Genomic DNA, 130791 nt, shown 5'->3' with positions numbered 1-130791 from the left:
CGATGTACAGATTGAACAGTGGGGGTGAAAAACTACATCCCTGCCTTACACAGTTTTTAATTCTAAGACTTCGTTCTTGGTCTTCCACTCTCATTATTCCCTCTTGGCTCTTTTATATTTTGTATATTACTCGTCTTCCCCTATTTTCTTCAGAATGTCACACATCTTGCACTATTTGAGCTTTCAAATGCTTTTTCCAGGTCGACAAATCCTATGAACGTCATCCTTCCATTACCAACCACAACATCAGAATTGCTTCTCTGCTGTCTTTACCTTTCCTAAAGCCAAACTGATCTTCATCTAACACATCCTCAATTTTCTTATTCATTCTTCTGTATACCATTCTTGTCAGCAAATTGGATGCATGAGCTTTTAAGCTGATTGTGTGATAATTCTTGCACTTGTCAGCTCTTCCTGTCTCTGGAATTGTGTGGATGATATTTTTCTGAAAGTCAGATGATGTATCGCCCGACTCATGCAATCTACACACCAACATGAACAGTTGTTTTGTTGCCACGTCTCCCAATGATTTTAGAAATTCTGATGGAATGTTATCTATCCCTTTTGTCTTATTTGATCTCAAGTCTTCCAAAGCTGTTTTAACCCTACACAATGTAGCATTTTTGCTAATGTAAGTTATTTGCTTGTAAATCTGCAGAATTTTAACAGATGACAACAGTGCTTGTGTCAGAGTGTCTTGTTGACTTCTGTGAGCTTGTGTCTAACATTGTTGTTTCTTAACTCTCTTAAATCTCTGTTTTATTGTCTGTTGTATCTTTGACAAACGTGTTCTTTGATCTGTAATGGCGACTGTCTACTGTTATTGAATTAGTGTCTTCATTTACGAAGCCAATACGGAATTTTGAAGTCTTCAAAAATCATTTTTCTACAGAAAAGGTGTGGAATTATATATATCAATGTTGAATCTGTGTTTTCTTTTGGTTCTAGTGTGGAAAATATGTCAAAATATAAGTGTAGCGTTTTTGCTACAACATAAAACGAAGGTATTTTTTACTGTGTACAATAATTGCCAGATTCATTTATTTGTAGTTGTTTCTTACACAGAAAATCGCTATTTGAACCTAAATAAAATTTTTTATTGCTAATGGAAGTAGTAATGGATGATGACAAAGGTCAGAAAAGAGAGTTAGAGGAGGATGATATTCTTGCCATTCTTGAGATGCCTTCTGGAAGTGAAGATGATATCTCATCTGATGACTCAATTGCTGCCCCAACTGTAAACATAGACACAATAGTTAACAATATTGAGGAGTATTGTCCAACAGACTCTGAATCTGACAACTGTAATAATGAAACTTCACATGTCTCCACAGTCCCTCTAGTACCTTCCGCCGCGGAAGTTGAACACGCAGCAGAACAAATGGACGTGGTCAGCCCATAGAGGGCTCCGCCTCCGCGGCGGCTATTCCGTGCAGTGGCTCTCGCGCAGCGAGGACGCCACTGCTAAGCCACGTGCAGACAGCGGCCAATAGCCGCTCCCTCCGGTTTCGTATATAGGGACCCGCTCTGCCCTAGTCCAGCCAGTCTGGTACTCGCTCTGGATTTCGTTTCTATCTTGGCGGTACTGCGTTCTGGTCGTTGTTGACATTTGCCTGGCTCTGGTTCCGAGTGGATTTACGTTTGGTGTTTGGTGTTGTGGTTTCCACAAGCCTCCGTTGTTTATCTCTTCCTTGTTGTGTCACTCATCGTCGGTCGTGGTCGGTTATTGTCAGTTGTCGTTGGTCGGTCATCCGACTCGTTCTGTGTTTACCCGGTGGTGCGTGCTCCACCGCCGGCGGCTTCCCCACCTGGCGGCTCCGATCCGCAGCCCAAGGCGTTCCCACTGTTGGTTGTGGTTACAACAGTCCCAGCACCAGATTCGTTGCCTCATATGCCTAATATGAATGATAAATCTGAGTCATCAAGGAAAAAAACTGAGGAGAGATCATGTAACACGGAAGCTGCATAGTTTTGATTTTCCGGTTGTTAAAAAAATATTCAAGGGAAACCTCCATCTACCAGATGAACTTTGTGCTTTGGAAACACCATTTCAATTCTTCAAATATATGTTTACATATGGTTTACTGAATTACGTTGCAGAACAAACAATATTATACAGTGTTCAAAAAGATCCAACAAAGCTGAAGATCTTTCAAAATTCATAGGAATCTGTATCTTATCATCAGTCATGTCATCAAGAAACACTAGGCTGTTTTGGAACCCAGCCGTGGGGTTATCTGTGAAATGTGAAACAATGTCAGTGAATGAATTTGAGAAATTGAGGCAGTTTTTGCATTTCAATGACAATAGCAAGGAAATTCCTTATGATCAGCCAAATTGTGATAATCTGCACAAAATTTGCCCTGTCATAGAGTCACTAAAGAAGCAGTTTTCCACAATACCACTAGAAGAGAAACTTGCAGTAGATGAGCAGATGTGTGTAACAAAATCAAGGCACTATCAAAGCAATACATGCCTGATAAGCCACACAAATGGGGCTACAAAATTTTCATGTTGTGTGGTATATCTGGCTTCACTTATGATTTTGAAATCTATACAGGTCAGGAAAATCTTCCAGCACACTGCTTGCAAGATGAATCGGATTTGGGTGCCAGTAGCAATGTGGTTGTCAGATTAACACAATCTATTCTAAAGCATGTGGGTCATAAGTCGTACTTTGACAACTACTACACATCCTTACATCTAATGACATTCTTGGCTTCTCAAGGAATTTTGTTTCTGGGAACTGTTAGGAGAAACAGAATTCCAGACTGTACCAACAGATGATGATTTGCAAAAAGAGTCAAGGGGAACATCTGTGGAGTATGTGACAAACATAAGTTGAACAGATGTATCTTCTGTAGTATGGAAAGACATTAAAGGTGTAACATTACTTTCAACATATGCAGGGGAGCTACCGAGGTGTGCAGCCAAAAGGTACAATCGCAAGAAGAAACAGAGGGAAGTGATAAGTGTTCCTTATGTGATACAGGAATATAACAAACACATGAGGGGTGTGTACCTTCATGACAGTCTGCTTGGACGCTACAAAACTGTAATGAGGAGCAAAAAATGGTACTTTAGACTATTTTATTATCTAATAGATGTTGCAACCACCAGTGCCTGGATTCTCTACGAGTGTGTTGCAAACAAAACACTGGTTTAAAAACACTAAAATTGTCTGAATTTCGGATGGACATTGGGAGAAGTCTCTGCAAAGTAGGAGGAACACAAGGAAAGCGAGGCAGACCAACGTCCAGTCCTCAGAATGAAGTGAAAATGTCTCCTGTTGCAGCTCAGCTAACAATTGATGTACGGAGAGACGGTGTTGGTCATTGGCCAAAAGTGTCAACATTGTAAGCGTGCCAGCTGCAAGGCATTTACAGTAGTACAGAGTGAAAAGTGTGAAATAGCTCTGTGTGTGAAGAAGAACATTGATTGCTTCAAAATTTATCACATTGAATAAGGGTCACTTTTTACAATGTTTATTTTTAAATATTTGATGGTGACTGACAGTTTTGCAAAAATATGACTATTCTTCTATACTGTGCTGAATTACATCTTATAAGCTATGAAATACTGATTGTACAGTTTGTTAAATGGTGTTAATCTAACCCATTTCATGTCACACTGCATGATGTAGCGTTTTTGCACAATATCAAACATTAGTCTCCCTGCATGATGTAGTGTTTCTGCACATTTTTCGTTTTGTACCCATAATGCAATAATAAATGAAAATTTAAGGAATCTTAAAAAGCTATAATTCATTTTTTCTGCTCAAAATTACTAAAATTATTTTTTTACCACAATTTGATAACTAAAAATAAATTCAGGCAGTGTAGGGTTAAATTCTGATTTAAATGCTGGATCTCCTATCTCTTCTATGTCGACTCCTATTTCTTCTTCTATCACATCAGACAAACCTTCCCCTCGTAGACACCTTCAATGTACTCTTCCCATCTATCTGCTCTCTCCTTTGCATTTAAAGTGGAATTCTCATTGCACTCTTAATGTTGCCAACCTTGCTTCTAATTTCACTCTTAATTTAACAACCTTGCTCCTAAATTCTAAGGTTATTTTGACTTCCCTATATGCTGACTCAGTCCTTCTGGCAATCATTTCTTTTTCAATTTCTTCACGTTTCATGCATCCATTTCACCTTAGCTTCCCTGCACTTCCTATTTATTTCATTCCTCAATTACTCAATTTCTGTATTCCTGAATTTTCCTGAACTTTTTTGTATTTCCTTCTTCCATCGAGCAACTGAAGTACTGTATTTCTTCTGTCACCCATGGTTTCTTTGCAGTTACTTTCTTTGTACCTATGCTTATCTTTTCAAATTCTGTGATTGCCCTTTTTAGAGATGTTCATTCCTCTTCAATTGTACTGCCTACTGAGCAATTCCTTATTGCAGCATCTATAGCCCTAGAGAACTCTCAAGTGTCTCTCTTCATTCCTTAGAGATTCCGTATCCCACTTCTTTGAATATTGATTCTTCCTGACTGATTTCTAAAACTTCAGCCAACTCTTCATCACTACTACATTGTGACCTAAGTCTATATCTGCTCCTGGGTACGCCATACGACCCAGTGTCTGATTTCGGAACCTCTGATCATGATGTAATCTAACTGACATCTTACACTATGTCCTTGCCTTTACCAAGTATTCCTCTTCTTATTTTCATTCTTGAACAGAGTATTTGCTATTACTAGCTGAAATTTATTACAGGACTCAAATAGTCTTTCTCCTCTCTCATACCTAGCACCAAGCCAATATTCTCCCATGACCCTTTCTTCTACTCTTCCCCTACAACCACATTCCAGTCCCCGATGACTATTACATTTTGATCTTTCTTACATACTGCATTACCTGTTCAATATTCTCATATATTTTCTCTGTCTCTTCAAATACAGCTTGCAAAGATGACTTCTTCTTCATGACATGATAAATTTGGTTACCTCCTTAAGCCTCTTCAACATGTTACAGTTTTTGCACTATAGAAAATTTCCTGCTGTACAATATCCCACAGTGTTATGGTAAACAGGGGTTTTCAAACGTTATGCCAAATGGCCATAACACAGCATCATATGCCACTATGCCTTGTCACATCTACCTGTAGTGGCCTAAGTGAGGCTGCGGAGGTCTTCAAACAATATGCTGAAAGCTTGACGATGAGCTGTGGTTGAGCAAAACATTGTCAAATACTTGCATTCTTTATTGTTTGTACAGTGTTTTGTGAGAAAATGGTGTTGAAATCAATATGAAAGAATTAACTGCTACAGTAAAGATGCTGTGATTGAACTGTCTTAGTGGTACTTATGTCTGCATGAGATACATGTCAACAAGGAATTACACACAGAGGTGAAAAAGTCATGGGATACCTACTAATATCATGTCAGACCTCCTTCTGCCCAGTGCACTGCAGCATCTCAACATGGCATGGACTCAAAAACTCGCTGAAAGGCCCCTGCAGAAGTGCTAAGCCACGCATCCTCTATAGCTGTCCATAGTTGCAAAAGTGTTGCCAGTGGAGGATTTTGTGGACAAACTGACCTCTCTTATGTCCCATAAAGTTTCCGTGGGATTCACATCTGTCTATCTGGATGGCCAAATCATTTGCTCAAATTGTCCGGAATGTTCTTCAAACTAATTGTGAACCATTGTGGTGCATACAGTGGAATTTTAGTTTTACTTTATCTGACTGTACATTTTTTGTGATTCTATGCCATAAAATTTGTAGCCCCTGTGAAATATCCACTAGATCAATGCTAAAAATTCCCTAATTTTATGTTTCTTCCTAGTAAGTTTTACCTTGATTCTAAGTTCTCGCTCAACGTCTTGCTTGACTTCATCCCATTTTCTGCCTATTGACATTTGATGTGACTGATTGAGTTATACGAAGGTCTCCTATTTCTTTATAAGTGCATGGACCTGTTTATTTCTACAATGGTTTACATTAGTTTACAGCTTGAACACTTAGCTATTTTTCGACATAATCATTATTTCTGTCGATGCTGTGGCAGTTTTTGTATGCCAATGTCATACCAGGTCGCCGCGATGCTGTTCCGAAAGTTATGAACCTCTTCTTTCACCTCGTCATCGGAGCTGAATAGCTTTCTGGCCAAATGTTCTTTTAACCTAGAGAACAGGTGATAGTCACTGTACGCCAAGTCGGGACTATAGGGTGGGTGGGTGATTATGTTCCACTGAAACTGTTGCAGGAGAGCAACAGTTTGCCAAGCAACGTGTGTGTGAGCATTGTCATGGAGAATGTGTACGCCCTTGCTCAACATTCCTCTTCTCCGGTTCTGAATTGCCGTTGGAGTTTTTTCAGAGTCTCACAGTACCTGTCAGTGTTAATTATGGTCCCAGCGATTCAGCTCCAATGATGAGCAGTGAGAAGAGGTTCATAACTTTCTAAACAGCATGGCGGCGAGCTGGTATGACATGGGCATACAAAAGCAGCCACAGTGTCTACAAAAATGCGTTGACAGAAATGGTACTTGTGTCGAAAAATAGCTAAATGTTCAAGCTGTAAACTGATGTAAACCATTGTAGAAATAAACAGGTCTATGTACTTATAAGGAAATAGGAGACCTTACTTTTGGGATTACTCTCGTAAGTGGCACAAAGGACAAGACGGTTTGCATCATGAGTGGTGGCAAAGGTAAGGGAATATTTTAGACCAATACTGAGAGGGGAGACATGGCAGAGGAAATGCTGACATAACCTTCCACTGGCGTTATCAACACAACTTGCGACTTTTAGCTTCACCAGGCAGTTATGATACAACTACTGATATGTTGCGGCAGCAAGGGAAAAACAGGACAGCTGATGGGAAGTGCTCAGGACTGACCCAACATGCGATTAAGGGGCCCAGAGGTCAGATATTCTTGTGCCATTTACAACTTGGTCTTGTCTTTTTGCATGCGTTTTCGATGTACTGTATTCAGCAACAATTATCTATCATCAATCTTTTAAATTCAAACAATGAGTCTCAAAACGTATGCTTGGTCAGAATCAAGGAAATATTAGCCATTTCCAGTTAGTGAGGAGCTCTTATTGGCTGACGACTCGTTATGTCACTTGACAGCCAGCACAGCCACAACAGAACACTAACACTTGTAAAATGGGCTCGCCTGCTAGATGTGTGGAGAGGGGGAGTGGCCCTTCAATGACGGGAGTGCAGATAGGGTGAAAGCATTTTGTTGAGTGCTGAAAATATACTTTTCATGCAGACCATGTGCTATGGCAGACATGTCACACAGAAATAGAATAAGGGTTTTTAAAGACTTTCATTTGCAAATCTGATACGATACAGCTGCTACAACTACATACACTACTCATGTATATACTTTGCGCCACACATTGTATATCGTAAAGGTTGGCAGCAGTGATAGACAGCATGAAGCGAAACTGTAGTGCCTGAGTTTTCTTTCAAATTTACATTTTACGCTGTGTACAGAAATTCACCAAGCCAACTTCTAATAAGCTTTAAAGTAAATTGGGGAAGTAAACACGTTTTTTCACTTCTCAGTTTCTCTCTTCAAGCCTAAAATAACACTTTGACAGGGTGGAGCATATGAAGTGTGGTGAGCATATGAAGTGCGCGCCTCATAAGAAAAGTGTTAAACAATAATAGCAATGGTGACAAATTTGTCATTAAGCAGATGCCTGCATTTTTGCTTATAGTTTAACCACTTAGCTGCTGTGATATTTTATATTTTTCCTTGCTACTTTATTTTAGTCATATACAGTGCATAAAATAAAAATTACTGTACCTCATAACTTATTCTACAGAACTAACAAAGACACTATAGCTAGTAGCTGCTGAAAATTTCTGTGTCCAGACTGATTCCTTTCTGCCAAAGTCCATCTCACTGCATGACATTTACAGTAATTCTTTTATTTAAATAGAACGCACCAAATGTGTAAACTTTCGTTCTTTGACAAATATACCCAACATTTATGCTGTTCACTACCAACCTTCTGTTGACAGAATGCGGAACATATTGTGCCACTACTGACTGCAGCCAACGTAGGCTGCTCCATTTGCTGTATGTGGCAGTGAACAGTAGTGCGATGGCATTTGCATATTTGTTGTAGTCCTCAGTGGTGTTCAATGCATTGCGACAGCAGTTTACAAGCAATACACTAGAGGTCACTGTGTTCACGTCAGCAGAGTACGCTGCGCTGCCATTGGCTACAGAAGGAACACACACGCCCACACATTAGATTCTGACACCTTTTGTTGCACTTCACAGTTTTTGGTTTAATTTAGCGTGTTCATCAATTTTTGATTTTTTCTGGGTGAGCACAAACGAAAAATCTCTCAGTTACCTTGTACCCAGAAACAAATTAAAATTTTTTGATGAGTTTTTACCTGTGACTTTTTAAGAACTGATTAAATTCATTACCACGCATTATTATATAAACATGGTATTGTACAATCAGTTTCTTTCTCTCATACAGATTTTATACAATGTATTGGAGAGGTTTACAATTTTTAATCATGTATGCTTATTACATATGTTTTTGCTCATATTTTGGTGGTATTAACATTTTCCTCAATTCTGCATTATCCTCAATTTTGTGTTTATTAAATCTGGATCACACGAAAATGTAAAATACCAGTTTCCCAGTAGCTATTTGGGAAAAAATTCCACGAGTGCCTGAAAATCGTCTCCAAGTAGCGAAACTCCGTCAATGATTGGTTGAGTTGGATCAGAGGACCAACCACGTACATGCAGCCCACACCATTATGGAGCCACCACCAGCTTACCCAGAACCTTGTTGTCAAATTGGGTGGTCTGCGTCAAACGCAAACCTGACCATCAGCTCTTACAAACTGAAATTGGGACTCACCAGAACTGCCCATGGTTTTCCAGCTGTCCAGGGTGCCACTGACAGGGTCACAAGACCAGGAGAGGTGCTGCACAGGATGTCGTGCTATTAGCAAAGGCATTTGCATCAGTCATCTGCTGCTCTAGCCCACTGATGCTAAATAACATCACACTACCCTAACAGATATGTTCATCATATGTCCCACTTTGGTTTCTGCAGTTACTTCACACAGAGTTTCTTCTCTGTTAGCACTGACAACTCTACAGAAATGCTGCTGCTCTCAGTCATTAAGTGAAAGATGTTGGCCACTGCATTGTCCGTGGTGAGAGGTAATACCTGAAATTTGGTATTATCGGCACACTCTTGAGACAGTGTATCTCAGAATATTGAGGTCCCTAATGATTTCTAAAATGGAATATGCTATGTGTCACATGAATCACACGAGTATGAATGACAGCTCCGCCCATGCACTGCCCTTTTATATCTTGTGTACATAATACTACTGCCATCTGTATATGTGCATATCGCTATCCCATGACTTTCGTTGCCTCAGTATACATCCTCATCTCTCTCTTATTTTAGGATGCTGCTTTTCAGATGAACAGTCTTGCAACTTCACACAAAAAATGCACTCCCTGAAACACTCTACTCATCTCGTGGTGAGGTAATGTAATAATTATTGAGACATAAAGTAATAAAATATTTGTACTCTGCTCCCTCCAAATTAGAGAATGAATAAAAACAGGCAATGTTTCTTTATTTGATGTATAATTCAGACTGTTTGGTAGGTTGTTTCTGAAAGATACAATCTTCTAGGAATCTAGCTTTAGCCTCTGGCTCTGCCATGAACATTGACTGCCACAATCGTGCTGCAATGCCAACCACACGATAGCCCAACATCTCAAGGTGTCGTTGCTTCATCTGCTGGGGCCCCTTCAACCGCTCTCCACTGAATGCATCTTCTCTCAGCAGCAAAACGGCAATTCTGAAAATAGTAATCACACTTAATAATTGGGTACAGCAACTGAATAATTATTTTTTATTCAAAATATCATGACCAATTATTAAAACAAATCTTGAGACTAAAACTGTAAGTACTTCATGTGAATTCACGAGCTACCAGTTACTGGACTACAGGGTCTCTTTTGTTTATCCATAATCTCCATTACATAATTTAAGGGCAATAGGAAAGGGAACATTCACAAAATGTGTTCAGCATTATCTCTATAAAGCACTCTTCTCTGTGTTTTCTCAGTCCACCAGCAAAATAACGGATTCAGAAAATTGAACAATGTAAATGTTAGATCTGCATTCGACAGCACTGCTTTCAAGACCAAAATGAGTAAGCAAAACAAAAGAATAGGAGATGTTGACATACTAAGGATTACACAATAATGTTACTATTGGGAATAGAAGAAGTACTATACAGGATTATCTTGTGTCAATCATATGGCTGCCAAAATATATACCATGAAAGATGGCAAATTATAAAAACCCTTATTTGTATTCTTCACTGGAGACCTTTGAACAGCTTCTGACAAACTTGCAACAACAGATTATGTTGCTACCACGTATGTTTATTGGAAGTAAGACAATATCAGTCCTACATCTTTCACAGTGAATTTCATAAAAAAGGCAATTTATTGAAAGTGTTTCTACTTACTTTGATATTTGATGATCTGAGATGAATTTGGTGTTGACAGGATTGTTTTCAGCATCCAACAGCAACAAGAAATCTGAAACACGTGACTAAATAATATTAATATTCATTATAACTGAAAGTCAAATGTTATCAATATCTAGTGGCAACGTGAATAATATTCTGAACTCCGTCATTTTTAAAGGTTTCATTTTTAGTTCTTTGTATCCAATAATAATTTAATTTGATAGGCTAGCTCTCCACACCAACATTGTAAATGAACTTAAGTTCGCAATAACTAACTAATGTTGTTACAAGAAGACTGCTGGAATAGTCCCACTTTAGACACTTCATCACTCCTTGTTGTCATTAAAAGCATACATTCCTCAGGTGTATTGTCAGTACTTGGTGTCCAATGTGCACAATATTTTGGGGAGCAGCCCTGTCACTACCAATAAGTGGTGATGGTGACAGCATTGTTCACCAAAATATTGTGCCTAGTATACCAAGTACTGACAGTACAACTGCTAACTATTCTGTCAATATATACAGTGGCATAATCTAAAGAAGCACAATGTGAAGATTTTTTACTTTTGGGTTACTTTGTGTGTACAACCACAATGGAAAATTATTCCCTACTGAAAAGTTTTTTCTGTCCATGTGAACACACACTCATTTACACAAATGCTTAAGGAGCTGAAAATACAGAGGTTTTCACAGAACATTAAGAAGCACAGCTTACCAATTTTATATGAATATGGTGAAAACACATCTGATTCTATAAACTGTTTTCCACCCACAACTGTGATGAGATGCTTCAGCACATCCTGCTGGAAAACGGACTTCAGTTTTGGTTCTGGAAAAAAGTAATGAAGTAACAACATTATAACAGCACATAGCTATCATGCCTCAAAACATCATTCCTGCAAAAATTTATTAGTACCAGCTCAAAGATCATAAAATTGTGGGGAAAATAAATATCAACAGTGACTGACAAACTGGAGAAATCCGTTAACAAAGAGACTGTATAAATCATCTATACTCTGCACAGAGTGAACACAGCGGAGGAAAATAAGTATGTTGATTAAAATAATGCATTATTGAGCTACCTGTCACACAAGATGAAACACTTAGTCATTTCTGGATATTTCAATGTAGATTTCTTAAAAGATGGGGTCAGAAAAATGGACTGGAGTCATTACTTGGGTGTTTCAATCTAATTTCAGTAATCACTTTTTTGACTTTTGTGTAACGAAATAGTAGGACTCTGATAACATTTTTGCCTACAGTGCTCAGGCTGAAACAATTAATATTTGCCCATTTGTTAATGGAGCATCTGATCATGATGCAAAATTAATAATGGAAATAAGCATTATACAGTAGCACCATAGAGAATACAAAGCAGTGAGGCATATTAATGAGAACGGGATACATTCTTTTAAGAGTGAGTTAAAGTGAGTGATGTGGGATGAGGCATATAGTGAAAGAAATGCTCATGTCAAACTCCAAATCAAATTTTTTGTTGGTACCTGAATGTTGACTTTCCTAAAAAGTTAGCCAGAAAATCCATTAAAAAACATAAGTAAGCTATGGATAAGTCGAATAACTAAAATCTCATGTAAGAGGCAGAGGGAAATTTGTTTAAAGGTCAGAATAAGTCAAGACCCAACATAAAAAAAAGTGTAATATTTTAAGGAAAGTCACTAAAACATCAAGAAGTATGTATGTTCCTGACACAAATTAATACAGCAGAAAATAAGATCAAAACTACATGGGATACTGTCAAATGGGAGACAGGACAGCCAGTCAATGTACGAGATGCCACAACAATTACACTAAAAGTTGTGACTAATAATTCACAAGCTGTGTGAACTTTTAACAAACAGTTTCCAAATGTAGCAGCAAAAACAGGATTTAAGGGTCCAGTTAAAGAAGCAAGAGAATATATTAAAAATGTCATTCCACTAATCTTAAAGCAACTAGAAGTAAACCAATATCCATCACTGAAGTTAACATATTTATAAAAATTCTAAAGAACAAAATCTCATACGGTGTTGATGGAATTTCAAACAGAATTCTGGGACGTTGTTCTAACTTAATAAATAATGTCCTTAGTGATACATATCATGCATCACTGGCAATGAAATTTTTCGAGACAGATTAAAATATGCCATTGGGGGCCTCTTTACAAGAAAGTAATTATTTTTTGAAAATATAATGTAATTGTACTTATAAAACAATCCATTCACCAAGCAGCAGCAGGAGAAAACATGTACAGAGGTTAAGTAAATGTGCAAACTTTCGGAGCCAGTGGCTCCTTCTTCTGGCAGATAGGTTGAAGGACAAGGAAGAGAGGGATGAAGGAAAAGGACTGGCAAGATTTAGTAAATGAGGAGAGTTCGGAAAAGTAACACAGAATCCTGAGTCAGGGGAGACTTAGCAAACAGGATAAGATGGAAAGACTGATTGCTCTGGGATTCTGGATGACTTTTCCAAACTCTCTCCATTTCCTAGACAATACAAGTCCCTTTTCTTCATTCCTCTTCCTTCCACTCGAAGAACTGTTGCCCGCTAAGAAGCATAACTTATCGGCATGACACAGTCTTCTCCGATGACATATAAATGAGAGCTTAAGTGGTGGACTGCAAGCAGTCAGCACGTAACACGGGCAGCTCTTGCCGACGGGAACTGTCTGCTGTGGTTCCTGGGTTGGCTTAAATAGTCACTCTACAGAAAGAGACATGCTGCACTCAAGTCACTCATAATCGAATGGAGGCCAGTGACCTCTGGCTAGATGCCCAGTGATCCTTAGCTCTTGGTGCTCTATTTGATGTTCCTGTGTGACTATTATGGAGCGTCCAAGCATCACCCACATTGACCCATGCATCAAACTGTAGTGAGGATTGCGGCTGATGGACAGCACCGGCCGAGATTTGAAAACCTGAGAGCTTACAAGTGGAACACAGGATAATAAGCAAGACAGAGCATACAGACAAAACACCATGAAAGACTTCATAACAGCAGAAAGTTAAGTGCTTTGTATATGGTATATTAGACTTATATTAATACCTTCAGCTGCTGATAGGCGTTGATATATATCAACGGGGACAGGTGAAAATGTGTGCCCCGACCGGGAGTCGAACCTGGGATCTCCTGCTTACATGGCAGACGCTCTATCCATACGAGCCACCGAGGGTACAAAGGATAGTGCGACTGCAGGGACTATCTTGTACATGTCTCCTGCGAGACCCACATACTCACCTTGTATGTCCACACACTACATTCATAGTGTCCCACCCCAACACACTCATTACTTTTGGAAGATATTCTTACCGAGTCCTGTAAGAGTTCGGGGAATATGTGTGCATCCGCACAGAAGAAGGTCATGGCCGGTACTGTCAGAACTATATACTTATATTGAAATGGTGTCTGTTCTTTGCGACATGTCCGAAAGAACGGACGCTATTGATGACCTGAAGCCATATAGAAAGAAATCAGAATTATATTAATACCTTCAGCTGCTGACGGGCATTGATATCAATGGGACAGGTGAAAATGTGTGCCACGACTGGGAGTCGAACCCAGGATATCCTGCTTACATGGCAGATGCTCTATACATCTGAGCCACTGAGGGCACAGAGGATAGTGCAACTGCAGGGACTATCTCGCGCACGCCTCCCGCGAGATCCACATTCTCACCTTATGTCCACACTCTACATTCATAGTGTCCCACCCCAACACACTCATTACTCGTGGAAGACATTCTTACCAAGTCCCGTAATAGTTCAGGGAATATGTGTGCATCCAAACAGAAGAAGGAGGTCATGACTGGTATTGCCAGAACTATATACTTATATGGATACGGTATAGGTTGAGGGCGGGCAAACATAGACAGGTCAGAAAATAAAATATATAGAAAACTGAAAGGGAGTGAAGACAGGAATAGTTACTCAGAAGAAATGTTGAGACCAGAGAAATTACCATAAATTAAGGTTAGGTGGGTGGCAAAAAGCAAAGATATGTTGTAACGCCAATTCCCACCTGCGGAGTTCTGAGAAACTGGTGTTTGGGATATAATCCAGATGGTAAATGTGGTGAAACAGTCACCATAGTCATAACTGCCAGTTTTTAAGAGAAAGCACTGCAACAGGAAATTGCATTTGGCCAGTATTTACCTTCTGATAAATTGATGGTAGTCATACCAGTGTAAAATGCCCAACAGTGTTTATATAACAACTGTACATGATGTGTCATTTCACAGGTGGCTCTCTATTTGACAGTATATGCTTTGCCAATTACAGGATTGGTATAGATGGTGGTAAGAGGATGCATAGAGAAAATCTTACAGCGGGGATTGTCACAGTTTTAGAGGCTGTAGGGTAGGGAAATGGAGCATAAGGAAATGGAGCACAGGGTCTTACCAGGGTATTGTGGAGATTGTGAGAGGGATGCCATGGATTGGGAGGCAAGGGATGCAATAAAGCTATTCTAGGTAGGCAAAATAAACCTCATTTCAGGGCACTATTTTAGGAAGTCATAGCCTTGTCAAAGTGGCTGATTAATACATGGATGACCTGAAAAATACTGAGTGATAAGAGATTGCTCTTAAGTTGTTTCTGGTGGGATGAGCAGTACCAGGACTGGATGTGACAGCCCGGGGAAATCTGCTTTTGAACTAGGCTGGAGGAGTAATTACATCCAGTGAAGGCTGATGTGGAAATAGTGGTATGTTGCTGTGAAGAGTCTGCATCTGAACAAATACGCTTGCCTCAAATACCAAAGCTGTATAGGAGGCAACATCCGACATGGAAAAAACTGCAGCAGTCAGAATGTAAGCATTGTTGTTTGTTAGTATGTTTAATGTGAACAGAAGTGTGTAGTTGACCCTCTATGAGCAAGAGGTCAATGTTAACGAAAGTGGCATGGGATCCAGAATAAAACCACATGAGATTTGATTGGTAGAATGTATATAGAAATCCAGAAAATTTTTAACAGGTCAGCCTCACCATCAGTCCATGTGGTAAGGATATCACAATGTATCTACCCTAAACCATGGGCTGAAGGCTTATAGATCCCAGGAAAGCCCCCTACTAGTGACCCAAGAAAAGGTTGTCGTAGGAAGTAGCCATCCGTGTTTCCATGGCTGTGCCTCTTATTTGTTTGAATGTCTGCCCTTCAAAAGTATAATAGTTTTTGTTAAGTATAAAGCTGATTAAGGTGAGCTTGAAGGAATCATAGGTTTACAATCAGATAATGTTCAGCAGCGGGCATTGAACTCTGCCTTGAAAAGTTCTGAGCTTGATCTCAAAATGATTCACCCTCAAAATCATCCCTAACAACCTTCCAAGAATCCCTAATAAGGCACTGCTTCACTATCCTCTCTTGGGTACCTACATGTCCCTAACCTGAAACTCCCTGGCAGATTAAAATTGTGTGCCGGACTGAGACTCGAACTCGGGACCTCTGCCTTTTGCGGGCAAGTTTGCGGGAGAGGTGAAGTGAGTCGTGCTTGGGTAGCTCAGATGGCAGAGCACTTGCCGCGAAAGGCAAAGGTTCTGAGTTCGAGTCTCGGTCTGGCACACAGTTTTAATCCGCCAGAAAGTTTCATATCAGCGCACACTCTGCTGCAGAGTGAAAATCTCATTCTGATGTCCCTAACCTGTCTCTTCTTTCCCTAAATCTAACTAATCCATCATTATCCTCCTAGTGGACAAGGGATCTAAATTTCAAGCTTTCACAACCCAAGGTTGCTTCATCAGGAAAGAGGGAAGGAGAGGGAAAGATGAAAGGATGTGGGTTTTAAGAGAGCGGGTAAGGAGTCATTCCAATTTCGGGAGCAGAAAGAGCACATATACAGACACGGATGGATATGTGAGTGTGTGAGAGTGTATACCTGTCCTTTTCTCCCCTCTAAGGTAGGTCTTTCCACTCCTGGGATTGGAAAGACTCCTTACCCTCTCTCTTAAAACCCACATCCTTTTGTCTTTCCCTCTCCTTCCCTCTTTCCTGACGAAGCAACCGTGGGTTGCGAAAGCTTGTATTTTGTGTGTGTGTTTGTTAGTGTGTCTATCAACATACCAATGCTTTTGTTTGGTAAGTTACATCATCTCTACCCCACCCAAACTACACACCTCACCTTTCACCTTCTTCCTATGAACCACAAACCCAATCACCACCCAGAGTGTCTCTTAGTTGCTGGCCTCAAAGCACCCACTGAATGTATATCTGCCATAGTTGATCAACATCTGCAACCTATAGTACAAAGACTTCCCTCCTAAATTAAAGACACCAACCATTTCCTAGATCTTCTGAAAACTGTGCCTGTCCCACTCCCATCACACATCTTGCTTACTGAGCGAGGTGGCGCAGTGGTTGGCACACTGGACTCGCATTCAGGAGAACGACGGGTCAAACCTGTCTCTGGGCCATCCTGATTTAGGTTTTCCGTGATTTCCCTAAATCGTTTCAGGCACATGGTTCCTTTGAAAGGGCATGACTGATTTCCTTCCCAATCCTCGCTAATCCGAGCTCGTTCTTGTCTCTAATGACCTCGTTGTTGACAGGATGTCCACATCTTGCTTGTCGCCTTTGACGCCACCTTCCCCTACACCAACATCCCCAGATACATCATCTATCTGCTGCTGAACATTACCTCGAACAGTGCTCACTGACTGCAAACCTATGACGTCCTATGTGCTCATCTTAATCAATTTTATACTTACCAGCAACTAGTGTATCTTTGAGGGCAAGGCATGCAAACAAATCAAGGTTCCACCCATGAAAACCAGGATGGTTCCCTTCTATGACAACCTTTTCATGGTCCACTTGTATGGGGCTTTCCTGGGATCCATAAATCTTCAGCCCATGGTTTGATTTAGATGCACTGATGACATCTTTGCCATATGAACTCGTGGCGGGGTCACCAGCTAAAGTTTTGGAATCTCTAAATACCTCTGTTCAAATTAAACCTACTAACAAACAACAGCACCTATATTTTGACAGTTGCAATCCTTCCCATGTCAAACATTGCCTCCTACAATGCTTTGGCTTTCAAGGGAATAGTATTTGTTCAGATGCAGTCTCTTTACAGCAATGTGCTACAATTTTCACTTCAGTCCTCACTGGAAGTAATTACCCCACAGCCTTGATCGAAAGCAGATTTAATGGTTAATCACATCACATCCTGGTACCGTTCATCCCACCAAAAAATGGCTTAAAAATACATTTCTTGTCACTCAGTATTTGTTTGGTCTTGAATGTATTAATCAGCTACTTCGACAAGGCTATGACCTCCTAAAATCATGCCCTGAAATGAGGTCCATTCTATCCGACATTTTTCCCACCTAAAATAGCTTTATGGCATCCATGCCCCCCTCCCCAATCTCTGCAATACACTGGTTAGACTCCATGCTCATTCTACGTCCATTTCCCAACCCTACAGCTTCTAAACTTGTGACAATCCCTGCTGTAAAGACTTTCCCTATGAAACCTTCTGCCACCACCTATGCCAGTCCTGTAACTGACAAAGCATATACTATCATAGGAAGAGCCAGCTGTGAAATGACACGTCATGTACAGCTGTTATATAAACATTTTTTGGCCTTCTACAGTGGTACTGCTACCACCAACTCTTACCAAGAGGGTGTATACTGGTCACACACAATTTCCTGTTGCACAGCATGCTCTACAAGTGCCATCTGTGTTCTTCTTCCAGACACTAGTTTCTCAGAACTACACAGGTAATAGGTACTGGCAGTACATCATGTCTGTGGTTCTCCCCACTCACCTTGCCTTAATTTGGGACAATTTCTCCAGTCTTAGCATTTCTTCTTAGTAACTATTCCTTCCTTCACTCCCTTTTAGTTTTTTATATATTTTATTTTCTGACCTGTCTATATTTCCCAGTCCTCAACTTCTATCATATATAACACACTTAGCCTTCTGCTATTATTAACTTTTGCACAGCATTTCGTCAGTACTCTCTGTTTGGCTCTTACCCTATCTTCCACTTGTAAGCTCTCTGGATTTCAAATCCCTTTCCAGTCAGTACTCAACAATAAGTCTTTCCTCCTTATCTCGTGCAGTAAGTCTACCTGGATACAGAGTTCCGGGCGATTTTTCTGAACTCTTCCCATTTTCTAAACCTTTTTAGTCATTTTCCTTCATCCCTCTTCCTTCCTCTTCAATCCTCCTGCTTGAAGAAGGAGCCACTGGCTCTGAAAGCTTGCACACTTACATAATCTTCACATATGTTTTCTCCTGCCACTGCTTTGTGACTAGACTTTTTTAATCTATCCAATTACATTATATCTTTGCAACAAAGGCACAAGAAAGACTTAAATAATTATCATTTAATTTGCTTACTGACGTCTTTTTCCAAAGTAATCAGAAATTTAATTAATGGCCTCATATTTGAGAGGAAACAATTTACTCAGCATATCACAGTTTGAATTTCAGAGAGGTTGCCCTACTGCGAACACTATTTATGCTTCTACTCACCAAATATTACATGCCTTAAATATCAAAATATCATGAATTGTTATTTTTTGTGATCTTTTCCAGGTGTCCGATTGTGTAACTTTTAGAAAAACACAGGTTTTAAAGAAATGAAGGCTTTACATACAACTGGTTTGAATCATACTTAATAAACAGAATGCAAAAATTTGAGCTGAATATTTCAAACAATGTTGGGAGGGCAGAAAAATTTAGTGACTGTGGAGAAATCACAAATGGAGTTGCACGGGGTTCAATTTTGGGTCCAGTACTATTTCTTATATATATTGCTTCGTCAGGAAAGAGGGAAGGAGAGGGAAAGACGAAAGGATGTGGGTTTTAAGGGAGAGGGTAAGGAGTCATTCCAATCCCGGGAGCGGAAAGACTTACCTAAGGGGGAAAAAAGGACGGGTATACACTCGCACACACACACATATCCATCCACACATATACAGACACAAGCAGACATATTAAAAGGCAAAGAGTTTGGGCCGAGATGTCAGTCGAGGCGGAAGTGCAGAGGCAAAGATGTTGTTGAATGACAGGTGAGGTATGAGTGGCGGCAACTTGAAATTAGCGGAGATTGAGGCCTGATGGATAATGGGAAGAGAGGATATATTGAAGGGCAAGTTCCCATCTCCGGAGTTCGGATAGATTGGTGTTAGTGGGAAGTATCCAGATAACCCGGACGGTGTAACACTGTGCCAAGATGTGCTGGCCGTGCACCAGGGCATGTTTAGCCACAGGGTGATCCTCATTACCAACAAAAACTGTCTGCCTGTGTCCATTCATGCGAATGGACAGTTTGTTGCTGGTCATTCCCACATAGAATACGTCACAGTGTAGGCAGGTCAGTTGGTAAATCACGTGGGTGCTTTCACACGTGGCTCTGCCTTTGATCATGTACACCTTCCGGGTTACAGGACTGGAGTAAGTGGTGGTGGGAGGGTGCATGGGACAGGTTTTACACCGGGGGCAGTTACAAGGGTAGGAGCCAGAGGGTAGGGAAGGTGGTTTGGGGATTTCATAGGGATGAACTAAGAGGTTACGAAGGTTAGGTGGACGGCGGAAAGACACTCTTGGTGGAGTGGGGAGGTTTTCATGAAGGATGGATCTCATTTCAGGGCAGGATTTGAGGAAGTCGTTTCCCTGCTGGAGAGCCACATTCAGAGTCTGATCCAGTCCCGGAAAGTATCCTGTCACAAGTGGGGCACTTTTGTGGTTCTTCTGTGGGAGGTCCTGGGTTTGAGGGGGTGAGGAAATTCTGGAGTTCTTCTCACTGTGAGTCCAGATCATGAAAATGTCATCAATAAATCTGTACCAAACTTTGGGTTGGCAGGCCTGGGTAACCAAGAAGGCTTCCTCTAAGCGACCCATGAATAGGTTGGCGTACGAGGGGGCCATCCTGGTACCCATGGCTGTTCCCTTTAATTGTTGGTATGTCTGGCCTTCAAAAGTGAAGAAGTTGTGGGTCAGGATTAAGCTGGCTAAGGTAATGAGGAAAGAGGTTTTAGGTAGGGTGGCAGGTGGTCGGCGTGAAAGGAAGTGCTCCATCGCAACGTGGCCCTGGACGTGCGGAATATTTGTGTATAAGGAAGTGGCATCAATGGTTACAAGGATGGTTTCCGGAGGTAACAGATCGGGTAAGGATTCCAGGCGTTCGAGAAAGTGGTTGGTGTCTTTGATGAAGGATGGGAGACTGCATGTAATGGGTTGAAGGTGTTGATCTACGTAGGCAGAGATACATTCTGTGGGGGCTTGGTAACCAGCTACAATGGGACGGCCGGGATGATTGGGTTTGTGAATTTTAGGAAGAAGGTAGAAGGTAGGGGTGCGGGGTGTCGGTGGGGTCAGGAGGTTGATGGAGTCAGGTGAAAGGTTTGGTAGGGGGCCTAAGGTTCTGAGGATTCCTTGAAGCTCATCCTGGACATCAGGAATGGGATTACCTTGGCAAACTTTGTATGTGGTGTTGTCTGAAAGCTGACACAGTCCCTCAGCCACATACTCCCGACGATCAAGTACCACGGTCGTGGAACCCTTGTCCGCCGGAAGAATGACGATGGATTGGTCAGCCTTTAGATCACGGATAGCCTGGGCTTCAGCAGTGGTGATGTTGGGAGTAGGATTAAGGTTTTTTAAGAAGGATTGAGAGGCAAGGCTGGGAGTCAGAAATTCCTGGAAGGTTTGGAGAGGGAGATTTTGAGGAAGAGGAGGTGGGTCCCGCTGTGACGGAGGAAGGAACTGTTCCAGGCAGGGTTCAATTTGGATAGTGTCTTGGGAAGATGGATCATTAGGAGTAGGATTAGAATCATTTTTCTTTGTGGCAAAGTGATATTTCCAGCAGAGAGTACGAGTGTAGGACAGTAAATCTTTGACGAGGGCTGTTTGGTTGAATCTGGGATTGGGGCTGAAGGTGAGGCCTTTGGATAGGACTGAGGTTTCGGATTGGGAGAGAGGTTTGGAGGAAAGGTTAACTACTGAATTAGGGTGTTGCGGTTCCAATTTGTGTTGATTGGAATTTTGAGGTTTTGGAGGGAGTGGAGCTGGAAGTGGGAGATTGAGTAGATGGGAGAGACTGGGTTTGTGTACAATGAGAGGAGGTTGAGGTTTGCTGGAAACATTGTGAAGGGTGAGTGAGTTGCCTTTCCGGAGATGGGAAACCAGGAGATTGGATAGTTTTTTGAGGTGGAGGGTGGCATGCTGTTCTAATTTGTGGTTGGCCTGTAGGAGGTGGCTCTGAACAGCCGGTGTGGATGTGGGAGAGGAAAGATTGAGGACTTTTATTAAGGATAGGAGTTGACGGGTGTGTTCATTGGCTATATATATATATATATATATATATATGGTCTTTAAATATGTCTGCTTGTGTCTGTATATGTGTGGATGGATATGTGTGTGTGTGCGAGTGTATACCCGTCCTTTTTTCCCCATAAGGTAAGTCTTTCCGCTCCCGGGACTGAAATGACTCCTTACCCTCTCCCTTAAAACCCACATCCTTTCGTCTTTCCCTCTCCTTCCCTCTTTCCTGATGAGGCAACAGTTTGTTGCGAAAGCTTGAATTTTGTGTGTGTGTTTGTGTTCGTTTGTGTGTCTGTCGAGCTGCCAGCACTTTCATTTGGTAAGTCACATCATCTTTGTTTTTAGGTGTGTGTGTGTGTGTGTGTGTGGCCTTTACAAATGTCTGCTTGTGTCTGTGTATGGATATGTGTGTGTGTGCGAGTGTATACCTGTCCTTTTTTCCCCCTAAGGTAAGTCTTTCCGCTCCCGGGATTGGAATGACTCCTTACCCTCTCCCTTAAAACCCATATCCTTTTGTCTTTCCTTCTCCTTCCCTCTTTCCTGACGAGGCAACCGTTGGTTGCGAAAGCCAGAATTTTGTGTGTATGTTTGTGTTTGTTTGTGTGTCTATCGACCTGCCAGCGCTTTTGTTCGGTAAGTCTCATCATCTGTCTTTTTAAATATATATATATATATATATATACCTAAAAGCAAAGATGATGTGACTTACCAAATGAAAGTGCTGGCAGGTCGACAGACACACAAACGAACACAAACATACACACAAAATTCAAGCTTTCGCAACAAACTGTTGCCTCATCAGGAAACATCTACATCTACATCTACATTTATACTCCGCAAGCCACCCAACGGTGTGTGGCGGAGGGCACTTTACGTGCCACTGTCATTATCTCCCTTTCCTGTTCCAGTCGCGTATGGTTCGCGGGAAGAACGACTGTCTGAAAGCCTCTGTGCGCGCTCTAATCTCTCTAATTTTACATTCGTGATCTCCACGGGAGGTATAAGTAGGGGGAAGCAATATATTCGATACCTCATCCAGAAACGCACCCTCTCGAAACCTGGCGAGCAAGCTACACCACAATGCAGAGCGCCTCTCTTGCAGAGTCTGCCACTTGAGTTTGTTAAACATCTCCGTAACGCTATCACGGTTACCAAATAACCCTGTGACGAAACGCGCCGCTCTTCTTTGGATCTTCTCTATCTCCTCCGTCAACCCGATCTGGTACGGATCCCACACTGATGAGCAATACTCAAGTATAGGTCGAACGAGTGTTTTGTAAGCCACCTCCTTTGTTGATGGACTACATTTTCTAAGGACTCTCCCAATGAATCTCAACCTGGTACCCGCCTTACCAACAATTAATTTTATATGATCATTCCACTTCAAATCGTTCCGCACGCATACTCCCAGATATTTTACAGAAGTAACTGCTACCAGTGTTTGTTCCGCTATCATATAATCATACAATAAAGGATCCTTCTTTCTATGTATTCGCAATACATTACATTTGTCTACGTTAAGGGTCAGTTGCCACTCCCTGCACCAAGTGCCTATCCGCTGCAGATCTTCCTGCATTTCGCTACAATTTTCTAATGCTGCAACTTCTCTGTATACCACAGCATCATCCGCGAAAAGCCGCATAGAACTTCCGACACTATCTACTAGGTCATTTATATATATTGTGAAAAGAAATGGTCCCTTAACACTCCCCTGTGGCACGCCAGAGGTTACTTTAACGTCTGTAGATGTCTCTCCATTGAGAACAACATGCTGTGTTCTGTTTGCTAAAAACTCTTCAATCCAGCCACACAGCTGGTCTGATATTCCGTAGGCTCTTACTTTGTTTATCAGGCGACAGTGCGGAACTGTATCGAACGCCTTCCGGAAGTCAAGGAAAATGGCATCTACCTGGGAGCCTGTATCTAATATTTTCTGGGTTTCATGAACAAATAAAGCGAGTTGGGTTTCACACGATCGCTGTTTCCGGAATCCATGTTGATTCCTACATAGTAGTTTCTGAGTTTCCAAAAACGACATGATACTCGAACAAAAGACATGTTCTAAAATTCTACAAAGGGGGAAGGAGAGGGAAAGACGAAAGGATGTGGGTTTTAAGGGAGAGGGTAAGGAGTCATTCCAGTCCCGGGAGCGGAAAGACTTACCTTATGGGGAAAAAAGGACAGGTATACACTCGCGCACACACACACACACATATCCATCCACACATATACAGAAACAGGCAGACATTTGTAAAGGCAATGAGTTTGGGCAGAGATGTCAGTCGGGACGGAAGTACAGAGGCAAAGATGATGTTGAAAGACAGGTGAGGTGTGAGCGGCGGCAGATTGAAATTAGAAATTAGCGGAGATTGAGGCCTGGCGGATAGCGAGAAGAGAGGATATGCTGAAGGGCAAGTTCCCATCTCCGGAGTTCTGACAGGTTGGTGTTAGTGGGAAGTATCCAGATAACCCGGACGGTGTAACACTGTGCCAAGATGTGCTGGCCGTGCACCAAGGCATGTTTGGCCACAGGGTGATCCTCATTACCAACAAACACTGTCTGCCTGTGTCCATTCATGCGAATGGACAGTTTGTTGCTGGTCATTCCCACATAGAACGCTTCACAGTGTAGGCAGGTGAGTTGGTAAATCACGCGGGTGCTTTCACACGTGGCTCTGCCTTTGATCGTGTACACCTTCCGGGTTACAGGACTGGAATAGGTGGTGGTGGGAGGGTGCATGGGACAGGTTTTACACCGGGGGGCGGTTACAGGGGTAGGAGCCAGAGGGTAGGGAAGGTGGTTTGGGGATTTCATAGGGATGAACTAAGAGGTTACGAAGGTTAGGTGGACGGCGGAAAGACACTCTTGGTGGAGTGGGGAGGATTTCATGAAGGATGGATCTCATTTCAGGGCAGGATTTGAGGAAGTCGTATCCCTGCTGGAGAGCCACATTCAGAATCTGATCCAGTCCCGGAAAGTATCCTGTCACAAGTGGGGCACTGTTGTGGTTCTTCTGTGGGAGGTTCTGGGTTTGAGAGGATGAGGAAGTGGCTCTGGTTATTTGCTTCTGTACCAGGTCGGGAGGGTAGTTGCGGGATGCGAAAGCTGTTGTCAGGTTGTTGGTGAAATGCTTCAGGGATTCCGGACTGGAGCAGATTCGTTTGCCACGAAGACCTAGGCTGTAAGGAAGGGACCTTTTGATGTGGAATGGGTGGCAGCTGTCGTAATGGAGGTACTGTTGCTTGTTGGTGGGTTTGATGTGGACGGACGTGTGATGCTGGCCATTGGACAGGTGAAGGTCAACATCAAGGAAAGTGGCATGGGATTTGGAGTAGGACCAGGTGAATCTGATGGAACCAAAGGAGTTGAGGTTGGAGAGGAAATTCTGGAGTTCTTCTTCACTGTGAGTCCAGATCATGAAGATGTCATCAATAAATCTGTACCAAACTTTGGGTTGGCAGGCCTGCGTAACCAAGAAGGCTTCCTCTAAGCGACCCATGAATAGGTTGGCGTACGAGGGGGCCATCCTGGTACCCATGGCTGTTCCCTTTAATTGTAGCTGGTTACCAAGCCCCCACAGAACGTATCTCTGCCTACGTGGATCAACACCTTCAACCCATTACATGCAGTCTCCCATCCTTCATCAAAGACACCAACCACTTTCTCGAACGCCTGGAATCCTTACCCAGTCTGTTACCCCCAGAAACCATCCTTGTCACCATTGATGCCACTTCCTTATACACAAATATCCCGCACGTCCAGGGCCTCGCTGCGATGGAGCACTTCCTTTCACGCCGATCACCTGCCACCCTACCTAAAACCTCTTTCCTCATTATCTTAGCCAGCTTCATCCTGACCCACAACTTCTTCACTTTTGAAAACCAGACATACCAACAATTAAAGGGAACAGCCATGGGTACCAGGATGGCCCCCTCGTACGCCAACCTATTCATGGGTCGCTTAGAGGAAGCCTTCTTGGTTACCCAGGCCTGCCAACCCAAAGTTTGGTACAGATTTATTGATGACATCTTCATGATCTGGACTCACAGTGAAGAAGAACTCCAGAATTTCCTCTCCAACCTCAACTCCTTTGGTTCCATCAGATTCACCTGGTCCTACTCCAAATCCCATGCCACTTTCCTTGATGTTGACCTTCACCTGTCCAATGGCCAGCTTCACACGTCCGTCCACATCAAACCCACCAACAAGCAACAGTACCTCCATTACGACAGCTGCCACCCATTCCACATCAAACGGTCCCTTCCCTACAGCCTAGGTCTTCGTGGCAAACGAATCTGCTCCAGTCCGGAATCCCTGAAGCATTACACCAACAACCTGACAACAGCTTTCGCATCCCGCAACTACCCTCCCGACCTGGTACAGAAGCAAATAACCAGAGCCACTTCCTCATCCTCTCAAACCCAGAACCTCCCACAGAAGAACCACAAAAGTGCCCCACTTGTGACAGGATACTTTCCGGGACTGGATCAGATTCTGAATGTGGCTCTCCAGCAGGGATACGACTTCCTCAAATCCTGCCCTGAAATGAGATCCATCCTTCATGAAATCCTCCCCACTCCACCAAGAGTGTCTTTCCGCCGTCCACCTAACCTTCGTAACCTCTTAGTTCATCCCCATGAAATCCCCAAACCACCTTCCCTACCCTCTGGCTCCTACCCCTGTAACCGCCCCCGGTGTAAAACCTGTCCCATGCACCCTCCCACCACCAGCTATTCCAGTCCTGTAACCCGGAAGGTGTACACGATCAAAGGCAGAGCCACGTGTGAAAGCACCCACGTGATTTACCAACTGACCTGCCTACACTGTGAAGCGTTCTATGTGGGAATGACCAGCAACAAACTGTCCATTCGCATGAATGGACACAGGCAGACAGTGTTTGTTGGTAATGAGGATCACCCTGTGGCTAAACATGCCTTGGTGCACGGCCAGCACATCTTGGCACAGTGTTACACCGTCCGGGTTATCTGGATACTTCCCACTAACACCAACCTGTCTGAACTCCGGAGATGGGAACTTGCCCTTCAGCATATCCTCTCTTCTCGCTATCCGCCTGGCCTCAATCTCCGCTAATTTCTAATTTCAATCTGCCGCCGCTCATACCTCACCTGTCTTTCAACATCATCTTTGCCTCTGTACTTCCGTCCCGACTGACATCTCTGCCCAAACTCTTTGCCTTTACAAATGTCTGCTTGTGTCTGTGTATATGCGGATGGATATGTGTGTGTGTGCGCGAGTGTATACCTGTCCTTTTTTCCCCCTAAGGTAAGTCTTTCCGCTCCCGGAATTGGAATGACTCCTTACCCTCTCCCTTAAAACCCATATCCTTTTGCCTTTCCTTCTCCTTCCCTCTTTCCTGACGAGGCAACCGTTGGTTGCGAAAGCTAGATTTTTGTGTGTATGTTTGTGTTTGTTTGTGTGTCTATCGACCTGCCAGCGCTTTTGTTTGGTAAGTCTCATCATCTAACATTCCACGAAGGAAAAATATACCTAAAAACAAAGATGATGTGACTTACCAAATGAAAGTGCTGGCAGGTCGACAGACACACAAACGAACACAAACATACACACAAAATTCAAGCTTTCGCAACAAACTGCTGCCTCATCAGGAGAGAGGGATGGAGAGGGAAAGACGAAAGGATGTGGGTTTTAAGGGAGAGGGTAAGGAGTCATTCCAGTCCCGGGAGCGGAAAGACTTACCTTAGGGGGAAAAAGGGACGGGTGTACACTCACACGCACACACATATCCATCCACACATATACAGACACAAGCAGACATATTTAAAGACAAAGAGTTTGGGCATATATATGTGTGTGTGTGTGTGTGTGTGTGTGTGTGTGTGTGTGTGTGTGTGTGTGTGTGTGAACAACCTTCCACTTAACATTCAGAAGAAGAATTGGTACATTTTGCAGACAATACTAGCATTATAATAAATTCCATTGCAGAGAAAGCAGCTGAAGAAATTGTTAATGATGTTTTTCAAAGAATTATCAAGTGTTTATTTAAAATGGACTCTTCCTAAATTTTGAAAAAAAAAAGAAAAAGAGAAACACAATATTCAATTTCATATAAGAAAGAGGGTTATACCAACAATTGGTGCAGCATATGAACAGGAGTCAGTCAACAGGATAAAATGCTCAAAATGTTTGAGTGTACATACTGATGAAAACTTTTAACTGGAAGAAGAATATTACTGAGCTTCTCAAACAATTAAGTTAAACTACTTTTGCTCTTTGTATAATTGCTACTTCAAAACAAATGAATCAACCTTCTAGCAAATTTTGCATATATCCATACAATAATGTCTTGCAGGATAAGCTTCTATGGTAACTCACCACTCAGAAAGAAAATACTGATTGTATAAAAGCAAGCAGTAAGAATAATATGTGGTGTTCACCCACACTTGTCATGTTAGTGTCTCTTCAAGAAGTTCCGCATTTTCACTGCACTGTCACAATTCAATTCATGTATTCATTAATGAAACTCGTCTTAAATAATCCATCACAATGTGAGAAGAACAGTGACGTCTACACCTACAACACTAGTAAAAATGACCTTTGTTACCCATTACTACAGCTGTCAGTGGGTCAGGGAGGAGTTTAATATGCAACGTCAAACATTTTGATCATTTTCTCAATAACATAGAATGTACGACAGGTAGCTAAGCAAGGTTTAAATTTAACATAACTTAATTTATCTTGCACAATGCATTCTATTCCATAGATGAATTTCTATTTGAAAACTGGCTGTTGCCTGTAAAGAAACTTGTTTTTAAATTTACGATATTATGAAAAGGATAAATTGCTACTCATCATATAGCGGACATGTTGAGTCACAGACACGCACAACCAAAAGGCAACTAATCACATAAGCCTTTGGTCACAAGGCCTACACACACACACACACACACACACACACACACACACACACACACACACACACACACATTTATGCAAATGCACATCACACACGAGACAGTGGTCATTCTTCTGCCACTGGATGAGAAGATCTTTCTCAATAATATTACATTATTTATTTCAGATCACAACTTACTTTTATAGGGGGATCCATTAAATTTTTATTTACTTTTATAACAGGATAATTGATATTCTCATATTTCCTCACAAATTTGTCCTAAGAATTTCATTCACATTAATATGATTTAATCTGTTTTATTTACAAATTGTATAACTTCTTACACTCATACAAAACCATCAACTGCAACAACATGACATATATGAGGGATTTAGAGCACAAGTGACGTGACTCCACTTTTCGTTGAAAACAAGTTACAGAGATATTCGTTAACAGAGAGACATTTACAGTTCAGAGCTACACGTACATAACTCTGAGGTTTCATCATCTGTGCACAGAGTGCAGCACTGTGTTAGTGCTTTAACTGTTTCCCGACTTTGTTCTGAGCACAACGTACGTATGTCAGTAGAAAATGGAATGTGAAGGTTCTTGTAGTGACCATCTTATGGAGTGCTGTTCAGAATATCCACCAGGCAGTGAGGAAAACATTCCTATGAATGATACTATGACACGTAAGCCACACCAATAATTATTAATAATATTCTATATGCAGCAAAAATAAATAAGATACTGTTTCTAACCTAACCTGTCAACAGGTGCTGCATTTTACCATTACATATACACCTGAACAGAAGTGCAATTTATAACAATTACGTATAGTGTATACTGTGAACATACAATAACTGCATTGTAGCACGGAACTACAGTATTTGACAAAACTTTATTTATCATACTTTTAGATTCTGAGGAATAGCATAGGGGGTATAAAATGTTCAAATGGCTCTGATCACTATGGGACTTAACTTCTGAGGTCATCAGTCCCCTAGAACTTAGAACTACTTAAACTTAACTAACCTAAGGACATCACACACATCCATGCCCGAGGCAGGATTCGAACCTGCGACCATAGCGGTCGCGCGGTTCCAGTCTGTAGCACCTAGAACTGCTCAGCCACTCCGGCCGCAAAGTCTCAATGCATGGAAACGGAACATCCGTAAGAATAACAGGAACAGCAGACAATCGTATATATCTCATATTGGAAAGATCGTTCCAGAAAAGATATTTGAGGATGAGGAGTGTAACTGCAGGAGGGAATGTAATGCAAAAATTGAGGCAAGTAGTAAGAGGAAAGAAATATTCGAAAATTTTTAGAAATTAGCAGACTACTCCAAACAGAATGTGTATATTCGGCGATTTGTTCAGTCAAATTCAGTACAAAGAAAATGGTTGAAGGATGGATTTTGTTCTCCAAAAGCTATCATATACAAATACTTTCTTAGGGTAGGAAATAACAGTTTACAAGTGTGCAAAAAATACTTCTTAACGACATTGCAAATAAATGAAGGGAAATTATACAGCTGTATAGGAAAGGAGGAAGTGTTTGCTGTGACTGATTCACGAGGAAGAAAAACACCTGGAAATAAAATAGATGACAGTAGCGTTCAAGAACATATCAAGTTGGTTCCATCATACCAGAGCCATTATACCAGAAAGGATACTCCTGATCAACAATATCTCAGCCAAGACCTCACAGTGAGAAAAACGTATGAACTCTATATTCAATGGTGTAGGAACACTGGCAAAGAACTGGTGAAAGCAAAATATTACTATCATGTTTTCAGTTCAAAATTTAATCTACACTTCAAGCCTCCGTCCAAAGATACTTGTACAACATGTGATGAACTATAGTCGAAGACTGCAACTGAGGACAATCTACAAAAGAGACATAGGCTGCAAAACAACAAGGACGAACACTTAGCACAGGCTGAAGAGTCGATGAAACAAGACAGAAACACAGTATCTGGTGACCAGTATATGTTTACATTTGATTTACAAAAGGCACTGCCCTTTCCAAAACTGCAGACATCTACTGCCTACTATAAGAGAAATTTATATGTGTATAATCTGGGATGCCATACATACAAAGTAATAACTGCATATTCTGATTCATGTACAAGGCAAAACCATAATTGTAACAAAATTAGAATTATATTAATACCTTCAGCTGCTAAAGGGCGTAGATATATATCAACGGGGACAAGTGAAAATGTGTGCCCCGACCAGGACTCGAACCCGTGATCTCCTGCTTACATGGCAGACGCTCTATCCATCTGAGCCACCGAGGGCACAGAGGATAGCGCGACTGCAGGGACTATTTCGCACACGCCTCCCGCAAGACCCACATTCTCACCTTGTATGTCCACACACTACATTCGTACCCCATCACACTCATTACTTGTGGAAGACATTCTTACAAAGCCCCGTAAGAGTTTGGGGAATATGTGTGCATCTGCACAGAAGAAGGAGGTCATGGCCGGTGTTGCCAGAACTATATACTTATATGGGTATGGTGTCTGTTCTTTCAGACATGTCGCGAGAACAGACACCATATCTACATAAGTATAATTGTAACATGTGTGGTTTCTTGATGAAATTAGTGCAAGATGCAGACATGAAAGTGGAAGTAACAAACAACAAATTTATGATACCTGCTCATAGCTATCTGCCCAATGATGCACACTTTGGTCTGATTGAATTAGCCAGTCGCAAAAAACAATATATTTACTCAGCTGGTGACTGCATAGATATTATCTAAGGGTGTAAAAAGATAAAGCCTTTCATTGTTCGCATAATGAAGAATGACGACTTTGTGTCAACAAAGAAGCTGCTAGGCAGCACATTGATAACGAAAGGGGCTACTGACAGGAATCCATTAAATTGGCAGCAAGTCACATGGATGCAATTAGAACAGGCAGTGCCATTGTCCATGAGCTTTAAATCAAGTTTCCATCAAAGTGAAGAATTTCATGAGGTGGACTTTCATAAGCACACGTTAGGCACACCTCTCTCCAGAACCTTGCATCAGTGACACAAGGGAGACTTTACAAGACCAGGTGGACTGTGACAACCAACAAGAAGAATGTGCTTGATCTTCTAAAATTTATTCCTCCTGTGTATCATGCATTCTTCAAGAACTTGCCTACGAAGACATGTAATTGACGTTCAGATTCCCAGGATCAGATTTTGGATAACGAAAACAATGAACCTGTATCCACACAAGGTACAGTTACAGTAGATGACTGACAAACGTGTTCAGTGCACAAACTAAGTAACTCATTTCTTTTTTGTTTAACAAGTCATTTCCTACACATTTCCTGTATGATATTCTGTTTTGTTAATATATTTAGAGATACTTTTGTGCATATTATCCTGTATTTATCAACACAAATAAATTATTAACATTAATAATTGTTTATACACTTCTTAATGAATGTTCCTATTACTCAAAACCCCATAGGTGGAGTTATGTCACTTATGCTCTGAACCCCTCATATTTTTGCTTATTAGCTTTCTGAATCATCGAATAGATCTACTGGGTGGTTCTAATGCTCCAGAGATCTGTAAATGGAAGCCAGCTCTGCATTGTATCTTGTGTTTTAATAATCCAAATGGGATCCATAAGTGGACATTTATACAACACTGTTAATGAAACATGCAGCAACATGAATAAATCATGAGTTAATGTAGATAGCATACAGACTGAAGTGTTACAGTCTAATAAATGCACATATCAGATGATTCTGAAAGGTTCCATCCAAGTTTAAATTTGATTAGTATCTTGGCTAAGTGGATGGTCTGACTGAGTAACTGACTGAGACATGGTCATCAGTGTCATGAGAGGATAGACCAGTGAAGAAGCAGTCACTGTTATACTAAGAAGAACTGCCGAACACTTATTTTCGTTCTCATGTGGGCATACACATTCGCACATGCTGTAAGGAAGCCCTGAAGTAGGGCTGTGATTGTACTTGTAATTAAAATCAGCTGGTATTCTAATTATAGCTCATGTACCAGCACATTTGTACAAAAACCATGGGTCTTCATTGTGTTATGCATGACATGGACCCCTAATCCCAATCATAAGCCTGATTAGCACCATGGGCCTCACATCAGCTTGTTTGTCTCTCCTGTTGTTAACTTTTTTACACTCTTTCATGTTTCTCTCTTGTACCCATCAACTTTCTGTATGCCTTATTTTTCATTTTTTTTTTTTTTTAACTTTGACCACAAATTTCCCTCCTTTTCCTTGAGTTTCCATGTAATGTTTTTGAGCGTTATTACCTGTCAAAACAGAGTAAAAGTAAAACTGACACTCACGAATGAAACATCAGTGTAATGAAAATCTTCTATTCTTAACATTGTTTTCCCCCCAAAGGGAAGGTACACAAGATGCAATCAGGACTTTATGTCTCCTACATGTTTTCTGTATTGTTCAATACATCCTGTAATTCTACAACTTTTTCAATAACAACATCAGCAGTAAGTAGACAGAAGACTGCTGAAGCAAACTTTGTCAAGGAAAAAGTGTATTTCATGAAGCAGTGAGCGATATGTAAGCGAAATGGTGTGACTGGGATGACATACAAATGTATATGCGTGTAGTTGGAGTATAAATTAGAATAACGTTGCAGTATAAACATCATGTAATTAAGTTTTTACTATGCTTATTTGGCAAAATTTTGGGATATCAGCCAAAACTCAACATTGGCTTGAAGCAATATTTCAGTCAGTTTCCTACGTCATTTCCAGGTGATTTTGTTTTAGGATATCATGTAGGAAACTCACGGATGTGTTGCTCTGAGATGGCACTGCTACGTGACTGATATCCTGAGTAGATTTCGTCACAGATATTTGCCAAGAAAGGGCATTCTCATTTGTTCTACATCTACATCTACATTTATACTCCGCAAGCCACCCAACGGTGTGTGGCGGAGGGCACTTTACGTGCCACTGTCATTATCTCCCTTTCCTGTTCCAGTCGCGTATGGTTCGCGGGAAGAACGACTGTCTGAAAGCCTCTGTGCGCGCTCTAATCTCTCTAATTTTACATTCGTGATCTCCTCGGGAGGTATAAGTAGGGGGAAGCAATATATTCGATACCTCATCCAGAAACGCACCCTCTCGAAACCTGGCGAGCAAGCTACACCGCGATGCAGAGCGCCTCTCTTGCAGGGTCTGCCACTTGAGTTTGTTAAACATCTCCGTAACGCTATCACGGTTACCAAATAACCCTGTGACGAAACGCGCCGCTCTTCTTTGGATCTTCTCTATCTCCTCCGTCAACCCGATCTGGTACGGATCCCACACTGATGAGCAATACTCAAGTATAGGTCGAACGAGTGTTTTGTAAGCCACCTCCTTTGTTGATGGACTACATTTTCTAAGGACTCTCCCAATGAATCTCAACCTGGTACCCGCCTTACCAACAATTAATTTTATATGATCATTCCACTTCAAATCGTTCCGCACGCATACTCCCAGATATTTTACAGAAGTAACTGCTACCAGTGTTTGTTCCGCTATCATATAATCATACAATAAAGGATCCTTCTTTCTATGTATTCGCAATACATTACATGTGTCTATGTTAAGGGTCAGTTGCCACTCCCTGCACCAAGTGCCTATCCGCTGCAGATCTTCCTGCATTTCACTACAATTTTCTAATGCTGCAACTTCTCTGTATACTACAGCATCATCCACGAAAAGCCGCATGGAACTTCCGACACTATCTACTAGGTCATTTATATATATTGTGAAAAGCAATGGTCCCTTAACACTCCCCTGTGGCACGCCAGAGGTTACTTTAACGTCTGTAGATGTCTCTCCATTGAGAACAACATGCTGTGTTCTGTTTGCTAAAAACTCTTCAATCCAGCCACACAGCTGGTCTGATATTCCGTAGGCTCTTACTTTGTTTATCAGGCGACAGTGCGGAACTGTATCGAACGCCTTCCGGAAGTCAAGGAAAATGGCATCTACCTGGGAGCCTGTATCTAATATTTTCTGGGTCTCATGAACAAATAAAGCGAGTTGGGTTTCACACGATCGCTGTTTCCGGAATCCATGTTGATTCCTACATAGTAGATTCTGAGTTTCCAAAAAACGACATGATACTCGAGCAAAAGACATGTTCTAAAATTCTACAACAGATCGACGTCAGAGAGATAGGTCTATAGTTTTGCGCATCTGCTCGACGACCCTTCTTGAAGACTGGGACTACCTGTGCTCTTTTCCAATCATTTGGAACCTTCTGTTCCTCTAGAGACTTGCGGTACACGGCTGTTAGAAGGGGGGCAAGTTCTTTCGCGTACTCTGTGTAGAATCGAATTGGTATCCCGTCAGGTACAGTGGACTTTCCTCTGTTGAGTGATTCCAGTTGCTTTTCTATTCCTTGGACACTTATTTCAATGTCAGCCATTTTTTCGTTGGTGCGAGGATTTAGAGAAGGAACAGCAGTGCGGTCTTCCTCTGTGAAACAGCTTTGGAAAAAGGTGTTTAGTATTTCAGTTTTACGCTTGTCATCCTCTGTTTCAATGCCATCATCATCCCGGAGTGTCTGGACATGATGTTTCGAGCCACTTACTGATTTAACGTAAGACCAGAACTTCCTAGGATTTTCTGTCAAGTCGGTACCTAGTATTTTACTTTCGAATTCACTGAACGCTTCACGCATAGCCCTCCTTACGCTAACTTTGACATCGTTTAGCTTCTGTTTGTCTGAGAGGTTTTGGCTGCGTTTAAACTTGGAGTGAAGCTCTCTTTGCTTTCGCAGTAGTTTCCTAACTTTGTTGTTGTACCACGGTGGGTTTTTCCCATCCCTCACAGTTTTGCTCGGCACGTACCTGTCTAAAACGCATTTTACGATTGCCTTGAACTTTTTCCATAAACACTCAACATTGTCAGTGTCGGAACAGAAATTTTCGTTTTGATCTGTTAGGTAGTCTGAAATCTGCCTTCTATTACTCTTGCTAAACAGATAAACCTTCCTCCCTTTTTTTATATTCCTATTAACTTCCATATTCAGGGATGCTGCAACGGCCTTATGATCACTGATTCCCTGTTCTGCACTTACAGAGTCGAAAAGTTCGGGTCTGTTTGTTATCAGTAGGTCCAAGATGTTATCTCCACGAGTCGGTTCTCTGTTTAATTGCTCGAGGTAATTTTCGGATAGTGCACTCAGTATAATGTCACTCGATGCTTGCCAAGTTTAATACTATTTTGTAAGATGCTTTATGGACAACTAGATGCACAATAATAATAATAATAATAAGTTTGATTGCCGCATGAAGCCCTGTCACAGTCACATTATAGTTTCACTGTGCTCCACTAAAACTCATCAATGTTGCTCATCATGTTGACTAGAACACTTCACTTCATAATCATAGGATTGCTCAACTGCTCACTAGAGCACTGTACTGTAGCAAATAGTACAGTAAATGTAGAAATCAGTAAATGGTATGATTGAGGTAAGAACAATATTCTTTCTAAGGGACACATCTGTGATAAATTTTAAGACGAATCTTCTCCAAGGAGCAGCTAAAAACTTTCAGTCTGCAAGTAATTACAATAAAATTCATAACTGACAAAAATAATGTCATTCAACACTGTAATTCCACTGAGGGTAATGTAATTTACAGTATTTTCCCAGTGATTGAGGCCAATTTGAAAAGCAAATGTGGATTTTTACAGAAATACTTCAATGGGAAATGGCAGTTTTCTGGAAATTTTTAAAATAGTAATATGAAGAGCGACTATTCACCAGATACAGGTGAAAAATGATTCGAATCAAAAGAGAAATTCTAGAATATTTTCAACAACAGCTTTTTTTTAGATTGGGTCAAGCTCATTTCAGACCAACAATTCCTGCAACATTTTGGAGAATATAACCCGTAATCTGAGCTTCCTGCATTTCAAACCTTTCTTGGAGATAAAGACAAACATTATTATTGCAATTTCTTTATGAGGGCAAACTACTTGAGACATTTTTTAACACGTAAAATGTTCTTTCTTCACTGGGTAATGGCCTTTCTTTTACAGTAAGTCAACGTTATTTGATGACATATCCGACAAGTATTAAAATTTTTTTTGTTGAGTAAATAACTCACCTGAAACAGCAAGTTCCTGGCAGTATTTTTTATGAAACCAAGGTACATCAGCATCAGGATAATCCAAACAAACTGCACGGTTAAGCTCCATCAAATTATGACGAACACGGACAGGATAAGTATCCTGCAATTCAGCAGAATCACCAACTGTAAATGTAGAATGTATCATCTTCCAGGAATATTAATAGAAATTAACAAAATTCTTAAATAATGATCCATAGCTGATTCGTTGCATATTATAAACTCAACTACAGCATCATTAGTGCCAATCAACCTTTCCATTCAACAATGGAAAACATGCAGCAAATACTGACAAGTTACTTTGCTCTGTATGTGGACAAATAAATAAAAGAATGTGGATGAATTTTTCTTCTTTTACATGGTGTTAACAATCGCCCAATTTGATTTGCAATAACAAGAGTGACACGAAAGCGTATAAAATATTTAGATAACTTATGGGAATGCAGCCAGGTGACGCCTTCAGAAACTGGCAATATTTTGGCATGTGCACATCTCATCATTTTCAAGGCACAAATTTAATGATAGAGATAACCTAAATCTCAGTATGTGGGGCATATGCAGGTAGACAACACATCTGCCATAAACTAGCACCTCCACACAACAAAAGTAACTAAGCCCAGAGTTATCACTACAGTAGTGAAAATTAGTTACCAACAGAAAGGAAGTAGCATTAACCCTGTCCCTCTGTTGTTTGGCTAAGGAGGATCTGACTTAACTTGATTTCAGTGAATGAGGCTTTATCAAGGACACTGTTTACAGAACAAAGGCTCAAGATTTGGTAGATTTGAGACAACAGATGTACACTGCCATTCTTAACAACATGCGGCAAAAAGTAGATATCTTGATATCTTTTACGCTACAAGCAGTGCCCGTACTGAACTGCACCAACATGCATAAAACTGTTTGAGCTCCAGTCTAAAGTGTTGGACAGATAAAGTTATAAACCTAAACAGGTAATAAATGTAAACAAGTGTTTTTGTATACTTCTAGCCCAGAAATACTGTATTCCAGGTGCCAAAGTATTGTTCTGCAACAGCAGATTTGCTCAGTTGCTGTGAGCATGTGTAAAACTTATGCTTAATACACCAGTCCTCCACAGTCCTGATGGTCTGACCAATGAATGATATGCAACAACTGCAAGGGATACAGTAGACACTCCCTTACACAAACCAAGATCATCCTTTACTTACCCTAAAGGGGACCTAATCTTAGATGGTGGTCAAAAAACGCACTTCATGCCATTTTTCCACATAATACAACAAATCCTACTGTAGGCAAAAAGACCATAGACTTAGATCTACTACAGTATTTCACACGCACCTGATTTACAGCTGGTCAACAGTGCAATGTGATCTGGTCTGTCTTTCACTATAACAAATCTGACAAAAGGTGTACTATGTGGCACAGCATCAGTGGCATTGAAACCTGTACATTTTTTTCTGATATGTACATGGTACTTTCGTTATTTGGTCTCACTGAAGTGAAAATTTCATTGTCTTTTTAGAATGTCTGAATTCAATCCATCCAAATATTCCTTTCATGGTGGAGTTGGAAAAGGATGGCTGCCTTCCCTCCCTTGAAGTGTTGCCCTGGAGGAAGGCCGATGGTATGTTGAGGTGTGCCCTTTTTAGGAAGCCAGATCACACTGATTTGTATCTTCAGGCTGATAGCTGTCACCAGCCAGCTCAGTGGGAAGGGATGCTTTGTATCCTGGCAGAGAGGACCCACATCACCTCAGATCCTGAAAGTTTGTCACTTCAAATCGCCTTTTGCCAGAATGGTTATAATGAAGGACATATCAGACACGCATTACATCAATCAACCATGAATGAGTGATGAATATAATGAAGTAGCACTAAAGTCTAAGGCCTTTTTGTCTTACATGAGTAACATTTCCAACAGGATTAGTCATACTCTGTGGAAATGTGGCATGAAATGTGTTTTTAAACCACCATCTAATATTAGGCTCCTTTTACGGGTCTGTGAAGTATGATCTTGGTCTGCATAATGTGGGTGTCTACCAAATCCCTTGCAGATGTGGCATGTCATACATTGGTCAGACAATCAAGACCACAGAGGCCCAATGTAACACGAAAAAGCATCACACACACTTACAATGATAGAGTAAATCTACTATTGTAGAACACGACCTCGCACCGGTCATCCTGTGGAATATAACAACATGGAGATTATTAAGGAAGCAGTGAGATGAAATTAGCAAGTGACCTTACAGATAGACTTGAGGTTTATGCTCGAATCCTGCTTGGAATCCTGCTCTCTCCCAGAACAAACACAGGGACAGAGTTAATGTTACCACACCCATTGGTAATTAACATACACTATCAGTAACTTTTGACTTCGATCATCTTGATTGTGTGATGGCACAACTTGTTTACGTGTGTGTGTTGTCTTCCTGCAGATGTCCCACATACTAATGATTTAAATTTCCTATATAGTGTGCTGTTAATGAATCTGTGCCTTGAACAGGACACTGTGAGCACTTGTCACAATATTGACGGTTGTCAAAGATATCACCAAGTTGCATTCCTGTGAGTTGCCAGGACAACACAGCTAGTGAATAATGACCTATGGCAAGCAATTCATTTTCCAATGAACGATTTTGCAATTTCCTTTAAGGAGGCCGAAGCTAACCCACGAAAAGGAGTGATATCCTGCTTAATAAGTTTGTCTTCATTATGAGAAAATACTAGGGCTAATGCAGGAGTAGGTTTAATAATGAATAAAAAATAGGAGTACGGGTAAGCTACTACAAACAGCATAGTGAACGCATTATTGTGGCCAAGATAGACACGAAGCCCATGCCTACTAGCTCCGCAGATGACGAAGAAATTGATGAAATGTATGATGAGCTAAAAGAAATTATTCAGGTAGTGAAGGGAGACGAAAATTTAATAGTCATGGGTGACTGGAATTCGGGAGTAGGAAAAGGGAGAGAAGGAAACATAGTAGGTGAATATGGATTGGGGCTAAGAAATGAAAGAGGAAGCCGCCTGGTAGAATTTTGCGCAGAGCATAACTTAATCATAGCTAACACTTGGTTTCAACAATCATGAAAGAAGGTTGTATACATGGAAGAACCCTGGATATACTAAGAGGTATCAGATAGATTATATAATGGTAAGACAGAGATTTAGGAACCAGGTTTTAAATTGTAAAACATTTCCAGGGGCAGATGTGGACTCTGACCACAATCTATTGGCTATGACCTGTAGATTAAAACTGAAGAAACTGAAAAAAGGTGGGAATTTAAGGAGATGGGACCTGGATAAACTGAAAGAACCAGAGGTTGTACAGAGTTTCAGGGAGAGCATAAGGGAACAATTGACAGGAATTGGGGAAAGAAATGCAGTAGAAGAAGAATGGGTATCTTTGAGGGATGCAATAGTGAAGGCAGCAGAGGATCAAATAGGTAAAAAGACGAGGGCTAGTAGAAACCCTTGGGTAACAGAAGAAATGTTGAATTTAATTGATGAAAGGAGAAAATATAAAAACACAGTAAATGAAGCAGGCAAAAAGGAATACAAACGTCTCAAAAATGAGATCGACAGGAAGTGCAAAATGGCTAAGCAGGGATGGCTAGAGGACAAATGTAAGGATGTAGAGGCTTATCTCACTAGGGGTAAGATAGATACTGCCTACAGGAAAATTAAAGAGACCTTTGGAGAAAGGAGAACCACTTGTATGAATATCAAGAGCTCTGATGGAAACCCAGTTCTAAGCAAAGAAGGGAAAGCAGAAAGGTGGAAGGAGTATATAGAGGGTCTATACAAGGGCGATGTACTTGAGGACAATATTATGGAAATGGAAGAGGATGTAGATGAAGATGAAATGGGAGATATGATACTGCGTGAAGAGTTTGACAAAGCACTGAAAGACCTGTGCTGAAACAAGGCCCCCGGAGTAGACAACATTCCATTAGAACTACTGACAGCCTTGGGAGAGCCAGTCTTGACAAAACTCTACCATCTGGCGAGCAAGATGTATGAGACAGGCGAAATACCCTCAGACTTCAAGAAGAATATAATAATTCCAATCCCAAAGAAAGCAGGTATGAATGTGAAAATTACCGAACTATCAGTTTAATAAGTCACAGCTGCAAAATACTAACGCGAATTCTTTACAGATGAATGGAAAAACTGATAGAAGCTGACCTCGGGGAAGATCAGTTTGGATTCCGTAGAAATGTTGGAACACGTGAGGCAATACTGACCCTACGACTTATCTTAAAAGAAAGATTAAGGAAAGGCAAACCTACGAACCTACGTTTCTAGCATTTGTAGACTTAGAGAAAGCTTTTGACATCTTGATTGGAATACTCTCTTTCAAATTCTGAAGGTGGCAGGGGTAAAATACAGGGAGTGAAAGGCTATTTACAATTTGTACAGAAAGCAGATGTCAGTCATATGAGTCGAGGGGTATGAAAGGGAAGCAGTGGTTGGGAAGGGAGTGAGACAAGGTTGTAGCCTATCCCCGATGTTATTCAATCTGTATATTGAGCAAGCAATAAAGGAAACAAAGGAAAAGTTCGGAGTAGGTATTAAAATCCATGGAGAAGAAATAAAAACTTTGAGATTTGCCGATGACATTGTAATTCTGTCAGAGACAGCAAAGGACTTGGAAGAGCAGTTGAATGGAATGGATAGTGTCTTGAAAGGAGGGTATAAGATGAACATCAACAAAAGCAAAACGAGGATAATGGAATGTAGTCGAATTAAGTCGGGTGATGCAGAGGGAATTAGATTAGGAAATGAGACAATTAAAACAGTAAAGGAGTTTTGCTATTTGGGGAGCAAAATAACTGATGATGGTCGAAGTACAGAGGATATAAAATGAAGACTGGCAATGGCAAGGAAAGAGTTTCTGAAGAAGAAAAATTTGTTAACATCGAGTATAGATTTAAATGTCAGGAAGTAGTTTCTGAAAGTATTTGCATGGAGTGTAGCCATGTATGGAAGTGAAACTTGGACGATAAATAGTTTAGACAAGAAGAGAATAGAAGCTTTTGAAATGTGGTGCTACAGAAGAATGCTGAAGATTAGAAGGGTATGCCACATAAGTAATGAGGAGGTATTGAATAGAATTGGGGAGAAGAGGAGCTTGTGGCACAACTTGACTAGAAGGGATCGGTTGGTAGGACACGTTCTGAGACATCGAGGGATCATCAATTTAGTATTGGAGGGCAGGTTCTGAGCACTATGGGACTTAACATCTGAGGTCATGAGTCCCTTAGAACTTAGAACTATTTAAATCTAACTAACCTAAGGACATCACACACATCCATGCCCGAGGCAGGATTCGAACCTGCGACCGTAGCAGCAGCGCAGTTCCGGACTGAAGCACCTAGAACCGCTCGGTTGGAGGGTAGCGTGGAGGGTAAAAATTGTAGAGGGAGACCACGAGATGAATACACTAAGCAGGTTCAGAAGGATGTAGGCTGCAGTAAGTACTGGGAGATGAAGGAGCTTGCACAGGATAGAGTAGCATGGAGAGCTGCATCAAACCAGTCTCAGGACTGAAGACCACAACAACAACACACTTTTAACACCAGATACACTACATATATATGTTGAACACTTTATACAGTAATGTGCTGATTATTTCTGATGTGTAAGAAAAGAAAACTTCTGACTGTTAATGTCAACAGGTGCTGTGCAAAATGGGAGGCAGGAGTGAAAATTGGGACAACCATTTTGAAAATTTATTTAATCCGGAGCCAATAAATGAAGTAAGTTAATTCTGGTTACGAATTGTTAGTAGGCATTTATAACCCCTATATGAATTTATCACAATGTGACCTATAGCAACAATGGGCTATTGTGAAACTTGTTAACAGACTAAGACTGAACAAGATCAAAACTCAAATCCTGACTCCTGCTTTTTCCAGAGCAATGCTCTTACTAGTAAACTGTTCAGGTATGACTCATTCACAACTATAATGGATCAAATACTGTAAACTGTACACATAATTCCTTTTTTCCCCAAACAGTCTTAATTAAACCATTTATTTAAAACATAACTACTTTCCATGACTGTCACCGTTGGTTATAAATGTCACAAAAATCATTTGTTGTGAAGTCATAACAAACAAGTCATAACAAAACATATTACAAGCTATAGTTGTACAGAAATATCTGGGTAGAGGATATGAATGGAATAACTGACAGTTTACATGAATAAATGCAGCCATAAAAGAGTGAACTCTATTGAGCCATGGAAATGATGCATAAACATTTGCACTTGAGAGAGTGAGAGCTGCCAAAATCATGTATACTGAATATAAAACACAATGGCACAGCCACAGGTGGTTGTTGAGGCAACAGTTCTCGTGTGAGGGAGGGTATATCGTAGCAGTGTTGCACTGACATTTATGAAACCCAGACAAATTTTTATTACTGAATTAATATTCAAAAGGTATATGTCTTGTTATATACAGTAGAAGTTGTTAGTTCTTTGAAATGAACAATAATCTGTGATGATGCATAGGATCTCAAAGTAATTCAACAGGCCACTGTATTTATGGCACAGGTAAATAAAATGTCAAAACTGCATTACAAAAGGACACTTAAGTACTTACCTTCGAATAGCACTGTGACAACTCTGCTTCGATCCACTCCAGAAAGTCAACAGTGAAAATATAATGAATTAAAGACTTTGGCAAACTGTTGTAAAAGCAGAGAGCAAGAGATGAACGAATGACTGCTAGACTAACCATGAAATCTCTGTCCCTAAAAAGAAATATAAATATGAGGTATTAACAGTAGTTCAAAATCAAAATAACAAAAAATGCTGATGACATATACATACCTGAGAATAAGATCTATCATTGCAGAAAAAAAAGAACCTGCACCTGTGGGTGTATAGCCATGCACATAACAAAGGGTGAGCAATTTTTCTGCAGTTTCAGCAAGTACATGTGCCTTATTATGCGTAATATAGTCCACCATTCTGTCAACTGTTGTAGGTGCCAAGTAGTCAAAGCTGCGAAAGTTCCATACTGCATCTCGTATTATCCTTGATGATAGTGGATCATTACATTTTTCGTATCTGGAAGTATTTTTTTAATAAATAGGTGTGTTTACAAACATAATGTTCAACATACATTGTAATTACAGCAGTAAAAGCATAGTTTTATGCTGCACTAACTGAACAGAAAAATCTTTTTCAGTTTTAAATGATGGTCACCAATGTGATATTTTTTCTTAAATATGTTATGAATGGTTAATACTGAAGTCTAGATACTTAATTTCAGTGGTAATTTCTAAGTATATCTGCAATGAGTGGTGTTCAATAAACCCTCTCATTTTTCAATGTGGCTTATAATGCTGATAAATTGCCCTCTACTTGCAAAGTTAATCCTAAATATTCAGTTATTTATTTCAATATGAGAAACATACTTTCATAGCTACACCACAGTAGTTACATGGCCCTTACTGTGCCATATCTGCAAACCACATTCCTTAATCATGTCAAAAGTAGATATTTTCTGCATGAGAATTCAAGCCTAAGTAAAGGGCATTCACTACAATCAGTACAAGAGCACAGAAAGAATGACATTTGGGAAGCCAAGTTTTACATTACATATTTGACTAGCTGGAGAAGATTAGTGGACTAGTGTAGAACTAGATGCTTATTCTTTTACAAAGATGTCCTTTATGCAGAATGAAATTTTCACTCTGCAGCGGAGTGTGCACTGACATGAAACTTCCGGACCGAGGTACTGGTGGAATTACAGCTGTACGGGTCATGAGTCATGCTTGGGTAGCTCAGTTGGAAGACCACTTGCCCATGAAAGGCAAAGGTCCCGAGTTCAAGTCTCGGTCCAGCACACAGTTTTAATCTGCCAGGAAGTTTCATGCTCTTTATGATTTGCGATAAGATTAAGGTTGCTCACAATCAAGACCTATAGTTTCATTACTAGAATATATAAAATTCATATACTGGAAAGTTCAGGTTGGAATATCAACAATATTATGAAACAGATAGATCGCTACTTCGTTAAGATGACTGTTGAGTTGCAGACAGGCACAATGAAAAGACTGTTACACACTGAGCTTTTGGCCAAAACCTTCTTCAGAGAAGAAAAGAAAACAACATACATACACACAAGTGAGACACCTCATGCACATATGACCACTATCTCCAGCCTCTGTGGCTAGAGTGCAACTCTTGCGTTGGATGAAAGCATCAACCCCGTTTGTGTTGGGGAAGGGGGAGTGATAGCAGGGCACAGACGGGAGGGAGGGGGAAGGGGGGAAGAGAGAAGAGCACTCTCTGGCAGAGCATGTCAGCTGGACAAAGCCACTAGGCACAGCATCAAGAGGCTGTGGGATAGGGGGCACGGTGGGTGGGTGAGATAACAGGGAGAGGAAAAGATGAGTAGGTATGTTGGCAGAGAACGGTGCACAATGAGAGTGACAGGATGTGAAACAGGAGGAGATGATAGGACAGAGGAGGCAGAAACTGTTGGATGTAGGTTGTGGGACAGTAGGTTATTATAGGTTGAAGCCAGCATAATTTTGGGAGCAGAAAATGTGTTATAAGGATAATTCCAATTTGCAGAATTTCAGAAAAGCTGGTGGTAGATGGAAGGATTCAGAGAGCCCAGGTTATGCAGCAGCTACTGACACACAGCTACTCCTTCTTTGAAGGGAAGGTATATAAACAAATCCACGGCACAGCCACGGGCACCTGCTTAGCCTCCCCCCCCAAAGCCAATCTGTTTATGGGTCACCTAGAAGAAACCTTCCTAGCCTCTCAAAACCCAAAACCCCTGGTATGGTTCAGGTTCATTGATGATATCTTCACAATCTGGACTCAGGGTCATGACATCATACTGTAATTCCTTCACAACCACACCACACCTCCCATCCACTTCACCTGGTCCTCCTCAGTCCAGCATGTCACCTTCTCCTCTCTGATGGCTCCATCCATACCTCTATCCCCATTACACCCACCAACCACCAACAATACCTCCACTTTGCCAGCTGCATTCCTTCCACACAAAAAAAATCCCTCCAGTGCAGCCTGGCCTCCTGGGGAAGGCAAATCTGCAACGACAATAATTCCCTTGCTAAGTGTTCTGAAGGTCTCACAGGTTCTTCATAGGCAGGCACTGCCCCCAGACCTAGTCCGCGAATAGGTTTCCCGTGCCATTCCCATGCACCTCCAATCCTCCCACCACCCTGACCAACCTGCTACAAAGCAGCAACACATTTGTCACCCATTACCACTAAGGACTGGAACAGCTGAACCACATCCTTCTCAAGATGCTTCCAACCCTTCCTGAAGTGGTGTTCTGTTGCCCACCCAACCTCCGCAATACCCTAGTTCCTCACTGTGCCACTCCCACTCCCAAACCCTAGCCTCAGGGATAATATACCTGTGGAACATCCAGGTGCGAGACCTGACCAGTCCGTCCACCCAGCACTTCCAGTCCCGTCACTGGCTTATCCTATCCCATCATAGACAGGGCCACCTGTGAAAGAAGCCATGTCATATCCAGCTCTGCTGCACTCTTTGCAGTTTTTTTTTTTATATTGGTAAGATTATCACCAAGATGACCACCAGGACAAATGACCACCACTAAACTATCCCAAAACATTCTCCGTTCCCAAAATTATCCCAGTCTCAACCTACGATAACCTGCAGCCCCACACCCTACATCTAATAGTTTCCGACTCCTCTGTCCTATGACCACCTCTCACTTCATGTCCCCTCACCCTAACTGTGACCTGCTCGCTGCTAACACACCTGCTGATCTTTTCTGTTTATCTTGTCCCCTCCTTGTCCAATCATCCCCTCCCTCTCCTGTACCTCCCCCACAGCCACCAGACACTACATTTTGCCCTGCTGCTATCTAGGGATCATACAATATCACGAACATAACCAATCTATAGACAAGCACAGTGATAACAGTATAAAAAGTGGCAGTGGCACCATATGGAACAGAGATCATATGGAAAATACATAAGATCAGAAATTTTGAAAACAATACAAGAAGTCGAGACAGTGTTCAAGAAATGGATCCTAGGACTGGGAAAAACATCATCCCTTACATATTAAATTATTAAAGAGATTTATTTTAAAAAGAACATCAGATTACAAGATTTGCTATGTTCCATAGGACCATATCTGAAACTGACTGACATTATGAAGCAGATGAAGAGGGACATAGACGTTGAACTCAACAGCACACCAGCCATGATGGATGAGAGCTGGACCAGATAATGTAGGAAACAGAAGCACATCACAACAAGACTTGAAACACCTGGATTTCATTATAAAATACATCCAACAACAAAATTCCACGAATCAACTGGAGACTGTACACTGAGATGACAAGTCATGGGATAGCAACGTACACATACACAGAAGGCTATACAATCACTCATACAAAGCATAAAAGGGCACTGCATTGGACAAGCTGTCATTGTACTCAGCAGATTCATACGGAAAGGTTCCTGATGTGATTATGGCTACACAATGGGAAGTAACATACTTTGAATATGGAATGGTAGTTGGAGCTAGACACATGGATATTCCGTTTTGGAAATCATTAGCAAATTCAATATTCTGAGATCCACATCTCTAAGCTGAAGCCAGCATGGTGCTTACCAATGTACTATCTTTGATCTTCTAATATTTCCTATCCCTTGCTCTTCATCTCTGTGTCACTGCACGTGGGGGGCCCCTCAGTCACAAGTCTGAGTGGTCTGTTCCCACTTTCCAACCTTTCCCTCTCTATCCCTCTTTTCTTCCTTAAGGAAAGAATTAACATTTTTGAAAGATATGAATGGTTTTTTCCCCTACTTTTAAATGTCTATCAGCAGTGCTTGCCACTTCACCTCCTGAAAATAAATAAGGTCAGCCCAGGCCCTCACCCACTCCTTTGGGTCAATTGTCATTAGGTGTGTCACCAATAACACTAGCAAACCTGAATACCATGGATTCAACAGTGACAGTGTCCTTTATTATTTTTACATCACCACCTTTCCATGCGACCACATCCCCTGGGGTGAAACATCATTGCATTCATACATCATTGGACCCGTCATCAAGCAGCTTAACAACGTCAAATTCTATGGTTTCTGATTAGTTTCCTTCCCCCTCCCCATCGCAACTCTTAGCTGAGCTAGTGGTGTCTTAAACCCAAAGTACTTTTTCCTAGATTGTAAACCAAGTGCATACATATCCTAATCCTAGTGTCCCCCCCCCCCCCCCCCCCCCCCCCCCCGGACTGAAAGCCATATATATTCCAAGTCTGGGTGAAACTGTTCCAGGTGTTCCAGAGTCATCCTTTGCATGCAAACCCTTCCTATCAACTCTCCAACAGCTAGATATTAAAAGCCATTGGAACTAACAGTAATCAGTGCAGCAAACCCAAAAGTTACGGATTAAATATTCATACAGTCTGTTTTCAGTTATGTTAAAATGCTATCCTCTTCAAATTCTATAATGATCATCTTTTAAAGTACCTTATTCTAAACAACTTATTACTAAATTACTGCACACAATTAAATATAAGGGACAATCAAAAATTTTTCCGTTTCAGGGAGCTGTACATGCAAAGTAGCGTGACTTCAATGTGGCTATAAAAACCAACAGGTTTAGTGTGGGATTCATGTCTTTCTACAGTATGTGAGGTAAATGTGGAAATGTGAACTATCCCAGTGTTATTACCAAATGCGTCCAAACAGGACCAACATGCAGATATTCTTTTTTCTGGCTGCCAAAAGACAAACACTGACAGACATCTGTCAGAGAATGAAGAGCGTGTGTGTGGCAGCAGGCCTGTCAAAAACCACCACTGTGGAATGATGCACCAAGTTCCGTGCTGGTTGCTTCGTGATAATGCATGTCCCCGTATCGCAAATGTTGTAGATTACAAGTTATACCAACTCAAGTGGAAGAGACTCGAGCAACCACCATATAGTCCTGATCTTTCCTCAAGTGATTATCATGCCTTTGGTCTGGTAAACAAGCCCTTAGGCTGACGATTCCTGGCAGATAGGCATGTGCAGCAGGCAGTTACAGACTTCTTCCTGCAGCAGGACACACTATTTTGTCAAACAGGTATCTTCAACCTGGTGTGTCGGTGGGATGATTGCGTCAGTGCTCATTGCGATTGTGCCTGATTGGCTCATTGATTTTGGACTGTACTATGAACTGAAATTTTTAATAGTCCCTTATACATAACAATTTTTCTAAATGTGAATGAAGTACAATAATGAACAGTCACTAAATCTTAATTTTATTTCTATGTTGTGAATGGTAGCAGCTCAATAATAAACTGAAAACATACCCATCAATGATGTGTTCAAAAATATCAGTCTGCGAGCTGCTTCTGGGATTAACAAATGCTCTTCCTATCACATTAATAGTTACAATGTCCAAGTTTTTCTCACTCAAATGCCTCTGAGCACAAGTATTAAGTACAGAATTAACTTTTGCATACTGAGTTAACAAAATTTTATGAGCACCCTTCTTATAACACATTTCCACTCCACGCTGAAATCCTCTAGATATATTCAAGCAGTCAACTGAAGTAAACTGTGGTGCCATTTCAACCAATCTGTCAACTACTCTTGCAATAAAAACCTCATCAATAACTTCTCCTTGGAAAGTGTTTCCAAAAGCTAACAAAAATGCTGCAATCATTGCAAATTTTGATGGAATTATACCAGACAGACCATTTTCCATTTCATGCAGTAGCCACTGAAGCAAGCTTCTTTCAAACTCAAAATGCCTATACTTTCCACCAAGACTGTTACTGAAATGTATGTACCTGCAAAATAAAGACACAATGATAGCATTCACTTACACACACAAAATTTCAGGTAACATTCAAATATATAAATACCTATATGCAGTTCTCAGCAACTGGGAGCCTTCCCTTTCTGCTTCAGAGTTTTCTAAATCTTGGAGCATTTTATTCCAAAAGGCATCACACAGACGTGTGTCATGTGTTTTCAGGTGCCACATCAATTTGAAAACTGTTGGGAGAGAAGATGAGAAGACGCCATCTTGAATATGCTGCCTTGCCAGTTCTTGAAAAACATTTTTCTTTGATGGTGGTGAAAAGGGAACCACACAAGAAAGAAGTTTTGCAGTTGCTTCCAATGTTGCTACAGACCTGCTGTCATCATTACTTATTCTTGAAAGAAACTTATTCGCACATGATTTTATTTCTTCCAAGAGATCAGCAGGCTCCAGATGACTGACAAAAACCTGAGAAAGAGTTTGTTCTTAAAGATGCCATGTGATGGGAAATAAATACACAGTAAGTGCAAAAATGTAGTTCCAAAACCTTGGTCATCTCATCAACAGGAACAATGTTTAAATAAGCAAACAGACTGACATATCTGAGGCACACAAATACAGGGTTATTACAAATGATTGAAACGATTTCACAGCTCTACAATAACTTTATTATTTGAGATATTTTCGCAATGCTTTGCACACACATACAAAAACACAAAAAGTTTTTTTAGGCATTCACAAATGTTCGATATGTGCCCCTCTAGTGATTCGGCAGACATCAAGCCGATAATCAAGTTCCTCCCACACTCGGCGCAGCATGTCCCCATCAATGAGTTCGAAAGCATCGTTGATGCGAGCTCGCAGTTCTGGCACGTTTCTTGGTAGAGGAGGTTTAAACACTGAATCTTTCACATAACCCCACAGAAAGAAATCGCATGGGGTTAAGTCGGGAGAGCATGGAGGCCATGACATGAATTGCTGATCATGATCTCCACCACGACCGATCCATCGGTTTTCCAATCTCCTGTTTAAGAAATGCCGAACATCATGATGGAAGTGCTGTGGAGCACCATCCTGTCGAAAGATAAAGTCGGCACTGTTGGTCTCCAGTTGTGGCATGAGCCAATTTTCCAGCATGTCCAGATACACGTGTCCTGTAACGTTTTTTTCGCAGAAGCAAAAGGGGCCGTAAACTTTAAACCGTGAGATTGCACAAAACACATTAACTTTTGGTGAATTGTGAATTTGCTGCACGAATGCGTGAGGATTCTCTACCGCCCAGATTCGCACATTGTGTCTGTTCACTTCACCATTAAGGAAAAATGTTGCTTCATCACTGAAAACAAGTTTCGCACTGAACGCATCCTCTTGCATGAGCTGTTGCAACCACGCCGAAAATGCAAAGCGTTTGACTTTGTCATCGGGTGTCAGGGCTTGTAGCAATTGTAAACGGTAAGGCTTCTGCTTTAGCCTTTTTCGTAATATTTTCCAAACCATCGGCTGTGGTACGTTTAGCTCCCTGCTTGCTTTATTCGTCAACTTCCGCGGGCTACGCGTGAAACTTGTCCACACGCGTTCAACCGTATCTTCGCTCACTGCAGGCCGACCCGTTGATTTCCCCTTACAGAGGCATCCAGAAGCTTTAAACTGCGCATACCATCGGCGAATGGAGTTAGCAGTTGGTGGATCTTTGTTGAACTTCGTCCTGAAGTGTCGTTGCACTGTTATGACTGACTGATGTGAGTGCATTTCAAGCACGACATACGCTTTCTCGGCTTCTGTCGCCATTTTGTCTCACTGCGCTCTCGAGCGCTCTGGCAGCAGAAACCTGAAGTGTGGCTTCAGCCGAACAAAACTTTATGAGTTTTTCTACGTATCTGTAGTGTGTCGTGACCGTATGTCAATGAATGGAGCTACAGTGAATTTATGAAATCGCTTCAATCATTTGTAATAGCCCTGTACTTTTTCTTCCTGAACACAGAACACTGAAGCAGATATGAGTGTACTCTATGGCATTCTCTCATTGTTTGCAATTATTTCATCTGTGGAAAATTTAACATTGTATTTACAAGTGTAGGTTACTTATCACAGAGACACAATTAATTCTGCTCGTAAAAGGAACGGAATGAAAGTAAAGCATAAATAATGAACACAAAGAAATTACAGATGTTCTTTTCAATGCAATTGTTGTGAATCTTATATATTTGAAATTAGAAGAGCAACTGTGGGGGCAGGTGGGGTGGAATCCTATGAAATTTCTGTTACATAGGGAAAAAAAAAAGAAAAAAAAGGTGATTAATTCAAATATTAAATGTTTAGTGAATGAAAAGGCAAGTAAGGGAGGTACAACCTCATTTTCTGAATGTCTTGTCCATGAGAATTTCCTAATCCTACCTGCAGTAGGCAGAGTCACACATGGCCATTCATTAACTCCACATATCACTTTCACTCTTTGAATAAAGGGGGGAGGGGGGGGGAGAACATGGATTCCATTTCTTCTGTTGGCAACATGAGCAAGATGGAGGAACAAAGCTGTGTGAATTGAGAATAGTGTTGTGCCATATGTCAAGCCAGTGAAAGGTTGTTGAGGATTGAGCAATATCTCCTGATCCCACAGTGGAAACAAAACGGTAGTTTGCTGGATTCTAGGTCCCAGGTCAAACGTTCGTTAGCCATACATTCCAGAATCTTTGCCACACACCTCATGAAGTGTCTATTCTATGATAGCTATCTAGTAATAATAGCTCCAGGTTGGCAAACAAGGCTGCTTCACTCCATGAGTCAGGAAAGTCTCCAGTCTGCCAGATTTCATCCAAAGCAGCTAGGAGGATGTCTTTCATCTTCTTGTTAACACTCCATACCATGCTGTAATGGATCTGACTGTCATTTTTTGTAGTGTACATGGTCCCCTGACATTGCAAAATCCAGATTTCACATAGAAGGAGCAATTCTTCAGCAGTGTTGGATTGAAGTTCCAGTTGCCCCACTCCATTAAAGCCTAAGGGATGGAGGAACCCAGTTCCCTTCAGAAGCATTTACCAAAGCGGTATACACTATCACTGCCAGGACAATATCTAAATATTTGGTTTGGAGACAACACATAGCAGCAGAAACTGGAGACTAGCCTTGTTTGCTAGTAATCCTCCTAAACACTTCCCATATCTTTCAAGAATACCCAGCATTATGCTGTGTGCAAGCTGCCTCTTAAGCCAGTATAAAAACTTTCTGATATATACACTGGAGGGACAATGGGTCACACATAATGTTAACCTCCTAGCACTGTGTATTGTTCTGAGGTTCAAAACTTATAAGTTGACTGCACAGCATCTGTCTTGCTCTACTGAATATTCATCATGGAGGCTTGCTTATGGGAACTGTTCTAGCAGAGAAGTGGATTTAGATACAGAGATGGTCACTTGAATGCAAATCATTAACTGCTTCAAACTGAGCAATACCTGCAATATCAGGAGAGAAGAACGAAAGGTTAACGACAGGGATTGATATCACTGCATAACTAAAGCAAGTATTATCATCCTTATTTAGAAGTCATAGCTTTCTTGACACAATAAGACCCTAAAAAATTTGAGTGATTGGATAATCTGACAAAGAACTGCACAGTACATTGAAATCTCCTACAAGTATTAATGGTTAAAGAGTGTCATGGAAAATGTCTTTGAACAAGGCTTTTTGAGGTCGCAAATTAATGTACATAGTATAACATTACAGATAATGTGCACTGTTTCAGTGCCTGGTTGAACAGCTACTGGAAAAGGGACAGAAATGGTCTGTATCATTCACATGTAATATCATGCTGCCTGGCAGTATTCTTTCAGTGGAGTGAGTATTGCTTCGACATAAGGGCATCAATATGTCTGCTGTTGACACAAGTACAAGGCTCTTTTACATGGTAAAAGCTTCAATTTCTCCACATGTGTACTGAACTCATTGTAGTAAAGCAGTCACTTATCTATTGCAGAGGTTTCTGACTCCCTCTTTTGTACTTAGAGCCAAAGAGCCCATTCCAGAAACCTCAAAATCCATTACATTCTTCATCATGTTGTGTAACAGGTGTCTTAGTTATGATGTGATTGTTTTCACTGTTTTCTTGCCATTTCATTATTTCCCCTCACCTACTTGTCTTTCCAGTTCAATGGAGACAATTTAGGCTGAGGCACAGGTACATTTAAGTGGTTTCCCTTCCAAAGGTGTTCACTTGTTACGGGCTGAGACTTCTCTGATCACAGGAAATCACTTTGGAGTTATCAACAGGCTCATGTGGAACTTTATTTGCACTAGCACAAACACTTTGTTAATTCAGGATCCAGAGTTCAAGTGTGTGTTGATTTCTGATGTTCTTCTCCAGCAATATTACGAAAGAGGTTGGAATTGTAAGGGCCAAGGAGACTTGTATGCCTTTCATCCCACAGTATACAAATAATTGAGGACTCTGGATGGAAGTGCTACTCTTGGATGAAGAGGCTGTCACAGGAGATAAATTCATGGAAGGCTGCATCAAACCAGTCAATACACAGATGAAAAATAAAAATAATATCTATTTAGTCACATCCAGTTCTTGGATTTTCAGAGAAGGAAGGTTTAGAGTTCAAGTTGTCCAAATCAATGAGGTCTTTAGGGATGAAGCACAAGCTTGGATGCAACAGGGTCAGAGATTTAATTATTTATGTCTAGTACGAACAAGAAGTTGTTATGAGTGTTTATTAATTGTAAGAATCCAGAAAATCAAAACATGACAGTAAGTTCATAAACACTCCAGAATTCACTTAATAGATTTATGGAAGCCACGGGAAACCTAACTCTAGATTGTGATCTGAAGCTACCTCTTCCTGAAAGTGAATGCTATGTCTTAATCACTGCACCACTTCATTTCATTTGAATTTTTGGCTCTTCCAGGCAGGTTAAACATTTTCTGCTTCACACTTGGTGATAAACTGAACAATTACAGAAACAGAGATTGGGAGAAGTACTTATTGTTCCTTTAGCAAGAGTGGCTATACTGTAGCTCCTTTTCCAACCCTGTCCTTTGGTACCCGAATTTCCATTGCTTGTAACACCTTGTGGGGTTCAAGCCTAAGAAATTCATATTTAATAGACGTGAAAAAGCTAGTGGGTCAAATGTATGTGTTTCTTCTACAGTACTATTCACACATCACATTGTATTTCACACTTCAAGAACCCCTAAGAGGCTTTGTGCATTTCTCTACATCCACACAAATATTTTGTATGCTAACGTTTGGTGTGTGGCGGAAAGTACCATGTGCCGCTATTAGTCACTTTCTCCCCTATTCCACTTGCAAACAGAGTACAGAAAAAAGTCTAAAGTCTCTCATCTTGTCTTCACAGTCTTTATGCAAAATGTATGTTGCTGGCAGTAAAATCATTCTGCAGTCAGCTACAAATGTCTGTTCTCTAAATTTTCTCAACAGTATTTCATGAAAAGAATGTTGCCTTCCCTCCAGCAATTTCCATTTAAGTTTGCAAATCATCTCCTTAACATTCACATGTTAACTGACACTACCACTAACAAATGTAGCAGCGTCCCTGTCAACTGCTTTGATGTCTTCCTTTAATCTAACCCGGTAGGGATCCCAAACAATTGAATAGTGCTCCAGAACGGGTTGCATGAATGTTCTATATGTGGTTGCTTTTGTAGATGAGCAACATTTTCCTAAAACTTTCCCCATAAACCAAAGTCGACCATCTGACTTACCTTGCCATCCTTGTTCATTCCATTTCACATCACCTTGTAACAGTACAGCTAGATATTTAATCAACGTGACTGTGTTCAAACTTTACAACATTGTTTTTCCAACACATCTGTATTAACTTCCAGTTTTCTACATTTACAGCATGCTGCCATCCATCACACCAAATTGAATTTCTGTCTAAGTTATCCTGTAACCTCCCACAACCGCTCAACAATGAGTGCCACAAACACAGTGTCATCAGTAAACAGCCACAGGCTGATGTTCACCTTATCCATTAGATCATTTGTGTATACAGTGAACAAAAGTGGTTCTTATCATGCTTCCCTGAGGCATTCCTGACAACACCCTTTTTATATCAATACGGTGTCGAAACAAAAGAACTGTCGCCATTGGCGATCTTGCAGCTATCAAAGAATGAAATTACATTGAAATCCAGGCCTTTTGTAGCTGCTTACAGGTGTTAATAAATATCAATGGGGACAGTTGAAAATGTGTGTCCCAACCAGGACTCGAACCCAAGATCTCCTGCTTTACATGGCAGACGCTCTATCCGACTGAGCCATTGAGGACACAAAGCATTCCATCAGAATTTCTAAAATCCTTAGGGGAAGAGACAACTATTCATTTTGGTGTGCAGAATGTAACGATATGCCAATCAGACTTTAGGAAAAATGTCATCCATACAATACCCAAGGTTACAAGAACTGACGAAGAGCTTTGGAAGACTTAAAATCCAATAAGGTAGAAGGAATAAGGAACATTCCATAAGAATTTCTAAAATCCTTTGGGGAAGAGACAACTATTCATTTTGGTATGCAGAATGTATGAGCCAGGCGATATACCAATCAGACTTTAGGAAAAATGTCATCCATATAATTCACCAGGTTACAAGAGCTGACAAATGCACAGTCAACTTAACAGCTCCTACATCCAAGTTGCCGACAAGAATAATATACAGAAGAAAGGAAAAGAAAATGAGGATGTGTTAGATGATGACCAGTTTGGCTTTAGAAAAGGTAAAGGTACCAGAGAGGCAGTTCTGATATTGTACTTCATATTGGAAGCAAAAATGAAGACAAAACAAGACATGTTCGTAGGATTTGTTGATCTGGAGAAAGTGTTCGACAATTTCAAATGATGCAAGATTTTCAAAATCCTGAGAAAGGCGGGTAATATACGATATGTACAAGAATGGATACGGAACAATAAGAGTGGAAAACCAAGAATATAGTGCTAAGATTAGAAAGGGTGTAAGACAGGGATGTAGTCTTTTGCCCATACTGTTCAAACTACAGACTGAAAAAGCAATGATGGAAATAAAAGGAAGATTCAAGAACAAAATTAAAATTCAAGGTGAAAGGATACCAATGATAAAATTTGCTAATGACATTGCTGTTCTCAGTGAAACTGAAGAAGAATTACAAGATCTGCTGAATGGAATGAATAGCCTAATAAGTATAGAATATGAACTGAGAATAAATCGAAGAAAGACGGAAGTTTTGAGGATTAGCAGAAACAAAAATAGCGGGAAACTTAACATTATAATTGGCGATCATAAAGTAGAAGTAGTTAAGGGATTCTGCTACCTAGACAGCAAAATAACCCATGACGGATGGAGCAAGGTCATAAAAAGCACATCAGCATTGGTAAAAAGGTCATTCCTGGCCAACAGAAATCTACTAGTATCGAACAAAGGTCTTAATTTGAGGAAGATTTCTGTGAATGAATGTTTGGAGCACAGCATCATGTGGCAGAGAGATTTGGACTGTGGGAAGACCAGAACAGAAAGGAACAGAAGCATTTGAGGTGTGGTGCTACAGAAATATGTTGAAAATTGGGTGGACTGATAAGATAAGAAATGAGGAAGTTCTCCACAGAAGCTGCGAGGAAATGATTATATGGAATACACTGGCAAGAGAAAAGCACAGTATGATAGAACACTTGTTAAGACTTCAAGGAAACACTTCATGGTACTAGAAGGGACTATGGAAGGTATAAACTGTAAGGGAAGACAGAGATTGAAATACATTCAGCAAATAATCAAGGACAGAAGTTTCAATTGCTACACTGCGATGAAGAGGTTGGCACAGGAGAGGAATTCACGGCGAGCCACATCAAACCAGTCAGATGACTGATGACACAAAAATTCATTTGAAGCAAAAAAAAAAGGTCTAGTGAACATGGCCTGTAAAATACATACCTGAAGAGCTATGAGATGTGTTTCACAGTAGTGAAGAAAGGAAAATACAATCAGTCTACACAGTATACTGCTCAAAAAACACTTGTGTGATTGATCCTTGAATATTCCTTGAATATGTGGCATCTGTATCGCTTGAATATGTGGCATCTGTACCATTTAGGACTAACAGGGGAAACTGAATACATACAACAGAGCTAGTGTATGCTTTAAGATAGAAGCAAAATATGCTATGAAAGTCTACTTGCAATGTTTCCAGAACCAGTTTTAAATCAGGAATCTTATAATATACAACAACCCCCATACTTATCATCATATACGGATTGCTACGCCAAGATTAGACTACTATACATGAAGGCAGTATCTGTTCCCAAAAGAACAGATACCATTGATGACCATGCAGTTTCTCTAGAATGAAATAATAATTAAATCGACACCATAGCTGCAAACAGGTGTTGATATACATCATTGGGGACATGCTGAAAATGTGTGCCCCAACCGGGACTAACCCGGGATCTCCTGCTTACATGACACACGCTCTATCCATCTGAGCCACCAAGTGGGCAAACATCTATTAGGCACGCTATGAATGTAGTGGTGTGGACATGTTGGGAATGTGGGTCTCATGGGGAGCATGCAAGGGATAAGTCCCTGCACACGCACTATCCTCTCTGCCTTCAGTGGCTCAGATGGACAGAGCGTTTGCCATGTAAGCAGGAGATCCTGGGTTCGAGTCCCGGTCGGGGCACACATTTTCAACATGTCCCCAATGATGTATATGAACTCCTGTTTGCAGCTAGGGTGTCGATTTAATTATCATTTCATTTAAGATTAGACTAATTACAGCGTGCACACAGCAGTCATTCTTCCCATGCTCCATTCGCAAGTGGAAAAGGAAGATCCCTAATAAATGGTGCAATGAGAAATACCCTCTGTCGTGCACTTCACAGTGGTTTGCTGAGTATAGATGAATATGTAGAAGAAGAAAACTGTTACAACTGAATTTCTGTTACAATTAACTTTTATGAGAGCCCACTAACTGTTCTCTAACTGGACCTATTTAGGTGATTTTTAAATATCCACTTTTCATCTATCTGCAAATTATTTTTATTAAATTAGCTACAGAGCATTATTAGAATTAGAGTTATAATGGGAACTGAGGCTTAATACCCAATGGCAACAACAATGAATAGTTTATAAGAGCTTAAAAACTAACTCTTTCTCCTGAAGCAGTGATCAAAAATTTATAAACATACAGAAATTACCTTATGCAGCATAAACAACTCCTCTGGAGTTAGTTCTGAGACTTTTCCCTTCAAAGACAACAACAGAATCTTTATTGTTGAAGCATTTTTTTGTGACCATTGTGGAAGACTGAGAAATACAGCAGCCTTAAGAATTGTCCTTGTCCCCTGAGCTGTCATTTCTCCTCTTGACACGAGTCCCTCAGCTATTTCCTTGTATAATTTTATAAAAGACCAGTTCAGCAAAGCATGTGCATTTTTCATGCACACTGTTATTAAGTGGAAGTCTTGTATATTTTCACATCTATCTGGGGAAAAAGTAATTGTTCTAATTTACCAAAGGAGTTGGAAAATACAGCAAAATATATAGAACTTTACATTACTATAAGCTTTTGTTCTACTGGAAGAACTCCACATTAACCACACATTACACTTTCTTAACATTAATGACAGGATGTTTCCATTCTATGATTACTATGGGTATATAGCACAACTGATAGATGTAAAAAGAATAATGAAGCCTTACCAAAAGTAGCATTATTTCTCTTTGAATGTTAACGGATTTCTGCTGGATGCAATCCAGTTGGGCATCACAAGCATAAAAATCTTATAATAGTATTGAACCAGAACGCTACCGTAACTGATGTTTTATTGCTATAGTAGCTATAGGCCTGTTTCAGCTCTATGACTATTTTCAGGTTATCTGCTGGCAAATACACGTTGTTAACAGTTGTAAAATGATAACTAATAACTATTTTGTTTGATTGTGTTAGTATTTATATCCATATTGCATCATGCTACTCTCGCTGTCTTACGTTCTTATTGCTGCATAAGTATCTTCAATTGCCAGCCCTGGCAGCCCTGCAGCCAGGCGACTAGCGCGAGTTTTGGTGTTCTCGTAAAGATAAGTCATTTTAGATTATAAAACATATGGATTAGTACTGATTACGTGGTAAATAGGTGTATTAGTGTGCCTTTTAAGTGTACCATTAAAAGTTTCATTTTTCTTTACGTAATAAAGCAGAGAATGTGAAAAGACCATACAGTCGTATTTTCTGTTTACGTTCTGCTGCAGCAAATCTATAGAATTTCGTTTAGGTGTTCTTTGCTCTCTCCAACAATTTAAATTAGCGTACCTCTTCATTATTTAACTAGCATTTCCGGAAAGTAGCGTAAAGTTTAAGTTGTTGTTTCAGAAACTTTGCACTTTTGTTTTCGTTTACACACAGCTGCGTATAGGCCAAATTTGTGTAACCGAATTTTCGTGTTTATCTGTAATTTAACTTACTTATTCTTAATAAACCATTACGTTTATCATGAGTGAAAAGTGCTTGACTTGCCGTAGAATTGTTAGGTCGGGGCTTTGGTGTGATGGGTGCTGTAGTTTTTTCCATGTGGGTGACTGTAGTGGCGTGGGAATAGGGGAAGTACATGAGGCTCATCAGTGGTTTTGTAGGATTTGTAGTAGAGACAGGAAGATACTAGAACAGGAGGGGAAAACTGCCGCCCTTCAGGCTGAGTTACACAAGGCCAGGGGAGATCTTGACAGGTTAAGGAGGAAGAAGGGTAAAGAGAGGTGGGAAGTGGCAACAGGAGGAACAGGCCTAGAACTTTGTCTGACAGCTTCATGGTGAATGTGGAAAATAGATTTGACCTGTTGCTTCAGTTAGAAGCTGGTGAGCCTCAAGCAGTTGCAGGTGTAGACAGGGCACAACAAACTTTCAGCAGCAAATTGAAAAGTAAGAATGTAAGGATATCAGTAAAGAGAAAGAAAGTGTTGTTGTTAGGTAGTTCCCATAGAAGAGGTGTTGGCCAACTTTTGCAGGATGAACTAGGATCAGAATACCAGGTCACCAATTTTTTTTAAACCTAGTGCTGGTCTGGAGCAGGTGATAGAGGATTTGCAAAGATTTCACTAAGGAAGACACGGTGGTTATAGTAGGTGGGGCAGGTAACAGTATTGACAGATCCTGGGTACAGTATAGAGTGTGACCTGGCGAAGATTGCATCAGCGTCGAAGCATACTAGTGTTGAGTTTGTATCTGTTCTTGGACGTCATGACCGACCTCATTTGAACTCTTCTGTCAAGAGAGTTAATTTGGAGCTGGAACGGCTGCTTATGTCGGGTGCAGGGTCACACATTGGTGTGGTTCCTGTTGATTCTCTCAGAAGGTGAGATTATACTAGGCATGGCCTTCACCGCAACAGGAAGGGGAAAGGTAAACTGGCTGGGGAAATAGCAGGAAAGTTAAAGGGGGGAGGCACTGTCATGAGTGGTAAAATACCAGTGGTTATAGGGTTCAGAAAAGACCCTTTTTTAGGGTAGGGAGGACAGAAAGAAAGCAAATTTTAAGAGAGGTTAGAACTGAGACAAACCTTAAGTTTGAGAAAGAAATCAAAAAACATAATTCCAGCTTATTACATCAGCATAAACAGCTATTGGTTAAGAATTTTCAACAGTCAGCAGGTATTATAACTCTACCAAATTTTTAAAAAAATGGCTCTGAGCACTATGCGACTTAACTTCTGAGGTCATCAGTCGCCTAGAACTTAGAACTACTTAAACCTAACTAACCCAAGGACATCACACACATCCATGCCCGAGGCAGGATTCAAACCTGCGACCGGAGCGGTCGCTCGGCTCTAGACTGGAGCGCCTAGAACCGCACGGCCACTCTGGCCGGCACCAAATTTTAACTCAGTCAATGTGAAATGTCAGCTATCTTTATTGCATAAAAATATTCGAGGACTGAGAAATAAAATTAATGAATTAACTATCTGCATAGATGAATTAGAGTCTTCAAACTCAGCTGACATAATCTGCCTCTCTGAACATCATGTGACCACTGGTATAGAACTTTTAAGCGTTACAGGGTTTAGGTTAGCATCTCACTTTTGTAGATCAGGAACGGAGAAAGGAGGAGTTGCCACATTCATTAGGAACTGTCATAAATTTAAGAACATAGACTTTCATAAATTTTGCCTAGAACAGCATATGGAAGCATGTGCAACAGAATTAGAATTTCACAAAAAATCCTTCATAATATATATTGAGCACCTGCAGGTAACTTCAATCTGTTTGTAAACCACCTTGAAGCTGTACTGGCCCATTTAACAACCAAAAACAAAGAAATAGTGGTTGCTGGTGATTTCAATGTAGATTTCCTTAAAGACTCTCCTAATAAGAACTTATTTGAGTTAGTAACATTATCATTCAACTTAATTCCCACTGTAAAGTTCCCCACTAGGGTAGCCACTTGCTCACAAACAGCCATTGATAATATCTTTATAGAAAAGTCCAATGAACAAAATTATATTACAAAACCAATAGTCAATGGCCTCTCAGACCATGACATGCAGTCCCTTCTGTTAAATGTTAACACTGAACAGGATATAAAATCTGTTAAATCTGAGCTCAAGAGAGTAATCAATAAGCCAAAAATGGATTATTTTAGGACACTCCTCAGAGACATTCACTGGACTGATGTTCACAGTGCCTATGGCATGAACGAAAAATATAACACTTTTGCTAATAAAGTGCTTACCTTATTCGAACAGTTTTCCCCCAAAACTTACCAAGGTTAGAGCAAAGTCTACAAAAAAGCCATGGATTACTCGAGGAATAGGGGTATCTTGTAAAACAAAAAGAAAACTGTATCTGTCAATCCGAAACAGTTCCGATGTTGATGCTATAGCACATTACAAGAAATAATGCAAAATATTAAAGGCTGTAATACGGATGTCAAAGCAAATATATTACAAGGAAAAGATAGTCGTATCAGATAACAAAATAAAGACAATATGGGATATAGTGAAGGAGGAGACCAGTAGAACCAGACGTGAAGAGGAACAAATAGCATTAAGAGTAAATGATACATGGTGACAAATGTGTATAGTGTTGCAGAACTTTTTAATAAACATTTTATAACTGTTACCGAAAAGATGGGGTTGTCAGGTTCGGTAGATGCTGCTATGGAATACCTCAGACCAGAAATTTCAAGCAACTTCCATAATATGAATTTGACCCTCACTACCCCAACAGAAATAATGTCCATCATAAAATCTTTAAAATCAAAAACATCTAGTGGGTATGATGAAATATCAACAAAGTTAATTAAAGAATGTGATTCTGAGCTAAGTAATATATTAAGCTTTCTGTGTAACCAGTCATTTATCAGTGGAATATTTCCTGAATGGCTGAAATATGCTGAAGTTAAGCCACTGTTTAAGAAGGGAGATAAAGAAATAGCATCAAATTTCCGTCCAATTTCACTGTTGCCAGCATTCTCAAAAATTTTCGAAAAAGTAATGTACAGTCGGCTTTATAACCATCTTATCTCAAATAACACACTGTCAAAGTCACAGTTTGGATTTCTAAAAGGTTCTGATATTGAGAAGGCTATCTACACTTACAGTGAAAATGTGCTTAATTCATTAGACAAAAAATTGCAGGCAACTGGTATATTTCGTGATCTGTCAAAGGCATTTGACTGTGTAAATCACAATATCCTTTTAAGTAAATTAGAGTATTATAGTGTAACAGGAAATGCTGCAAAATGGTTCACATCTTATATATCTGGCAGGAAACAAAAGGTTTTATTAACAAAGAGACATGTATCAAACTATCAGGCATCATCCAACTGGGAACTAATTACATGTGGGGTCCCACAAGGTTCCATTTTGTGGCCCTTACTTTTTCTTGTGTATATCAATGACCTTTCATCAGTAACATTACCAGATGCCAAGTTCGTTTTGTTTGCCGATGATACAAACATTGCAATAAATAGCAAATCAAGCGTAGTCTTAGAAAGATCAGCTAATAAAATATTTGTGGACATTAATCACTGGTTCCTAGCCAATTCTTTATCAATAAACTTTGAAATAACACACTACATGCTGTTCAGAACTTGTAAGGGGTGTCCCACGAGTATATGTCTAACATACGATGACAAGAAGATAGAAGAAGTGGACAGTGTTAAATTCTTGGGATTACAGCTTGATAATAAATTCAACTGGGAGGAGCACACCACAGAACTGCTGTAGCGTCTTAACAAATCTATGTTTGCAAAGCGAATTTTGTCAGACATAGGGGATATAAAAATGAAAAAGCTGGCATACACTGCTTACTTTCATTCCATAATGCCATATGGGATTATTTTTTGGGGTAATTCATCAAGCCAAGCTAAAGTTTTCCGGGCACAAAAAAGTGCAGTAAGAGTTATATGTGGTGTGAACTCAAGAACATCCTGCAGAAGCATGTTTAGGGAACTGGGGATACTAACTACTCCTTCCCAATATATTTATTCCTTAATGAAATTTGTCATTAAAAATATATCACTTTTTCAAACCAACAGCTCAATTCATGGAATCAATACTAGAAATAAGAATAATCTTCACAAGGATTTAAAGTCACTTAGCCTTGTACAAAAAGGTGCGCATTATTCAGGAACACACATTTTCAATAACTTGCCAGCACCCACAAAAAGCTTAACAACCAATGAAATTCAGTTTAAGAGAAGCCTAAAGGATTTATTGGTGGCCAATGTCTGCTTGTGTCTGTGTATGTGCAGATGGATATGTCTGTGTGTGTGAATGTATACCTGTCCTTTTTTCCCCCTAAGGTGAGTCTTTCCGCTCCCGAGATTGGAATGACTCCTTACCCTCTCCCTTAAAACCCACATCCTTTCGTCTTTCCCTCTCCTTCCCTCTTTCCTGATGAAGCAACCGTTTGTTGCGAAAGCTTGAATTTTATGTGTATGTTTGTGTTTGTTTGTGTGTCTATCAACCTGCCAGCACTTTCGTTTGGTAAGTCACATCATCTTTGTTTTTAGATGTATATGTGAGGTAAACATTCCACGTGGGAAAAATATATCTAAAAACAAAGATGATGTGACTTACCAAACGAAAGCGCTGGTAGGTCGATAGACACACAAACAAACACAAACATACACACAAAATTCAAGCTTTCGCAACCAACGGTTGCTTCATCAGGAAAAAGGGAAGGAGAGGGAAAGATGAAAGGCACACACACACATATCCATCCGCATATACACAGACACAAGCAGACATTTGTAAAGGCAAAGAGTTTGGGCAGAGATGTCAGTCGAGGCGGAAGTACAGAGGCAAAGATGTTGTTGAAAGACAGGCGAGGTATGAGCGGCGGCAAATTGAAATTAGAAATTAGCGGAGATTGAGGCCTGGTGGATAGCGAGAAAAGAGGATATGCTGAAGGGCAAGTTCCCATCTCCGGAGTTCTGACAGGTTGGTGTTAGTGGGAAGTATCCAGATAACCCGGATGGTGTAACACTGTGCCAAGATATGCTGGCCGTGCACCAAGGCATGTTTAGCCACAGGGTGATCCTCATTACCAACAAACACTGTCTGCCTGTGTCCATTCATACGAATGGACAGTTTGTTGCTGGTCATTCCCACATAGAATGCTTCACAGTGTAGGCAGGTCAGTTGGTAAATCACGTGGGTGCTTTCACACGTGGCTCTGCCTTTGATCGTGTACACCTTCCGGGATACAGGACTGGAGTAGGTGGTGGTGGGAGGGTGCATGCGACAGGTTTTACACCGGGGGCGGTTACAAGGGTAGGAGCCAGAGGGTAGGGAAGGTGGTTTGGGGATTTCATAGGGATGAACTAAGAGGTTACGAAGGTTAGGTGGATGGCGGAAAGACACTCTAGGTGGAGTGGGGAGGATTTCATGAAGGATGGATCTCATTTCAGGGCAAGATTTGAGGAAGTCGTATCCCTGCTGGAGAGCCACATTCAGAATCTGATCCAGTCCCGGAAAGTATCCTGTCACAAGTGGGGCACTTTTGGGGTTCTTCTGTGGAAGGTTCCGGGTTTGAGGAGATGAGGAAGTGGCTCTGGTTATTTGCTTCTGTACCAGGTTGGGAGGGTAGTTACAGGATGCAAAAGCTGTTTTCAGGTTGTTGGTGTAATGGTTCAAGGATTCCGGACTGGAGCAGATTCGTTTGCCACGAAGACCTAGGCTGTAGGGAAGGGACCGTTTGATGTGGAATGGGTGGCAGCTGTCATAATGGAGGTACTGTTGCTTGTTGGTGGGTTTGATGTGGACGGACGTGTGAAGCTGGCCATTGGACAGGTGGAGGTCAACGTCAAGGAAAGTGACATGGGATTTAGAGTAGGACCAGGTGAATCTGATGGAACCAAAGGAGTTGAGGTTGCAGAGGAACGTCTGCGCAATTTCGTTGCAGTAATGTGTTCATTGTAAATAAGTATTATAATAGTTGTATTACATGTTTATTACCTTATAAATAAATAAAAATACTTTTTTTATTTTAAGTTCAGTGCATTAGTATTTGTAAAATGACTTTCATATAGTGTTCATTAAAAAATGACGATCATTCCACTTGGGACCTGTGGAATGGTACATTAGCTTATTTGTTTTAGTTGTAAATATTTGTCATGTATTGTTGTTTTTCTGACATGTTCCACATCCTGGAGGACCTCCTCACTACGGATCAATTGGAATGAAAGTAAATCTAATCTAAAAAAAAATCTAATCTAATCTAATCATAATTTTATCTGTTAATCATTTAATGTAAGTTTCACTTCTGACTGCTGTTGTTAAAAAATGTCAGCTTAGGTCTTTTATTGATGGTATGTACTGTTGTAGTTCTGACAGCTACAACTGACAATCAATTATAATTTGTTTGATTATCCATCTATTTACCATAATGATCTATGGCATGGTAGTATAATCTTTTTATGTTGGATTAGTTGTCAATTATAGCTGTCAAAACTGCAACAGTTTATACCATTCATAAAGGACCTATGCTGATATTTCTCAATCATAAGTGAAAATTAAATTAAATGACTAACAAATAAAATTAGGCTGCAATTGAAGATTCTTATGCAGCAATAAAGATTATAAGACAGAGAGAGTGCCATGATGCAATACGGATGTAAGTACCAACACACAACCAACTCCAACACTCTGTGCCATAGTGAGTCACACATCACAACACTATTACGTCAAGGGCCAAAGCAGAAAGTTGTAATCGGATGCTCCCGTTGACCCTTATAATCTACAGCAATAAAATTAGATCAATTACAGCAGCATTCAGATTCAGTACCATTATTAAGATGTCATTACAAGACGTTTACCATGCTGTGAGCCTCAGAGAAAATAAAATAAATAAATAAAAAGCCAAATCTACAGATTTGAGCTACCACACGACACTTTCTCATCAATCTCATGCTCATGTACAAACAACATGACTATTGCAGCTTCCATTGTAATACCATCTTTCCAATGTCTCTCTGTCATTAATGAACATTCAAAGGGCATAAATAATTTTGGTCTCACTTCCTGTGTACTATATTACTACTTCAAACATGCATATCATCAAGCAATAAAATAAAACACAGAGTTTGCATGAAATACTACATCCTGTGGTGCAACAGTAACAGACTACAGATTATTAGTGCTTGAACTTGGTATTAAAAAAAAAAAAAAAAAAAAAAAAAAAAAAAAAAAAAAAAAAAAAAAAAAAAAAAAAAAAACGCAGTAAATTACAAAACTCTAGGAGCTCTAATTTTGCTGGTGTGCAGGTGTATTATGAGCACCCAAAGAGCTGGTTCTCTTGTTTCTGGGCTCATGTGAAACTACTGATGTTCTTTCACTATTTACAATCAGGCCATAATTAAGTTGAAAATGCCATCTTTGTTGACAAAGTTTTCAGCCTGCCAATCCCAGTCACCTCTGGGCGCTGTCTCATTAACCTAGGCATATATGCCATGATTCCTATTGCATTGCAGTTCATGGAACTCCAAATTCTGTGAGCACTGTTAAGCAACCGGTAAGTTACTTGGCAGTATCAGTGACATGTTGTTTGTGCTGCAGGTATTAGACCTCCATTGCCATAGTTGTTCGGCCAACATACTACATAGCAAATGGAAACATAATGCTGCAAATTCCTAAGCATGTGTCATCTTTCGTGTTTCTGAATAGGTTGATTGCTTCCAATGGGCATGTCACATGCTTGTTATTTCTTAAGTATGCATCAGACAGTAGGCCATTGGCTTTGGATTTTATTCTTACTCTCTTCACATATTAGCTTCACACATAAGTTCCCTTTCAATTTGAAATCTGGTATATCCAGTTTTGTGAAATGCCATATGTTCTGCACACCAAAGTATATAGACCACATGTTTCCATGATGGACAATGACAGCTGAACCATATTGCCTCACTTAATAATGACATACAAGAATTTTACCTGTCCTTTCTCTCTCTAATTCCATAACAAACTGGACACTGCAATGGCATGAATGGATATATTGCAATAACTTATTTAGTTTTTGTATACCAAGTGGTTATATGGCAAACATGCCATTCAGGTAGCAGGAAAAAGAAAACATGTTTGTTTATATATTGATGACTGCAAGGCTTCTTCCTGCAAATGTTCCATAAACAAGTTTGCCAACAATGACTAAAATAGGCTACCCCTTAAGTTCTTTCAAAATAATACAGAATAAGTAAGTCAGCAAACACCTGAACAGGGCCATCAAGGTTCCCACAAATAACAGTTTCTTTAATGGGCCACTGGTGTGGCTGTGTTTTCTTCCAACTAATATGCAACAAACACCCACCAGGAGTGTCTGAGCACCACGTCACCAATGATTTAAAATGCTCACTGCACAAGAGATGCTATAAGCTACTGGAGGAGCCTGTAGGTACTGTTCGTGATGTAGCTGGGTTCTGAGAGTAGGTACTTGCCTGCTCACTCTTCAGTTTGCCTATGTAAATACTTTCTGAACTGTCCAGACCATGTAGCTAGTTTAACCCTGCTGGTTAAAAGATGCCATCTAAGTTATTGCACCTTCCAGTTTGCGGATATACATCAATTTTGTGACCAAAGGTTGTTGTTGACTTCTGGTCTGTTACTTTCACTTACCATTCATTGAAAATCAATGCCCAGCATTTGCTGTTACTTCATGGAGTTCACTACAGACCTGACTGCTTGCAGTATACTGCAGCAGAGAATTTTAGTGTGATCAGAGAGTGCTAGAGAATCAATTATTTTTTAAACACATGCCAATATTCTTGCTTTTAGTTTCAATCTGTCATTTTTAAGCTTGTTTTCCTACAACTTAATTGAAAAGTGATTGGGGCCATTCATTCCTTTAGCCAACGCAAGCCTTTATTTCAAAATTTCACTTTAGATGTTGATTTCGGTTGTTTGGATGATCCCCTTGTCTTTTTATCAATTAGAAATTCCTCTGACATGTAACACAATGGTCACAGCTTTCTTGCCACATAAGATCATAGTGTGAGTGCAACATTTCAGAAAGGCTACACTCTTTTTTCCCATCTTCAGCTGAAGTCACTTCACTAGAAGTCAATATATAAACAAAATGTCATGCTCAAGTTGTGATCTTGTACACCAAGAAACCCATCAAGATTTTATCACACTGACATGCTGTGAAAACTTTCACAGGCACACATTATACAATGTTTGTTTGTTGATGGATTTATAAGCCTATGCCAACTTTCTGGACACTACAATTTGAATTTGTGTCTGACACTTGGTACTGAGATCTAGGACTTGTTCTACACATAAGCTCCTCTTTGGATCTTGCCTGATATTACCTACGTAATAAGACAGTATTTTTGTTTATCTAAGCTATTAAGTGAAGCCTTGATATGAATTTTATAGTGAATAGGAAGGAAAGAAATTCTTTTGTACTTGTTTAGGGTAGATTTCTGCCGTTTCTTATGAGGCAGGTCAGTTAATGTTCATTTCCATTCTTTGGAGATGTTTGGCAACGTTCCCTCAGCAGATTTGTGTAAGTTTATCACCAGCTCATTGACTACGTACCCTATACTGGATACAGTAAGATAACTGCTTTAAACATAGGAACAGCTGTAAAGTTGATTGACATCTACCAAATGATATCTACATTAAATAACAAAATAGGTATTAGCAGCAAATAGAAGGAAAAAATCCCTATATATAAACTCTTGACTTACCTAGTGCACTGTAAATGAGCGGAATAACTTCTTTTAGAATCATGCATGTCCAAATACTATTTGGTATATAAACTGCCACTGTAAACCTGGATAAGGCAGTAAGTGGGAAATGTGTTGATAACGACTCAATGAGTGAAGCACAATATGCTACTAAATTTTGCATAACTGGATGTGTCAAGTGTACGTCCATCTTTCTTAAATACAGTAATGTACATGTTGCAGCATCAGGTGTCATTTGAATATAAGTTCTATTTACAAGCTCTATCAAATGTTTAAAATCTTCATGATTACTGACAACATTAATATAATGTCTCAGTGAGTCTGATGTGCCTACTGCTGGGTTGTAAAACTTAGCCTCGTCTTCTTCTTTGGCATACACCCTGTAAAATATTTTCTGCAGATCCCACAGCACTAACACAGCTTGGCTCACATGTTGGGAAGTAAGTTGAAGCTCTGTGGGTCTAATAATATTAAATACTTCCTGTACTGACATACAGGTCTTCAATTTGAGCAACAGAGGGTCTTCAGAATCTGGATACAAGAAGTTTCTCAAAGATTCACTCATTTCCTTAAGTTTTTCATAGTCTGGATCATCATCCTGTTCACTAAATTCATCTGATTCGCTGTCATCAGTGTCTGCAGAATGTGCTAAATATCTAAGAGAAACATTCTTGCTCATAACTTCAACTGCAGTCTGATTGTTACCCCTGTGAATTCGGCAATGTGGTGATTTTACAGTGCTCAGAACGGCACATATTCTCATACATCTCTCATTGAGTAAATTATATGTCAGGCGTATGTTTCTTTCCATTATTGTTGAACCAAACCTCTGCCATGCACACATCATACAAATCTCTTAAGTGATACATGTGAATAACAACATATAGTTCGTTCCCTGCTCTCGTCTCTGCTAGTGTTGTATCTTAGATCTACATTTATCTCATCGCAGCGAATCCCTCAAATAACACTGGTTAGTCTTCTTACAAGTAACATCCTAGTCGATTTCGAACAACAATCGAGCGAATGTCATCACTGAAACGCAGCTTTGTTTACTTTTCACCTTCACCATGTTTGGAACACCACGAGCACACCACACTTCACACAATAACTGTTTACACTTTACAGCGGTCTCTGCATGCTATAATATCTTTGCATGTGTAATATCTGCAATGATGTGTTGACTGAAGAGCTCTTCCGTGGTTCTTTCCGTTTGAATTTCCTTGGTGACAACTTATGTTCGGCGATCGGTTTGTATAAACAGCTTGTTAGTTGTTACTTATTCGCGTGGGGAGCTACGCTGTGTTTTGTTAATTGGGTGGAGTGGTTGGCTACTACACGGTGAGATGAGGAACGTAGAGATAAAAGCAAAAGTCAGGAACCTCGCAGAACTCATCTCGAGGGCAGAACAGCTTAGTAACTCCAAAGGCGAAGTTATAAAACAGGAAGATACGTTTTATAATGTGCCTCGAGGAAAACTGAAACTTAGAAAATTTGAGGTATTTCACTAAGCGGTAAGTTAGCGTTCACTTATTACTTTCGAGAAAAATAATTCATCATTTTTTGTGTTGTTTGCATTGTAGGATGGAACATCACAGTTAATATGTTACGAGAGAGCAGATACTGAAGGACCTAAAGTATGTGAGTACACGAGAGTTGATTTTCCACCTGGTACGAACCCAGGACCAGTATTGGCTCAAGCATTGGGAATTAAAGGAAGTGTAAAGAAAACACGAAGGCTTTACCTTGTGGGTAACACAAGAATACACATTGATGAAGTCTTTGGCTTAGGAAAATTTATGGAATTGGAGGTTGGTTTTTTAATGTGTTAAGTATATAATGCTTCATTTGACAGTTTATAGTATTAAAGTACTTTTAACGAGTTTTCAACTGCCATCTATCATGTTGAGAGACATAAGGGAACAAATAGTTGTGAAGACTTCATTTAACAAAGAAAACAATCGAATACAACAATCATTTTTCAGGTATCGGAGCAGGTTTATTGAAAAACTATTAATTGTGTCTCTTCACTGTACAGGTTGTTCTTACCGAAGACCAGCGCATTGAAGAAGGTCAAGCGGTGGCTGAAGATATTAGGAGGAAATTAGGAGTTGAAGAAACTGATCTCTTATCTGGTGCATATATGGATATGTTGTTGAGACGTTGATATTATATGTTGTTTGAAGAGGATCAGCAGTTAATTGTAACCCCATGAAAAGTCTGATAGATTAACAAAAGTGATATGAATGTCGAGAGGTTTGTGGCTTACAGGAACACTGATCTCATTGATGTTTTGTTAAGGCCTTAATTGTATTTGTAAGCATGAATCATTGTTGGAAGTTTTGTAAGCAGTGAAGCATTTAATGTGTGAAATAAAGGTTATTTTATGTAAATGATGATATTCAGTACTCTTATTCCCACAAAATAATCTAAACTTTTGTGTACTCGTCTGTCTGTCTCAAAAATTTCGCTTCCTTAGACAACAATGCAGATGAAAGTAATTTGAGAGACTGTTTTTCATGGCAATTAATTTTGTTGCAGTAAATTTGTGACATGGAGATATTTTGGGAAGAAAAACAGAAAATGTATGCATCTGAAACGTACTATCATTGTGTACAGCAAGAGCAAAATATGTTGAAAAGTACTGCAGACTCTAGGGAATGTCCGGATAATTTTTTGTTCCCTCCTTTAGTGAGAAAAATTGCGAATAGAAAAAAATCTGGTGCTTCAGTTGTAATTTGTCCTTATTTTAAATATGTTTAACGTGTATATAAAAAGAAAACTCACCCCAGTGCCATTGTCAGTAATAGGTATGCACATTTCTTATGATCAAGTTACCCAACTAAGAAATTTAGATGGAGGGTGAAAATTGTTGGGGAAACAGAGATTGAAATATATCGAACAAAGTAAATGAGTATTTTGGATGTAAGTGCCACGAAGATCGAAGAGGAATTCGTGGTGTTTCAGAAGACTGATTTGGTGGGGGAGGGAATATTGAAGTGGGCAACTAAAGTTTATGATTGAAATTTGTGAAAAAAATAACATTTATGCTTCTGATAATAAGTAAACAAAAGTTTCTGGTATATCAGAGAACAGCTGATTTTTTTCAAAGTAGAGCCTTGTTTCCTACTTTAACAACTTGTTTCTAAACAGCTTTCCTATTAATATAGTAAGTAAAATTATTTGAGTGAGCACAAATAGTTGGTAGCAGTTGAGCAGGAGTTATTATCAGTACAGCCTTTAGTTCTCTCTTTGCTAATCTATACATTAACTCACTCTGCATTGCTGAAGGTTCAATTTATGGAATGTGGAAATGAGTGTCACTTTGATCATGCGTAAACACAAATAGTATATAGCAATACAGTTATGAGTAATTACATTAGATTAGTTTGTCAGCTTCTTCTCATTGCTTGAGGTATGCATTGACTTGTTCCATATTCACAATGGAGTCTAAGAACGTGATAAATGAAAGAATTTAATCTTTTTGATTAATCCAGTACTGCACTTATTTTTAAGTGATAAATCCAGAACTTAAATGATGTGCTAATTTAAACCATAGGTTTCCCCTTCCTCTCCTTGTGTTTGATGAATTTCTGGGCAATACTTATTTTATTTCTTTACTTATTGTCCTTACACCTTTCAGTTTTACAGTATCATACAAGTCAGATACATTACAGAAAAAAGAATATACAAAGTAAGATAGGATTAGGTATGGATAGGGCAGGGAGCTGTTTAGTTTACTGTCAGTATGTATGCAAGTTGCTCAACATTTGAACACTTCACAGTAGAATGAATACAGGCATACGTTTAATTTTTGATGTATGTTGCTTGTACAAAAACTACATAGAATGGGTGTGCCATTTTTGATCTTAACAATGTTATGAAGTTGTATAGACCTGGCAGCCATATGAAACCATATGCATTATAATCTAAAATTTATTGCCCAGAGAACACACGGAGCGATAGATGGCCATATGAAAATTTCTTCTGCATCAAATTTGATTGGGGGGGGGGAGGAGGTGTTCAACTGAAGTTTGCAGTTCAATCTGTCTGCTGTGATAAGTGACCTTACAGCGTGGTGGTGTGTGACATTTTGCGGTGTGGAGTATGGGAAATAGGTTATGTTTGCAGACAGCGAGTTGAGAGTATGTGGTGTCACACTCTAGTGTGAAATATTTGTCCCTAAATTGTTTTCGGGTGGTGTTAGTGATTCATTGGACTTGTGGAGGGCTGTTTGTGAGAATAATGTCGGAAGAGTTTGAAGCAAGTCTTTTGATGTTGGCAGTTATGGGCAATAGATTCATTTTTAAGTTTAGAATTATTAGTACAATGTGGTGTTTATTGCTGATTTAATTCCATGTTTAGTTTTTTGTTATAGATGTTTTGAAACTGACTTCATATCTAGCTATGTGGAATGAAAGCATAGCTTCTTTAACAGCAGACTCCAGGTTACAATTCCCATCCTTGGCTTTATAAAAGAAAGCTCATGTTTTGTGATGTAGTGGCATTAATAGCACTCCTGTGTTTATCTGTGGTCTTTAACTTCACCCTTTCCTTTATGTGTGACAGAACATCTTGCAATACATAGTGTGCAATAAACATGTTTATTGTTAGTGTCATTATGCAGTTTCAAAAATTGGTATATCTATTGCAAGGTAACATTAAACGCAGACTTTCTTTTGCACATTGGTAAATGATCAGACTAAGAAGGAATTGAGAAATGATGAACATGTAGATGAGTTACTTTACTCCCAAAAACATCATTAACACTTTGCTCCTATTGTGTTGCCAAATCACAAACAGTAAGTGAGAAGTTGTGGTAGTAATGGCAGTCACATCTGACCATTGACTTCAGTGCTTGCTCGGAGAGAGGCCCAGACATAATGGGACATTTAAGAATGCGATGGAAATTTTTGCAACACCAGACATTATCTGGACAGTACTAAAAAAACAGGGTGTATAGTAAGCCTACATTTATTGTGCTGTATAATAACATGAGGCAGGGCAGCAAATGTGCATATGAACAGAAAGAATATAAATCTTGACAGTATATTTGAAACTATCATGTATCTCAAACTAAATTGTACACCAATGCTAAAAAGAGAATTACACAATTATAGCACATGAGCCAAAGATGACTATCACATAAACAGTATCCAACAACAACTGGCTGCAGGGCATTCATTATACAACAGACTACCAAGAAGTTTAAAACATATAAAAGCACTACCAGTTTTCAAAACAACTTAAAAACAGCATGTTTCTCCAATGTTAAGGGGATATTGTGAGACTAGTTCAAAAGAATTTGCAGTGCTGAAACGATATCATTAGAACTGTGCTATGTATACTGTAACAGTGGAAAGTAAACATGAAAATTTTCTTGTGTTTCTTCAGCACCCTAGTACTGCAGCAGAAATTGAAATTAGTTGACTATGTCTAGTAAATTAAATTAGTGTTAAAGTTTTTGTTTTTCCTATGTTTTCATTAATTATTATACATAATTGTGTATAAATCTATTGTAAAATAATAATATATGTGCTCAAATTGTAATTTTCCCTTTATCTGTAATTGTAAATGTATACTGATGTATCCAATATATTTCTAAACAGGATCAAAGGATAAATTAATAAATGATAAAGTTCACAAGTAGGTCCCTAAAGGCTGTAATGGGGGACAACATGTTGACCATGATAAATCTCTATAGTTATTCACTTTAATCGCCAAATGTGTGAAGTGTTAGGTTTGTGGAAAAGGTAGGATATTGACCGAAGTTGCTGCATCTCAGTCCAGGGACCAGTATATGTGGTATTGTCGGTGAACAACATATGACATTCTATCCAGAAGCGTTCCTGGTTTGAGAAGTCTATGATGCCCGTTTGAAAGATTGTGTTGATGACGTATTTTTGCTATCACTTGATTTTTAGATTTCTGTGTTGGGTGTATTGGTTGATAAGTTTCTATGCTTTTATTTTTGTATAGTATTTTTTTATGTCAGAATTGGTGTTAAATGCAATTTATTCTGACTTTTTGGGTTTTGTTCTTATTTGGTAATTACATTGTACTGTGATTAATAGGTATTATGGGGTTTGTTTTACCTAAATTGCTGAAATTTTTGTTTTCAATATTAGTTATATGGACAAGTTTTGGTTTTGTGTACCACAGACTTTGTTATAGCTGGATGGGTCTATTGAAATTCCTGACACCGGTTTTAGAACTGTGTGGGTTCATGAACTCAGAATTTAAAATACTATCCATGATCCCAGGTAAAGGGACTTGGAACACACTTTTATCACACCTTGTGCTGAATTTGTGAATCATCAATCAAAGAGAAGGAATGATGTGTGAGTTCCTATATATGATTCAAAATGCACATTTTCCTATTAAATTAGGGATTGTTGCTTAACAAAGTCGCCTGTATGTTTCACATCCAGTTTGAGCATTTTGGAATTAGAAGGGATCAGCATTCGGAAAAAAGTTTTGTTCTTCCTCTGATGATGAAGCATTCATCTGTTCCAAAGAAGGAAGTTAAAAGATATAAGGTATTCAACAATATGCAGAGCAGAAAAGGGTAGGAAATTAATTTTTCTGGACTTCACATTAGCACAGCCACAGGCGACACCAGGCAGAGTCGGTGGCATATCAATGCATTGGAAAGAAACAATTGACACTCTGAGTTGGTCATATACATGAACATACATTGATACCAATCACAAGAGAGAGGCATATTGATAGCCTTGGTGCCTAAAAGTGCCTGCAGTGATGATCAGGAACAGCAGTACCATATGGCCCTCTTACCCAGTGGTGGTGGTGGTGATGTGAGTCTGGTAAGCACTGCGAGATTGACTGGTGTTGGAAGATCCTCAGTCTCCCTGTCATTGATGTGATAAGCTGCAATCAACATGAAGCCCAATTATTGGCAGGTCACGGTTACTTGGATGTTGCTCTCTCAGGAAGTGCAAACAGCATGTTTATGAGAAGTGCTGGGTCATCTAATGCATGCATGTCACTGCATAATTACCGACTGAATTGATAGCTGGAGAACTGGGGTATTTATGGAGATTGGCATGGGGTTATAATGGAATGTGGCGTGCATCTTTACTAGTTGTCAGTTCTCATTCTGCTGTTACTGGTTTTTAACAACACTGGCAGGTCTCTGAATTGTGTTGTTGCGTCTGAAATAAAACACTTGCCAATAATTGGGCTTCATGTTGATTGCAGCTTATCACATCAATGACAGGGAGACTGAGGATCTTCCAACACCAGTCAATCTCATAGTGCTTACCAGACTCACATCACCACCACCACTGGGTGAGAGGGCCATACGGTACCGCTGTTCCTGATCATCACTGCAGGCACGTTTAGGCACCAGGGCCTACCTGTCCATTGGGGCCAGGATCATCCAACTACATGACTTCTGACAGCGCAGTATAAGCTGATGGGTCTTTGTGAACCACGATCATCTTCCAGGGTGGAGTTAACGATGCTATACGCAGCGTGATGCGCACTCTCATGGTACAACTTCACCTGCTGACCACCAAATGGCAGCCTGCGAAACTTCAGCAGACCTGCTGGAGTAGCGGCCTTGGCAACCAGCTGAGCCAAGCCAACAACAGGAGGCCATCGAAATTCCACCATTTCACTAGCATGAGGTGTTAGCTGAGGCTGATGAGCAGACACTGAAGTGTAAATCTGAACCAATAAATCTTAACATTAGAGCTGAAAGATGCTCTACAGGGCCCCCGTCACCATCTTGACAATGTAGAGACGTCTCTGCCAGGCACCCCAACTATTTAGCATCAGAAGTGGTTTCTGGGTGACATCAATATGACACTGCTTTCCAGGAGTGATTGATGAACCAGGGGAGGACATCACAGCACCAGCAGCAACAATCTGATCTCTTGAATGGCATCCACATGCCTCATGTGTGACCATAACGCGGTGATTCCAAATAACATTTGCTATGGGCCTTTTTCATTTTGTTGTTTTGTTATGGCTGGGATTGGACATGGATATTGGTATACAATATGGAAAGTGACTTTTCTCAATTGAAGCACCTGTAGATCTGTCACATAGGCATTATTGTTGTGCAGCAGACAGTTGTACTGAGAGTCGCTGGGCAACGATCAGATATAGTGATTGGTAAAGGTTATTGGTATGAGTTTTGGTTGCGACTATGTCTATTACGTTTTTCTATTGCTTTTAAAACAGGAAGTGTTTTCTTAATATTTGTCTTGTGAATGTAAAAGTAGTAATAAATTGCACAAATGTGCTAGAAACATGTTCAGCTAATATGAGTGATACTTTAGCCAATCTGATACAACTATCGAAATTGTTAGGGGATAAGGGTCAACAGAAATTGTGTAATGATAAGTTAAGTAAGCAACTAGAAACTTTGCAAGGTGTGTAACAGTCACATTCAGATGAGATTAAGGCATTAGTGAATGTACCCTCCTCCTCCATAGATCCTTCAGCCGCTAACCTAATAACACCCTTCTCCAGAAAGATAACAGAGGAACTGGTAGTATTCATATATGATGTTTTAGCCATAGCCAAACTGAGTAATTAGTTAGATGGAATGAGTCTGCAGTCAGACAGTCTATGTCTAACGGGTAAGGCTAAAATGTATGGGATGTATCATGAGACGCATAGCAAAGCATGCTCTTTCAAATAATTAGCAGAGGTTGAACAGACCATGGGTGTGCTGGCCGTCCATAGTGCCCAACAAGCACAATATCGGACATGTTGCCACCATCTGGTGTACTGACAAACAGAGCTCCTAAAGGCATGTGGCTGACTTACATTCCCTTCCAACGAAATCCATTCCTTCCTTGCCCACAAGTGTGTATGCAACCAACGGCTTTTTGAGGTACATTAGTCAAGTGTGCCGCTGGTATTCGATAATCGGTGGTGTACACTGTTTGTCCAATATATGTCTAGCCATGCTGGCACAGAATCGTCTATATCCTGGCCTTCCACAAACTGAAGTCATCTGTGACGCTCCCCAACAGTGTCTGTGTTTTACTGGGTGGGCAAAAGACAGTTCCTGCATGGTGCTTTTTCAGCACGTGCCCAACTTTTTCCAATAGCATGCCAGTGTACAGTATACAGGCTGTGCCTACCTCTTCCTCAATGATGTCTTTCATCTCCCCATGTTGTACTATAGTGTTAGGATGAAGAGCTCACTTAATCTCCCATTCTGAGTATCCATCTTTTTGGAACACATTTCAGAGGTTTTCCTGTTCTTGGAGCAGCCCCTCTGCATCTGAGAAGGTGTGTGTCCTGTCTACTAGTATTTTTAGTACCTTGTTCCTCTGTGTAGGGTAATGGAAGCTATCTGCATGCAAATATAGGTCAGTGTGTGTTTTCTTCCAATACGCACCATGGCGTAGGGTGCCATCAGTTTTCTCTTGATCATGATGTCCAGAAATGGTAGTCTTCTTTCTTTCTTATTTGGTCTCTATAGTGAATTTGACGTTTGGATATATGGAGTTCAGATGTATAAGGAAGTCAAGGAGTTGGTCCCTTCCATGGTGCCATATGACAAATGTGTCATCTACATATTGGAAAAAGAGGTGGATTTCCATTTGGATGATGTCAGAGCCTCTTCCTCACAATGCTTCAAACATAAATTTTTGACCACTGTTTAGAATGGGCTGCCCAGTGGGACTCCCTCCATTAGCTCATAGTATTCTCCATTAAATAGAAGATAAGTTGAGGTTAGGACATTCCTGAAAAGGACAGCAATCTTCTCATTAAATTTCAGACCAATGAATTCCAATGACTCACCTAGAGGCATCCTAATGAATAACAAGATGACATCTGAGTTCTTCAGCCAGAAGTTGTTGAGACAGTTTACAAAATCCACAGAATTGTGGATGTTATATGGGGATTTACTCTCATAAGGATTTAATATCTCTCTTAGGTATGTTGCCATTAAATATGTAGAAGCTCTGATGTTGCTGAATACGGTGTGTAATGGCAGCCCATCTTCATATACGTCCGGGAGTCCATAAAGTCGTGGCAGTACAGGTGCTGGTGGTGAGAATTTCTTAATAACCCCCTCTAGTAAATCCGATTCCTTGAGAAGCACCCTGCTCTTAGGTGGGGTCAGTATTGATCTCCATGTAGGAGTCATCATTTAGCAGGTTCTGCATCTTCTCAGTGAAGTCCTTGTGGGAGAGAACAACAATAGCAATTGCCTTTGTCAGCAGGTAAGATAATGATCTGAGAGCACTCTCTCAGTTTCAGAATGACTGCCCTTTCTTTTCTGGTAATTTTTACTTTGTAGTCTTAGTTCTCGTCAGAGCATGACAGGCTTTACAATTCAGCTCTTCTGCTGCTCCAGGCAGTAGTCACTGAGCGACCTGGCAACCAGGGTGCACAGAGCAACTACATCGACACTACCAGGCACTGATGCAAGTGTTCCTGTGACTGCTGATGTGCACCCTCTGACACAAACCACATAGAGAACAGTTTGTGGTGGGAGAGGTATAAGTCGACCATGTGGCCTCAGACACTCAGTACATCAATGCAACAGATGATGAGGACATGTCTGATCGCAAAAATATCATGCCTGTTTGACACTATTGACTGGCAGTACACCTGTGAACTGTTCAATCAACAGATATTCTGGGAGAAACTGAAGAATCACAATTAGCAGAGGGTTTACAGCAGAGGTACTGTAAACAGAACAGTGCTAGGTGATTTCGGGCTTGCAGCCGGTCGTTGTAAACTTTATTGCACAATATTTCAGCTGGACAAATGCCAGCCATCTTCAGGTGAGCCGAACAAAGCTGACGAAGATATTCTCCACTTCATCTTATATAGCGCGCTGATAGTACTGCCGTGCATGTGTTGCAGTCGCAGAGACAGAAGGGCCACACCGCTCAGTGACAGTACCCTCGCTGGTGGAACTGCGATACTCAGTGGCCGTCAGTGCTGTCACTGGCCGCAGCTATCGAAGTCTTCTGGTGTCTTCGTCTCGAGCAAATTTCGGAGATGACGGGATTCCATGCATTATTCAACTGTCATGGTTCATTAGATTTCCTGAAAAGCGCCTTTCAACGGATTCTTTGATAATGGAGTCCCAAAAAGTTGTTGCTGTGGCCAAAATCAAAGTTTTAGCGTACTCCACTGAATGTCCATTAGAAATACAATGTTCTGCATCTGCAGACTTACTGGGTTGCAGCAGGTGAGTGCAACGTTGATGTTCTGTACAACACTCTTCCACTGTACGCGTTGTCTGTCCTATGTAGGCCATACCACATTGACACGGTATTTTGTAAATTCCCGCCTTCCGCAATAACAAATCAACCTTCACTGATCCCAGCAAATCTGAAATCTTAGAAGGTGGATGAAAAACCACTTCCACATGAAAATTATTAAGGATCCTCACTATCTTGAAGGAGATGTTTCCAACAAAGGGAAGAAAAGCTACGGACTTGGCTGGCGCGTTCTCCTCTTTATTCACTTCCCGGTTCCTGGCTGTAGTTGAGAACGCCCTGTTAATTTGCCGGGTTGAGTATCCATTGTCTCTGAACACCGTCCTTAAATGTGCAAGTTCCTTAGGCAAATTCTCTGCATCCGACACCGTATGTGCTCTGTGCACAAGGGGCTTAAGTACACTCATGGTCTGGGATGGATGATGGTAACTTGAAGAATGCAAGTACAAATCAGTGTGAGTGGGCCAACGATAAACAGAATCTCCAAAAAATACGTCAATGATACTTTCATAGTGTGGCCCCACGAAGAAGAAAAATTAATGGAGTTTTTTCATCATCTAAACTCCCTCCATGAGAATATTTGATTTACAATGGAAGTAGAGAAAGATGGCTCCCTTCCATTCCTGGATGTTTTGGTTAAACGGAAGACTGATGGCTCGGTGGGACATTCTGTTTATCGTAGGCACTCTCACACTGATCTGTACTTGCATTCTTCAAGTTGCCATCACCCGTCACAAACCATGAGTGTACTTAAAGCCCTTGAGCACAGGGCACATACAGTGTCGGATGCAGAGAATTTGCCTAAGGAACTTGCACATTTAAAGACGGTGTTCAGAGACAATGGATACTCAACCTGGCAAATTAACATGTCATTCTCTACTAGAGCAAGTCCTTTTCTTCCCTTCGTTGGAAATATCTCGTTCAAGATAGCGAGGATACTTAAGCATTTTCATGTGAAAGTGGTTTTTCATTCACCTTCTAAGATTTCAGATTTGCTGGGATCGGTGAAGGATGATTTGTTACTGCAGAAGGCGGGAATATTCAAAATACCGTGTCAATGTGGTATGGCCTACATAGGACAGACAACGCGTACAGGGGAAGATTGTTGTACAGAACATCAACGTTGCACTTGCCTACTGCAACCCAGTAAGTCTGCCGTTGCAGAACATTCTATTTCTAATGGACACTCAATGGAGTATGACAAAACTGCGATTTCGGCCACAGCAACAACTTTTTGGGACTCCATTATCAAAGAATCCGTTGAAATACACATTTCAGGAAATCTAATGAACCATGACAGTGGTTATCAATTGAATAGTGCATGGAATCCCGTCATCTCCGAAATTTGCTCAAGACGAAGACACCAGAAGTCTTTGATATCCGCGGCCAGCGACAATACCAATGGCAGCTGAGTATTGCAGTTCCACCAGCGAGGGCGCTGTCACTGGGTGGTGCGGCCCTTCTGTCTCCACGACTGCAACGCATGTGCGGCAGAACTATCAGTGCACTATATAAGACAAAGTGGAGAACGTCTTCATCAGTCCTCGTTCGGTTCACCTGAAGATTGCTGGCAGCTGTCCAGCTGAAATATCGTGCAAGCCTGAAATCTTTTTGAACAGTTTATTCGCCGGGAAGATTTCAAATTTTACTACAGAACAGTGCTAGATTATTTACAGAGAAGTTGAGGCGATTAATACAGAAAGCCAATGAAACTGTTGAAGCCTTTTCTCATATAATTCGAAAACAACACACAGATGTATGAGTTGGCACAAAATCCAGAAGTGATCCGAGTCATGTTCAAGGAAGTGGAAATAGGGCTAAAGATGTCTTTCTACAGGGAAGTCCTACAGAATTTTCATTTAGAGTCTATGTGGAAGATCCAAATGAGTTAGCTGCAGCACTTCACATTGCCATGCAGTTGCAGATAATAATTGATAATGCCACAAAAGTACACAATGATCCGTGAATATTTACTTCATAGAAGAATGCTATTGGTGTGGGAATGAAGGACATTTAAAGGCACAATGTCACCAACCACATTGTTATAGTTGTGAATGTTTTGTGCACGAGGCACTCAAATGCAGAAACAAGAAACAGATCAAACAAAACAAATAGAAGCAAACATTAAACATAAACAGGAATGTTTCATCCATTTGGAAACATTCCCAGTAAACAATAATAGTTCAAATACACATGCAAAGACAGATTGCTGCTTGATCGGCTTAGCGCAGGGCAGAGAAAAATTATTGCTAGACGCTGATGCATCTATGTTGATCGTTAGTCTGGACCTCATGGGCAGCACAAGAAACTCCAAGATAGAGATTACATGGAGTAAGAAATAATGACATGGAGTCATTGGGGACAACACAGCTCTTCTTTGAGATAGGAATTAAAAGATTTTGTGACCACGTGGAAGTGTTGCCAACTGTGGGACAGGGATATTATGTGATTTTCAGATTTGACTTCCTGAATGAGCATCATGCCAAAATCAATTTTTCACAGCAGATAGTTGAACAAAGCAGAAATTCATTTCGAAAATGTGCAGCAGCTGCAATGTTTCAATTTAACAGGTTATGTACACCAACTGCCAATGTGTCACCAACTGTACTTCAAACAAGTGCACTGAAGATAGTTTCGCAGGGCAAAGTACTGGTGGGTCAGTGAACCACAATGAGTATTGTGTGTGGTTGTGCCACTACTGAACAATGAAGCGTTAGATAAAAGGCACTGTTTTATATGCATAAGCACAGCATGCATAAGCAGTGAAATTGGCTAATTTATGATTCTGGTAAGCCTGGATAATTTTGGAATGGATGAAATGTCTCTCCAGAAAGGATTAATAACAGCAGCTTTAGAGATACTGAATGAGGATGATATCGATAGGTCAACAGATGGTCACAGCCTCAGACAGACTGTCAAGGCATCTGCACTACATGCCAAAGTTCATCATTGAAAGACGGTGAACAGGAAACCATGGCAACATTGCCATTAGAATACTCAGACTCGTTAAAATCAGATGGTCTGTTGCCAGCAACACACATAACACAACATTGTATTCCAACAGGTGATAATACACCAATCTATAAGGAGGCACATAGAATATCAAAGCTCCTGTAACCACTGGTAGATGCATTTATGATCAACAACTAACTGAAGGCATTATCGAACATGGCAATAATCTCCAGTCAGCCAATATTGCCATTGTGCAAAAATGCCATCCAATAGTATCAAGAAATACTGATGCTGTTCCAACTGCCACTACCTAAACACACACACTATAACAAATGCATATCCAATGCCGAACGTAACAGAAACATTGGACAACTTGGGATGATGTAAATATTTTTGGACAATGGATCTTTGAACTAGTTATCGCCAACTTGAGGCATTTAGAGAAGACAGATCTAAAACGGAATTCAAAGACCCTCAGATAGTTATCGATACCGCAGGATGCCATTTGGATTAAGAAATGCTCTCGCTACATTCCAGCATTTGTTAGATGGGGATACTTCATGGACTGAAGCCGAAGATATATGTGGTATATCTAGATGATACAATAGTTTTTTCAAGAAATGTAGAATTAAACACTTGAACAAAGTTTTCAGCAACTGAGAAGAGCATGTCTCAACAAAAGTTAATTATCTTGGAATTATTTTCAGTCAAGAGGAAGTGTGAATGAATCCTTGTCTCACGTAAGCTGTGCATGGTTTTGCAACACCACTGACAACAAAGCAGTTGCAATCATTTCTTGATTATCATAAATTTATAAGGGGATTCACTGAAATTACTTCAGAAAGGAGTTAAGCTTCAATGGACTGCAGAATTTTCTGGAAGCATGTCAAAAACTGAAGGAAATACTGATATCAGGTCCCGTTTCAATATTCCCTCATTTTGAGGAGGAATTCATACTTTCCTGTGATGCTAGTAACAGTGCATTAGGCTGTTTTCTGACTCAGAACTGCAGTGGAAAGGAACATATGCATCTAGACAGTTGAATATGGCCAAGTGAAATTACTTGATAACTGAAAAAGAGATGTTGGCAGTAATGTACGGAATATCTTATTTTTGTTATTGTTTGTGTGGGTGGAAATTTAAAGTGACAACATATCATGTGTCCTTGAAAAGGTATTTAGACCTAAAAGACCTTTCATGTCAGTTAACAATATGGGCACTCAAATTGAGTGAGTTTGATTTTGAATTCAGATACCCGAAGTGGAAAGTAGTGGTATTATGGGCATTAGATAGGAGTCAAGCAGATTGGAAAAAAGCACAGGCAGCTGACAGAGAATGTCAACTGTTTAAAACACATCCTCAGACAATTGATAAACAAGTAACAGAAAAGCTTTGGCAGAAAACACAGTGTAGTGATGTAGAGAAGTACATCAAAAACTGCATCTTGTGTGCACAAAGAACAGATTTAAGTCATCAACCAATATTGTTACAAATGTTACCAGAAGCTGGAAAACCATATCAGATGTTCTGGGACCTTTCAACAGAACTGTAGCTGCTAACAAATATGTATCATAATGATATATGACTTTTCAAGATATCTAATAATGGCCACAGTTCTAATCAGGAACCTACTAAGTCACATAGGCAATGGTAAAAACTTGTTACTAAAATTTGGCGTTCTAGAGTTCATAATCACGGATCAGGGGGCTAACTTTGTGTCTGATTTGATGAAACAGTTATGCCATTCACTGTGAATCAATGAGTTACATACCGTACACAAGCAAATGGATGAAAGGAAAGAGTTCACTGCACGGTATTCAAAATGCTAACCTATTACATGAATAGCCAGCATGTAGACTGGGTTGCCTGTTTAAATTTTGCAGTGAGTGCACATAATTTGAAAGTTCACACAGGAACAGGTCTTTCACCATGGAAAGTAGTGTATGGGTGGAAAATGCCATCACCTTTTGATGTGATTCAATCAAAATGAGAGGCAAAAAATGAACCAGTAAAACAGTTTGCTAAACGGTTAAGAGAAGTTTGGCAAAGAGGAAATTATGCCACCACTAAGGATTTGGAAGATCAAGAATTTTGATGGACCAAGTGTTTGTAAACTACTGCAGTACAGGATAGAGCAGAGGGTATTGTTAGCAAGCCCTTACACCCCAAAGGGCAAAACAAAAAAGTTTTTAATGAAGTATCAGTATGCTGAAACGACTTTGCCAGTAAATCTACAGGGTGATTGTCATTAAAGTTAAACTTTCAAACTGCTGTAGAAATAACACCACTGGTCAGAATGACATCAAATTGCAACAGAATATTATCCAAGAAGTGGGAAAATGTATGGCAGGAGAAAAATAAATAGTTACAAAATGTAGCAATAGATGGCACTGTAAGCATCACAGTTTAATAGTGATAGACTAGAAATGACAAATGACTCATACAACAGTGCCTAGGGTGTTCGTTTGATGTTGAACAAACTGTACTACTCAGTGTGTGTGGGTGTACAGGTGTGATACTGTTAGCTGCTTAAGCCCATCCACCACAGCAAGGCAGTGGCGGATTTACATACAGGCCTATTAGGCACAGACCTCGGGGCGGCACCTTAAGGGGAGTGGCGTTTTTTGCTCTGTACTCATTTTAACCTTTTACGTTTTGAAATAACCGCGCTTACAAACGACAAAAAATTTTAATATTGTTAAGCAACTTGCTAGTTTAAATAAGCCTTAAGAACAAAGTCTTAACAATACAAACTTGGAAATGTACATAGTTTACTTGGTGACTGAATAGAAATTTAACATTGGGTTTCTGTCTGGTATAATCTTCACGATTGTTCAAAATATTTTGAAGTAAGCTGTCAGAACGGCAATCTACAATACAATGTTTGAAACGTTATTACTCCGAAAATTACCATATTTTCCCCATGAAAATACTGGGACCCCTGAAAAGCTGGATAAACCAATCAGCTGTTTCTTATATACTGTAATATGTGTGTACAGTATATAAAACTCGAGTCTAATTAAATTTCTTGGAGAAATTACGGGGAAGTATCAAGACAAACCTCCATTACTGTAATTAATGTGAAAGCTCTGTGGTCTTCAATATCTGAGCTTTGGTTTAATGAATGACACCCGTTTAACAAAACGTGTTGATACTGGGAATGTTTTAAATTTTTAAACACATGCTTATACGAAAACAACATAAGCAGAGTATCTAATAATGTGTGAAACACGCTTCACAACAGTTTAAAAATTTTATTTATTTATTTACTTAGTTACTTTTTGGCGAAAAAAGAAGAAACCAACTTTCATTTGTTTGCATCAAAATATTCGAGGACTGAGAAATAAAAAAAAAAAAGAAATAAAATTAATGAATTAACTATCTGCATAGATGAATTAGAGTCTTCAAACCCAGCTGACATAATCTGCCTCTCTGAACATCATGTGACCACTGGTATAGAACTTTTAAGTGTTACAGGGTTTAGGTTAGCATCTCACTTTTGTAGATCAGAAATGGAGAAAGGAGGAGTTGCCACATTCATCAGGAACTGTCATAAATTTAAGAACATAGACATTCATAAATTTTGCCTAGAACAGCATATGGAAGCATGTGCAACAGAATTAGATTTTCACAAAAAATCTTTCATAATATTAAGTGTATATCGAGCACCTGCAGGTAACTTTAATCTGTTTGTAAACCACCTTGAAGCTGTACTGGCCCATTTAACAACCAAAAACAAAGAAATAGTGGTTGCTGGTGATTTCAATGTAGATTTCCTTAAAGACTCTCCCAATAAGAACTTATTTGAGTTAGTAACACTATCATTCAACTTAATTCCCACAGTAAAGTTCCCCACTAGGATAGCCACTTGCTCACAAACAGCCATTGATAATATATTTATAGAAAAGTCCAATGAACAAAATTATATTACATTTATTTATTTATTTATTTCTTACACCATGGATCCAACTGTGACAATTTCACATGGATGTAGTGTGTGTCAATTTTTACATTGTCAATGACAAGTACTTGTACACTATGTTTACAGGTAAAGAATATAAAGTTACTTAACCACTACAATGATCCATAACACAATATAATGGAATGAGAATCCTTAGACCTACAGATTACAGGTATAAAACAAAGTAAATTAAACCTGAAAAGGTCATACAACCCAGACTGTTAAATATAAGCAGTTAACACTAAAAGAGTTACATATGTGACAAGAATGTTCAGCTTAATGTTCAATTTATATGATAATACATCTTATTTTAAGGCCGTTTCTCACTGTGTTTCATAAACTCTTCCAAACTGTAAAATGACATGGCTTAAAGAAATTGCCTCAGAAGCTCTTTAAATGTAGATTTGTTGGCAATTTCACATTTGATTTCTGGAGGAAGAGCATTAAATATCTTTATACCAGAGGACTGTACACCCTTCTGCACAATCTTCAAATTTTTACCTTCAGTGTGGAAATCATGTTTCCTCCTTGTGTTATACTGATGGTATTCACTGTTACATTTGTATAAATCAGTGTTTTTACTTATGAAACACATAAGTGAGTATATATATTGAGAAGTAGTTGTAAGAATTCCCAGATTCCGGAATAGGCTTCTGCAGCTGCATCTAGGATCTACACCAGACATCACTCTTACAACACGCTTCTGAGCAATGAATATTTTCTTTGCAAGAGGTTGATTTCCCCAGAAAATAATTCCATATGCCATCAAAGAATGGAAGTAACCATAGTATGCAGCTTTTTTAATGCTTAAGTTTGCACTGACAGAGATGATTCGCATTGTAAAAACTGAAGAGCTGAGTCTCTTGTAAAGATCTAAAATGTGATGGGACCAGTTTACTCTACAGCCAATCTTCACGCCTAGAAACTTTGTTACTTCCACTCTTTCTATGACCTGTGTGGCATATTTAACAGTCATTTCTTCCTCAGTTTTGGCAGTTGGGGTGAACTGAATATAATTAGTCTTACTCAGGTTAAGTGAAAGACCATTTGCAGTAAACCATTTCATTAAATCTATAAGAATAGTATTAACAGACTCTTGAACATTTTCACATTTAAGACCATTAACCATTATGTTAGTATCATCTGCAAAGATGGTAAAATTGCACTGAATCATTGAAGAATAAGGTAAATCATTTATAAATAACAGGAACAGTAAAGGACCAAGAATAGAGCCCTGTGGAACTCCACAATTTATGTCTCTCCATTCCGATGAAATCATTCCACCACACAAATTGTCTGACTTATCTAAGACTACTTTCTGTTTCCTCTCTGTCAGGTATGACTGAAGCCAGTTATTTGCTACACCACTTATTCCTAGATGGTCTGCCTTCAGTAACAGTATTTGGTGGTTCACAGTGTCAAAGGCTTTACATAAATCACAAAATAACCCTGTTGTCACCATTTTCTCATTTAGAGATTCCAAAACCTTATCTATAAAAGCATATATTGCTTGTTCAGTTGACAGACCTTTCCGGAAACCAAACTGATGTTTGCTGAGAATATTGAATTTATGTAGGTGTTCTAAAATTCTAGAATACATGAGCTTTTCTAGTACCTTTGAAAACACAGTCAGGAGAGATATTGGTCTGAAATTTTTAACATCAGTTTTCTCCCCTTTCTTAAAGAGAGGCTTCACGATAGCATACTTTAGTCTATCAGGAACAATTCCTTGCTGCAAAGAGGCATCGAAAATATGACACAGTATATTGCTTACAGAAGTACAACACTGCTTTAACAATTTGCTAGAAATATTGTCTACTCCACAGGAGTTCTTGGTTTTCATGGAGGCAATTGTTCTTTCAATTTCTGATACTGTAACGGGTCTAATATGCATTTGGATGATTTTGTTAGGGAAAGCATTTCGCAAAAAGGTCAGGGCATCATTCACAGAACCCTTGCAGCCTATTTGCTCAGACACTGACAGGAAGTGTTTATTAAAGATTTCAGCTATGATCTCAGGATTTTGCACAAGATTCCCTTCATGTTTGATTATGAAGTTTTCTACAGCTCTTTTTTTATTGTTCCCTGTCTCCTTGTTAACTATTTGCCAGACAGTCTTCATTTTATTATTGGAGTTATCAATTTCTTTTACATAATACAGTGCTTTTGATGTCTGAATAACTTTCTTTAGGATTTTACAATACATGTTATAATGGCTGATTAATTCTCTGTCCCTTGACCCTCTGGTTGCAACATAAAGTTCTCTCTTATATTTACATGACACTCGAATACCCTTTGTGATCCATGGCTTCTTTAAGGACGAGGAAATATTGTTCCTAACAAACTTTTTAGGAAAAGCTTCTTCAAAGTGAGATAGGAATTCATTTATGAATATGTTGAACTTTGTATCAACATCATCTACTCTGCGAACTGAATTCCAATCTTCATGCTGCAGCTTATGGTTAAAAAATTCCAGGGTCTCTTTGTTCATAAGTCTGATTGCCTTCCAGGATGGGACTGCTTTCTTGACAGGTCTGTAGTCATGTAGAGTGAGGAGCTGTCCATCATGGTCTGATATGCCATTTACTATTGCAGTGACAGTGAAGTTCTGGTATAAATTTACATCTAAAAATATATTGTCTATCAGAGATTGACAGTCAGGTGTGATCCTAGTAGGAAAGTCAACCACTGATGTAAGATTGTAGGAACTCAGCAAATTCTGGAGCTCTACTTTGTTGTTGCATTCCATTGCGAAGTTGACATTAAAGTCCCCAAGTAAGATAATGTCATTATTTTTAGAAAATAAGGTTGATAGTAACAATTCTAACTGAACCATAAAGACTGTGAAATTGGTTCCTGGTGCCCTGTACACTGTAACTACTATTAATTTGGAACTGTTTAATGACACTTCTATTGCACACACTTCAAACTGTTGGTCACTGCAATATTTCCTTACCTCTACAGATCTAAAAGTTAAATTATTCTTAATGAAAATTACTACTCCACCTTTTCTCATGCTATCTCTACAGTAGTAGGTGGCAAGGCTATAACTGTCTATATGTAACATTTCAATTCCTTCTGTAATATGGTGTTCTGAGAAACAATAGTCAATGGCCTCTCAGACCATGACATGCAGTTCCTTCTGTTAAATGTTAATACTGAACAGGATATAAAATCTGTTAAATCTGAGCTCAAGAGGGTAATCAGTAAGCCAAAAATTGATTATTTTAGGCCACTCCTCAGAGACATTCACTGGACTGATGTTTACAGTGCTCATGACATGAAAGAAAAATATAACATTTTTGCTAATAAAGTGCTTACCTTATTTGAACACTGCTTTCCCCCAAAAGTTACCAAGGTTAGAGCAAAGTCTACAAAGAAGCCATGGATTACTCGAGGAATAGGGGTATCTTGTAAAACAAAAAGAAAACTGTATCTGTCAATCCGCAACATTTCCAATGTTGATGCTATAGCACATTATAAGAAATACTGCAAAATATTAAAGACTGTAATACGGATGTCAAAGCAAATATATTACAAGGAAAAGATAGTCATATCAGATAACAAAATAAAGACAATATGGGATATAGTGAAGGAGGAGACCAGTAGAACCAGACGTGAAGAGGAACAAATAGCATTAAGAGTAAATGATACATGGTGACAAATGTGTATAGTGTTGCAGAACTTTTTAATAAACATTTTATAACTGTTACTGAAAAGATGGGGTTGTCAGGTTCGGTAGATGCTGCTATGGATTACCTTAGACCAGACATTTCAAGTAACTTCCATAATATGAATTTGACCCTCACTACCCCAACAGAAATAATGTCCATCATAAAATCTTTAAAATCAAAAACATCTAGTGGGTATGATGAAATATCAACAAAGTTAATTAAAGAATGTGATTCTGAGCTAAGTAACATATTAAGCTATCTGTGTAACCAGTCGTTTATCAGTGGAATATTTCCTGAATGGCTGAAATATGCTGAAGTTAAGCCACTGTTTAAGAAGGGAGATAAAGAAATAGCATCAAATTTCCGTCCAATTTCACTGTTGCCAGCATTCTCAAAAATTTTCGAAAAAGTAATGTACAGTTGGCTTTATAACCATCTTATCTCAAATAACATACTGTCAAAGTCACAGTTTGGATTTCTAAAAGGTTCTGATATTGAGAAGGCTATCTTCACTTACAGTGAAAATGTGCTTAATTCATTAGACAAAAAATTGCAGGCAACTGGTATATTTTGTGATCTGTCAAAGGCATTTGACTGTGTAAATCACAATATCCTTTTAAGTAAACTAGAATATTATAGTGTAACAGGAAATGCTGCAAAATGGTTCAAATCTTATATCTCTGGCAGGAAACAATGGGTATTATTAGGAAAGAGACATGTATCAAGCTATCAGGCAATATCCAACTGGGAACTAATTACATGTGGGGTCCCACAAGGTTCCATTTTGGGGCCCTTACTTTTCCTTGTGTATATCAATGACCTTTCATCAGTAACATTACCAGATGCCAAGTTTGTTTTGTTTGCCGATGATACAAACATTGCAATAAATAGCAAATCAAGTGTAGTCTTAGAAAGATCAGCCAATAAAATATTTGTGGACATTTATCACCGGTTCCTAGACAATTCTTTGTCACTAAACTTTGAAAAAACACACTACATGCAGTTCAGAACTTGTAAGGGGTGTCCCAAGAGTATATGTCTAACATACGATGACAAGAAGATAGAAGAAGTGGACAGTGTTAAATTCTTGGGATTACAGCTTGATAATAAATTCAACTGGGAGGAGCACACCACAGAACTGCTGAAGCATCTTAACAAATCTCTGAAACTTCCTGGCAGATTAAAACTGTGTGCCCGACCGAGACTCGAACCTTGCCCGTGAAAGGCAAAGGTCCCGAGTTCGAGTCTCGGTTGGGCACACAGTTTTAATCTGCCAGGAAGTTTCATATCAGCGCACACTCTGCTGCAGAGTGAAAATCTCATTCTGTTAACAAATCTCTGTTTGCAATGCGAATTTTGTCAGACATAGGGGATATAAAAATGAAAAAGCTGGCATACAATGCTTACTTTCATTCCATAATGTCAATGGGATTATTTTTTGGGGTAATTCATCAAGCCAAGCTAAAGTTTTCCGGGCACAAAAATGTGCAGTAAGAATTATATGTGGTGTGAACTCAAGAACATCCTGCAGAAGCCTGTTTAGGGAACTAGGGATACTAACTACAGCTTCCCAATATATTTATTCCTTAATGAAATTTGTCATTAAAAATATATCACTTTTTCAAACCAACAGCTCAATTCATGGAATCAATACTAGAAATAAGAATAATCTTCACAAGGATTTAAAGTCACTTAGTCTTGTACAAAAAGGTGTGCATTATTCAGGAACACACATTTTCAATAACTTGCCAGCAGCCATAAAAAGCTTAACAACCAATGAAATTCAGTTTAAGAGAAGCCTAAAGGATTTATTGGTGACCAACTCCTTCTACTCCATTGATGAATTTCTTAGTAAAACCAACTGATTTGTATATAAGTACAACATAACTTCTGCACAATTTCAGTGCAGTAATGTGTTCACTGAAAATTTGTGTGTCTGTGTCTGTGTGTGTGTGTGTATGTGTAAGTATAATCTAACTTCTGCACCATTTCAGTGCAGTAATGTGTTCATCGTAAATAAGTATTACAGTAGTTGTATTACATGTTTATTACCTTATAAATAAATAAAAAACTTTTTTATTTTAAATTCAGTGCATTAGTATTTGTAAAATGACTCTTAGTGTTCATTAAAAAATGACGATCGTTCCACTTGGGACCTGTGGAATGGTACATTAGCTTATTTGTTTTAGTTGTAAATATTTGTCATGTATTGTTGTTTTTCTGACATGTTCCACATCCTGGAGGACCTCCTCACTACGGATCAATTGGAATGAAAGTAAAACTTATCTAACTTATCTCATGTCTTGTGCTGCAGCCTGCACGATACCAAAGTTCCCACTCTGTGCAATCGAATAGTACGTGGCACTGCAAATTTTATATTAAACTTCTTAAATAAGCTTTTTTTTCAAGGAAAGGTTATTTTTATGTTATGTTGGAAGAAAAGATGCATTTGTGTGCCGACATAAGACCAGTGATCACACAAACGACAACGCACCACATCAACTTCCATCACTACTTAAACTCTGTAGTCTGTCTTCTTTGCCCACAGAAACCGCTAAAATGTTATAAGAATAAGTGGGATAAGAGTCGCTCCAGCACACCTCTCTACAAGGAATTGCAAAAATTATTTTTTTTTTTTTGAATTAGAAAGACAGTGTCAAGAATATTCAGAATACATTTTCGTCCCATTTGTGTCCGGTGACGCGGGAAACAGTATCCAAGAAAGGGACTGTCCCGTTTTCTTTAAGAGACGAATTCCGGCCGGCAGGTGTGCTTCTACTGTTCACTGACAACAGAGAAACAGGCATCAACGATATTAAATTATTCTGCAGTGTCGTTCTTACATAGCACAGCTACGTCGGGTAATCCGAGTTGTCTTATTTATTATTTATTGATTTTATTTATCCATCCGTTGACAACAAATATTGTATGGATGTTGTCAAGGGTACATGTAAGCCATTTCAAAGAAAAGGGACACAAACAATATATACGTAAAAAAGTACAAAACAAAATAATACAATGAATTTAATAATAATGCAATGAAATTAATATAGCCCATATACATCCCTGCTTGTTATTTTCAATGCATAGTCCGTTTTTCATAAGGCATTAGTTTTGTCCTCCCTAAACGGCAAGTCCTTATATACGCAACACTGCTTAAGTATATATTTACATCACACAACAGCTGTCCTTTAAGTATGTAAATGTAATGAATGATTAGGTACAGATAGAGTATTTTCCATTTTGCCTTTATAAATATCATCAGAAAAAATTTATTGTCCTACATATTCATTTACAGAATAAAAACATTGTTCTACTAGAAATTTTTTAAATTTGTTATCATCTTCTAACTGCCTGATGTTGACTGGCAGTGCGTTGTACATACAGTTTTGCACCGGTATGGCTCACATGCCTTTGTGTATCTGTTCTTTTTGTTCGCTGAGTATGGAGTGCTGCGCTATTACGGGTATTGTAGTAATGAAAGTCGGCATTTGTCTGAAAATCTGCAATGTGGGTCCTGACATACAATACACATTTGTATATGTATAATGATGGTATAGTAAGTATTCTAAGCTTTTTGAATACGGGTTTGCAGTGTGTCTGTGGATGACTGAGAGTTATTATTCGGATGGCCCTCTTCAGCAACAAAAAAATTTGTTTTAGGCGCCCTGTTGTGGAACCCCAAAATATTATTCCTTCTGTGGCAGTTCATTGCTCCGTGTTTAAAGGAAAAAGCCTCGTGTGCTGTGCTTAAAGTAAAAAGCTTTGTGCTCATGTGTGGTGTAGTACGATTGGAACTGGATACGGTCTTTCTTTCTTTCCTTTTACAATTTTTTTCTTTTGTTTTGACTGGCGGATGACAAGTGCCTTAACATGAATAACAGTGAAGAAAGCAAACATGCAAAATTAAGTGGGACGGCATTTCGGAAATTATCGAAGGAAAGGCGACAACGAGAAGCCAATGTTCTGAAAACGCTTGGCAGAGTAAATAAAGTTTTCGCAAAAATGTAGCTGGTTCGAAATTGGAAATCTGTGGCAAGTTCAATGGGACCAAACTGCTGAGGTCATCGGTCCGTAGGCTTACACACTATTTAATCTAACTTAGACTAACTTACGCTAAGAGCAACACACACACACACAACACACACACACACACACACACACACATACATGCCCAAGGGAGGACTCTAACCTCCGACGGGGGGAACCCGCACGAACCGTGGCAAGGCGCCTGAGACCGCACGGCTACCCCAGGCGGCTTGTTGGTTCGACTTCAAATAGTAGGGATATTTCTGGCACTGCGGCCGCTGTGGCCAAGCGATTCTAATCGCTTCAGTCCGGAACTGCGCTGCTGCTACAGTCGCAGGCTCGAATGCCTCGGGCATGGATGTGTGTGGTGTCCTTAGGTTAGTTAGGTTTAAGCAGTTCTAAGTCTAGGGGACTGATAACCTCAGATGTTAAGTCTAATAGTGCTTAGAGCCATTTGAACCGTCTGGCACTGCAGCTGATGTAAAAGAAATAAATACAGATAAAACAAAAGTTAAAAACGAAGAAAAGCAAGTTGTTCCTAATTTCGAGTTTCACGAAAAACTAAGTGTCGAGTCAGACATTACATTAGTGATGATCCCGCAGAATGGTGTGTTAATGAATCAACAATCGACATTCTCTTACAACGTTGCATTAATCAGAATTGTAATGGCAATTTCCTCTAATTCAAGAATATCAATAGGAGATGAAACCAGATATTTGAACAAAAATTTATTTTACCGTAAACTTTTAAATGGTGAATCAACTTTGTGACTTTCTAGTATACTCCTGTAGCACTAGTGGTGTTTTTTGTGCACCAAGTAAACTCTTTGGAGGTAAGGCCACGATTGCTACTAATGGTATTGCAGATTGGAAAAATATCTATAATATTTTATCTCATCATGAGAATTCACTTGAACACAAAAATTCTGAGTTATCAATCTTAACAACAAAAAAGTCACTTGGAACAATAGATAACCGTTTCAAGTCATATGTTGAGACAGAGAAAATGTACTGGCGCAGTGTGTTAAAACGGTGTTTGCAGTAGTGAAGAAGCTAACAAGTCGTGGACCTTCCCCACGTGGACACACTGAAAGATTCCATTCATTACATAATTTATGATGTATCTTGAACTTATTGCCAAGTTTGATCCTTTTCTCACAGAGCACATTGAACAATATGGAAATCCAGGGCAGGGACATACAAGTTATCTTTCTTCAACAATCTGTGATGAAATAATAGAGCTTGTTTCTAAACGGATAAAAAGAATTATCATCAAATAAAACAGGCCAAATATTTCTCTATAATAGTATATTCTACTGTGGACATTTCACTTGCTGATAAATTATCTTTCGTATTAAGATATGTGAACGAGAATGGTAAACCTGTTGAAAGTTTCCTCTGTTTTTACCAAACCTGGGACACTGAAATGTCCCCTTTGAACAATTATACACGACTGTGCTTAAACTGACACACAATATTTTTTAGCGCAACGCAATCTGACTTTCAAAAATCCCTACAAAAGAATGGCCCTGACTAACATTAACCTATACGTTTCACAAATCACTTACCTCACAAAAATCTTCATTACTCGAACTACTGCAATACAGCGAGCGCCACTACTGCCAGCTAAATAAAAGATTCAAACTACGGAAGGCACTAACTACTGATAGGGATAGTTAGCAAATGAAAGATTTTAATAGAGAACAAACAATGTATTTACCTTAATAGTCATAATATATGATATCCAGTATTACAAACTTCGAAACTCCGCCATCTCTCTCCCCACATCCACCACTGCTGGCGGCTCACCTCCAACTGCGCAACGCTACGCGCTGTTCACATCCAGCTGCCGCTGCCCAACACTACAATGGCAGACAACAATGCAAACTAGCCACAGACTGCACACAGCAGAGCCAGTGATTTTCATATAGAGCGCTACGTAACGTTGCCAATAAGAAAACATAAACAGCCTACTTACATAGCCCCCATGCTCCCCACAAAAAATTTTACAAATTGTTTTGGGCAGTGGCCAATAATGATTTGAAAAATTTTTTCATATTTACAATAACAAAGATATCAAATGCACACACTTATTTATACAATGTTGGTCAAAAGCTAAAATTTTCTCACAGTCCATAAAGACAGTCCAGTTTGTTCATCACAGTAAAATTTCAGTGGTTTTTTTTTCAAAGTCTGAGCAGTAAAAGACAATGCACACGGAAGTAGTGGATTTCCATGCAGTCTTGAAGAAGTAGTGTTGTCCTTCCAACGGAAAGACAGTGCTGACTCTTGACATGCTGACAGGTAATGGGCCACAACAGAGCAAACCCACAGCAGAGTCATTCGACGTTTTGAAGAATATTGGTAGGTAGGTCATCGCAGAGTAGACCCACTGTAGTCCTGGTAGAGATTACGGTATTGGTGGGCCACCAGAGGTGCAGACCCACTGCAGTCCTTGTAGAAATAATGATATTGGTGAGTCATCACAGGTGCAGACCCACTGTAGTCCTTGTAGAGAAGGCCAGCAGCCATCTGTTGTGACTGTGCAGGTGCACAATCACCATTGAAGAGTCTTGCAGAGAAGATAGCAAGTCCATAAACCACCACTTGTGCACGCACAAAGTTTTTGGAATTGTCCTTAGAACCAGCAATGCTGTTATCCAGTCCCTTGCTGAATTATCAACACACGTGCAAACACTAACAGTCCCTACTTCTCACATATTGTGCATTACTATGACCAACAGAAATGTGTGCAGTGAAATGAATGCTTACAAGTTACTTAATTTGATGAACTGGTGTCAATTACAATATTATAACATAAGAATACAACTACAAAGGTACAAAATACACCATTAAAAACATAACAATACAGATAACATTTGTAGTACAGGCTTTACAACAGAATAGAAATAAACATATACATCAGTGTTACAGGAATTATGACATAAGTAAATACATAAAAGATCAGAATAATTATTGAAACATCAACTTCACACATGAGCATTAAAACAAAACAGAATAAATAATGTCTAAGCATATTTACAAGGTAAATAACATATTATTAATGCCAATTATATTTGAGGAGAACAGTATTCCTCATCATAGTGAATGTAGATTAGTATTAGAAGAAGAAAAAATTCTATGAAACTACACAGAGACAGGAAGAAAACAAATACACAAGGGTACACAAACGCATAGTGGGATAACACAAAAGGAAAGGACAGGGTTTGTTTTCAGTGTAACATTTGGTACTGCAGTCCAACCCAAAACTTCATTCCATAGAGCGTTCCTCTTATTTCGACATTTGCTCCAGCCAAAAAATTCTATCCAAGCATGCTTTCTGTATTCTGTTCACACATTTCTTACCTCATTATACATATACATATTCGTTGACACTTCTTCAATATTTCATCATAAGAGATACGTAGCATAATCAAATAACTCATATAGCATCAGCCTATCAATCATAAACATACCTCAGCAGCATAATACACATCGTCGTCGTAATAATAACATCATAACACCTCAGTCAAATCTCAAAAACTTCGTAGCTTTCTGCAATAATTTCAAAACCTAAAGAAAATTCTCTGCTCATTTCAGTAGTGTCATCTACCTCAAACATACTTTAAAATCATGCTCCCATACCAAATATATCATTCAGAGCTCTCATAGTATCACAATGGTTACGAAAAATATATGAACAGTTCACAAAGTACAGACAAAATACAATTTCATAAGTGTGAAGTTATCCAACCATGTAATTACGTAAACATCTGTCACTGACGTAGTAAAAAAGTTTGTCTCTCTCAGTTAAATGATCAGATAGCTGTGTAATTTGTGTTAGAGAAATATGGTACCGATGTGTAAAGTTGTATAAGCAAATACCATATTAGCTAGGGCTCCTTGTGCTTGCCAGACACATTGTACACAAAGTAGGTGTGTACCCCCCTGAGGATTATTGTAATTATACCCTCAGGTGTTACAGATTACAACAATGGAATGAAATGTATTACCGAAAACTTTCTTCGTAATTCAAAAATCTTTAAAAATAAATGTTTTAAGTACAAAATTAATCACTCCAATACGTGTCCTGTAGCACTAAATGTGCGTCTTGTTGTAAGATAATCTCTGTGGAAGTGCTGTAGTTATCGTCCTCCAAAAGCTAAGTTCTGCAGAAGCCAATGTACTTACCTCATGATACACAAAAGGGAAATGCTTTGCGTATAAATATCTTAGTTATTACGCTTATTGCCGTGATGAGGAAAGTCCTGTGCTGTAACGTATTGTTGTCCTACGGAAAAGGCTGTCTCCTTGTAGCCATAGCACAAAAGTCACCACTAAAACATGTCTCACTTTACAGAAGAATTCAGAAAAAAACTGTGCAGATATAAAACAGATACTCCACAAAAGCAACAATGTAAATTGTGTCACACATTAGTAACGTCATGATATAATCGTGTAGCTGTCACATAAACTAACCACTGTGTCATCTGGTATCTCTCAGAAAGAACTTTAAATCCGGAATGTATTTTCAAGTAAACCAAAATGTTGCATTACAATCTCATTAGTATTACCAGTATATGTTCTAAGTATGTGAGCCGTATATTCGTTACGTAATCGTGCAACTAACAAGCAAGAATGTACACACACAATAACACTGTGTCATCTGTTCGCAATAACAATGCATTCGTAATTTATGTTTAAATAAGTTCTCTTGCTTCTTGACTGGATATTTAACTTCAAACATTGTTGCATGGTAACAGTTTCGAAAGCATACTAGTAACATGAAGTGAAACGTTTTATGACAAAGACAAAGTTAAAAAGCAGATTATCTTTCAATAAACGGTTTTACATGTGAAATGTGGTGTAAACCTTTACTCTTCCTAGTACACAGAGTTTCAACTTCAACGCAATTATCATGTGGTCGGTGAGGAGTGCTAAAATTTTTCTCAAGGTTAGCGTCTATGTTATTTTTCTCTGAGCCAGCCGGCGCACGCGGCAGCCTGCGGTGCAAATCATTGTCTGTTCCTTTGTTGGCGCGCGTCGTTATTGGGATTTGGAGACCTAACTTCTACAAATTCGCGTTGTCGAAAGTGCCCTGCTCTGTTGAAGTCCCGCCAGTTCTGATGCAGTTCAGGTCTGTCGTTATGATTATCTCGTCTGTCGTCATGTCGGTAGATTTCATAGTTTCTTTCTTGTCGGTCACGTGGTGGAGAATTTCTCCCTGAATCGTAACTGCGCGCTGGACCGTTGCGTCTGAAGTTATTCTGTCTCCCATGATAATAATAGTTCTGGTTGCCAAATTGTCTGTTTCTATGATTGTCTCTGTCATATTCATTACTACGGAAACGCGATCTTTCTCTGTAACTATTACTCTGCCAGTGGTTGTCATACGGGTGGTGTCTCTTTTGGTCACGATTTACGTTGTAAGAATAGAATTGTCGTGTCCAGTTATTGTTTCTGTCGTCACGGAATTGTGACGGATGTGACCTGTAGTGATTGTTTTCCTGTTTTCGCTTCCCACGACTGTCTGTGTCAATTTCTAATTCTTGTAAGAGTCCCTGAAAAGCTTCAATGTCGTCTTTGCAACGTCCTGCTAAAATAATATGTCGTAAATGTTCAGGTAATTTGATTAAGCAAATGCGGATGAGTTCTGAGGGGCTGTATGGGTTTGACAGGTACTGATTCTTGTGCAACATGTCTTCAAAATATTTCACAAGACTGGAAAATTCAGATTGTTCAAAGTGTTTCATCATCATGATGCTATGTTTTACTCGGTCTTGTGTAGCTTGTGACCAATATGCTGAGAGGAACGCATGGTAAAATTCTCCTTCACTGTGACAATCGTGAATGACCAATCGCATTCTTACAGCTGGTTCATTCTCCAAGTAGCCACACATAAATTCTAACCTGTGCTCCAATGACCAGTTGGGAGGAAAACAATGAGAGAATTGGATGAATGTCGTTGCCAGAATTCTTAAACGTTTTGAATTTACGTGTAGTAATGAACAGCTTATAGTCAAAATTATCGTGTCGGCGAGTAGCATGTCGGTCATTGTTACGTCGTGTCGGCGGTTCCATCTCAAAATTCGGTGCACATTGCCAATTTCTTTCATAACTTCCGAAATGCCCTGTGTTATTATATTGTGGCTGTTCCGTATTTCTATGTCCCTCTTCCCGTATTGGAGCGCGAGTGGCCTCTGAAATACGTAATTCTTGTATTACCTGTGTCAGCTGATCTTGTACTTCCCGGATTTCTCTTTGGTGTTGCGTATTAATTTGATTCAGATTTTGTTTCAGTTTCCTAATTTGTTCGCACTCTTCTGTGTCATTAAAGACTACCGGTTTTGTGTCATTCAGATTATCATCTACCTTCGTAGATAAATTATTTAGCTGATCCGAAAGTTCAACTACTTTCTCTGATAATGAACTAATTTCCTCCATGTGTCTTTCTACTGTGTCCTTTAAGTTTTCCTGAGTTTTTGCAAGTTGCGTAACCGAATCGGTAGATGCAACTGAGTCCATTTTAGCTTGCAAGGTCTCATGATTTTCATGAACAATAGTTTGCAGTTCTTTTATGGCTAATTCGTGATTCTGTAATGCATTTTCATGACGCGAAAAAATAGGTTGGAAATGCTCACAAATTTGTGTTTTTACGTCATTACAGACTTTTTGACATTTCGATTCAATGTTATGTAACTCAGCAGTTAAATCTTCACGTGTTTGTTCGAGAGTTTGTTCCAATGAGTCTAACTTTTGAAGCTTTTGCTGTGTTTGTCTCTGATTTTGTTCCATTGTGTGTAACTGTTGCTGTGTTTGTCTCTGGTGTTGTTCCATTGTGTCTAACTTTTGAAGATTTTGTTCCATTGTGTCTAACTTTTGAAGATTTTGTTCCATTGTGTCTAACTGTTGAAGCTTTTGTCCCATTTGTTGCATTAATTGTAATAACAATACACTGGTGTCTGAAACATGTTCCTCAGTGCTATTCGGCAATGCATTTGAACCGGCAATATTCGCAGTTTGAAAAGCAGAAAATGTGTCTTGACTTATTTGAGAAAAGGGTGAGGACGCAAAACCTGAATCTACAGTATTTGCAAGATTGTGTCCTGTCATTTCGGATTCCTGAGGCAAGCTGTTGCCGACCGATCGATCGATACTGCTTCCCTGTTCACTAATTGTTTCAGTGTCTACACCATTGTTTGCAGCCCGCTCCATTTCCCTATGTACAATTACCAAATTACTACTTTGAAAATTAGTTAATTCATTACTCGGTGGCGCTAACACACTGCTTTCGTCTTCACTGTCATTTCTCAGTTTACTTTGGAGCCTAGTATTACGTTTTTCACACGCCATTATTGTCACAATATTTCACACGATAACACAGAAAAACACAATTTGAAGAGCAAAAATAAGAGAACACATTAACATAGCACTGAAAATAATATCTAGTTAATTGCAGCTGCGAAATACTTGGTGCAAATCTACATGCATGCCACAACTGTTTTACTGTGCAACAATGAAAGACTGCAACTACAAAGGAAATTCTCTCTATAATTACGCGCTAGCAATAAACAATAGCTACACTAATTGCACAAACTACAAGAAAAAATCAGAAGATTCCAGTGAGGTATCCTCGGCTAAGGGTCGACATATGAAACGTCCCCTTTGAACAATTATACACGACTGTGCTTAAACTGACACACAATATTTTTTAGCGCAACGCAATCTGACTTTCAAAAATCCCTACAAAAGAATGGCCCTGACTAACATTAACCTATACGTTTCACAAATCACTTACCTCACAAAAATCTTCATTACTCGAACTACTGCAATACAGCGAGCGCCACTACTGCCAGCTAAATAAAAGATTCAAACTACGGAAGGCGCTAACTACTGATAGGGATAGTTAGCAAATGAAAGATTTTAATAGAGAACAAACAATGTATTTACCTTAATAGTCATAATATATGATATCCAGTATTACAAACTTCGAAACTCCGCCATCTCTCTCCCTACATCCACCACTGCTGGCGGCTCACCTCCAACTGCGCAACGCTACGCGCTGTTCACATCCAGCTGCCGCTGCCCAACACTACAATGGCAGACAACAATGCAGACTAGCCATAGACTGCACACAGCACAGCCAGTGATTTTCATATAGAGCGCTACGTAACATTGCCAATAAGAAAACATAAACAGCCTACTTACAACACAAGTTCGTAAACTTAACTGAGCCCGTACTAAAAGTCGTGTCTACGAATTCCACTGATGTTACCGACTGTAGAGCCCAGTCATATGACAACGCGAGCAGTATCTCAGGAACCTACACTGTTTTGCAGGCACGCATTAGAGAACAAAACCCGAAAGCGCATTATGTGCCTTGTGCAGCACATTCGTTGAATTTAGCCAGCACTAGTGCTGCAAGCTGTTGTCGGGAAGCATGTTCAATTATCAATGTAGTGCAAAAGCTTTATAATTTTTCTCTGCTTCTACACAGTTCAGGATAAACTTCTTTCTTTTTTTTTTTAAACAGGAAGCAAAATGGTAAAATTTTTTAACAAAAACTTGTTGGTCAGCAAGAGAGAGAGCATGTGTAAGTCTACATGAAAATTGTGATGGCTTTATCAGTACCTTCACACATATTGCCAATAATACGTTTGAAAAATCACTTGTGCGAAATGAGGCTTCAGCTTTAATGAATCAACTCAGCAGACTAGAAACAGTATTCATGATGACAGTTATAAGGACCTACTCCAGAGATTAATAGTGTAAATCTGAAACTGCAAAGTGTAAATATTGATACTGAAATAGTGCATGAATTATATGAATCACTTGTTTTGTATATTTAGGCCACAATTAATCGGCAACAAAGGTCACGATAATTATAATTTATGGGCAATATGGCGGCCTTGGTTTATGTTTACTCAGCTGTTCAATGCTTTTAGCTTATAATGCACTGTCGTTTTTAGTCATGGTAATTTATGACCCAAAATAATGACACCCCCCTCCCCCCCCTCTGTGCTAATATTGGTTGTTCCCCCACTAATGCCTCGCTGCTTCTTAGCGTCCCCGAGATTGTAATTCTTAATGTGAACCTTCTTCGAGCGATATTACCACCATCAAGACGTATCAGTAAACTCAGGTGATACTGCAAATTTCCAACATAATATAGCACAGTCTTGGCCTAGTTTTCGCGAACATTCGGCACCCAATGCTACACTACTGGCCATTAAAATTAAAACACCAAGAAGAAATGCAGATGTTAAACGGGTGTTCATTGGACAAATATGGTATACTAGAACTGACATGTGACAACATTTTCACGCAATTTGGGTGCATAGATCTGGAGAAGTCAGTACCCAGAACAATCACCTCTGGCCGTAATAACGCCCTTAATACGCCTGGGCATTGAGTCAAACAGAGCTTGGATGGCGTCTACAGGTACAGCTGCCCATGCAGCTTCAACACGTTACCACAGTTCATCAAGAGTAGTGACTGGCGTATTGTGACGAGCCAGTTGCCCGGCCACCATTGACCAGACGTTTTCAATTGGTGAGAGATCTGGAGAATGTGCTGGCCAGGGCAGCAGTCGAACATTTTCTGTATCCACAAAGGCCCGTACAGGACCTGCAACATGCGGTCGTGCATTATCCTGCTGAAATGTAGGGTTTCGCAGGGATCGAATGAAGGGTACAGCCACGGATCGTAACACATCTGAAATGTAACTTGCACTGTTCAAAGTACCGTCAATGCGAACAAGAGGTGACCGAGACGTGTAACAAATGGCACCCTATACCACCACGCCGGGTGATACGCCAGTATGGCGACAATGAATACACGGAAATTTGCGTTCACCGCGATGTCGCCAAACATGGATGCGACCATCATGATGCTGTAAACAGAACTTGGATTCGTCCGAAAAATAACGTTTTGCCATTCGTGCACCCAGGTTCGTCATTGAGTACACCGTCGCAGGCACTCCTGTCTGTGATGCAGCGTCAAGGGTAACCGCAGCCATGGTCTCCGAGCTGATAGTCCATACTGCTGCAAACGTTGTCGAACTGTTCGTGCAGATGGTTGTTGTCTTGCAAACGTCCCCATCTGTTGACTCAGGGATCGAGACGTGGTTGCACGATCCGTTACAGCCATGTGGATATGATGCCTGTCATCTCGACTGCCAGTGATACGAGGCCGCTGTGATCCAGCACGGCGTTCCGTGCGCCCGGGTTCGTTTCCCGGCGGGGTCAGGGATTTTCTCCGCCTCGTGATGACTGGGTGTTGTGTGCTGTCCTTAGGTTAGTTAGGTTTAAGTAGCTCTAAGTTCTAGGGGACTGATGACCATAGATGTTAAGTCCCATAGTGCGCAGAGCCATTTGAACCATTTGAACGGCGTTCCGTATTACCCTCGTCAACCCACCGATTCCATATTCTGTTAACAGTCATTGGATCTCGACCAAAGCGAGAAGCAATATCGCGATACGATAAACATGCAATCGCGAGAGGCTACAATCCGAACTTTATCGAAGTCGGAAACGTGATGGTACGCATTTCTCCTCCTTACACGAGGCATCACAACAACGTTTCACCAGGCAACGCCGGTCAACTGCTGTTTGTGTATAAGAAATTGGTTGGAAACTGTCCTCATGTCAGCACGTTGTAGTTGTCGCCACCGGCGCCAACCTTATGTGAATGCTCTGAAAAGCTAATCATTTGCATGTCACAGCATCTTCCTACTGTTGATTAAATTTCGCGTCTGTAGCACGTCATCTTCGTGGTGTAGCAATTTTAACGGCCAGTAGTGTATTTTGTGCATTTATGGTTTCGTGGCTAATTTATGCCCATTTTTTAAGAAAATGCACATTTCATTGCCATTTTAATGATTTCCCCCCGTTTGTACAGAAAATACACGTAAATATGTGTTTCATTGCTATTTTCTTTCACTTTAGGAGAAGATACACATAAATATTGATTTCGTGACGGTTTCCATCGATTTCTTAATAAGTCCCTCCTTTCATTCGTACTGTACAGATTTTTCCCCACTTTTTAAGAAGATGCATGTAAATATGCCTTTCGTGACTAATTTGGCCGATTTATCAAGAAAATGAACGCAACTGCTTGTTTTATGGATATTTTACCGAATTTTTTACGCAGACATACACTCCTGGAAATGGAAAAAAAGAACACATTGACACCGGTGTGTCAGACCCACCATACTTGCTCCGGACACTGCGAGAGAGCTGTACAAGCAATGATCACACGCACGGCACAGCAGACACACCAGGAACCGCGGTGTTGGCCGTCGAATGGCGCTAGCTGCGCAGCATTTGTGCACCACCGCCGTCAGTGTCAGCCAGTTTGCTGTGGCATACGGAGCTCCATCGCAGTCTTTAACACTGGTAGCATGCCGCGACAGCGTGGACGTGAACCGTATGTGCAGTTGACGGACTTTGAGCGAGGGCGTATAGTGGGCATGCGGGAGGCCGGGTGGACGTACCGCCAAATTGCTCAACACGTGGGGCGTGAGGTCTCCACAGTACATCGATGCTGTCGCCAGTGGTCGGCGGAAGGTGCACGTGCCTGTCGACCTGGGACCGGACCGCAGCGACGCACGGATGCACGCCAAGACCGTAGGATCCTACGCAGTGCCGTAGGGGACTGCACCGCCACTTCCCAGCAAATTAGGGCCACTGTTGCTCCTGGGGTATCGGCGAGGACCATTCGCAACCGTCTCCATGAAGCTGGGCTACGGTCCCTCACACCGTTAGGCCGTCTTCCGCTCACGCCCCAACATCGTGCAGCCCGCCTCCAGTGGTGTCGCGACAGGCGTGAATGGAGGGACGAATGGAGACGTGTCGTCTTCAGCGATGAGAGTCGCTTCTGCCTTGGTGCCAATGATGGTCGTATGCGTGTTTGGCGCCGTGCAGGTGAGCGCCACAATCAGGACTGCATACGACCGAGGCACACAGGGCCAACACCCGGCATCATGGTGTGGGGAGCGATCTCCTACACTGGCCGTATACCACTGGTGATCGTCGAGGGGACACTGAATAGTGCATGGTACATCCAAACCTTCATCGAACCCATCGTTCTACCATTCCTAAACCGGCAAGGGAACTTGCTGTTCCAACAGGACAATGCACGTCCGCATGTATCCCGTGCCACCCAACGTGCTCTAGAAGGTGTAAGTCAACTACCCTGGCCAGCAAGATCTCCGGATCTGTCCCCCATTGAGCATGTTTGGGACTGGATGAAGCGTCGTCTCACGTGGTCTGCACGTCCAGCACGAACGCTGGTCCAACTGAGGCGCCAGGTGGAAATGGCATGGCAAGCCGTTCCACAGGACTACATCCAGCATCTCTACGATCGTCTCCACGGGAGAATAGCAGCCTGCATTGCTGCGAAAGGTGGATATACACTGTACTAGTGCCGACATTGTGCATGCTCTGTTGCCTGTGTCTATGTGCCTGTGGTTCTGTCAGTGTGATCATGTGATGTATCTGACCCCAGGAATGTGTCAATAAAGTTTCCCCTTCCTGGGACAATGAATTCACGGTGTTCTTATTTCAATTTCCAGGAGTGTATAAATATGAGTTTGCAAATGCCACCACAGTTCATGCCCCATAAGCAACTGGGTGTGTTTGGTAATGTTTACCGTTTTGAGGTAATGTTACCTACTCTTCGAGAAGACGCACGGTTTTAAAGTTTTTTTTTCAGTGTTCCACAAATAGCGACCTCCTTGAGGAAGACACGTGGTAATCTAACAAGCCTTAGAAACATTTTTATTTAACAATAAAATACGAAAAGATGCACCAGGATTATTTTCACTTAAAACTAACTGTCCACCACACTAGCGGCTTCCCTAACGCTATATGATTATACTGGACTTGTGAAAAAAGCAATGGCTGGAACACTTCTACAGAGAAGTTAGATGCAGCCGCACAGTGATCCCTATCGTACTGCAGAACTGTATCTTCACCGCACTGCACATCCCAGAGTACCACGAACAGTCGTGGACTCACATGAGTGATTGACAACGACTACATAGTATTGAGCTGTTGAGTTGATGTTAATGTTCAGTAGTGGGTTTCGTTTGACCACATGCGGGTGTATGAGGGTTAATGTCGGGATAGCAGATGGCAGGCAGTAACCGCAAAGTTACAGTGGAGATTGAGAATGTGCGGTGAGATATGAAGGTTGGGTTCGTTCAGTTAGAGTGGAAGTATGTCGAGGGGCAGCTGACGGATGAGTACAGCTCATTCTGCCTCGGGATTCCTGTCTTCGACAGCAGCACTGTTATTGCATCAATACTCATAGTGCTTGGTGTTGCTAGGTTAAAATTAACAGCTCGAGAGCCATCGCAGAGCATATTCCTAAAGCTTCAAAGTGTCATGCACATACATACAGCAGTATGTGCTGCAGTTTAGCGAGAGTAGATCTGTGGTCCTGTCTTGCTTGAGGCAGCGGGAGGATTGAGATGGAGATGTGTTATTTGTGATTTCGGTCACTCCAATCAACTTACGTTCAATACAAAGTGATATACCTACCCAACATGTTTTGTATGCAATAAATGTAGAATTCAAAGTAAACAAAAACAGTTATTAACGGCCGGCCCGAGTGGCCGTGCGGTTCTAGGCGCTGCAGTCTGGAGCCGAGAGACCGCTGCGGTCGCAGGTTCGAATTCTGCCTCGGTCATGGATGTGTGTGATGTCCTTAGGTTAGTTAGGTTTAATTAGTTCTAAGTTCTAGGCGACTGATGACCTCAGAAGTTAAGTCGCATAGTGCTCAGAGCCATTTGAACCAATTATTAAGGAAATACTGTCGCATAGTTGCCACGCGTCTGTCAGTCTCCAAGCACTATGGGACTTAACATCTGAGGTCATCAGTCCCCTAGACTTGGAACTACTCAAACCTATCTAACCTAAGGGCATCACACACATCCATGCCCGAGGCAGGATTCGAACCTGCGACCGTAGCAGCAGCAGCGCGGTTCCGGACTGAAGCGCCTAGAACCGCTCGGTCACAGCGGACGGCCGCCTGATACTGTGTAGAATACTCCTTGCCTTCATTAACAAATGTTCCATTAAGACTAGAGTCTTCCAGAACGGTGCTATTGTTGTCAGTTTTATATCTCGACTCTAAAAAAAAAAGAATCATGGTTGTTCAACGCAGGTCAAGATTTGTTAAGATCACAGTGTTATCATAGCTGTCATACAGCTTGTAATATTAGTAATTTTCGCCTCACAAACATTAATATAAGCTCAATAGTAAACGCCTGATGGCCTACAGTTATCGAACAATTGTAAAGTAAAAGAAATGAACCATCGCATAGCAGCGACAGAATCTATTATTCTTTATCTTTGCCGTTCTTGCGCGGTGCCAGTAAATCTCTATGTACATGTATCGATGAATGGTGTAAAAAAGAATTCTGTTTCTAATAATTTCCGGGTATGCAGCCGGATCCCGTTGAGATTCTGCCACGATATTTCGGCCCAGAGACGTCCGGCCATCATCAGGTGAGTACACAACTACTGAAGAGCCCAGGTGCAGTCGCGGTATTTATGCCGAATCTCGCGCATGTGAAATGTACTGGCATCCTACAGCGCATGCGTCAGGTGTTGACATGCGCAGCATAGCCGAGTTGTACGTGCTGCCCTCGGTGGTGGAAATAAAGGTTCATCTATTCATTGAGTATCGACAGTGTCATTCGATAGTCAATGAATAGATGAACCTTTATTTCCACCACCGAGGGCAGCACGTACAACTCGGCTATGCTGCGCATGTCAACACCTGACGCATGCGCTGTAGGATGCCAGTACATTTCACATGCGCGAGATTCGGCATAAATACCGCGACTGCACCTGGGCTCTTCAGTAGTTGTGTACTCACCTGATGATGGCCGGACGTCTCTGGGCCGAAATATCGTGGCAGAATGTCGACGGGATCCGGCTGCATACCCGGAAATTATTAGAAGAAGAAATACGCCGGGAAAATTTCAGAAGTCACAAGAATTCTGTTGTTTCAAGACAAATGAGGTTTTTGGCGCCTCACCTTTTACTGTTTGTATTCCATGAGAGGCGGACGCGGACTTGCTGCTGTCCGCAACTGTATTTTATATTCTATGTGTAAGTATTGAGTGAATATGCTAATTGTTATTTTTTCCAATCAGAAAACATGTAGTTTCTTGTAACTGATATCGAACAGACAGCGTCAAGAGGACATTTTGACTGTTATGTATAAAGTATCTAACCACAATGGTCATCTATTGTAATTTAATATGAAAGGGTACGTAGCATTAAAAAACGTGTGTTAAAGATAAGTGTGCTTATTTTCGTAAATTAACCTTGATGATTCCATCTCCTTAATTAACTGAATGATAATTATTGTTTGTGTTACTTCATCATCAGAAATTACGATCACGCTGATGGGCCGAACGCAGCATGAGGCAGAAGGAACATTATCGTTTTCCTATTATTTCTGAACCAACTTTTTTGTGTGGTGTTGCATTTCTTTTAAAGTCTATAAATCTTCTGGTCCCTTAGTGTTGATCCGAGTATGACTACCTCGCGACTATAAAAATGCACAGAAATGATAATGTTTCTTCCGAACGATCTCAAATATATATATCAATATGCTGCTCTTATTCAGGTATATAATGGTCAACGTATGTTATTATAATAGCGTAATAAATCCTTGATTCTGTTGCCAAGTGGCCCACCAAAATATTCATTTTTTCGACATTAAAAAAAAAGTAACAGTTCTTTTTATTTTCGTCCCCCAAGACCAACGCTACAAGCTACGGCAAAAAATCGCAGCACCAAAAAATAATTAATGTAGAATAAATGAAATTTCTGGAATACATTTGTCCAGGTAACATAATTCAATGATTAACATTGTAAGATCACAGGATAAAGTCAGTGCGAGATAAGCCATTGCAAATGTGAAATGCTGGTACATTAACAACCGGAGTAACCGCCGGAATGTTGAATGCAAGCAAGCAAACGTGCTATGCCTGTTGCACTTGGTCGGTCAGTACAGGGTCAGTTAACGCGGTTTACGGATGATGCTGGAGTTGTTGTCCGATGGTGTTCCATATGTGCTCGATTGGAGACATATCTGGCGACTGAGAAGGACAAGGCAACATGTCGACACACTGTAGAGCATGTTGACTTACAGCAGCGGTATGCGAGCGAACGTTATCCAGTTGAAAAACAACCCCTGGAATGTTGTCCATGAATGGCAGCACAGCAGGTCGAATCATCAGACTGGCGTACAAATTTGCAGTCAGTGTGTATGGGATGACCGCGATAGTCCTTCTGCTATCATACGAAATCGTACCACAGACCATAATTCAGATGCAGATCCAGTGTGTGTAGCACACAGGTTGGTTGCAGGCTCTCAACTGGCCTCCTACTAACCAACATACGGCCATCACTGTACCAAGGCAGAACCGGCTATCATCAGAAAACACGTCCGCCCCGGTAGCTGAATGACCGCCGGCACGGTAGCTCAGCGTGTTCGGTCAGAGGGTAATGTGCCCTATGTAATTAAAAAAACTGAGTTAATCGATCAACAACGAACTTAAACGGATGCCTGACGACTTCCGCCCCGAGCAGATGCAACGAAACAAAAAAAAAAAAAAAAAAAAGTGGTCAGCGCGACAGAATGTCAATCCTAAGGGCTTGGGTTCGATTCCTGGCTGGGTAGGAGGTTTTCTTCGCTCAGGAGCTGGGTGTTGTGTTATCCTAATCATCATCATTTCATCCCCATCGACGTGCAAGTCGCCGGCGTGGCATCAAATCGAAAGACTTGCACCCGGCGAACGGTCTACACGACGGGCGGCCCTAGTCACACGACATTTATTTATATTTATCAGAAAACACAATAGACCTCCAACCTGCCCTCCAGTGAGCTCTCGCTTGGCACCAATGAAATCGAAAATGACGGTGGTACTGGGCAGGGCCGGCGCAAGGCGCGTGCGAAACGTGCGGCCGCAAGGGGCGGCACTTTCCGAGGGTTGGGAAATCTGCCGCCCACCCCCCCACCTCCTTATTTTTTTTTTCTTTTAAGGACATATTCAACATTCATGCCAAAGAGGGGATTCGAAACCAGACCTCCGAGGGAACGGCTTCGGGAACTGTGGCATGGTGCCACGACTACCTGCCGGCCGCCCCTGTTGAACAAGTGAGGGAGGAGGACTAATTTCTTCCTCGCCACTGTGGGAGCACCGAAGTGTTTAAACCGGAGGAACAGAGAGGGGGAAGCAGTCTGGCGTACACGCTATGCGCTAGTATTCTTATGAGTGAGCACTGCTAGCCTGTTACGCGCCGTACGTTTGTTTACTCACAAATAATTTTGCAGAAGATGAAATCTAATTTGGAAATCCGAATGCAATGTTCGATATTGCGGTTACATGTTAAGCCTGAAGCAATTTTGCTAAGCCCTTCAATTGCAAGTGTTTTATTCTTCCCGCATTATGGAAAAATGGTTGAACATTACTACATAACGAGCAAACATGTCTAACACTTACAATGGCTAGAAGTATTCCGAGTGGGTAAATACGCTGCGAGTAATTACAAGGGATAAAGACATTGGTAATAAGCCTGGCATAAGTTGACTTTAGACGTATTTTTGAATATTTTTGCTATCCGTTTCTGAGTGATAGTCTGACGTTTTGGTTTTTGAGCCATGAAACACCTATCTCCGCCTGCATGATCAACAATTAAACTCCGCCCGGCACTTTTGTTTGACAATACTACTCGCACACTATCACTTAGCCAACATTTATTTACTGTATAATGCGTGTGAATCCATGTTTCATCTCAGTAAACTACTGGTCGCTTTGATTCTGATGAAAACCTGAGAAAGTATGGTCTTTTAGCAACAATGCCCTCTCGTCCGCACAAAACAAAACGTTAATTTTGACACCTTCTAAAACGAAAATCCATAGACAGAACATTGCTTCTAAGCGTTTCCTTGCTAACTTTGAAGCTCATTTCTGTCTGACAAAAGTTGTGCAGTTTTCGCAAAGTTCGTATTTCTTTCTATTGTTCGTAATGCCATAGATATTGGTGCCTGATAATAAATTTATGCATATCATCGGTCACATACTTATTTGTGAGCTTCTTGCTTCTTCTTCTTGGGCGCCAGTTTAACCGTAGCCTCGCTGTACCTCGTCACGTGACCTAGTTCCAGGCAATACATATTGTTGCGTTCTCTACAGCGAAAACTACAGAATTCGTTTGGGTAGTTGGCCGAGGGAATCAGGACTGGTCACAAGCACTTTCATTGCGTTTCGTAAGAACAGAAGAATTGGTGTGTCCGAATTTCTTGCAACCTGGGATGTAATAGGTAAGTGCTTTTCATATAACATACAATTAGTATTGCTCATGCACGTTACTAATAAGTTAGAATTTTTCTCCTTCAAGATTGCAGAATAGGAAAATTTACTTTTCTTATGATCTGTTTCTTCAAAATTGGCAAGTCGGAAAATAAGCACGCGTCGTCCCAATAGCTAGAATGAAAATAAAGCAAAGAAAAGTGAAGTGATACGGCGATGACTAATTTGTTACCCCTTATTCCCTAATCAGACAGGAAAGAAATGACACATGGAAATTACGAGAGATGTCGAGTGTCAGTTCTTTGAAATGAACAACCACAGTGCAGTGAGTTAATATATTTCGACTAGCATTAGTACCGGTCGATGCCCGGGTGTGTATTTATTGCATTTTATATTACTCCATCTCCTTATTCTTCCTCTCTCCAATGTCTTCCGCCCTACTCTTTGACCTTTTCACCTGCGTCTGTATTGAAATTCGGCCTGAAATTCAATTTCACACGGCTCAATTCTTATGACTTCATCTCCTGAATTGTGTATACTACAGGTATATTAAAAAAATGTTTGTGAAATCTTATGGGACTTAACTGCTAAGGTCATCAGTCCCTAAGCTAACTCACTACTTAACATAAATTATCCTAAGGACAAACACAAACACCCATGCCCGAGGGAGGACTCGAACCTCCGCCGGGAGCAGCCGCACATGACTGCAGGGCCCTTAGACTGCTCGGCTAAACCCGCGCGGCACAGTAATATAATTTTCCGCTTACGTGCAGTGGAATATCAGGAAACTGTCTGTGAAATGTGACACAAATAAAGTTAGTATACTGACACAAACAGTTAGTTTCACGTAATCGTTCTTTACAGGCTTGATCGAAACATGTCCGAAGGTAGAAAAAGACTGTCTAGCAGTGAATATAGCAAAAGACGGGCGCTGAAGGGAGATGACTATAAGAAGCAAAAGGATGCACTGCAACGATATTTCAAGCCAAAGAGAGAACGACCTAGCAGCGGCGAGGGTGGAAGATAGATCCTGAAACTACAGAAACTAGTGGAGCTACTGCAGCTACATCTTTATCTTCAGGACATGACCAGAAAGTTGACCAACACAGTACTGCGACCACCGCATACACTAGCAATGCTGACGGTGGGCCACCCACAACATGTTCAACAGACCTCGTCTGGGCTCAAGACCTGCTTTGTGACGAAAGCTCCGAGATTAAAACATCAGGCAGAACTGTAATTAGGCGACCCGATTCGGAAGATACCGGAGGAATATCAGCCGAGGTACTCACGACCGGAGAAGGGATTGAAGGCGAGCCTAAACGGGAAGACACAATTGACTCAGATCCCGGAAGATGGCCAGAAATTATTACCGACTGCATTCGAACGACTTTGGTCATGCGAGGTCCTACAACCGGCGTTTCAGCCCTGTGCACTACAGCTATTCTTTGAAGAATTTAGAAGAAGCAGATAGACGTTGGTTGGTGTACTCAAAGAGTGTGTTCTGCTTTTGTTGCAAACTTTTTTCGTCGTCTACAGTAAAAATTGCAAAGAACGGTATAAGCGGCTGGCGGCATCTTGCTTCGTATCTCGAAAGTCACGGGAAGTCTACCGAGCATTTGAATTCACATAAAAAGTGGATCGTGTTTTCCGAGGGACTGAAAAAGTCACGAACTGTCGACGCCCATCATCAAAGGCTTCTGAATACTGAAAACGAACATGGGGAAAATGCGCTTAATAGCAATAATTCATTTCCTTGGTCGGCAAAGTCTGCCTTTTAGAGGAAGTGAAGATACACTCTTTCAGCCTGACAACGGAAACTTCTTGAAACTCGTTGAATTATTCGGAAAATTCGACACTGTGATGATGGAGCACCTGCGCAGAACAAAGCAAGGTGAGAACAAGGATCATCATTATGTTGGAAAAGAAACACAGAATGAACTAATTCATCTTATTGGATCATCTATAACCAACAACATTTTATTAATGATGAAATCTGCAAAGAATTACAGTATAATTCTGGACTGCACACCAGGTATTTCAAAGGTTGAGCAGATGACAGTTGTGGTACGTTTCGTCCAGGAGACAAGACTCGACGGGGTATACGATGTCCGAATTCGGGAGCATTTCATGGGATTTCTTCCAGTGCCCGATTCTTCAAGCTCCACTTTGACGCGGGTCGTACTCAAGTTCTTGCAAGATAAAAAAATCCTATTGTGTAATATGAGAGGGCAAGGATACGACAATGGAGCAAACATGAAAGGAAAGAAGTCTGGTCTCTAGAAAAGAATTTAAGATATGAACAAGAGAGCATTTTATGTACCATGTAGCAGTCAATCATTGAATCTTGTTGTAAACGATACCGCTATGTCTTCCAAATATGCTGTTTCCGTGTTTCCGTTAAAAGCTTGTATGACGTCTTCTTGTCCTCCGTTCGACGTTGGGATGCCTTGAAGAAGTATCTGTCTAACCTGTCGCAGAAGCCACTGAGCGATACTAGGTGGGAAAGTCGCATCGATGCACTTACTCACCTGAGGTTCCAAATTGGAGGCGGTTATGATGCACTGGTTCAGATATCAGAAGAATTCAAAGGCATGACCGCTCACGAACCAACGTCACTTGCGAATCAAATTAAAAATTACACCTTTCTCATTTCTCTGGTAATCTGCTTCACGTCAGTGTAGTCAGTAAGACCCTCGTGACCATTGACATAAATGTTTCTGAGGCCGTGGAAATGCTTGAAAGAACGAAAGCATATTTTGAGACCTGCAGAACAGAAGAAAAGTTTGTGTCTTTCTTGACGGATTCCAAAGAATTGGCTACAGAATTAGAGCTAGATGATCTAACTTTACCACGGAAAAGTGTTTCCTGGCGACGAAGTAAGAAGCCAATACACTTTACCTATGAAGGAAGGGATGAGACAATAGATGACCCAACAAAACGTTACAAGACTAAATTCTACTATTATCTTTTTGATATAGTAACCACAGCTTTGGATGAGAGATTCAGTCAACTGAAATCTCATTGCGATTATTTTGATTTTCTCTACGGCGAGCTGAAGAATGCACTTCCTGACAGCCTGGACACAAAGTGTAGAAACCTCGCAGCGATTTTACAAGATCATGAGTCAAGCGACATTGATGCACTGGAGTTAAGGGAAGAACTAAAGGTGTTTTCAACATTGCTGAAACCTGGAATAAGTCCTAAAGAGACGCGGAAGTGTATAGGAAGACATAATTTTTGCCCTAATGTTAACATTGCTCTGAGAATTCTCCTAACACTCCCAGTGGCAGTTGCGAGTGGAAAGAGGAGTTTCCCAAAACTGAAATTGATAAAGACATACCTCCGATCAACGATGAGCCAAACTCGTTTGAATGATCTTGCAACAATGTCGATAGAGCACGAGCTTGCAGAGGACTTACATTACACAGATCGTGTGAAAGAGTTTGCACAAGCAAAAGCCAGGAAGGTTCGATTTGTCTAGCTTATTTTTTAAATTTTATATTATGATTAGTTATTGTAAATATTATTATTCAAACCAAATTATCGTTAAATTGTAAACATATTTTGTTTTCCGTTGAATATGTTATCTGTTCACAACCATTGAAAAATGTTTATTAACGTTAACTGTAAGTTCATGCCGCCCGTGATTAGCTGAGCGGTCTCAGGCACTGCAGTCATGCACTGTGCGGCTGGTCCTGGCGGAGGTTCGAGTCCTCCCTCGGGTATGGGTGTGTATGTTTGTCCTTAGGATAATTTAGCTTAAGTAGTGTGTAAGTTTAGGGACTGATGACCTTAGCAGTTAAGTCCCATAAGATTTCACACACATTTGAACATTTTTGTAAATTCACAAGGCTTATTAAAATTAGCTACATTTATTCAATCAGGTTTGACTCCATTTTTGAGCTGGTGCCCGGCGACTGTTCTGTACAAATCTGTAGAGAACGTCACCAATCAGTCGCAATTTTTGTTTTTATTTTCCAGATATACATAGATTTCGGGCACAGTGTGGCTATTCTCAATGCTTTGAGTTATGTTTACATTCATACCGTCATTCTGAACGTAACTGTCAACATGACGATTTAGATGTAAGCACATATTAAAAGCTTTGAGACTGGCCACTCAGTGGCCGAAACCTAGATAGATCGCCGGCCGGTGTGGCCGTGCGGTTAAAGGCGCTTCAGTCTGGAACCGCGTGACCGCTACGGTCGCAGGTTCGAATCCTGCCTCGGGCATGGATGTGTGTGATGTCGTTAGGTTAGTTAGGTTTAATTAGTTCTAAGTTCTAGGCGACTGATGACCTCAGAAATTAAGTCGCATAGTGCTCAGAGCCATTTGATGAGAGTAGGTTCTATGTACATGCGTCGACAACGAGGTCATTAGAGACGGAGCGCAAGCTCGGGTTAGGGAAGGATGGGGAAGGATATCGGCCGTGTCCTTTCAAAGGAACCATCCCGGGATTTGCCTGAAACGATTTAGGGAAATCACGGAAAACCTAAATCAGGATGGCTGAAGACGGGATTGAACCGTCGTCCTCCCTTAGAAGTTAAGTCGCATAGTGCTCAGAGCCATTTGAACCATTTTGAACCTAGATAGACCTGGAAAGTAAAAACAAAAATTGCTATTGATTGCTGACATTTCCTATGGATTTGTTTAAATAAAACTCCACAAACGTTTTGTAAAAAAAAAAAAAGTTGGAAAGGGGGGGGGGGGGGGCGGCAATTTAGCAGCTCACACAGGGCGGCACTTGGTTTTGCGCCGGCCCTGGAATTGGGTCGGTGGGATGCACGCTACAGGGCATCTGCCTCGGAGCTGTCCTTGAAGTAACCGCTTGCTTGTAACAGTTCGTAGAGTCACTGTGGTGCCAACTGCTGCACAGATGCTGTTGCAGATGCAGTACTATGCACCAGAGGCATACACCAAACACGATGGTCTTCCTTCTCAGATGTACCTCGTGGCTGTCCTGAGCCCGTTCTTCTTGCGCTGTACATTCTCACAACCACCACTGCCAGCTATCACGGACAGTCGTTACATTCCTGCCAAGTCTTTCTGCAGTATCGCAGAAGGAACATCCAGCTTCTACTAGCCCTATTACACGACCACGTTCAAACTCAGTGAGATGCTGATAATGGTGTTTTTGTCGCCTTAAAGGCATTCTTAACTAATATCAATTCACCACGTCCAGTCACATACTAATGCTCACGACCGGGGGGGGGTCATTCCAGATGTGGAAAGGGTCCTTCCGGATGCCATGAAGGGTACAGGGTGCACCCATCTGCAGATGGTCGCTCATGTCGGCACCAATGATGTGTGTCGCTATGGATCGGAGGAAATCCTCTCTGGCTTCCGGCGGCTATCTGATTTGGAGAAGACTACCAGTCTCGCTAGCGGGATGAAAGCAGAGCTCACCATCTGCAGCATCGTCGACAGGACTGACTGCGGACCTTTGGTACAGAGCCGAGTGGAGGGTCTGAATCAGAGGCTGAGACGGTTCTGCGACCGTGTGGGCTGCAGATTCCTCGACTTGCGCCATAGAGTGGTGGGGTTTCCGGTTCCGCTGGATAGTTCAGGAGTCCACTACACGCAACAAGCGGCTACACGGGTAGCAGGGGTTGTGTGGTGTGGGCTGGGCGGTTTTTTAGGTTAAATGGCCTCGGGCAAGTACAGAAAGGGCAACAGCCTCAACGGGTGCGGGGCAAAGTCAGGACATGCGGGGACCAAGCAGCAATCGGTATTGTAATTGTAAACTGTCGAAGCTGCGTTGGTAAAGTACCGGAACTTCAAGCGCTGATACAAAGCACCGAAGCTGAAATCGTTATAGGTACAGAAAGCTGGCTGAAGCCAGAGATAAATTCTGCCGAAATTTTTACACAGGTGCAGACGGTGTTTAGAAAGGATAGATTGCATGCAACCGGTGGTGGAGTGTTCGTCGCTGTTAGTAGTAGTTTATCCTGTAGTGAAGTAGAAGTGGATAGTTCCTGTGAATTATTATGGGTGGAGGTTACACTCAACAACCGAGCTAGGTTAGTAATTGGCTCCTTTTACCGACCCCCCGACTCAGCAGCATTAGTGGCAGAACAAGTGAGAGAAAATTTGGAATACGTTTCACATAAATTTTCTCAGCATGTTATAGTCTTAGGTGGAGATTTCAATTTACCAGATATAGACTGGGACACTCAGATGTTTAGGACGGGTGGTAGGGACAGAGCATCGAGTGACATTATACTGAGTGCACTGTCCGAAAATTACCTCGAGCAATTAAACAGAGAACCGACTCATGGAGATAACATCTTGGACCTACTGATAACAAACAGACCCGAACTTTTCGACTCTGTAAGTGCAGAACAGGGAATCAGTGATCATAAGGCCGTTGCAGCATCCCTGAATATGGAAGTTAATAGGAATATAAAAAAAGGGAGTAAGGTTTATCTGTTTAGCAAGAGTAATAGAAGGCAGATTTCAGACCACCTAATAGATCAAAACGAAAATTTCTGTTCCGACACTGACAATGTTGAGTGTTTATGGAAAAAGTTCAAGGCAATCGTAAAATGCGTTTTAGACAGGTACGTGCCGAGTAAAACTGTGAGGGACGGGAAAAACCCACCGTGGTACAACAACAAAGTTAGGAAACTACTGCGAAAGCAAAGAGAGCTTCACTCCAAGTTTAAACGCAGCCAAAACCTCTCAGACAAACAGAAGCTAAACGATGTCAAAGTTAGCGTAAGGAGGGCTATGCGTGAAGCGTTCAGTGAATTCGAAAGTAAAATTCTATGTACCGACTTGACAGAAAACCCCAGGAAGTTCTGGTCTTACGTTAAATCAGTAAGTGGATCGAAACAGCATATCCAGACACTCTGGGACGATGATGGCACTGAAACAGAGGACGACACGCGTAAAGCTGAAATACTAAACACCTTTTTCCAAAGCTGTTTCACAGAGGAAGACCGCACTGCAGTTCCTTCTCTAAATCCTCGCACTAACGAAAAAATGGCTGACATCGAAATAAGTGTCCAAGGAATAGAAAAGCAACTGGAATCACTCAACAGAGGAAAGTCCACTGGACCTGACGGGATACCAATTCGATTCTACACAGAGTACGCGAAAGAACTTGCCCCCCTTCTTACAGCCGTGTACCGCAAGTCTCTAGAGGAACGGAAGGTTCCAAATGATTGGAAAAGAGCACAGGTAGTCCCAGTCTTCAAGAAGGGTCGTCGAGCAGATGCGCAAAACTATAGACCTATATCTCTGACGTCGATCTGTTGTAGAATTTTAGAACATGTGTTTTGCTCGAGTATCATGTCGTTTTTGGAAACTCAGAATCTACTATGTAGGAATCAACATGGATTCCGGAAACAGCGATCGTGTGAGACCCAACTCGCTTTATTTGTTCATGAGACCCAGAAAATATTAGATAAGGCTCCCAGGTAGATGCTATTTTCCTTGACTTCCGGAAGGCGTTCGATACAGTTCCGCACTGTCGCCTGATAAACAAAATAAGAGCCTACGGAATATCAGACCAGCTGTGTGGCTGGATTGAAGAGTTTTTAGCAAACAGAACACAGCATGTTGTTATCAACGGAGAGACGTCTACAGACGTTAAAGTAACCTCTGGCGTGCCACAGGGGAGTGTTATGGGACCATTGCTTTTCACAATATGTATAAATGACCTAGTAGATAGTGTCGGAAGTTCCATGCGGCTTTTCGCGGATGATGCTGTAGTATACAGAGAAGTTGCAGCATTAGAAAATTGTTGCGAAATGCAGGAAGATCTGCAGCGGATAGGCACTTGGTGCAGGGAGTGGCAACTGACCCTTTACATAGACAAATGTAATGTATTGCGAGTACATAGAAGAAGGATCCTTTATTGTATGATTATATGATAGCGGAACAAACACTGGTAGCAGTTACTTCTGTAAAATATCTGGGAGTATGCGTGCGGAACGATTTGACGTGGAATGATCATATAAAATTAATTGTTGGAAGGCGGGTACCAGGTTGAGATTCATTGGGAGAGTCCTTAAAAAATGTAGTCCATCAACAAAGGAGGTGGCTTACAAAACACTCGTTCGACCTATACTTGAGTATTGCTCATCAGTGTGGGATCCGTACCAGATCGGGTTGATGGAGGAGATAGAGAAGATCCAAAGGAGAGCGGCGCGTTTCGTCACAGGGTTATTTGGTAACCGTGATAGCGTTACGGAGATGTTTAACAAACTCAAGTGGCAGACTCTGCAAGAGAGGCGCTCTGCATCGCGGTGTAGCTTGCTCGCCAGGTTTCGAGAGGGTGCGTTTCTGGATGAGGTATAGAAAATATTGCTTCCCCCTACTTATACCTCCCGAGGAGATCACGAATGTAAAATTAGAGAGATTAGAGCGCGCACGGAGGCTTTCAGACAGTCGTTCTTCCCGCGAACCATACGCGACTGGAACAGGAAAGGGAGGTAATGACAGTGGCACGTAAAGTGCCCTCCGCCACACACCGTTGGGTGGCTTGCGGAGTATAAAAGTAAATGTAGATGTACAGCATGTATTTAAAGCAAACCGAATTTTCCCTCCTCATAGCGCCACTCTCATGAGGCTGGCGCCAAATTTGAATAGACATCATCTTTCAGATGTAGACACCTACCAACTTTCGTTTACGTCGCTCAATTCCTTCTTGGTGTTACGATTTTTTCCGCCATTGTATTAATGTGCTTGATGTAGGAAAAGACAAGAAAAGAATGTATTTTAACGACAATGCTTTATTCTTCACCATATGGGTTACCAATGTATAATAAATATATCACAAAATAATAGTATCTCTTACAACAATGTTGGTTTCGTCAAAAATGCTCTTCTTGTGGCTAAAACAGGTCTCTGGCACACAGAACACGAGGAAAGGGTATGTATACTTTTAACACAAGCAGCAGTATGTCTACAGGGAGAGTAACACTCCCATTACTTCCTGGAATCAGATTTTACACAGGTGAGCATTGTCAGAAGCTCTCATAGGAACTGTACGCTCTGCAGTAATTTTTTGCATCATTATTCTGTCACATATTATTCACAAAATCATTACCCTTCGCAAGAGTCACATACAAGAACTTCGAAAACCACGCAGTATGTTCAGCCCATTTGTTGTTTGTTTCTTCTGAATATTTCAACCCTCCTCCACAATGGAAACACACGTTTTCATATCAGTCACCGGTATAAAATAATCCAGCTTCGCTTAGTTTGTCAGGACGTTGCTTAAAATTTTGAAAGATTATAGCCTTGCATTGGATGTCCTGTATTTAGGGTAAGCTAATACACTCCACATGACATGTTGAACTGCATAATGATATTGATTCACGAGATGAATGTGGGAGTATCTACATTCTACATAGGTTACAAGTATCGTACAAAAGAAGTAGTTTGACTTGCCACAGATACGACTTCACAAAAACAACTCTACTGCAGTGCATGTATTGTTCAGAAGTACACTGCAATGTTCCTTTGTTCATGTATAGATGTCCAAAGGAACGGGCACTGTGGCGATATAGCCGTCAATAAATACGTGAAATGTATTCACAGCTGTTAATATGGAAAACTATCAGTTGCATAATGGAACGATGACAATGAAAATTTTGTGTTAGACCAGGACTTGAACCAGGATTTCTTGCTTATCGTGAGTCGTCACCTTACCATTTTTCTGTTATAATTTTGTTCGGTATTGTCTGTTTCGTTTGTTCTGGGTGGATGTCATATCACATCCGTTCAAGTTGTACGTTGATTCCTTTACTCAGTTTTTTTTTATTACAGAGGACCATCGGCCCTCTGACCGAGCACATCGAGCTACCGTGCCGGCATTATAAGGCTATTCTAGTACGCTTCACGGGCGGACCCAAGCTCCCACATGACTATACAACCTGCACTCGTACATTCATTATGTACTTGCCGAAACAACATTGTGTCATAATTCTGAACGACACAGGCATTGCAATATCGTATTTATTCGCCAACATCTGGTAAGTGACTTTCAATTAAAAAATGTCCCCCGTGCACCGGAATATACATAGTGGATGGACAAGTGGAGGTTGTAAACACACTATTGATGACATATAGAAGTTTGTGGCTGGACGTGAATGTGTTCGGGTACCCTAATGATCGCACTTGCTACTTCAGAACACAACTAAAACTGGGACGACATAGAGAAGATTATAGCCGGCACGGTAGCTCAGCGTCTTTGGTCGGAGGCCTGGTTGTCCTCTGTAATAATAATAATAAAAAAAAAACAGAGCGAAAAGATCAACGACGGATTTGAATGGGTGTCATGTGACGCTCGCCCCGTCTAAATGCAAAGAAAAAAATGGTAATAAGACGACCTCCCGCAGTAAGCAGGATATCGAGGTTCGAGTCCCTGTCCGGCACAAATTCTCATTGTTGTCATTCCATTATACAGATGATGATTGTTGTTCACATTTGTAACTGTGAATCGTTTCATGAATTTCACAGATCCCCCACCCCCTCCCCCACGTATCCTCAGGCATCCACTATGTTACGAAGCGACCTGCTTTCAAAGCTCTCTCTCTCTCTCTCTCTCTCTCTCTCTCTCTCTATATATATATATATATATATATATATATATCAGCAATGTTATCAACAGCGGAAACGGCGTTGGCAGAAGTGTATCGCGTCTCTCTCTCTCTCTCTCTCTCTCTCTCTCTATATAGGCAGAAGTGTATCGCGTCTCTCTCTCTCTCTCTCTATATATATATATATATATATATATATATATATAGAGAGAGAGAGAGAGAGAGAGAGAGAGACAGAGAGAGAGAGAGACGCGATACACTTCTGCCAACGCCGTTTCCGCTGTTGATAACATTGCTGAAAGTCTTCAGTTGTGATGTTGTTCAGTTGCCGTGTCGTTTCCGCCTTGATGGCTTCCACATCTCCCAAGTGCCGCCCCCGAAGCACCATTTTTCAGTCATCACGGTGATTGAGCTTCGGGCCAAAAACTCGGCGTACAACGAGCGACGTGTGAGCGCGCGCATTGTCGTGATGAAGGATCCACCTGCCCGCTTTTGCCAACTCCGGTCGAACTCGGGCCACACGAGCTTTGAGACGTGTCAGTACTTCAACGTAAAAATTTCCGTTCACTCTCTGGCCGGGAGGGACAAATTCCTTGTGAACAATGCCCTTAGAATCAAAGAAAACAATCAACATTGTCTTCACATTGGACCTTGATTTTCGCGACTTTTTTGTTCTCGGTTCTCCTGCTAGTTTCCATTCCTTGTTTTGAGATTTGAGCCCCACAACGAATTTGTAAAACCAGGACTCGTCTCCAGTGATGACTCGGTTGAGAAAGTCGCCTCGTTCCTCTGCTTCCAACCAATCCTCAGAGCACTCAACCCTCTTTGCTTTCTGTTCTGGCGTCAAGAGCTTCGGTACGATTTTCGCACACAATTTCTTCATTTCAAGTTTTTGTGTCAGGATTTAGTAAACGATTGTTTTGGGGATTGACAGCTCGTCAGCAATCTTTCTGACTGTCAATCTACGGTCTTTAAGAACACAAGCCCGAATTCGTTCAACATTTGCATCGGAACTCGATGTCGACGGGCGTCCTGGGCGAGGGTCATCGTTCACTTCTTCTCGGCCATCCCGGAACCTTTTTAACCACTTGTTCACGGTTGGTTCCTTCAGAGAATTGTCTCCGTAAACCTGTTTCAAACACTCAAACACTCAAAAATCTCACGGCCATTCTTGCCTAGCTTTGCAAGAAACTTGATGTTGACGCGCTGTTCCACAATCAGAGAGAGCTCCATGCCGACGGCAGGTGAAAAAGGGTAACTGTCAACAAGCTGCCGCACACTCCCACCTTCACGCAGAGTGCTCTGACTCGAACTGAGCGTTGATGGGATTGGTTATAGCAGTAGTCCCACCCGGCGGTGACTGCAACCTGTAACATAAAGACATTATTCAACTTTTATATACCGAGCGAGGTGGCGCAGTGGTAGCACACTGGACTCGCATTCGGGAGGACGACGGTTCAATCCCGTCTCCAGCCATCCTCATTTAGGTTTTCCGTGATTTCCCTAAAATTGTTTCAGGCAAATGCCGGGATGGTTCCTTTGAAAGGGCACGGCCGATTTCCTTCCCAATCCTTCCCTAACCCGAGCTTGCGCTCCGTCTCTAATGACCTCGTTGTCGACGGGACGTTAAAACACTAACCTAACCTAACCTATATATATATATATATATATATACACTCGAAAAAATCAATATAGCGACACTTCTACTCACGTGATAATAACTTCACGCGTTCTAAACTTGCTTGGAACTGTAGTACAATTGTGAGTGTCTAGCGCAATTTCGCTATTTTTCTGTATGTATGTGTATCGGTTTCTCAGGGGGGGGGGGGGGGCAGTGTCTAGACTGGACCTACCGCTGGTGAATACAACTCCTGGCACCACCCTACACATAGTATGAGTGGATTCACCTTCGAAACCTATGCTGGACGTACCGATTGTGACTCCATCTTCAGACACTGCCCCCGACAAATCGCTGGTGGATTCGCCTTCGAACCCTGTCCTGGATGTAACACGTGGTGGATATACCTTTGAGTTGTATCCCAGACTTTCCCTGCACTAGCTCCCCCCCCCCCCCCCACCCCCCCACTCCCCGCTCACCTCCCTCCAGCCCCCACCCACCCTGGGAAACCGATGCACGCACATACATAACAATAACGCAATTGCGCAAGGTATTTACCGTTACAAGCAAATTTAGTGTGACTCACTAAACTCAGCTGGCGGCTACACGGGTAGCGGAGGCTGTGTGGCGTGGACTGGGCGCTGTTTTAGTTTAGAAGGCCTCGGGAAAGTACAGGGTGGGCTGCAATCTCAAAGGGTGCATGGCAAATACAGGACGTGCTTGGATCAAGGAACAGTCGGAACTGTAGTTGTAAATTGTTGTGGTTGTGCTGGGAAAGTCCCTGAGCTTCAAGCGCTAATAGAAAGCACAGAAGCTGAAATCGTTATAGGCACAGAAAGCTGGCTAAAGCCTGAAATAAGTTCTGCAGAAATTTTAACGAAGTCTCAGACGGTGTTCAGGAAAAATAGATTAGGCAGAATTGGTGGTGGAGTGTTTGTGTCTGTCAGTAGTGGTTTATCTTGTAGTGAAGTCGAAGTAGATACTCCGTGCGAATTGGTATGGGTGGAGGTTATACTTAACAGCCGAACTAAGTTAATAATTGGCTCCTTCTACCGACCCCCAGACTCCGATGATATAGTTGCGGAACAGTTCAGAGAAAATTTGAATCTCGTGACAAATAAATACCCCACTCATACGGTTATAGTTGGTGGGGACTTCAACCTTCCCTCGATATGTTGGCAAAAATACTTGTTCAAAACCGGTGGTAGGCAGAAAACATCTTCCGAGATTGTCCTAAATGCTTTCTCCGAAAATTATTTCGTGCAGTTAGTCCACGAACCCACGCGAATTTTAAATGGTTGCGAAAACACACTTGACCTCTTAGCCACAAACAATCAAGAGCTGATAGAGAGCATCATGACCGATACAGAGATTAGTGATCACAAGGTCGTTGTAGCTAGGCTCAATACCGTTTCTTCCAAATCCACCAGAAACAAGCGCAAAATAATTTCATTTAAAAAAGCGGATAAAGTGTCACTAGAAGCCTTCCTAAGAGACAATCTCCATTCCTTCCGAACTGACTTCAAAAAATACACTAGCGCGTGTGTGGGCCGCAATTGTAATTAATAACCAAAGATTTTTATCTTTAAAGTGAACTGACTAACCGAGGAAATTAATATGAAAAGTGTGGTGTCACCGCCAGACACCACACTTGCTAGGTGGTAGCTTTTAAATCGGCCGCGGTCCGCTAGTATACGACGGACCCGCGTGTCGCCACTGTCAGTGATGGCAGACCGAGCGCCGCCACACGGCAGGTCTAGAGACGGACTAGCACTCGCCCCAGTTGTACAGCCGACGTTGATAGCCATGGTTAACTGACAATTACGCTCTCATTTGCCGAGACGATAGTTAGCATAGCCTTCAGCTACATTTGCTACGACCTAGCAAGGCGCCGTATTCAATTGATATTGAGATTCTATTAATGTATCATCAAGAGCGATGTCCTACAAATGTGGATTAAAGTTAAGTATTCCAGAAGCTACGTACTTTTCTTTATAGCATTCATTACGTATCCTGTTTCAGACCTCACGCCAACCTGCGCGAGTTTAAGCGCGTGCCTTTCGGCTTCCTCTCATTGTGTCTAGGCTGTCTTGTCTAGATACAACAAAAAGTTTATTCCATTGTTCAACTTATATGCTCAAATCTTAAGATTCAGCGAGTCTAACATTCATTAACGTAACAAATAATTTAAGATTATTATTGTTAAAAAGGAGAACTTCACAAAAGCGTTTAATTGTGAATCGAAATAAAATGAAATATCATTGTTATTAAGGCCCACAACGTAAGTCGGCAACAATCAACGTAATAATAATATATTAAATTATGACGGCCGACGGACGCGAGATTGGCGCCGCAACTTTGGGGCCCGATCAAAGAAATAGTGAAATTTATATATCTGATTCTATTGTAATGAATGTAATTATGTATGTGCCTAATTGTTGTAAAATATTAATGCCTACATGAATTCTTTTACATGTACAACAAAACCACACCCTGAGGAGATCTGGAGAAGAAAAAGTGTAGAAAAGAAAAAGGATTTCGAGAAAGAAAAGTAACTAAGGTAAGGCCTATTGTGCAAGCATCCTGTGAAGCTCTGTGCGGAATATCGAAACCATATGCACATGAGATACCTTCGGTGAAAAAATAGTAAGTAAAGTGCAAATTAAATTGTGTGTATTTGTGTATTTATGTGTTTACTTTTGGAGGGGATAATTATTCGTGTATGTATCAGTGTTAAAGATTTGTCAGTGGCTTAAAGTGAATTTATTATGGGTAAGATAGGACAAGCTAAAGCATCCGTACCAGACGAACAAAATTTTGTTAATATGGAAAGTGAGGATCATTTGCAAAATGTAAACGAATCCCAAGCCACCGCCTCGGATAACATAATTTCCGGAGCGGGGGGCGAGGATCTGTGGACGGTGAATGACGCTCCACAGCAGAATGTGAATAGAATAACAATAACTCCACTGCCTGGGCAGGGGGGCCAATCGAGTACTAGATTAAGCGGGGCACCAGTATGCTCACCGATTGCCGACCCATTTGCAGAATTTCTGCGCAGGTTAGAAGAAAGAGATAGGGAGAGATATCAGAAATTTGCTCAGATGCTCCATGAGCAAGGGCAACAAAGAGACGAAAAACTGGCTCAGATGCTACATGAGTAGGAGAAAAAATTAACGCAAAAGCTCATTGAGCAAGAGCAGCGCAGTGAAGCGAAACTAGACAGTATCTAAAGCGAACTTGCCGAGATGCGGGACGCTTGCAAAGAAATACCCGATCTTGTGCAAAGTTATGCCGGCGAGATACAAAAACTACAGATATCGCAGGCTAGGCTTGAAGACAATGTCCAAACTTTAACCAACCGCGTGGATAATGTGGAGATAGATGCACGGAAAAGTATTGATACATATTTGGAAGTGCAAGCTCAAAAAGTCGAAAAAGAACTTAATGAATGGCTAGAAGTAAAGGATCGCGAGATATCTGCGAAAATTGAAAGCGACGTGAAAACAGCTGTAGAACAAGCGACTGCGGCCGCGACTGTAAATACTGACGCTAGCGCTGCCGCACTACATGCCGAATTAACACAGATCAAATCCCGTGTGACAGCGGAGTTGCCGAATTGGTAACAGGAGGTCGCGCGGAGACTGTCTGAGTAGGAAAGCAATGTAAACAGTAGCGGACAGATAATGAATCAGACTCCGCGTACTGATTACTATAATAAAGCTGACGGTATGCAGGATGCGAGTGCGCAACCGCAACCTAATGTGGATTATGAGCACGAACAACACGCGATACCGTGCAGCGCACATCACGAAGTAATGAATGCCACAAAAGGTAGCAATCAGATATGCAAAAAGGAGGACAATGTGATAAAACACAGGACATTCCAGCCCTTCAATAGAGAAAAACGAAATGTCCACCCTGTGGTACCCATTAAGAGCTTCTGGAATGTGTTTCGCAGGGCATGGACGGAAAGACAAAGAATACAGTTCGTGGTCTCCTTTATTCAAGGTGACGCGGCACTGTGGGCCACCGACGTGTCCGAAAAATGTCTAACGATGCAACAGTTTGAAGGTGCTTTCTTGCAAAAATTCTGGTCCGATAGCGTCCAAGAAAGACTACGCAAGGAGTTGTACAGTCGAGAAATGTACAATCCTAAGGTGGGAACGTTACGTAAATATTTTGAAAAGTATATAAACAAAACCAGGTATTGGGACGAGCCAATGTCCGATCGTGACATAATCAGATTAATAAAAATGAAGTTGCCCAGTGAAATTAAAAGCCGGCCGAAGTGGCCGTGCGGTTAAAGGCGCTGCAGTCTGGAACCGCAAGACCGCTACGGTCGCAGGTTCGAATCCTGCCTCGGGCATGGATGTTTATGATGTCCTTAGGTTAGTTAGGTTTAACTAGTTCTAAGTTCTAGGGGACTAATGACCTCAGCAGTTGAGTCCCATAGTGCTCAGAGCCATTTGAACCATTTTTTTTAAATTAAAAGATATTTCATCAATGTGCCGGAATACGATATAGAACATTCGTGGAAATAGTGGATTCTGTTGACTTATTGATCGAAGATATGAAAACCGAAAACACGTGGAACCATGCAGGCTGTAATCAACAAAAAGCCGATTACAATGGCAGCCACAATAACGGTAGTAACTTAGTACCAAATGGTAACGGGAATAGACAAGAGCACCGGCA

General features: G+C 40.7%; 2 protein-coding genes across 3 annotated transcripts; one reads left to right on the top strand and one right to left on the bottom strand.

Annotated features, from left to right (window-relative positions):
- Positions 1 to 9576: 9576 nt before the first annotated feature.
- LOC126094627 (FAST kinase domain-containing protein 1, mitochondrial) lies at positions 9577 to 70853 on the bottom strand. 2 transcript variants are annotated; one of them, XM_049909110.1, is made up of 10 exons: positions 69751 to 70851; positions 58766 to 59052; positions 49678 to 50045; positions 49120 to 49602; positions 43623 to 43862; positions 43393 to 43543; positions 36777 to 36900; positions 11226 to 11339; positions 10508 to 10580; positions 9577 to 9829 (listed from the first exon to the last, which is right to left on the bottom strand). In XM_049909110.1, exons 1-10 carry the CDS (start codon positions 70595 to 70597, stop codon positions 9601 to 9603), a joined length of 2916 nt encoding a protein of 971 aa, XP_049765067.1. In that variant the 5' UTR covers positions 70598 to 70851; the 3' UTR covers positions 9577 to 9600. The 2 variants fall into 2 exon arrangements, 1 of the variants encoding a protein (XP_049765067.1); XR_007521856.1 differs by lacking the exons at positions 9577 to 9829; positions 10508 to 10580 and having other exon boundaries at positions 36777 to 36923; positions 69751 to 70853.
- A 98-nt stretch (positions 70854 to 70951) lies between these two features.
- On the top strand, positions 70952 to 72140 carry LOC126094628 (uncharacterized). The gene is made up of 3 exons (XM_049909111.1): positions 70952 to 71246; positions 71331 to 71558; positions 71786 to 72140. Exons 1-3 carry the CDS (start codon positions 71094 to 71096, stop codon positions 71912 to 71914), a joined length of 510 nt encoding a protein of 169 aa, XP_049765068.1. The 5' UTR covers positions 70952 to 71093; the 3' UTR covers positions 71915 to 72140.
- Positions 72141 to 130791: the final 58651 nt, after the last annotated feature.

Source organism: Schistocerca cancellata, chromosome 8 (genome assembly GCF_023864275.1).
Source record: "Schistocerca cancellata isolate TAMUIC-IGC-003103 chromosome 8, iqSchCanc2.1, whole genome shotgun sequence".
Taxonomy (NCBI): domain Eukaryota; kingdom Metazoa; phylum Arthropoda; class Insecta; order Orthoptera; family Acrididae; genus Schistocerca; species Schistocerca cancellata.
The sequence above is the reverse complement of the archived record's forward strand: the minus strand, read 5'-3'. Positions and strand labels throughout refer to the sequence as shown.

What these genes read in the sequence shown, in the direction of transcription:
- LOC126094627 (XM_049909110.1), bottom strand. Translation starts at nt 70,597, where the DNA reads ATGATGTGTGCATGGCAGAGGTTTGGTTCAACAATAATGGAAAGAAAC. An exon ending in ATGATAGATCTTATTCTCAG is followed by an intron (nt 43,544 to 43,622) that starts GTATGTATATGT and finishes ATTTCTTTTTAG; the next exon opens with GGACAGAGATTTCATGGTTA. An exon ending in ACCATATTCATATAAAATTG is followed by an intron (nt 10,581 to 11,225) that starts GTAAGCTGTGCT and finishes CACGTGTTTCAG; the next exon opens with ATTTCTTGTTGCTGTTGGAT.
- LOC126094628 (XM_049909111.1), top strand. Translation starts at nt 71,094, where the DNA reads ATGAGGAACGTAGAGATAAAAGCAAAAGTCAGGAACCTCGCAGAACTC. An exon ending in TGAAACTTAGAAAATTTGAG is followed by an intron (nt 71,247 to 71,330) that starts GTATTTCACTAA and finishes TTTGCATTGTAG; the next exon opens with GATGGAACATCACAGTTAAT. An exon ending in GAAAATTTATGGAATTGGAG is followed by an intron (nt 71,559 to 71,785) that starts GTTGGTTTTTTA and finishes TTCACTGTACAG; the next exon opens with GTTGTTCTTACCGAAGACCA.